The 144,179-nt window shown below is 30.2% G+C and overlaps 4 non-coding genes and 1 pseudogene across 4 annotated transcripts; 2 read left to right on the forward strand and 3 right to left on the reverse strand.

Annotated features, from left to right (window-relative positions):
* Positions 1-29,034: 29,034 nt before the first annotated feature.
* LOC149518438 (uncharacterized) lies at positions 29,035-101,515 on the forward strand (annotated as a pseudogene).
* LOC149518439 (small nucleolar RNA R71) lies at positions 31,602-31,707 on the reverse strand. Its single transcript, XR_016343391.1, has one exon. It is a non-coding gene; the product is annotated as a small nucleolar RNA R71 (small nucleolar RNA).
* LOC149518440 (small nucleolar RNA R71) lies at positions 63,746-63,852 on the forward strand. The gene has a single exon (XR_016343407.1). It is a non-coding gene; the product is annotated as a small nucleolar RNA R71 (small nucleolar RNA).
* On the reverse strand, positions 69,954-70,059 carry LOC149518441 (small nucleolar RNA R71). Its single transcript, XR_016343399.1, has one exon. It is a non-coding gene; the product is annotated as a small nucleolar RNA R71 (small nucleolar RNA).
* LOC149518442 (small nucleolar RNA R71) lies at positions 77,356-77,463 on the reverse strand. The gene has a single exon (XR_016343419.1). It is a non-coding gene; the product is annotated as a small nucleolar RNA R71 (small nucleolar RNA).
* Positions 101,516-144,179: the final 42,664 nt, after the last annotated feature.

Genomic DNA, 144,179 nt, shown 5'->3' on the forward strand with positions numbered 1-144,179 from the left:
AAATCTCTAGGTGAGAAAATTTTTTTAAAATACTGCCATAGTATCAAAGTATCTAAGAAAATTTTCAGTAAAAGATTTTATTTATTTTGTTTCTTTCAAGAATTTTTAGTGATAATTGTGAAATAATTAAAGAGATTAAAACATAATTAAAATGAATAATAAAATGTATAACATAATAATAAGTAACATATATTTTTCGTATGCATATTCTACTTTATTGTTTACATTACATATTAATAAATGAAATAAAAATTTATGATGATAGGATTCTAGGAAGTTCGAGTACTGATTCTCAAGAATTTCTTAGGTGAGAAAAGTCTTTTAAAAATTGCAAAAGTAGTGGAATATTTATAAGTTTGTTTACAATATGAAAAATTTTCATTTTATAATTATTTTCTATAATTTGAATAGTTTTCTTAATAAATAAGAGTGGGCTTTTAGGAAATAAAATATGTTCGTAGATAATTATATTATTATATGACTTCTAATAGTTTTTAAAAACATATGAAAAAATCTCCGAGAATGAGATCCTAATAAAATTCAAGTAGTGATTCTTTAGAAATCTTTAAATAAGAAAATTTATCTAAAAATGCCATCAATGTATTGGGGCACTTAAATTAATTTTCAATAGAAATTTTTTGTTTTTTATAAATGGCATAGAAATGAGTTTTAAAAAATACTATTTGTTTTTTTTTTTAAATTATAGATGTCAATCTTATGGAAATAAATATGAACCTTTGAGGATATGATTTTTTAGAATTCTGAGTAGTGATTTTTAAAAATTCCTTAGGTGAGATAGTTCTTTTTAGGAATTTTTCAATGTAAGGTTTTTATTTATTTTTCAAGCTTACTAAAAAATTAAAAATATGCTTTTAAGGAAAATTAAATCTTTAAATACCAAAATTAAGACAATTTTAGTCATTATTAAAAGATAACATATAATTAATTGGTACCATTTTAAAGGGGCGCTATTGAGGTATTAATCCATTCTTATGCATAACCTACTCTCGAACCTAAACTGTTTTTTTCGTAGACCTAAAATTTATCTTTTTAATAAATTTTAATTAATTTTAAAATTTTTATTAAAATGGTAAATAGGTGGCCATTTACACCTAGCCAAAAAAGATTGGTGGTGACTCCATCTTTTATTTTCCAAATTCGTCTAGCGGTTTTCAAAACCGTTATGATAGCTTGACAACTCCACTAAGGACATTATTTTTTTAGGGAGTCAGGCCAAAAATTAATAATGTGTTATTTTTAGTTTTGTTTTAATGGTTTTAATTTGTATTTAACTTTAATTTTCTTAATTTTAATTTTTTCTAATATTAGTAATAATAATAATAATAATAATAAAAGGAAACGAAAAATTGCATTTTATTTTTCTCATGTCATTTATTTACTATTTGCCATTTTATTTTATGCTTCATATGTCATTTTTGTTATTATTAAATGCTTAGAATAAGATCATAGTTCCCTTATTCACACACGACACATTCACATAATGCATGAGCTCTATACATGGGCTTCAACCATTTTAGGAGGGAGTAAAGTACTTATGCTCTCGTGAGGTAATAATCTCCGTAATGGCAAGCGAAATTCTCCCACTCAAATTGAACCCTTTCTATTTATAGCCTGTAAATGGTAAGGATTAGGGTACTTTACTAGTCTAGAGTGGACTCTAGTGAGAAACAGTTTGGAGACCTTTAAATGCAAATCAATTTAAACCAAGCATATAGTAAACCATAAGAGTCGACCTAAGGTAGAGCCATATCCACCCTTTTCATAGACTCTCTCCATGAATTAGAATAAAAAATGGAACATTTGTATTATAGTTTTTTTAAAAGAAAATCATAAATGCAAGCATTCATATTTGTTTTGATTTTTCAAAAAATACAATAAGATCTTTTAAAAAAACTTAGCAAAAGGAAGGAGAATGTTTACCTGCCGGTTTCATATTGGGGTTACCAGAAAAAGTATATTTGATTCATACCAAAATAATTTAGAAGATTTGGTTACCATATGGAATTAGATGGGTGAAGCTAGGAAGGAAGAGTTTTGTGAAAAATATAGGTAGATTGCATCTCTTTATCTCAATAGTGATTGAGGAACATTTGATTCGAGCAGCTATTCAGTTTTAGGATCTATCATATAAATGTTTCACATTTAATGAGGAGGATTTAACACTGTCCATTGAGGAATATTCAATTTTGGTAGGATTGGAATTACAGTATCCTGATAAGATATATGTCAGAAAACCAAAGTCAGGGTACCGTAAGAAGATAGTTAAATTGATGGGAATAAAGGTAAAGGATGTGGATGCTTTGACTAAAGACAAAGGTAAAGGTGTAGGCTTACCTTGGCATTTTTTTCATGATTTCATTTTGGGACACTTAAACAATGATCAAGGCATGGCAGTGTTCACCCTAGCAATTTATAGTATGGTGATCTTTCCAAAAACTTTGGGATATATTGAATTGGCAGTATTTGATTTGTTTGAACAAATTAAAAGTCAGGTGATTAATCCTATTCCAGCCATCTTAGCTAGGACAATCAGATCATTGAACTTTTATCATCGAAATGGAGGACATTTCATAGAGAGTGCATAGTTACTATTTGTTTGGATAAAAAGCTATTTTAGATGCAAGAAAAGCTCTTTTTCTAAGCTGTATCTTTGAAATAGAGCCTTAGTTAAAGAGTTTTGTGAAAGTTAGTGGCCAACATTGAAATCCAAATAAGATTGGGTAGCATTCTTTCGAAGGCTTACTAGTGATTAGGTCAAATGGATGGCATCATGGATACCTCACATGCCAATGCTATATCGAGGTGGAACTGATCCATGGGTACTACTTTTGGGATTGTGGGGAGTGGTAAGTTACACTTCACTAATGGTGTTAAGGTAATTTGGTGCGAAACAATTTGTCCCAGCCACCCATAGACTCGTCCTAGTAGAATTTGCTTATAGAGAAGCGATTTTGTCAAAAACAACGTTGCAGTCAGTTTAGGTATGGAAGAAGACTCAAAAGCTAAGACAAGAAATCAATCTAACTAGAAGTTATGGGCAACGTTTGTTGAACTTTTTAGTTGAAGGCAAGGATCACTATGAGCAAATTAAATGTTTCTATGGCTACAATGCTAAAATGATAGACTCTTTGTAATCAGAAACTTGTTGAAATCAATGAAAAGTTCTAATGTTTAAGATATGTCTTGGAGTAAATACCTCTCAATGCATTCAAGCATACATTTTGCATATATTTTTTTTCTTTTTCAACATTTTACCTTATCAAAATGATGTTTTCAAAATTAAAATAAAAATTATTTTGCTTTCACAAAAATAACATGGTATCCTAATTTTTCAAATTATGGTAATGAAAGGTTTAAGGATAGCTCAGCCATCGAAAGTTTGAAATTGATCTACTCATCACTTGTACAATACATGGTTACAAGTTAGAATTATGGAAAATAAGTAGGTAGCCAGGATAGAGAGAATGGAAAAAGCTCATAAAGATATGTGAGAATGGATGGTTGAATCATGAGGAGATGCAAAGATAGATGATAGAGTTAAGGAAGTTAATGGGGGGCATGGCCAAAAGAAAAGGTGTTGCTAAAGTCTCTACTACAAGAGAGGAAAATTCACCCCATGAAAGAACAATGTTAGAGAATAGCCATTTTACCCACTCGGGTATATACCGCCCCATGCTTGAACTCTTCAACTGATGTATCTATCGCATATAGGTTGACAACCTTATCCATTCATGAATGTGAACTTATCGGCTAACCAACAACCAAATTATGGGTAATTTGAACATAACTGAGGATGCAATTTGGTTGATCCAATTTTTTTTCCCAATTTGGATGATGATGGAGAGTAAGAGAAATAAATGAACATGTTGAAGTCAGGAGAGAAAAAAAAATTCAACATCAGCATGACTTGCTAAAAGAGAGACTAAAAGCCATTGAAGGAAGAGATATCTTTGGCGTTATTGATGCAAATGACCTCAATTTGGTCTTGGATCTAGTAATTCCATTGAAGTTTAAAACTCCTAATTTTGAAAAGTATGATGGGACTAAATGCCCATCGGCCCATCTCACCATGTTCTGTCGTAAGATGACAGGTCACACTAATAATGATAAGCTTTCGATCCATTATTTTTAGAACATTGGGTCTGTAGTTAGATGGTATGTCCAACTAGATAGGAGTTGCATATATTCTTGGAATGACCTTCCTAAAACTTTTCTTGGCCAATGAAAGCATGTATTAGACATGGCTCCTGATAGGTTGTCACTACAAAATTTGGAAAAGAGAGCCAATGAAACTTTTAAGGAATATGCCTATAGATGGAAGGATCTTGTTGCTCAAGTACAACCATTTTTGACCAAAAAAGAGACAACGATGCTTTTCGTTAATACTCTCAAGGCACCTTATTATAATAAACTTGTTAGCAATGCAACGAAAAATTTCATGGATATGGTAATTTCTAGTGAAATGATAAAAAGTGCCATCAAGAGTGGTAAGATCGAGATAGGTGATGCTTCTAGTTTTAAGAAAGTAATGCCACCAAGAAGAAAGATAAAGAGGCACATGTTATAGCCTATGAGAATCAACCACCCAAAAATTTTATCCCATATCACCCTTACCTAACCTACACACCTTATTACCCCACTACACATAATATTTCCCAAGGTCTATACCCGTATTAACCAATACCACCATTGAGATTCTTGTAAAGCTTTTGGCCTCACATGCTTACTTATGCTCTTGCACCCGTAGCCCATCCTATTATTCAGCCAAATAGTCTGACAAGCAATCCTAGAGGTCTAAAGGCCATTCAAGAGAAAACTCCCCTTGATCCCATTCCCTTGTCTTACATTGATTTCTTCCCTCAATTGGTAGCAAACCATCTCATTGCACCTTACCTCATAGAACCATTAAAGCCCTTATACCCTAGATGGTATGATCCAAATGCTCGATGTGATTATCATGATAGGGTTACAGGTCGTTCTATAAAAAATTATGCAACTCTTAAGTATAAAGTGCAACACTTGATCAAGAAATGATATGAAAATTTTAACACTAGTAGGAAGCCAAATGTTAATGAAAATCTTTTACCAAACCATTCTAGGCCAATGATCAACATAATAGATGGTGGTCTAGTAAGGCATGTTAAGAGAAGCGTCTCAAAGGGTCAAGTGTTTAAAAACTTGGTCAAAGTTAACATGCTTCACCCAATTCCCTCGAAACAAGTGATCTATTAGAAAGACTATAATTATGCCCAAACATGCATTTATCACATGAATATGGTAGGACACTCAATTCAAAATTATGGTGTGTTTTGCCAAATGCTGCAAACAATGATGGATTCATCCTTGATAGAGTTTTATAAAGTAGATGATCAAAACATAGTGAATGTAACAAAAGAAGGGCTTTCAAGGAGTATGCCCTCTAAGTTTATGCTTAAGCTGGTGACGATTTGTTGTAATGAAAAAGTAAGTAAGGTGCAAGGTCAATCCTTAATGAATGAAGTAAAAAGAAGATCTTTAGAAAGTATGTTCCCGAAGTTTGTGCTTAAATTAATAACTATCTTCTATAACCCAAAACTAAGCTCGGTGAAAGAACAACCCATTTTTTTCCCATGAAACCTATAACAATTTGAGTCCTTAGTCCATTCTTTTATTAGAGTAATAAGGCAATGCCATGAAAGTATGATTATAATGTCATGGCATAAAAATCAAATGATTGTAGGTTACAAATGACCCAGTGCCACCAGTACTGCAAATATAGCTAAAGAATGACTAGGAGTGAGAGATGTTATACTCCTGAAATGATGGAGAAGGTTTGAAAAGAAAAAGCTAAAGAAAAAAAAATTAGGAAAAGGAGATAAAACTCATTTTGTAGTGGCTTAAGATACATAATATAAAGAACCTGTCACTAAAAAAAAAGCTTGTGAGTTCTTAAAATTGATCAAACATAGTGAATACAATAAAGTTAAGCAATTGAACAAGTGCCTACTTGAATTTCTTTGTTGTCACTATTGTTGAATTTTGAACCACATTGAAATGCCCCCTGAGAGTGTTGAATCAAGCACATATGGAGTGTAATATCTCTATTGAGAATGTTGACCATATTGTAGGGAGTATTATGGCTTCAAATTTCATAACTTTTAATGATGATGAAATTTCACCAAAGAGGCAGGGTAGTACCAAGGCCTTTCATATCACTATTATGTGTAAAGGCCATATCGTAGCTAAAGTTCTTATTGACAATAGCTCTTCAATCAAATTCCTATCCACGATCACCCTAACAATATTACCCATTGATGTATCACATATGAAGACCAGCTATATGGTAGTAAGAGCTTTCAATGGATTTCAAAGGGAAGTGTTAGGGGACATTGAAATACCAATGCAAATAAGGCCATGTACTTTCTCTATAGAATTGCAAGTCATGGACATTTCACCATCTTATAGCTGCTTGTTGGGATGACCATGGATTCATATAGTAAGAGCTACCCATCATTTCTACCTTAAAAAGTAAAGTTTATAGTTAAGGATCAATTGATCAGTGTTTTTAGAAAAGAATACTTATTGGTAACCAAGCCCATGACTACTCCATATGTGAAAGCTACAAAAGAGGCATTGGAATGCACTTTAAATTCTTTGATTTCATTAATACAACTTATGTAGGGAATGGGTCGAAGGTGCACACTCTACACTTATCAAGTGTAATAAAGATGGTCATCAAACAAACATTTGGTAAAAGATGGCATGTTGGATACAGACTTGGAAGGAATTTGCAAGGAATCAAGGAGCCACTAAGAGTATTTGAAAATAGGGAAAGGTTTTGATTGGGATTTAAAGTTATTGCGATAGAAAGAAAGAGAGCCATGGTTACAAGAAAAAAGAAAAGATTGGCGCGACTTAAGGGACATAAGCTGAAATATGAAAGAATGATCATCGCTTACCTGTATGATACATTTTGTTCAAGCAGATATATCCATCATAATCTGTTGGAGGTCACATAAAGGGAACTTATGCTGAACATGGAATAAGCCTTTTTTGAACTCTATATTTGATGATGAGAGATACAACAATAACAATTTTGAAAGATAAGCTTCTTATTTATCCGTATCCTCTTGGTAAAGACTAAACAATTGGAAATTAATGAAGCTACCAGTTATCCTTAAATCTTTCACAAAGTAATGTAGTTAGTTAATTTTCCCCAATGCTTATGCCCAAGAGCATTTGAAAGAATTTTGTATGGGCTTATCTTTCCTTTATCATTTCAATAAAATGACTAGTGTTTGTGTTTCCTTTATTATTTCATTCATTCAAAGTTACAATTTTCTTTGCCTTTTCTTTTCCCACACATACACCTACATCCTTTTAATTTGACCTATTTTCAGGTTTTCAAATAATGAATACAAGGATAATCATGACAATAATCCAAGATTGACTTTGAAAAACTTATTCACATCGATGAACTTGATAATGAAAAGGATTCAGATGAGGATAATTTGCCCCCTTATTTATTAAAACTAATGGAACAAGAAGGGAAACAAATTGAACCTCATGCAGAAGTTACAGGCATAGTCAATTTAGGTGATGAGAAAAATAAGAAGGAGGTTAAGATAGGCACATCCCTTTCACTCATAGAAAGAGGCAGGTTGAAGGAATTGTTTCATGAGTTTATTAATGTGTTTGCATGGTCATACCAAGATATGCTAGAACTTAATTTAGATATTTTAAAACACTGATTGCCATTAAAGCTAGAATGTAAGTTGATACAACATAAATTAAGGCACATGAAATAGGACATGTTGTTAAAAATAAAAAATGAAGTAAAAAAACAATTTGAGGTAAGCTTTTTAGAGGTAGCTAAATATCTAGAATGGGTAGCTAATGTGGTCATAGTTCCCAAGAAGGATGAAAACATTTGAATGTGTGTAGACTATAGAGATTTAAATAGAGCTAGCTTGAAAGATAATTTTTCTTTACCATATATTGACATTCTTGTAGATAACACTACTAAGCATTCCACATTCTTTTTCATGGATGATCTTTTTGGATATAACCAAATTAAAATGGCCCTTTCTAATATGGAAAAAAGCTACATTTGTTACTATGTGGGGCATGTTATGTTATAAAGTTATGCCTTTTTGGATTAAAAAATGCAAGAGCTATTTATCAAAGAGCTATGTTAACCTTTTTTCATGACATGATACATAAAGAAATAGAAGTGTATGTGGATGACATGATTGTAAAATCTCATGAGGGAGAGGACTATGTTACCAATATCAGAAAGCTGTTTGAAAGATTGCAGAAATATCAATTCAAGCTAAACCTAGCTAAGTGTGCATTTAGTGTTAAATTAGAAAAATTGTTAGGGTTTGTGGTTAGTGAAAGGGGCATTGAAGTTGATCCAGATATAATACTCTCCATCTAAAACTTATCTCCCCTACGCACACAAAAAGAAGTAAAGGGTTTTCTAGGAATGTTGAATTACATTTTTCATTTTATTTCTCAATGTACTTTTAAATGTGACCCAATTTTCAAGTTACTTCAGATACATAATCTCGAAGAATGGGATAAGGAATGTCAGTATGCCTTTGAAAAGATTAAAAAGTACCTATCAAATCTATAAGTGTTGGTACTGCCCATTGTGGAAAAACCATTGATTTTGTATTTCACAGTGTATGATCATTTTTTGGGATGTATGTTGAGGCAACAAGATGAAACAGGTAAGAAATAAAAAGCCATTTATTACTTAAGTATAAAGTTTATTGAATATAAGTCTAAATATTCCCAATTGAAAAAAATGTGCTTTGCATTGGCTTAGACAGCCCATAGACTCAGGTAATATATGCTATACCATACTACTTGGTTGATAGCAAGGTTGATCCTTTTAAGTATATTTTTGAAAAACCATTATTGTCGGGAAGGTTAGCAAAATGGCAAGTCACGCTCTATATTGTATATGTGCTATAAAAGGTGATCAAAAGAAGCGTGATAGTTGAATTCCTTATAAAGTGTGCAACTGATGATTATAAGCCTATGAAATTGGACTTTCCTAACAAAGATTTGATGATCATATCCCAAATGGAGAAAAGGGAACCAATTGAAAAGCCATAGAAAATGTTTTTTGGTGGAGCTTCGAATGCTTCAGGATATGGGTTAGAGTAATTTTAATATCTTTTGATGGAAATTATTATCAAAACATTGCAAGGTTAGATTTAATTGCACCAACAATGTGGCAGAATACGAAGCATGTATAATGGCCCTGCAAATGGCAATTGAAAAGAAGATTGGAATGTTAGAAGCCTATAGTGACTCAGCCTTGGTAATCTATCAACTATGTGGTGAATGGAAAATGAGATTCAAAGTTGGTACGATACCAAAAGTATGTGGTAGATTTGATCAAACAATTTGAAAAGGTCCAATTATGTCATATACCTAAAAAAAATAATCAAATGGCTGATGCTCTGGCTATATTAGCTATAATGTTTAAAATGGGTGATAAGATGGAAATCCAGCCTATCTAGTTAAATGTGCAAGGATTACTGGTATATTGTTCAACTATTAAAGAAGAGATTGATGGCCTACCTTGGTACTAAATATCATGCAATATGTCAAGCACTGACAATACACAAAACATGCATCAAAAAATGACAAACAAATTATCAGAAGATTAGCTATGGGACTTTTCCTTGATTGTGAAATTTTATACAATAAAAGTCAAGATCAAATGTTATTAAGATGCGTGAATGCTGTTAAAACCAAGAAAATACTGTAAGAAATGCATGAAGGAACTTGTGGAGCACATGTAAATCACCATATGATGCCTAAACAAATCATGAAGGTAGGTTATTATTGGTTGACAATAGAGAGTGACTGTATCAACTATGCTAGAAAATGCTATAAATGCCAGATTTATGCATATAAGATTCATGCTCTATTAATCCTTTTACATAATCTTGCACCTGCATAGTCATTCTTTATGTGGGGAATGGTTGTAATTAGATCCATCGCTCTAAAAGCTTTAAATAGACATCGATTCATCTTTGTAGTGATTGACTATTTCATAAAATAGGTCAAAAAGGCTTCTTATGCTAATGTGACAAGGGCAGTGGTATACGAGTTTATAAAAAAGAGCTAATATGTCAATATGGCCTCCTAGAAAAGATCATTTCTGATAATGCTCACAATTTGAATAACAAGATGTTAATGAATATTTGTGCTCAATTTAAAATGAAGCACCATAATTCAACTCCATATTGCCCAATGATGAATCAAACAGTAAAAGCTGCCAATAAAAATATCAAGAGGATAATAAAAAAAAATAACTGATACTTATAAGGACTGGTATAAAAAGTTACCTTTTGCATTGTATTCTTATAGGACATCAGTGTGCACATCTACTGAGGCCACTCATTTTTTTCTCATATATAGGTTGGAAGCTATACTGCTAATTGAGATGGAGATTCCTTCTTTAAGGTTCTTGATGGAAATAGATTTAGAGGAAGTAAAATGGGTCTGAAATTGTTACGAACAATTGAACCTCATTGAAGAAAAAGGCTTACAATTTTTTGCCATGGTCAGTTGTATCAAAAGAGAATGATGCAAGCACATGACAAAAGAGTTTGATTTAGGCATTTCTGTGAGGGAGAATTGGTTTTAAAGAAAATTCTTTCGAATCAGCATGATAATTGAGCAAAATAAACATGAAATTCGAAGGGTCATATGTAGTCAAAAAGGTTTTTCTAGGCGAAGCACTAATATTAGCAAAAATGGATGGGGATGACTTGCCAAACCCAATAAATTTGGATACTATAAAAAAATACTTTAACTGATAAAGAGATAAAAAACAAAAAAAAATAAAATAATAATAAAAAGAATAAAAAATGAAAGAGGACTCATAATTGAAATCCTAAAAAGGGTAGTTTAGGTCAAAAGAAAATATTTAAGTTGAAAATCTAAAAAGGCAACTTAGATGCAAAGGAAATGTCCAAGTATAGGGGGCAATTTCTAATACAATGAACTCAGAAGGATCAGGTGTATTAATGGAACAGGTTTTTAAATGGAAAATTTTGGAATATTGTTCATGATTATCTGAATATTCATTGTCTAAATACAATTCCTTTGTTTAAACTAGTGTTCAAGCTCTTCATTGGACATGTCCTTGTACCATCTTATAATAAATATTCACTTTTTTCTAATTTATCTTGCTTTCTGATAATCTTTATTCTCTCAAATAAAAGAAATGTTAATTCATTACACTATTCATGAAATTTGAAATATGATAAATAATTGATAATATTCATAAAAGGTTTTACATTATTTTGTGAAAATCAAGGATAAAGAAAAAAAAAAAAACAAAAAAAGGAGATTTGGAACATCACCTATTTTCAAATTCATTAAATTAAAGTAAAAATTTGTTAGAAGTAGTGATGGATAATAATATCAATAAATGATCATTATAGTTTATAAAAAAGTAGCTCATAGAATATGTAAACTAGGATTGAGATTTGTTATTTTGTGAAAAAATGAAAATTAGAATGGATTGACTTAAGAACCTTGTTACCACAATTTGGATGTGTCATAATTGGTTTTTAATAATACTTGCATTACATGTTTTGTATTCATGAATTACGTTTAATATATTCTTAAAAAAAAATTAAACTTTGTTTTTTTAAGAAAGAATCATTCAAGTAAAAGACTGAAGTATGAGATATGATTTTAAAACAATCATAACTTATGAAACCCTCGAGCCATAGCATCATGAGTCATTTCCAAACCAATTTCAAAATAAAAAAGAGAGAGAGAAAAGAAAAACAAGATTTTTAAAGTTTTAAAGCCTTTATTTAGGGGGAGCCATTTTCAAAGTTTGAAAACCTTTGTTTAGAGGGAGCAATTTTCAAACAAGATTTTTTTTAAAAAATTTCAAAGCCTTTGTTTAGAAGGAGTCATTTTCAAAGTTTCAAAGCATTTGTTAGGGGGAGCAATTTTCAAACAAGATTTTTAAAGTTTCAAAGCCTCTGTTTAGGGGGGAGCCATTTTCAAACAAAATTTTTAATGTGTCATAGCCTCTGTTTAAAGGGAGCCATCTTCAAATAAGGCTTTTAACGTTTCAAAAATTCTATATAAGGGGCAAACCATTTTCAAATAAAAACTTTTAAAACTTCAACACTTTTATTATAAAGAGCATTCAAAGATTTGAGATTTGTAAGACCTTCAAGTATAATTTTTAAGACCTCCAAATATAATCTTTGAGACTTCGGGCCTAATTCGTAAATCTTTTGGGTAGGATTCATAAGTTTTTTGAGCTAAATCTATTTTAATTTTGAGATTTATAAGCCCTTTAGGCATAATCTCTAAGACCTCTTAGCATAATCTATAAGTCTTTGGCCAAGATTTGTAAGTATTCCAAGCGAAATCTATTTTAATTTTGAGATTTGTAAGACCTTTTGGTGTAATCTCTAAGACCTATGGGCATAATTTGTAAGTCTTTCGAGTAGGATTTGTAAGTTTTTTGCGTTGAATCTATTTTAATTTTAAGATTTGTAAGACCTCCAAACGCAATCTCTAAGACCTTCAGGCATAATCTGTAAATCCTCTGGGTAAGATTCGTAAGTCTCTCAAGTTAAATCTATTTTAATTTTAAGACTTGTAAGACTTTTGGGCATGATCTCTTGTTTTGTTTCCAAAAGTTATTGAGTTTTTATTTAAATTTGTTTGCAGATGGTCAAGTTTTTTGCTTAAAAAAATAAAAAAAAAAGTAAAAAAAGCAAAAAACAAAAACAAAACAAAACATAGCAAAAACAAATTTCAAAGCCTCTATTTAGGGGGAGCCATTTTTAAAGTTTTAAAAGCCTTTGTTTAGGAAGAGCCATTTTGAAAGTATTAAAACTTCAGTTTAGAGGAAGCCATTTTCAAACAACATTTTTTAAAAAAAAATTTCAAGGCCTTTGTTTAGTGGGAACCATTTTCAAAATTTCAAAGCCTTTGTTTAGGGGAAGCCATTTTTAAACAATATTTTTTTAAAAAAAGTGTTAAAGCCTCTATTTGGAGGGAACAATTTTCAAACAAGATTTTTTAAGTTTTAAATTCACTGTTTAGGGGGAGCCATTTTCAAATAAGATTGAAAAAAAAAAGTGTTAAAGTCTCTATTTAGGGGGAACAATTTTCGAATAATATTTTTTTAAGTTTCAAAACTTCTATTTAGGGGGAGTTATTAAAAAAAATTTCAAAACCTCTGTTTGGGGGAAGCCATTTATAAAAAAAAAAAAACTTTTTCAAAAGCATCATCTACACAAAATTATTGTTTATGTCTTTGCATTATTTTTTATTCTAAAAAAATATACAAAGAGAGGCTACTGTAGACACTGAATTTTGTCCAGAACATTTTAGAGACCCAAACAAAGCCCATTTGAAACCCGTAAAAAGGCCCTTTTAAGAGCCCATAAAATGTTTCAATATTTAGGCCTAATAAACAAAGAAAAATGAGACTCGTATAGTTACTGTTAAACTTTTTCACATGGGATTTATATGGATGATACCTTTTCATGTAGATGTACAGAAAATAAAGAATAAATGAAACGAATAAACCATAAAGTCAACTCTGGTCAAAATTACACAAAACTTAGTCAAAATAAATAAAACCGACGTTAATCCTCAAAGTTCACAACCTAATTGGAATCAATGTGGTTTAAAATTAAATTTGGTGATTTTTAAAACATTAATAATTTTTTTTTACATTGGGGGAAGTACAAAATTACTAAAATGCCCATTAAAGGTATTTTTATAATTTGGCCTTCCCGAGCTTAGATTTTTATGAAACTTTCTATATCTTAATTTCATAATATTTCATCATTTTTGGTGCATTTGAAATCACAGCAGTACCTAAAAATGTGAAATTACCAAAATACCCCTATAATGGTATTTCATAATTTGCCCTTCTAGATCTCAAATTTTAATGAAACTTTTCAGATCTTAATTTTATAATATTTCATGATTTTTGGTGGGCTTGAAATCACAACAGTACCTCGAAAAATGTAAAATTACCAAAATATCCCTATAAGGGTATTTTCATAATTTGGCCTTTCTGAGCTCAGATTTTCATGAAAGCTTTCTAGATCTCAATTTTATAATATTTCATGATTTTTGGTGTTTAAAAATCATAAAAATAACATGAGAACATTGATTTCGAAGAAAATGGCCTGAATACTGAAAACTTTACACTAGGGGTAAAATGGTCATCCCATGGGTTTAGAAGCTATAAAAATCTAACATTTGTAGTGAATAATGTGGATCGTTGGATCTCTTATTGATCTTGATCTAATGGCCAAAGTTTGTTCTTTGAAAAAAAAAGGAAAGAAACTTTGGCCTTTGTATAAGATTGGATCCAAGGGTTTATAAACACCAAGAAAATAAGATATTTTTGAAGGGGTTGATTCTTGAAAAAAAAAAAGGAAGGAAGAAGGGTCTACCAAAAAAAAAGAAGAAGGAAGGCACGTAAAAAAAAGAGGAAGGAAAGAAATTACTAAAAAAAAAAAAAAGGCCTAATATAGGAGGTTTGAAGGAGAAGGGAAAAAGAAAAAGAAAAAGAGAGGGGTCTACCAAAAGAAAGGGCTGAAAGAAAGAAAAAGAGGTCTAGCAACTAGGGGAAACTCGAGAAAAGGAAAACTTAAAGGGAAAGTGAGAGCTTAATGAAAGAAAAAAAGTTATAGCTCTTAGGGAATTTTTTTTTCGAAAAGGTAGTTGCTTCATTTCCCTTTCATTTTATTTTCATAAGAACATTGTTGTCTTCATCCCTTCATGTTCACCTTTTCTTCATTTTTGCATATAATTGTGTAATGCATGCTATTTTGTTTGAAGTTTAAAGTTTGTTTTTTTTTTTCTATATACTAAACCTTATTGAAAGTGGTCTGCTTATTAACTTTTGAAACTTTATCCTTTGCATGAGTGTGCCATTCTTCCTTTCAATGAGTAGTTTATGCATGGAAAAGCTCATTTTTATGTTCATTAGTTCATTATGTAAATAATGTTTATTTGTAGTAAGTGATCCATAACAAAGAAAAGCAAAAAATTTTAAATGTTTATGAGTATTCTTGGTGGTCTATTGTTTTTAAACTTATACTGGTTTACAGACCCCTTTTTGTAAAATGGCTATTGGTGAAAAAACCAGTCCCTTCTTATTTCGATTTAGTTGGTAAATGTTGTCGTCTTCGGTCCTTAGATTTTTTTTATTTATCTATGAGTTTAAGACTTCATAGCTGGTTATTTTAGTTTATGATATTCTTGGAAGTGAAGGGTAGTTCATTATTAAAGAAATGGCAAGCATCAAGAGTTATGGTTGAGGTCTACAATTTTTAGGTTGTTGAACAAATTGGGATTCATCTTTTCTTCTTGCATTATAACCATTAAATAGTAAGAAGAAGTAGAAAAAAGGGGATGGTTATGTCAGTTTAGTGGGAGTACTTCCTTTCTAATTAATAAACCAAGGTCTTAAAACTTGAGCCCATACATTTATTTATTAATAGATTTTATTTTTATGCAAGTTTCATATCATTTATGTTCATACAAAAAATTTTTAATTGCAATTCAAAACTTCATGCATGCTTAATTTACTTATTAAGTTTTTATACTTAAAAGAAAAAGAAAAAAGAAAAAAATTTTTGGAAACAAAATTTCTAATGATGAGATTTTAAGGTCCAATTAGTGATTCCTTAAAATCTCTAGGTGAAAATATTTTTCTAAAAAATACTACTAAAGTAATAGAGTAGTTAGAAAAATATTCAATATAAAAAATTTTCATTTATCTATTTTAGATGTTAATAATAATGTGTAATGGCTCTTTTAGTAATGAAATTGTTATAATTAAAGATTAAAAACGAGAATAAAATATAATTAGTTAAATGAGAAAGAAAAAAAGTAAATGAAATCTCTAAGAATGAGATTTTAAGGAAATCCGAGTAGAGATTCCTATAAAATCTCTAGGTGAAAAATTTTTTGTAAAATACCGCAAAAGTATCGGAGTATCTAAGAAAATTTTCAATAAAAAGATTTTATTTATTTTGTTCCTTTCAAGAACTTTTAGTGATAATTGTGAAATAATTAAAAAGATTAAAACAAAATTAAAATGAATAATAAAATCTATAACATAATAATAAGTAGTATATATTTTTCATATGCACATTCTACTTTATTGTTTGCATTACATATTAATAAATGAAATTAACATTTTTGATGATGGGACTCCGAGATGTCTAAATAATGATTCCTAGGAATTCTTTATGTAAGAAAAGTCTTCTAAAAATTGCCAAAGTATCGAAATATTTAGAAGTCTCTTTGTAATATGTAAATTTTTCATTTTATAATTATTTTCTATAATTTGAATAGTTTTCTTAATAAATAAGAGTGTGTTTTAGGAAATAAAAATATTTATAGATAATTATATTATTACATGACTTTTAATAATTTTTAAAAACATGCGAAAATATCTCCAAAGATGAGATCCTAAAGAAATTTGAGTAATGATTCTTTAGGAATCTTTAGGTAAAAAAATTTATCTAAAAATGCCACCAATCTTTAGATTAATTTTCGATAAAGATTTCTCATTTTTTCTAAATGGCATAGAAATGACTTTTAGAAAATATTATTTGTTTTTTTTTTTAAATTATAGATATCATATCTTATGGAAATAAATATGAACCTCCGAGTATAGGATTTTTGAGAATTTCGAGTAATGATTCTTAAAAATTCTATGAAGTGTTTCCTTTTAATATTACCAAAGTATTAGAATATTTTTAGGAGTTTTTCAATACAAGGTTTTTATTTGTTTTTCAATCTTACTAAAAAATTAAAAATATGTTTTTAAAGAAAATTAAATCTTTAAATATCAAAATTAAGATCATTTTAGTCATTATTAAAAGATAACACATAATTAATTGGTACTATTTTAAATGGGTGCTATGAAAGTGCTAATCCTTCCCCATGTGTAGTCGACTCTTGAACCCAAACTATTTTTTTTACAAACCCAAAAATTATTTTTTTAATAAATTTTAATTAATTTTAAAATTTTTATTAAGAGGGTAAGTTAGAATAGGTGGCCAATCACACCTAGCCAAAATAGATTGGTGGTGACTCCATCTCTTGTTTTCCAAATTCATCTAGTGGTCCCCAAAACTATTATGACAACTATTATTACTTGTATGGCTTGTGCACTTGCACAGTTTTATCCAATCAGGGAGTATTTATCTTTCTTTTGTGTTTTATGCATTATTTGCACACATTAAGGATAATGTGTTATTTAAGTTGGGGAAGAAAGGTTTTTGTGCAATTTTTTTTTCAAAATTCTACAAAATTTTTTTTTGTTTTTAAGCTTAAATTATCATGCTTAAAATCATTGTACTTCCCTCGATTATTTTCTCATAGTCCAGTGATAGTAACCTTGATTGACTTTGACTATAGCTTTCTAGAAAAAATTGAATATAGTGAAAACATAAGAGGAATTCTTGAAAATTTTTCTTTTTAAGTGGAATACTTCCCCATTCTTGAACAATTAGTCTTTATCATTGAGATGTAAGCATGTCTAGTTGAAGTTTTTGTATATGTGAAGTTGCATTGATCTTTGAAGTTATGGGCTTATTTTAAAATTTGTTTGAGCACCTCTAAAGGCGAAATAAGAGACCGCAATTCACTAAGGAGATGATTTAGGCCATCTTTGAATCGTTTGAGCTTTTCAAGCCAACCTTAATATGTTTATCCCTAGTTACCCCTTTTGAGCCTATTATATATTTCTTTTTCTTTGTTTTCACGTGCATAATTTGGCCACCCTTTGATTTATTATCTGTATCTTTCAACTTTACCTTATATGTATATGGATCAATCAAAAGAAATTTGAGAGCTATGTTACATTAAGAAAAAAGGGTGGAGCTTTTAGTTTGAAAAGAAAAGATTGTGCAAAATTTTGTTTCAAAGTAAAAGAAAAGAAAAAGCAAAAGCTAAAAATAGTTTTCAAAGAAAGAAAAATAGAAAGAAAAAGAAAAAATGGTGAAAATGTGAAAAACAACAAAGTAATTCAAGCAAAAGAAAAAGGAAGTTGTTGTTTGAGAAAAAAAGAAAAGAAAAAAAAATTTAAGTTTGAGGGGTATTACAATTCTTGGAATCCCTCTTATTAAAGTGTAAATCTTAAGTAATGCCTGTTTAAGTTTATGAGCCTAAATTTTCCTTTATCATACCTTAACCTTAGCTTGACATTACAAGCTTAATAAAGACCTAGTGATCTTTGGTTAAGTTATGGCTGCATTAGTGGAAAGAGTATCTGAAAATCAAACTTATGAAATCTGTGCATGTGTTGAGGTGATTTGTTGATATCATGTTTGCATAGCTTTAGTTGAATATCATGTATTAATTTGAGAGAGATTATTAACACACACACACACACATAAATTTGTGATTATAATGCAAGCTTATTCTTGAATGATTTTTAAGTTAAAGCTATGCTTATGATTTTATTTTTAGATATAGTCACCATGTAATTTTTGAAGAATTTGTTAGAATTTGACCTTGAAAGTTTACGCGATATCTAGCATGCTATTTTCTTATTTAGCTTATTTTTATTTTACTTGAAGACAAGCAAAATTAGAAGCTTAGGGGTTTGATAACTATAAAATAGAGTTATTTAGGCTTGTTTTCAGTGTTTAATTGATTGATTTTTGCTTAGTTCTTAGCAAAATAATTTTTTTTTACTCTTAAATGGCATAATTTTCTATTTTGTAGGTTTTCAGGCTAGGTGATCCAATTTAGCAACTTTTAAATAGACCAAACCACGAGTAGACCAAACCACGGGTAGGGAGCAAGCTTAAGAGTGGTAAAACTAATCCAGGCGTAAGCCTAAGGATGGGCTTTGGGCAAGCATTGCTAAAAAAAGAGTCCCACTTAGTTTCAACTCCTATATAATAGAGTCCTTGTAGTTTGAACTCTCCAATTATAATCTTATTATAATCTTTTATAATGATTGGACTTTTTATGAGCCCTAGAATCAAATTAACGTTAGCCATTGATGTAAGAAAGCTTCAACTATAGATAGAGGGTGCCCACACCCTCATTATACACACCACAACTTAGAGTAATACAAGTTTACTCTTGCCTATCTCTTTTATTTCTCTTTAGCCTTGTATTAAACACTTTATGTACAAACTTGTTTAGCAATAGCTTGGGTAGCTTGCCTTAGAGAATTGAGTGCTCGAGCATCGATCTGAGTGTTAGGCTGATTTGGGAGATCGGATGAGTCCATTCTTGAGTCTTGGAGCCATACGAGCTTAAAGCTTAAGTCTCAGCCTGTGACAAGTGGTATCAAAGTAAGTTTAAAGTTACTTTAGAATTAGAGTAAAAGCTGGTCTAGAGAAGGTGATCAGTGCTAGGTGCCATTGGAACCAGAGTTAGCTTCAAGAGAGGTTTAGACATGTTCATGTGGGCATTCAATTGTGTGGTGTAGGCATCCTAGTTGTTGCTATGTTGGGTTACTGGTGGTACATCAGATATGCGAGACTGTAAAACATATGCTTAATTGATTGCTGCTAGGTGTTGTAGGAGTGTTGGCCATGTTGTGTAGGGTGCAGACTAGTGTTTGATTGAGATTGCAAGGCATGAGCTAGTGTGCAAATTAATGCCTAATAGTGTGTACTGTGTGTTGGGACTAGAATTGAATTGCTTGAGTGCCTACTAAAGTTGAGATACTCCATTGATTTTGTACATTTATGAGCAACAGTTTATGTTTTGGGGCTATGGCATAGCTAAGGAAAACTAGGTAGAAGGCCAAAGCGAGGGCCTTGATGAGCACCCACGTATAGATAAAGGAACGAAGGTTGGCTCAAGAGAGATGTTGATGTCTTTGGACACCAAACTGTAAAAGTGCAAAGTGACCATTGCTACTTCATGGACAAGAAAAGATCATTGAACAAGGTAATAAATGTGCTTCCGTAGCATAATGAGGCACTGGAGGTGATGGTGTCAACATTGTGAGAAAAAGGTAGTGAGGTTAAGGGTTGATCACACTTATTATGAGCTACCGTGGTTGTTGGTATGGGCTTAAGACCTAGGGTGGCTTGGTTGGTCTAAAATTAAGGGTAAAAATCGAGCAGCAATAGGGAGGCATGTAGGAGTCAAGTCAAGCTAATGTTGTTACAAAATCAAAGACTTAGATTGAATGCACCAAGTATCCAAAGCCTAGGGGAAAAAGCTAAAGTGAAAGAGACACCGGTGATAGTTTTTCAAGTGAAGTAGGGGCTGTAGGGAAGCCTAGATTTTGTAAGGCCAATAAAGTTACCAACAGGGGTAAAAAGAAGAAGCCCTTGATTTGATTTTTATGTGCTAGTTTACACAGGGTCAATGAGTGTTCAAAGTTTGCAAGGTTTTCAACCATCAACTAGGCAAAAAGATTGTCTGTAGGTAAGAGTAATAGTGGTGATAAGCACTAGGAGGAACCCAAAATGCTATGGCTTGGTGCTTTTCAATTTTATCGATAGGGTGGAACCTCTCTAGGAGCTATGGGGATAGTGGTAGCGGAGCTCTATAGCATGTGTCCCTAAAGTGAAACAAGATCTCTCTAAAAGAAATGTGTAGTGGACAACTTAGAGAAAGCTAAAAAAGCATCAGATGAACGGGCTAAAGAGACTAGCGTACCATAAGGCTGATGATACTCAGGAGAATAGTAAAGACTAGTAAAGTATTTGTTCGAGCATGCACTGAAATGTGAAAAAATTGGTTCATAAGGTAGAAGACTAAGCCAACATGTACAGAGGCATACGGTTTGGACGTAGCATGCCTCTAGCAATAATGGCGTTACTAGAATGAGTAGGGAAGAATGCCACAGTCCGAGGGAAAGACTAGGCCTAAGGGTTCTCTCTTATACAGGGAATAACTTTAAGTCAAGTGGGACTAAGTTAAAATGTAAGGGAGAATAGGCTTAGAGGTTTAACGTAGGTCTTAGGGATAGAAGCATGACCCATAATAGATGTGTGGGTGTTGAAATGAGCATTAAGAGCTCAGGCCAGGTGATCCATTTTGGTAGCATTCAAACAGACCAAGCTGCGGGCACGGGAGCAAGCCCAGACATGGGTAGAACTTTTCCAAGTATGAGCCCAAGGAGGGGCTTCACTTATGCACTGCTGAAAGAGAAGTCCCACTTGGTTCCAACTCCTATTTGATAGAGTCCTTGTAGTTTTAAACTCTCAATTGTAATCCTATTATAATCTCTTGTAATCATTGGACTCTTTATAAACCCTAGGATAGGATCAATATCAGCCATTAATGTAAGGAGGCTTCACCCATATATAAAGGGTGCCCACACCCTTATTGTACACACCACAACTTGGAGTAATACATGTTTACTCTTACCTATCTCTCTTTTTTCTTTATAGCTTTCCCTCAAACACTTTATGTGTAGCCTTGTTTAGTAGCAGCTTAGGTGGTTGGCCTAGAGTATTGAGTGCCCTAGCACTAGTCTGAGTGTTAGGTTGATTTGGCACATCGGATGAGTCCATTCTTAAGTCTTGGAGCCGTGTAAGCTTGGAGCCTAAGTCTTGGCTTATGACAAGAAATAATTTTTTTTTTACTCCTAAATGGCATAATTTTTTGTTTTGTAGGTTTTCTTGAAGAAAAGAGTAAATCTTGATGATTCTTGATCAATTTTGATATTTTTTATGCATAAAAAGGAACCTTGTGATGTTCTTGGAAGTTTTTGATTTTCTTGGAACTCTTGAAATGGAAAGATGTTCAAGATTGGTTTTATGGAGTTTTATGAAGTACGAATAATGCAATCTTGAAAAAAAGAAGAAAATTCATGCATAATTCAAGTTGGTAATTTCGGCTATAATAAAAGGCAAAATTGTAATTTTAAGTGAATGCAAGTCCATTGTAGCTTATGGAGATGCACATGCTTGGGATTACTGATGGATGACATAGCATAAAGAGTTTTCTTATTGGTTAAGATAGATGATGTGGTAATTCTATTTTTAGTATTAGTTATTGGATTTGGATTTTTATTTATAGTAAGATTGTATTCCTAATTCTATTTGGAGTGGGATTTGCATGAGTTATAAAATGAGCATAGATAGTGAGGTAAAGCAAGAGTTCTACTTAAAGCAAAACTCTTAGTTTTCTCCAAGAATGAAGGTGAAGTCATGGAAAGTAAAGGTGTTTTAAGATCATGCAATTTCATGAACTTCTACAAGGTTAGTGTACATCTAAGCCAAAAATTCATTCTGGTTTTGTAAGATTTTGATTTTTGCTTTCTTTTTTCCATTCTAGAAGTTGCTACATATCAATAAAAGAAGTTGCTAGAATATGTTTATGATCTAGAAGACAAGATTGGCTCTAAAAGAGTTCTTATGAAGAGATTTAATTCAAGACAACTTTAAGAAGCATTCATGGATTCAAGAGTCCTATTTCAACCGCACCATGATACAAGCAAAGGAGAGTTTAATTTCAATCAAAACTTGTGTGTTGCAAAAAGAGATCCATTCCAGCTAAACATTTTTTGATAATCTTTGCCAATAAATAGTTGATTTAGGTCTTAGAAAAAATGTGTAAGGGGATGGGGTGACAAACCAACCTTAGCAACTTTAGTTTTCTTGTTCTTAAATTTGTTTTAAGCTCTTTTTAGTCTTTATGTTTATGTTTTGATTAAATTTTAGTTCATTGATTATAATAAAAGTTTAGTATTTTCATGCTTATGTTGTGCAATTTTTCTCATATTTAGCTTATTCCTTAGGATTTTTGGCAAAATTGCTCCTAAATGCACATTAATCAAATGTGTAGGTATAAATGGAGAAAATGAGGAATTTTTTGTCAAATTGGATACATTTTGAAGGACTTTTGCTCAAATGTTACTTGTTTTTGCTCAAAATTTTTTTCATAGTTTTGTAATTCATTTCGCTACAACACATTAAAAATTCAGCCTCAAACTCCCACCACAGCATTCTAATCAAGTTTGGAAGATTCGACTAGATGCAGTGACAGTGCAGTTCCTATTTTGAGCTAGCAAATTTGGAGTGGACTTCTCTCCATTTTGGCTATTTGTTTGCACTTGTTTTTTTTTCTTTAGATCCTTATTTCTACTTGTTACTTCCTTAGTTTAATTTTGTGCAATTTATTTCATGCTTTTAGGTGCTGTTTGGTTAATTTTCTTTAATGAGATTTTGTTTTTCTATATTATGCACTGTTTTTGAAAGTGAGTTTGTTGAGCTAATTTTTTTGTTGATTTAGGTAGTTAACTCAAAGATCTAGGTTTTTCTAGCTTAGATGAAGTTTTTCTCTAGCATATGATCATATATTAATTTTTTTCTTTTGAATTTTCATGTAGTTGCAGTACATGCCAAATGCAAGTTAGCTTATGTTACACATTTTCTTAATTGTTCATTTTTTTTTGCTACAATTTTGGACTTCATTTAGTCATTTACTCTTTCATATATATTTCAGTTTAGATGTGGTTTTTTTTTTTTTTGCTTTAAAAGTTCAAATTGTGAAATAAAAAATGTGTTTACAGCTTGTGTTTGTTCTACTATTTTTGATTTAATATTTATGTTTGGTTGACTTTTCTTTTACATTACATTCTGTTCACTTATTGTTCCTTAGATCATGTTTGCATGTAGGTTGTTTAGTGTTTACATGTAGTTCATGTTTGCTATAGAATCCTTTCATGTTAGCTTTGGTTACTTGTAGAGATTGCATCTTCCATTTCAAGTTCATGTTTAGGCGTTAATTTCAACTTAGATTTTTTTTTCATTTTTTCATTTTCATGTCACTTTTATACATGCATTTCACGTTTAATTTTCAATCATGCATTTTATTTTGTATTTTAAGACTAGTTATAATTTTTCTTTTGCATTTTGTTCATTTTGTTCATGTCTTTATTTCTTAGTTTTACATGATTACTTGTATTTTTTTAGTAGAATTTTAAATCTTTCATGCTTATTTTTTGATTGAACCAACTTTAGAAGGGTATGGGAATAATAAGTACTTAGTTTAGAAATGTCTTTAACTAACCTCGTGGAATCAACATCTAGACTTTTATAATCTCTATTATTACTTGAACGACCTGTGCGCTTGTAGAATTGTCCAATCATTCATGCACTTTTTTTTTTTTTTTAAGTTTTCAATTCAATTAGTTTTATTTAAGCGTCTTTATATTTGGTTTCAAGTAGAATCATTTTCTAGTTTATTATTTTTAGATAAACAGTTTCGATTTCATGTTCTTGATTTATAGTTGATTTTGATTTTAGATCTTGCTTATTCTTTATGCTATCTTTTTTAGATTTAGTTTAAATGACTTTGGTATAGTTTTTGTTTTCATCTAATTTCTTTAATTGCATGATTAATTCTTATTAGAGCATTTGGTTAGCATAGTTAGGGTTAGATTAAGGTCATATTCATTCTTGTTTGCATGGTTTGCATGTTTAGGTTTAAAACTAGTTTTAGTTGCAAAATTAGTGCATGTTAGTTTCAATTTGATTATTTTATGTTCTAAAACAGTTTCTCTTAGTTTATTTAGGATTGATTTATGCTTGTTTAAATGTTCTTTAATCTTTATTCATATTCGGTTTAAGGTTAATTGATTAGGGTTGTATGATTGCATGATTACATTTCGTTTTTGCATACTAGTTTGATTTCAATTTTTTTTTGATTAGATTCAATTGCATGTTTATGGGTTAATTTAAGTTTATTGCATGTTTTAAAAGTAAATTAGGATTAGTAAATTTTATATTTTTGGCTAATTCAATTTGGTTTTATTGATTTTTATTACTTTGCATGTTAATTGTATTAGGTTATGTTCGGTTTATGTTTATTGATCTATATTGGTTTTGATTCATGTTTCATTTTTTATTTTTGCATGTTATTATTTTCGGTTCATGTTGATTAGCGTTTATATCGTTTCGGTTTATGCTATTAGGGTTTATATAGTTGTGGTTTAGTTAATTGCATGTTAATTTGGTTATATATTTTTTGTTTTGCTTAGTTTTGTTTAATTAAATCTAGTTATTTTTGGTTTGCATTAGTTTAGATTGATTTATATTAGTTTTGCATGCTTTAAGTTTTAATATGCATATTTATATTCTGTTTTACATATTTTATTGAATTTTCCAAGTACAAAATAGAGAGACAATTTTGGTTCCTATTACTCTCATATATATAATCTCTATGGTAATGATACTTTACTTACTCTATATTACTTGTACGATTATGTGCGCTCGTAGATTGCCTAACAAGCATACATGTCTTAAAAAAGACATTGAAGCAAATTATAAAGGAATTGTAAACTTGAAAATATAAAACTTGGGTCACCTCCCAAGCAGTGTTAGTTTTGGTCAAACTTGGCCATGCTTAAAAATCTAGAACTACAACCTCTCTTTTGGAGGGATTTTCCCTTGTTGTTTGCATTTGGCTGGAATTATATAAACTAATTTAACCTTAGAGGTGGACTTACTCTCGTAACAAAAATAACATAAACTGGATTGGTTTTCAACATTAGACTTTTTAAACTTGGGCTTGTTAAATGTTCTTTGGATTACTTGGAATTGGGCTTTGTGTGCTTGCTAATTGGTTCTTCAAGTTATTGAAGTTGGGTTTATAAGATGATATTTCCCTTTGTGGGTTCAGTGGTGCTCCCTATGGACTGGTTTTTCCTTTTCCTTATCTTTTAGGCTGGACATTCATTGTACATCTTTTTCATCCCTAAGAATACCTTGGTCTCTAATTTTTAACATCATTCTTTTGTCTTTAAATCTTAAGGTTACCTCAAAATTGTAGATATCTATCAAAGCTCTTAAGGTCATTAGGAAGTGTTTACCTAATAGGATATGGGGTTTCATTATCCTCTATATCTAAACTAGCAAAATCAATAGGGAAATCATATTTAACCACTTTTACTAATACATTCTCCTAAATTTCTTGTAGCTCTTAATGGATCAATGAACAAATTTTATGCTAAAATTTGGAAGTCTCAACAGATCAGCTCCAAGTTGCATAAAAATATTTAATGGCATTAGATTAATACTAGACCTCAAATTACATAAAGCTTTATTAAAAAATAAATGACCAATGGAACATGGAATGACAAAACTCCTTAGATCATCTTGTTTGGTTGGAAGAATTTGTTAAAGTATTAGTCTACACTAATCAATAAGTGTAACATTCTTTAATTCCTTAAGTAGCTCTCTCCATATGGGCTTCGGTGTTGACTAGGCTTCTTCAAATATTCTTTTATGAGTTGACATTTTTGGAGTCAATCTCATTATTTTCACTTTTTAATCTTCGTTTTGCACTTCTACAATTAGATCTAAACTCTTGAAAAGTGCTCTTCCAACTTGTAATAGATCTTCATTATCAGTTTCCTTTTCTAAGTATTCCCTTTCAAACTCTTCTTATGGTTTTTCTTCTTGGACTTCTTCTTCCTTAGGGTCCTTCTCGATTTCAAAATCTTTCTCCATTTCCTTAGAATTATCCTCTTTCAAAGTTTCTTGGACTTCATCTTGAATTTCGACAATTAAGTCCAAGCTTTTCAGAATTTCTTTTCCAAATTGTAATAACTCTTCATCTTCCATGTCAACTTCATCTTCCTTATACTCTTGTTCAAGCCTCCTTACAAAACTTGGCAAGTTCACCACCACTAGTTCATCCATCGAGTTATCCTTATCACCTAAGAAGTAAGTTTCTTGATTACGATAAAATATATAGTGTTTTACAAGTTCTTTTTAACTTTGAAATTTGGTTGAATTTGGTTTTTTTAAAGCTGAATTCTTGATTTTTAGGGTTTAAGAACTTTGGTACATGAAAGCCATGTAATTCATGCAAGATGGTGCAGTATTCAACCAAAAGCATGAACCATGCAATATTCAGCCATGTATTAGAGTCTATAGCTGAACCACTTAGCCAAGAAAACATCATAATGAATTAGGCCAAAGAGAAGTTGTAGCTAGAAGAGGATTTTTTGTTTATCTTAAAAAAGTTCTACTTTGAAAAGAACACTCCAAAGAAAGATAAAGATAGACTTATGATGGAACAAAGACTCCTAGTTGTATTTAGCTAAGAAGAAATTTAATTGTCAAAGGACTCTTTGATTATCTTGAAAGAGTTTGGATGCAAGATAAATACTTTTAAAAGAGATAAGGCTAGAGTTTCTATTTAAGAAGGATTCTTTAAGATTTATATTAAGAATTTGAACCTAATGTAACCACTTTAAGAAAATTGCTCTTGGAGTTCATTTTTAGCTGAAACTCTTAGAGGATAACATGATTAAGATTATATGGCAAGCGTCATAGGAAATAAAGTCCAATTAAAAAGTTTTATTTTGTCACACAAGCTTTGCCTCACCCTTTGAAGACTCCCATTTGGCCGAGAAACTTCATACATAAAGATCCCTTGTTTGGCCACCTCCTTAAAAGATCAAGATAAGGCTTATTACGTAAAGTTCGAATATAGGACTTGTAATCCCAATCTCTATCTTACCTAAACCTATGCCTATAAATAAGTTCTCTCTCCTCACTTGTAACACATCCCATTCATTCCCACTTTTCTTCATTCTTATTTTTTTCTTTCTTTTTAACTAGGCTAGAGTGATAGACTAGGCTAAATCGTTTCTAAATTTTTTGTAATTTCTTTGACTCTTGGTTAGGGTGACAGATTAACCATAGATTTATTTCTAAAGCTTTTTCTTAATACAAGTTTATTTTCATTTAAATCCTCTTTATTTATTTTCTCACACAACATTATTTTCTTTACAAGCATTCAAATCTCGGTTTCATGCTTTCTCTTACATTCAGCCAACATTCAAGCTTTCTATTTTATTTTGTTTCCTTTTATATTTTTCCAATTCCTAAAACTACTAACTGACAGTTGGATAGTTTGGCTTTCAATTTATACATTTGCATTTATCAATATTTTACTTTCAATTACAATCAACCAACTTTTGAATTTGTTTTAAATATAATGTTAGAAAGAACTTCTTTTGATACTAGGTTTTGCACCCAATAATCACAATATATAATCTTTATGGGAACAATACTATTCTTACTCACTTTATTATTTGATTCGATCTAGGCACTTGCAGGTGATATAAGAGATAGTAATCAAGTTTTTGGTGCCATTGCTGGGGATTATATTGGTGTTAAGAGACCAATATCAATACCAATTCTTTCTATATTGTAATTTAGACTTTTTATTTTTCATGTTCTAATGTGTTCTTTTTTTTTTCTTGCTTTATATCTAATTTTTATTATAGTGAGGCCAAATTATGATGAGCTATCTTTTGAGTATTCCCATAATCCTAGATCGTGGAGCACTAAATAAAGGTATGATGAAGACCCCCATATTGTCATAGCCTCAAAATTAGCCTCTTTAGTTGAAAAGGTAGATACTCTTAAAAGAAAATGTAATCTTAGACATGTTTAGTCAATTTAGAGCACATTTTATAATTGTCATGGTTATGGGAAAAAAATACTATAGTGATAGGTGTCAATATGCTCAACAATCCAACTTGTATTCAAATACATACATTTAAGATTGAGAAGATGATAGTAGTTATGCATGAGGACGCAGTCAAGAGCCATCATCCATATATACCTCAACCTACCTTATGAACCCTCCATCTCAACAATACTTTCTCTACCATATGACCCATCTTTTCAATACCATTAACCACCATAACACTTTCTCACATATGACGTTCCATATTTTCCTTAAGAAATGAAACCTTCCATTGATGAAACTTTTACAGAATTCATCCAAAATTAAGCCAACCTCTTCAAAACCCAAATTGCCACTTTGAAAAGTCTTAACAAATATGTAAATCCAAGTTTGTAGAGTAAAGTGGAGTGCATATTAAAAGATGATCACAAGAAAGGATAAGTGATGTATGTTGCTAGTAATGATGATGGAGATCTAATTGATGAGCTTATGGTGATGAAACTACCTAGTTTTGAGAAAGTACTTGAGGAGAAAGAAGTTTAAGAGGAGGATCTCTAAGCAATTGAGGATGAATATATGGATTCTGCAAGGGAAGATGAAGAACTCATCCTAGTTGCAAGAGCACTCTTGAAAAGTATAGAACCTGAAGTGGAAGATAATTGTGAAGAAATGGTAGAAGTGGATTATGATGAAAAGAAGTAGAATTGGACCTAAGATTGGACATTATTTTAGGAATCTAGCATTAGTCCCACTGAAGTTGAGCTTGAGCCTTACAGTCCGCCCTTACGAATTCCTTAGTCTTACAAATATCAAATGCATGAAATAGAATTAAATGGGGTAGATAACAAAGGGATGTTTCATTGAAAATTTTGTATGAATCTTTAGAAACACCTCTCATTAAGCTTAAGAAAAAAGATCAAATGCCTTATACTAAGCTTAAGAAAAAGTTGATGAGGGATGTTTAGGGATCAAATGCCCTATACTTTCCATGGGTATACCTCTTTCATTGGTACTAAAGCTAGTGCCTACCAATTGTAGTCCAACTATACTGAAGACATTGTTAAAGGTGGGAAATTTAACCATAACAATTGAGCACTATTATTGATAGCACCAAAATCTATAGAGACTTTACATGTCGAAATGGTGCTAAAAATTAAAATTTTGGATAATTTTTGGTGCTTTTCATGTTGTTTTCATGGCTTTAGGTTTTTCAAACAAAAGACTCATTCTCATGCAAGCCATGCATTTAACCATGCAAAGCTCACAATCGATCCAACCATCCAAGATCAATGCTACCCACCATTGGCCTATATTCAAGCAATTACAAGCCTATTTGGACTCCTTCACATTTGGCCAAGATGAAAATTCAAGATAAGCATGCTTTTTTGCTAAGCCATAAAGATAATGACTTGCATAAGGACTCTAGTACATTTGGCCATACAAAGGAGAAGGAAAACTTGCAAGAGTTTGGACTCTTCAAGCTTAATGCATTGGCGAATAGGAGATTGAAGTTCATCATGAAACTTGACTTAATGTTAAAGAGTTTTACTTGGAAGAAACTTTATCTATTTACAAGATGGATGAAATTCAAATTCTAGCTTTTAAGTCCTATCCTCACCGAACCTAAGGAAGGAAGTTGATCAAGATTGCATCAAGATCTGATGAAGGGCCAAGATTGCTCCACCAAGACCCCATTTGGCCAAGCCTATTTAAGGGAAAGAGTTTCAAGCAACCATGCCTTTTTGGAAGATAAAGATCAAGCCTATCCCAAGGCATTTGAATTTGAATAAATCACTTGTAATCTTCCCTCATTTTGGTTAAATCCCATACTAAAAATAGAGAGGCCATTCCTTCATTCCATCATCCTACTTCTCACTTTTCTTCTTTCTTTTAGTTTCTAAGTTTCTTTTAGTTTTTTATTTCCTTTAGTTAAGTTATTGGCTTATATGACAAACTTGCCAATAACTAAGCTTTTGTTCTTTATATCTTTTTTAATTAAGAAGTATTCTCATTCAAAGATCTCTTTTCTTACTTTTAAAGTGTGTAAATCTTGTTTCTTATTTTCTTTAATTTTGGCACAACCATTTTATTTTCAAGATCCTAGGTTTTATACTTTCTTTGCAAGTTTCAGCTAAACTACTCTTTCTTGTTCTTTAATTTCTTTCATGTAATCTTTATTTACTTCAAAGCAATTTGGCATTCTCAAGGATTTCTTGTTTACAATCTTTAATTCTTTTACTTTGTAATATTTTAATTTTTGGTTTAGGGTTAGTTGTTAGCATTAGTCTTTTACTTCTCAAGTGACAGTTGGTGAAGTTAATCTTTAATCTTTATTATAGCCACGTAATGCTAAAACCCTAAATATTCATTTGCTTAGAGATCCTTTCACCTTTGGTAATTATAAGCAACTTAACATTATTTTCTATAATCCCTGAGCAGATGATACTTGGAATACTCCATTTTATTACTTGATTTATGCACTTACAAGTTTTATATGAAAAGTAATAATCAAGTTTTTGGTACTATTGCTTGGGATTTTATCAGTGTTTGCAATATCAATAAAGAATTCCTAAGCTTTTATAATCTAAACCTTTTTCCTTTTCATTTACTTTTCTTTTGCTTTTCTTTGATCTTTTCATGTTTGCATATACAGATCCAAAAGTGTTAGCTTAGCTCCAATTGATCAAGAGATAAAGAAAACCTTCAGAAGAAGAATAAAAGAACAATCAACACCATCGGCACCGATTTCAATGGCAAATGCAAATAATGAAGGGCAAAGAACTCTAAGGGACTATGCAGTTCCTAATGTAGATGGTTTTCGACCATATATTAGAAGGGTAGCTATTCAAACCAATAACTTCAAGATAAAATCTTTAATTATACAAATGGTCCAAACTTATATGCAGTTTAGAGGATTACCAAATGATGACCCAAATTTCCATCTTTCTAATTTTCTTGAATTATGTGACACTTTTAATTATAATGGTGTTTCTGATGAAGTCATTAGACTAAAATTGTTTCCTTTTTCTCTTAGGGACCAAGCAAAATTTTGGTCATTTTCTTTACCACTTGAATCAATTACAACATGGGATGATTTGGTTCAAATAGTCTAAGCAAAATTTTTCCCACCAGTAAATATTACAATGCTAAGGAATGAGATCACCATTTTCTGTAGGCTGATGGTGAAATTGTATATGATGGATGGGAAAGATTCAAGGAATTACTAAGAAAATGCCCACATTAAGGTTTATCCTAGTAGCTCTAGATTCATATATTTTATAATGGTCTCACACCACCCATAAGAACCATCTTAGATTCAACTGTAGAAGGGGATATAATAAGCAAAACTCCTGAAGAGGCTAATGAGCTAATAGAAGAGATGGCTACTAATAATTATCAATGGGAAATGAAAAGAAAGGTCACTAAAAAAAGTCTTCTGATTTATTTGAAGTTAATGCTATTACTTCCATTAACTCCTAATTAGTTACCTTTGCAAAAAAGATTGAAGCCTTAGGGAACCAATCACAAGCTAACCCAGTTAGTGCCATACAAAGCCCCTTTGTAACTTATGATATATGTGAAAGGCCCTATTACATAGAAAGATGTCAATATAGGGTAAAACTAGTCCAATACATCCAACAAAACAAACCAAGCAACAATCTTTTTAGCAATACCTACAATCTTGGTTGGCAAAACCACCCAAACTTTTCTTGGAACCAACCAAACCAATAACTACCGCCCTAATCCACCAAACTATAACCTGCCTTAAGAAAAAAAAAAAAAACCCACCTTTAAGGATCTGTTAACCCAACTGATATAAGCCAGCAATGCCAACATCTAAAGTCAAGCTACATCAATCAAAAACTTCAAAAACCTAATAGGTAAACTTGCCCTAGCCATAGCAAATTACCTAGTAGGTACCCTGCCTGGTAACATTGAAACCAACCTAAAAAGATAAGGCAAAGAGGGATACAATGCAATATATTCTTTAGAGATGTTAGGATCAATAATTCTGATGAGAAAGATAATGAACCCATAGTAATTAACATACCTAACTTCATAAGACAACCTAAAGTTAATTTTATTAGAAAAAAGGATATTTTGGATGATGACAAGCTATTAAGACTTGGTAGAGAAATCTTGGAAGGTTTTGACCCTATGGCATTAGAGGTCCCTAAAAATGTTGAAACCTATGAGGAAAACCCTCGAGAAGAGAATGTTGAGATGGTTTATGAAAAGGATCTAGAAGAGTATATTTAAAGGTTTCCTGAAAAAGGATAAATGTTACTATAAGTAGGGAGAGCACTATTAGAGAAACTTCAGCCTAAACATGAAGAGGTAGCCTAAGGTGAGACTGCATAAGATAACTAAAGAGAAGGGATAATGCAAGAAAAAGATCCTGAAAAAAAAAAGAGGTATAAGAAGAAGTTCAGCCAAGGCCTAGGATGACAACCAGTATGTATAAGAAGTGTTTTAATATAGAACCACTTACCCCAAGGCATATTCTAAAAGAGCTACTTAAGGAATTAAAAGAAGTCACATTCTTAGATGTGTGCAACCGTAAGCTTAAACAACTTCTACCCAGAAAGCTAAAAGATCCAAAAAGTTTTACTATACCTTGTAAAATTGGAAAGTTAAAACTTTTTATGCTCTTTATGATCTTGGTTCAAGCATAAATGTAATGCCTATAAATTTTTTTATGCAGCTAGATTATAGATAGCTAGAACCTCCTTAATTCAACATTAAGTTTGCTGATTAATCTACTAAGTTACCATAACAAATGCTGAAGAATATCTTAGTAAAAGTTGGAAAATATGCTTTCCTTATGGATTTTGCTATCTTAGATATGAAAGATGATAAGGCTTCATTACTTTTAGGTACATTTTTCCTATTCACTAGCAAAGCACTGATAGATGTGTTTGAGGCTAGCATTACCCTTAAGTCTAAACATAAGAAGTTACAATTTGTATCTGCAGGGTATGGTGTGATAAGAGATAAAGAAAGAGTTAGTGCAATTAAGGTAAAGGAAACCTTAAAAGAGTCTAACCTATTAGACAAGCCTCTTGACTTTTTAAAACACTTAGCAAACCCTAGCTCTAGTTATTCAACCCCTATAGAAATTCAAACTCAGTTTATGTGATCTCTTTTAGGAAAGTTAGCCCACCTCTTCAAACTAAGTTTACTTATATCATACCATAAAGAATGAGGCAACAAGGTAATTTCTCTCCAAAGAGGTAAGAAAATTTTGCATAGGTTTAGGGATGGTTAAGCTTGACCAAAACTAGCGTTTCTTGGGAGGTAAACCAAGTTTTACTTTAATGGTTATATATATTTTAATTTTTTTTATTTCTAGGACAAATATGTTTTAATCTTTCTATATTAGTATTTTTATTTTTAGGGATAAAGAGAAGTAAGTAGGATGCCTCATGAATATTCATCCTTGAAGAATTTAGGGAGTATTTCTTTTTTCTTTTAGTGTGGGGGAAAAAAACTTTTTATTTTGACTTATGTTTGCTTTCAAACCAAATTGACTTGCTAAATATCATTATGATATTCACTTAGTTGAAAATTGCACATATTCTCTTAAAATGACTAAAGTATGATACGGAGTTTAATTATGGATGTAGTGGAACTTGGAAAAATTCTTAAGCATGCCTTTACTTTGGATATGATTCTTATGAATGCATCTCTATTCTCTTTTAAGGAAATGCTATGATTTTTGTGAAAGATTGTGAAGTATGGATTGGCAAGAGATTTAAGATATGAATAAGTGCTCTAATCCATTTTTTCATAGTTTCCTAATCCATAGAGGTAAAACATGTATAAAATTTAGCTTCAAACTCATAGTAGATCAATCTAGATTATGGTTAGAAGTCATAAATGGATGTAGGTTACAAGTGCAGTCCAAGCATGAAGATCAACTTTGGCATGGATCTTCTATTCACTTTGGTGATTTGTTTGGCTTTCTTTATTCTTTAGATCTTTAGTTTTATTAGTTATCTTGCTAAGTTTCATTTTGTGCAATTTATTTCATACTTTTATGTGCTATTTGGTTAATTTTCTTTGATGAGGTTCTATTTTTTCAGATTCTGTACTATTTGTGAATTTGAGTTCATTGAGCTAATTTTGTTTTTGATTCATGTTATTTTCCTGTTGATTTAGATAGTTAACTTATAGATCTAGGTTATCTTAGCTCAGTTTTAGTTCATTTCCTCTAAAGAGTTGTAGATCTAATTTTCTTCCAAGAATTGTTAGTTTCTAGCTTACAAAACTAGTTTTGGTTTCTACTTTCTTTTGTTGAATCTTGCAATTTTTCTTTAGGTTTTGTTCTTCAATTTGAAATCTCATGATGCTCATTAAGTGTTCTTCCAATTTACAGCTTGTATCCATTAAGTTTTACATGATTTAGTTCCATTTTCCATCAATCCATTTGAATTTTCAAATTTTGGTATTATCTTTCAATTTGCAATTTTAATGTTAAATCTTTCATTTTTTTTATTATTTGAATTTCACACTTGTCTTTACTATATTCCTTTACTTGATTTTGCAATTTTTAAGCTTTATTTCATTACTTTGTTGCCATTTAGATTCCATATTATTTTGCAAGATACGATTTAGTCTAGGTTAGTTGAGAATTTTTGGTTTTACAATGTTATTTGTATCTTGCATTTTTATTACTTCAATTTTAGCTCAAAATTGTTTTTCCCTTGATTTAGCTACTATATTTTACATTTTATAGCATGCATTTACCTTTTGTTCTTTTTCATTTTCTCATTTACTTATTTTTATGTTTTTGATGCTATATTCACTTTTATTTTCATAGCTAATTTTCATGCTTTTTTTTTTTTTTATCAAACCAACTTTAGAAAGGTATGGGCATAAAAGGTACTTGGTCTAGGAATTTCTTTAACTAATCTTCGTGGAATTGACATCTTAACCTTTTGATCACTATTATTACCTGTACAGCTTGTGCAATTGTAGAGTTTACGCTGAATGCTACATTTCTTTTATTTTTCTAGTTCCATTCGCCTAGGGTGACAAACTAGCTAAAAAGCTCTTGTTTTCAAGTTCTCACTTTTGAGTACATGTTCTTTTCAAGTTTTATTCAAAGCTGTCTTACTTTTAATTTTCTTGTAGTCACTCAAGTTTATTTCCAAGTTCTCCTAAAACATTCAATTCTCTTGTTCTTATTTCATTTACATTGTTTGTAACTTGCTCTTTTATTTCTTTTAGGTTCAGCCAACCAAGTGCTACCAAGCAACCATCTTATGTAGCATTTCAGTTGGTCTTTATAGCATTATAGCATTCAGTTTATGCTTCTTTAGCCTTGTTCAGCCCTTGATAGTTAAATGGCTTTTCTTTTTCCATTTGCCAACCCATTCGGCCTATACCTCTTTAAACATCATTTTTGTGTTATTTCACTCAATCTCCATTCACTTTTGATCTGTTTAAATATAATGCCAAAAGACTAATTTTGTACTTAGTCTCTAGTGCCCATTACATAATCCTTGAAGGAATGACACTCCCTGGCTACTATTGTTACTTGATAACGATCTATGCACTTGCAAGTTTAAAAAGCAGCAATCATGTTTTTAACATTATTATCTAAGATTATTTTATTGCAAGATGACCAATATTGATACCAACTATTTTCTTTGTAATTTAGATTTTATTTTCTTGTTATTATCAATTTTGATTTTTTGTTTGTATGTATAGTTCTAGAAGTGTTGATTTAGCTCCATTGGATCAAGAGATTAAAAGAACACTAAGAATACTAAGAAAAGAACAATCAACCAATCCAATCCCAATGGCAAACATTGGAGAAGATCAAAAAATACTGAAGGACTATATTGTTCCAAATCCTGAAGGATTCCAACCTTTAATATGGAGGACGGTGATCCAAGCCTAACAATTTTGAGATCAAGTTGTCAATTATCCAAATAGTTCAAACATCATTGTTGTTTGGCGATTTACTAAATGATGATCCCAACCTTCATTTTTCCAACTTTCTTGAACTTTGTGATACTTTCAAATATAATGGTGTTTCTAACGATAAAATTTGACTAAGACTTTTTCCTTTTTCTCTTAAGGAAAAAGTGAAATTTTGGCTATCTTCACTTCCATCTAGCTCAATTATAATTTGGGATGATTTAGAGCAAAAGTTCCTAGCCAATTTATTTCCACCAACCCAAATAGCAAGGATGAGGAATTAGATCACCACATTCCAATAGTTCAAGGGAGAGACGCTATAAAACTCATAGGAGAGATACAAGAAGTTGCTAAGGAAATGTCCACATTATAAGCTTCGAAAATGGCTACAAGTGGAAATCTTCTACAATGGTCTGACACCACCCACAAGGACAACCACAAACTTAGTTATGGAAAGAGCCACAATGAGCAAGTCCATTGAAAAGGCCTGTGATCTTATAGAGTAAATGGTGGTCAACAGTTACCAGTGGTGAATCAGAATGAGAGTCGACAAAAAGGTATCTGGGGTATTAATAGCATTAAAATATATAGAGATTTACAAGTTCAATTTGGCTAAAAATTTTTAAATTTTGATTGGATGTAATGTTTTTAATGTTGTTTTCTTGATCTTTAGGTTTTTCTATTTGGAGTAGAATTTCTATTCATTTTCATATAAGAGATCATGCAAGATTTAGACAAGCTTCATTTTTGTAATATTTGACCAAGCATGTAATGATGTAACAATATTCTACTTGAAGTAAGATTTCCAAATTTGACTTGAAGTAGGAATCCTAATGGTACTTTGACTCCCATATGGGTTCTGTTTTCCCATATTCAAAAGGACTTCTCCATGCACATATGTTATTTGAAGAGTTTCATTTAAGGAAGGACTTTATGAAACGTTCGGCCAAAAGAGTTTTTGTTCAACAATGATTCTTTGATCAACCATTCAAAGAGTTGTATTTCAAGAGGAGTTTGCATGATTAATTTCAAGAGTTTGGATGAAAAACAAATACATGGACTTGGAATTCAAGCATAGTTGAAACTTATCAAGATTTAATGATCAAGACGTGTGTCATTCCATATCAATGTCCAAGATGAGTTCCAATGAGGGATGATCGACCAAGACTCTCCAAAATTGAAGAATCCCATGTTCGACCAACACTAATAGATCAAGATAGCTTTCATTGTTTGGTGTTTAGATAGAATTGAAGTTGTGAGCTTTATCCCTACCTTATGGCCAAAACTCTCATCTATAAATAGGGAGGCTATCTCATGTATTCCATATCTCATTCCACACCATTCTTCTTTTCTCTTTTCTTTTAGTTTCTTAGTTTCTTTTTAGTTTCTTTATATTAGGCTAAGGTGATAGATTAGCCATTACAAGAACTCTTGTTTTCTTAAATTCTTTTTAATACAATCTTCCTTTTTATTTTCAAGATCAAGTTCTTCTTAAAGCTTTATTCTATTTTCATTTAGGACATTCTGTAAACGCACAGGCTGTATAAGTAATAATAGAAACTATAAAAGTCTAGATGTTAATCCTACGAGAATTAGTTAAAAAGGTTCCTAAACTAAGTATCTTTTATCCCCATACCCTCCTAAAGTTGGTTTGATAAAAAAAATTAGTATGAAAACTAACTACAAAAATAAAAGTGAACAAAACATAAAAAATATAAAGCTAAATAAATGAGAAAATGAACAAGAACGAAAAGTAAATGCATGCTATAAAATGTAAAATACAGTAGCTAAATCAAGGAAAAAATAAATTTAAAGTAAAATTGACATAATAAAAATGCAAGATACAAATAATATTGCAAAATAGAAAATTCTCAACTAACCTAGACTAAACCATAACTTGCAACATAATATGGAATCTAAATGGAAACAAGGTAATGAACTAAAGTTTAAAAATTACAAAATCAAGTCAAGGACTATAGTAAAGACAAGTATGAAATTCAAATAATAAAAAAATGCAAGATTTGACATGGAAAGTGCAAACCGAAAGCTTATGCCAAAATTTGGAAATTCAAATGGATTGATGGAAAATGGAACTAAATCATATAAAACTAAATGGATACAAGTTGTAAATTAGAAGAACACTCAATGAACATCATAAGATTTTAAACTAAATGGATACAAGTTGAAAATTGGAAGAACACTTGATGAACATCATAAGATTTAAATTGAAGAACAAAAACTAAAGAAAAATTGCAACATTCGACAAAAGAATGTAGAAACCAAAATTGATTTTGTAAGCTGAAAACTAACAATTCATGAAAGAAAATTTTGATCTACAATTCTTTAGAGGGAATGAACTAAAACTGAATTAAAGGAACCTATATCTATGAGTTATCTACCTAAATCAACAAGAAAATAACATGAGTCAACAAAGAAATCAGATCAATGAATTTAAATTCAAAAATAGTGCAGAATTTGGAAAAACAGAACCTCATTAAAGAAAATTAACCAAATAGCACCTAAAATCATGAAATAAATTGGAAAAAATTAAACTAAGTAAGGTAACAAGTAGAAATAAAGATCTAAAGAAGAAAAGAATGCAAAAAAATCACCAAAGTGGAGAAAGAATCCATGCCAAACTGGTTGCTCAAAACAAGAACTGCAATGTCACTTGCATCCAACTGAAACTTCCGAGCTTGATTTGGAATGTTGTGGTGTGAGTTTGAATTTGAATTTTATATATGTTTTAGCTCTATAAATTAGAAAACTATGAAAAGGAAATTGAAAAAAAACAAGGAGGATTTGATGGAGATATCATCCAAAAACTATAGGTAGGTCAAAGTAGACAAATTCAAAAATAGATTTGAGTATCAACATGAAATCAATAAATTTGAACTAGAAAATGAATTTAAATGGAAATCTTATTGAAAGATTCTGAAAGAGCACTGAAAAAAACTTGATAAACAGTAAAATTGCAGTGAAAATAAAAGGGAAAATGCTACAAATAAAGTGTTTGGCAACTAAGAAAATGTAAAAACTAGAAATGAAAGTATAGGAAAGTAAAGGAAAGAAATTTAAATCCTAAACTAATTCTCTTCTTATGGCCAGCCCTATCCCCTTATTTTTAAATAAAGGATAGGAAATTAAGGCTCTAAAAGTTTCCAGAATATTCTCAAATCGGTGGCACTTATAGAGCCTTCTTTCTTTCTGGTGCATATGGCTGGGTGCATTAGTGCTTACTGGTTTGCATCTTGATTCTTCAACATATGTGTAATGGCTGCTTCAAAAAGTCAAAATTACCACCAATCAAAGCTCTTGAAAGTTCTACATAAGCTCCTAGCTTTTAGCTCTTGAACCCAAGTTGTGTAGCCTTGTAATAGCTTGATCCTCTATGCACCCATTCTCCAACGTGTCTTCCATCTTTCTTCTTTTTTTTTGCAAAAAAATTTCAAACATTTTATGAACAATTTTATCCTACATTTTATGAAAACAAAAAAAACTATGAAAATAATACTAAAAGAATTATACAAGAAAAGTCAAGAAAACTCCCTAAGTGTTTAATTTTGCATATTGACACTAGTTTAGGACACTTACATAAATTGCACCAAAAATCCTCCAAAACTGTATCAAAATTGTCCAAAACTTTTCAATTTCATAATTTGTACCTACATATGAGATAAATATGCATTTAGGAGCAATTTTGCCAAAAATCCTAAGGAACAAGCCAAAATATATGGAAAATTACAATAAAAATAATAATGAAAAGTTAAAATTTTACTGCAATCAATACCGCCAAACTTAAGCTTTTGCTTGTCCTCAAGCAAAACAAGATTGAGCAAGAATCAAACTATACTTTCAATGTTTCATTCACTATGGATCCTTCATGGATTGATCAATAGATATAACTAAAGCAAAATCATGAATAAGTGCTAGTATACAAGAATCTACTTAGGCTAAGATCATTCCTAACTATGGTTCCACAAGCAAGCAACACCTCTCACATATCTTTGCATGAAATCTAGTAATGTTGTGCAAAACATGAAATTTTAATAACAAGGGTCAATAAAGTATGCTTATGTTCCATAAGTTTGCTTATCACATCTCTCTCTATTAATGTAGATAAACATATGACCAAGGAGCATTTAGGACTTTATTAAGCTTGTAATGTAAGACTAAGGTTAAGGTATGATAAAAGTCATTTAAGCTCAAGTACCCTAACAATGTATCACATGTCAAGGATCATTGATCATTAAGCTTTTAAGGCAAGAAAGGTAAGCTTGGATAAATAATCACCCCCCAAACTTTGCTTGAGCCCATTTTTCTTTCTTTTCTTTTTTGCTTTGCTTTTTCATCACTTCATTGTTTTTGCTTTTTTTTCCTTTTCTTTTTTTTCTTTTTCTTTTGCAAGCTAGCTTGACTTTTTCTTTTTCTTTTTTTTTTTTGAACTTCCCATTCTTTTTCTAAGCTCCACCCTTCCTCCCTAATAATGCATAGCTCACAAATGGTACATGAATTCCCTAATGTATATAGAGTAAGGGATCAAAAAGATAGGAAATATCAAAATAAGGCTATAAGCTTGTAATGTGGTTTCAAAACAAAGAAAATGACATCATAAGGCTCAAATGGGGTGACTATAGAAGAATCGTATCAAGGTTGGCTCGAGAAGTTATCAAAACAAATTCTAGAATCATGAAACACAACTCTAAAGACCAATATAGAAACAATCTTATGCTCACATAATCAACACTGCATAAAAAAATACAATTCAATGTTCAAAAGCATCACTCACAAATGAATACCATATTAAGAATTCACTAACCCTAAGCATCATCTCATTTTTCACACACATTCATTAATTTCCTAAAGCTATAGTCATTCTTAATCACTACCTATCATTGGCTTCATGAAAAAAAAAATGAAAATATAATAATGATTTAAGCTACCACATGTTAAGCTCTATTTCAAGGTAAAATTTAAGGAAAACTCAAAAGCATTTTTTAAATTTTGAGTAATTTTCTCATACCCCTAAACTTAAATAACACATTGCCTTAATGTGTAAGCATAAAGAAATAAAGTACAAAAGAGAAAAAAAAAGAAACTCCTCTACCATCATGGAGGCATGGTGACCGAATCTCCCATCTAGCTTTGGCTAAAACTAGTGTATCCATATCAAGCTCTTATTTAACCACTACACAAAGAAACTACATCAATATGTATAAGAAAAGATAACCAAAACATGAAAACATAAAATAAGCAAATAAACATAACTGTAAACACCTAATTTTGTTTAGGATATTTTATCACTTTAACCTAGGCTCAATTTTGCAATTAGGCCCTAACCATAATTTTTCGAGCCCATTATATAGTCCATTTTCAAATACTTAAGGATGAGGCCCAATATGTGCCCCATAGTGAGGCCCATTGCATTAGCCCAAAAAGAATCCAAAACGGCCCAATAAAAGGTTCGATAATGGCCTATTGTTGGCCATTAAACAAAAAAAAAATCAATTAATAAATGATAAATAATATATAAATAATAAAAAATAAATATAAAAAAGCTTAGCCCAAAATGAATGAAAGACCAAATGAAAAAATGAAGCAAATAAATTAAGCCCAAATAAAAAAGGCTAAAGCCCAAAACATTGGAATCTTGTTGAAGGTCCAAGATATGGCCACAAATAGAAAGGCCTATTCGACCTTATTGGATGATTTTGCATGAAGATGAAAGCCCAGCTAATGCATTAATAATACACATGAAGGAAAAAAGAGAAAATTGTTGTTGAGAACTGTATGGGATGTGGGAAGTTGCATAAAAAAATAAAAAACTGCATGAGAAATAACCAGTCAATATGGGTGTACGAAGGCAATAGAGAGAAAATGAGAAGAAAAAACCAAGGAGGAGTTGGTAGTAGAAAAGAAGAGGAAAATTAATCAAAAAGTAAGGGGAAAAGAAGCAAAAAATTGGAAATAGAAAAAAATTAAAAAAGTACAACAGTCAACGTGAATCAGAGTTCAAAAAAAAAAAGAACAAATAGAAGGCCTTTTAGGGGTGTAAATTGAATAAGGAGAAAAAGCTGGTGAACTACAAAAATAATGAGAGCAACAAGTGTGAACACAAACCAATAAAAAAAACTTATAGCAGAACATGAAAAAGAGGCAGTAAAAAATTTGAACTAAAAAAAGCAGAAATAGTAAGGAGTACTGGTAGCATGAAAAAAAAAGTGCAATAAAAAAAAATTAAGGGAAGAAAGAAAAAAAATCAAGGAGTAAAAGAAAATGACAAACAAAAACCAAAAGGAGAGTAACAAACCAAAAGAAAATTGGATGTGAAGTACTAGGCAAAAAAAACAAAAAAAAATTTGGTAGCTAAAAAAAAAAAAAGCTAGCGGTAATAGCATAAAAAAAGCAAGAGGTACGATAGCAACAAAAGTTGGTTTTTTTTTAAGTTGAATTTTTTTTGCTTTTTTTTTTTCACTACTGTTTGTGTTTCCATTTTCCAATTTTTTGAATTTTCATATCAAAAAGGAAATAGGACATTAGTTGTATCTTTTCTACATTCTATTTGCATTGTGACGTGCTCTATTTGCATGAAAGTCCATGCTTCATGTCGAAACTATTGTGCTTTTCTTTTTTACTTGTTTCATGCACCAAGTATAGTAAGGTTCTAAGAAGTCTAGGTTTGTAGTTTGTTCTATTTTTTTTTTTTTAGGACAGTGGCACTAAGGGTTCAGAGCTTGGGTTATCATTGGCATGGAAAACTTGTTTTAAGATTTTATTTCAGTATCATCCATGCATTGTTTGTTGGTTAGCATTTGGATCAAATATTATAGTAAGGGTTTTGTTAAAGGAAGTTTGATGTTCTCTTTTTGGTCTTTAATTATTGTATGGGTTGATTAGGGATTTAAAATAATATATGTACATATTAGATAATAAGGTATAATAAGGTAATAGCAAAGGGATAAAAATATTTAAAAATAATTACAACATTCAAAAATATGATAAAAATAAAATTTTTAAAATCTTTGTCTAGATGTTGGAGGGAATAAAAAATCGTGTTTTAAAAATTTTTATTTCCACCTAGATTTCAAAGAATTATTAAACATTAAAAATGAAATTAATAAAAGGTAAATAAATAATAATAATAAAATTTTAATAAAAATAAAATATATGAAAATTTAAAATTCTTTTTTAGAGAAATTATAAAAAATGGTTTGCTTCAAAAATCTACCTAAATGTTAGAGACAATTAAAAAGATTCGTGAATTTTTAAAACCCCAAAGTGAAACCTTAAAACTAAATCCTAAAGTGAAAACCTAAGCCCTAAAGTCCTAAAACACCAAATCAACTTAAATTTTTAAGGATTTGTATGAAAATTTTTTGTGAAATAATCTGTTCCTAAATGCCGTCTAAAAGATGAAGTATTTAGAAAATTTTATTTCATTAAGATTTTTCATATAATTCCTTAATCCAAACAATAATAAGATTAAAAAAATATAAATAAAATGGAATCTTAAATATAAATAGTCACATCCAAACTCTGCTTAAAGGTTGAAGAGTCTAGGTGGTCTCTTTATATTTAAGAACTCGATCCCAAAGTCATATCTTATCATTATTTAAGACACATTTGCATGTATCTATTTTCTTGCACTCATTATGCATATGCATGTATTTTAATTATTGCTATTTATGGTCAATCATAGCATCTTTTGCTTTTCTATATAACAAAGGGTTCTTTGAAAATTTGATTTCAAATAAAAAATAAAATTAAAATAACATTATGAGGAAAATAATTTTTGGTACTTTGCTGAAGGGTCACTAACAATTATCATTTACAAGGAATGTTATTTTTACTTTTAAAAGAATTTTAATCTCAGATGGAAGGATTATTTTTTGATCTACCTAGATGTTTTCTAATCTAAAGATTTTCATAATATTCCTAAATAAAGATTTTTAATTTATTTTCTTTCTTTAAAAAATAGGGGGAATTATTATTAAATCTTAAATAAAAACTATTTTTGTCCAAAACTATAGATAGCGCATAGTTAATTCTACCAATTTTTATGGTTGCTATAGGGGTGCTAATCTTTCCCTATGTATAACTAACTTCTGAACCTAATCATGTTTTCATATACCAAAATCATTTTTTTAATAAACTTTAAATCTATTTTATTAATTTTTTTAAAAGATAAAATTTTTGGGTGGCAAATTACACCTCATAAAATATTGGTGGCGACTCCCTATCTTTCTCTATTTTAAATGTTTACATTTAGCGATCAAGTCATTAGACCGATAAGTTATGACAGCTTAGTAAATTCATTGGGGACACTTTGAAAGTTGGGCCAAAAAAATTAATCATGCACTATTGAAAGTTTTGGAGTAAATTGGTTTTATTTTTTATTTAATTTAATTCCCTTTATTTTAATTTTTTAAAAACAAAAAATATATATAAAATATAAATATATTGCATGTTAGTTATTATCTTGTTTTGATTTTATTATTTGTAATTTATTTATTTTGTTTTGATTGATATACCACTTTGCACATTTTTTCACATTTACCTATATGCATGAGCTCTAAACCCAAGCTTTGTCCTTATTAGGAGGAAGTTAAGTAGCTATGCTCTTGTGAGGTGATAATCTTCACATTTGCTAGTGAAATGCTTCCATTCAGATTGAACGCTTTTCGTTTGTACCCTATAATGGGTCAAGATTGGTGTGCTTTATTAGTCTATAATAGACAATGATATAAGATTTGATTTGGGAACCTTTAGATGAATAAATCCTAGCCCAATATATCATGAGCCATAGGAAGCCTGCCTGGAGTAGAGCCATATTGCCTTTTTAGAAAATCATCAAAAGTTAAGACACTATATATATTTGTTGTATTATATGGCTGTTATGTTATTTCTAATATTTATTTGTTTTGGATTATTGATTCATTTTCTTTGTATTGTCTTTAATTTTGTTACATACATCATATAGGCATCTCGTTTATATTACATTACATTTATTTCATACATGCAAGTGAATAAAAAGCAAAATAACAATGATGATGATGATGATGATGATACCATGTGTTCTAATTCATGAAAGAGGAATAGAGGTTAAGGATAGAAAAGTTAAAAAAAATCAAGTCAAGCAATTTTGCACAAGCATAATACCCGGTCTAGTTCTCGAATCATGGAAAGAAAGAATATAGCCAGGTTTGAAAGGGTTGAGAAGGCACATGAGGAGATAAAGGAGAAATCATGGATATACAATTAAACATTAAGGTAATAGATGTCTCATTTAAGACAATTGCTAGCCAGCTCGCTAAAAGGCAAATGAGTTACTGACACACTAGGACTAGGAGATGGAATTAATATAGAGAAACCATTGTATCCTTTGGGGTTCACCCTATCTTGAGTTTCTACTTCTTAAGAAATCTATTTGTAGCCACCGATTGCATAACCTTACACATGTGCTGGTTTATCCGCTAGTCAAGCTCATATACATGTAAATATCAACCAATAATTGAGCCCTATTGATCCTATTATAGCACCAAATTTGGATGACCCCATTGAACAAGAAAAGCTATGTGGTATGTCTTAGCTGATAGTGAATGCTGAGATGAAAAACAAGTATGACTTGTTAGAGAAGAGGTAAAAGGCCATTGAGGGGCACAATGTATATGGAAATATTAATGCCAATGAGTTTAGTTTAGTGCTCAATCTAGTCATACCAACCAAGTTTATAGTTTCAAACTTTGTAAAATATGATGGTACCCATGCCCTTTAGCTCATATCATCATGTATTGTCGAAAAATGGTGGGTCACATTCATAATAAAAATTTTTAATTCACTATTTTCAAGATAGTCTCATTAGATTTGCAGCAAAGTGGTATGCCTAATTGGATCAAAGTAAGATCCACTCTCGAAAAGATTTGGCTAAAGTTTTCTTAGCACAATACAAGCATGTTAAAGATATGGCACCATATAGGTTGTCCTTATAGAATATAGAAAAAAGGTCAATCAAAACTTTTAAGGAGTATGCATACAGATAGAGAGACATGACAGCCTAAGTACAATCACCCTTAATAGAGAAAAAAGTTACTATTCTATTTTTCAATTCCCTGATATTCCTTATTATGAAAGAATGATTGGGAATGTCTCTAAAAACTTTACTAACGTGGTGATTTTCAAGGAAATGATAGAAAAGGCAATAAAAATGGCAGGATTAAGTTGAAAGATACAACTAATGTTGAAAAGCAAAGTACATTGGAAAAGAATGAGGGAAGGTGCAAGTAGTCACACTTGAAGGGTATTTACTAAAAAGCTTCATCTCATACAATCCTTATTCTTTTCATCAAGCCCATTTCCCTATCATAGGCAATATCTCTTAAAGCTTATATCTTTGCCAACCAAGCTAGCATTTGGGCTTTCAAGCAAATCTCCATCCTCAAATGCCCACTCACAGTTTTTGTCTCTACACTTGAGCCTACCACTTGACCAACAAAGAACCAAAAGAGACCAAGAAATGACGAAGAGGAACTTTCAATCCCTATTTCTCACCTTTTACCTTTGCTAATAAAAGGTTAGTACCTCATTTCTATGCCAAAAAAAAAAAATAACACCAAATCCATCGGTAAGGAGTTATGATCCTATAAGCAAGTGTCATTATCATATCGGGACAAGTATCCACTCGACTAAAAAATATAGACAGTTGAAAGAAAAGGTTAAGGATCTCATCAAGAACGATACTTTGAATTCAAAATTTATAGAACATTGGAAGTTGACTCTATCCAATCGCAAAATGTGAGAAGTTGAAATATGGAAGGAGGTCTCAAGTTTTACAAGATCAAGATATGATGATTTTTCTTTGAACCTTTGACCTTTTATTTTGTATATAACATGTGGATGGGGTCTCTAGGAGTTATTTGGATTAATCTTGTTTGAATTTATTTTGGAAGAAATGGATGCTTTGGAATTTTTTTATAAAATTTTGTTTTTATGAATAAGAGCCCCATATAATTAATTTCCAAAATCATAAAATGAAAATTGCCTTGAAAAAAAGAGATAAAGAAAAAAGATAGTGAAGAAAAAGAAAGGAAAAAAAGTTTTCTTTTATAATAAAAGATGGAAGGAGTCTTGAAAGAATTGTTGGTGTCTATTATAAATAAACTCATCAAATGCCTTCACATCATTTTTGTTAACCTTCCCTTCATTTCATAATATTACGATATAAATGGGTGATAATCTTTTCTCAAGAAATGAACAATGAAACTGCCAATTAAACAAAGTGAAAAATTTAGAATTCTTAGAAGATTAGATAAAAATGACATTTTTTTAGGATTTGGATATGGTAATTGGATGTGTCAAGGCTATGCTAGAGCTCCAAAATTCCTAAGATTAAAGCTACCTAAGTCCTTTTAAATGACCACAAACAATCTAGCCTTCTAGTTCTTTACCTAAAAAATTGTCCATGTCGGTATCTTAGGGCACATAGATCAAAAAGAAGGACATGATCACTCTCTTGAATTGTGATCAATCAATCTTTTGTTACAGGGTGACATGGACTCCTTGATACTTTAAATGAGTTCATTCCATTTGACCCTTTTTTTCTCACATTAATGTACATTAGGAATGATTTATCAAAATAAGGTATTATTTTTAAATAGTGGTGAGGGGAATGCCAAAAAAAAAAAAGAGAAAAATGAAAAGAAAAAAAAAAGGAAAAGAAAGAAGAAAAAGAAGAAAAAATCTTTGATTGTAATATCATGTACTTAAGGCAATTGAATGAGTCCAAAAATAGAAAAGTTTCAATTAATTTATAAAGAGAGTATGGAAAAAAATTAGATATTTCAAATAAAGTAATAACAAGTAGGAAAATCCAAAAAAAAAAAAAGACAAAAAACCCTTTCTTTAACCTCTTTTTTTCAAAAATGATTGCTCTTCAAATTTAAGTGACTTATGCTTGAGATGATAAATAGCCATCTTTCATCATCCCTTTAAAAATGTAGAAATTTATCCCTTGATACCCCATTGAGCCTAATAAATTTTCTTTCAAAAATAAACTCTAACTAAGGATCACTTTCTACATAGGGGGTAAAAAAAGATGCATTTAAGGGTTAAGAATGATGAGGTCCAAAAAAGAATCTCGTATTTTGAGGGCAAAGGCCCAATATAAAAGTTTCCAAAGTTTTGAATCCACTCAAAGAAAAGAAAAGAAGAAGAAAGAATGAAAAAGAAAAAGTGAAGAGAAAGAGAAAAAAAAAGGGAAAAAGTGAAAGAAAGAAAAGCAAACAGAAAAAAAAAGGAAAAAAGAAAAGAGAAGAAATGAATAGGTGGAAAGCACAAGAAAAATGAAAGGGAATATACTTTAGAGTGAATCCTTTAAATGAAATAATGATCTTTGGTCTTAATTACCCTTAAATGCTTGTTTTGGGCTGTCTATCTTTTTTTTGAAAACCCAAACCTTAGCCTACATTAAATCCTATGAAAAGTTCATATTAGATCAAGCATGGATGCTTAAAATTGAAAAGCTTCTCTGTGAGGAATAATCATTAAACCCATAAACCTTTTTTACCTTTTCTTTATCATGTAATTACCTATTTAGATCATTAGTTCATTTTGGATAAGTTTGAGTTCTTGAGTACATGGTGTGATAATCAATAAAGAGAAAACAAAGAGAAAAGAAAAAAAGAAGAAAGAAAAAAGAAGAGAAAGAGATGAATGTGACTCTAAGGTGAAAACCCTTTAAATGGACAGTCTAGAGTAAATCTTGAACCTTCAAGGCCATTTTTTATACTAATTGAAGACAACCTAGACCCTTTGAAAGATTCAAATATATAAGGGTCCCAAAAGTTTGAAATGCATATCAGGAATTAATTTTGAAAATTTAAGCTTTCTATCCTCATCCTCCCAAAATTTTGAACCCATTATAATTAACCCTGACATCTATCAAAATGCCACGTACAGATACAAAATAAAATGTCAAACTTGTTTGGTTTTCAAATGACTAATGTTCTTAGGAAAAAATTATTATGTTTCATTTGTGAGCCTAGAGGGAAAAGTATACACCTCTTTTTATACCTTTCTAGTCAAGAAACTTTCTTTAAAAAAAAAATGAAGCCTTCACATGTTGAACCATCCAACCCATTTGAAAAAAAAATCATCACCTTTTTCATTTCTAATAGGGAATGCCAACTTTCAATAGACTCCTAAAACCACATTTGTTCATATATTTCATTCTCTTTGACTAACGAATTTAATTATGTGAAGCAAATTTTGTCAACCATTTTTGAGAAATTTTTGAATAACTGGCCACACTTTTTGTGAAAAATAAGAAAATCATGTTTAAAAAAATTATTAAAATTTGGTAATCTTTAGACTAGTTTGTATTCAAGGAAGAAAAAGGTTTTTTTTTCATGTAATGAATAATGATGTTGAAAAGAAAGAAAGGAAAAATGTTTTAAGAATGGTGATGTGTCTTTTCGTTATGTCCAAACACATGTTGTATATTGAGTGGTAAATGTTGCATGACTGTATAAAAGTTTATTGAAAATGAAAGGAAAATCAAGAAAAACATGTTGAAAAAACAAAGAAGAAGAAATTGGCAAATAGACCATAAGGAAAATAAGTGAAGGCATAAAGAAAAACAATGAGAAAAGGGAAGAAGAGACCTTTTAAAGGGAAAGTTGAAAAGTTAATTTGATGAGCAAAAAGAAATCAACAGAAATAAGATCTAAAAGAAAAAAAGAAAATGCATCTTTTTGTGTGAATCCTCATGTTTGCATTTACATTATGAAAAAAGGTATTTACACTTGCATCATTGCAATACATGTACATAAATAGGATAGAAGATTGTAATTTGATGGAACATTTGCATCAAGAAAAAGACATTTACATTTGCTTCTGAGAGGAGATATTTGCATATTTGCATAGAGCATTCATTTACATCTTTGCATGAAGTAAAATGTGCATCCAAATGATCTTTTCAATAGTCTTTTGCATCATGGTTAGACTTGCCAATTTTTGGGAAATAAAGCAAGAAAGAGAAAATTTGTTCTTTTAAAATTTAAAACATTTAAGAAAAGGTGTAGAACATTTATGAAAGACAAAATTGAAATATTGGGCACTTCCAAATCTAAAAGATAAGATGTTTTGAAACAAAGAGTGAAAATTTTTTGAAATGAAAAGTGAAAATGTTGAAGTAAAAGGATTTCAAACTTTAAAATTGATTAGGATTAGGAGAATGAGTATGTGATCTCCAAGACCTTGAGCAAAATTTTATATTTTTGAATAATTTTCAAAGCCTATCGGGCAAAATTTTAGAATTTTAAATGATTTCCCAAGGCCTTTGGGCAAAATTTTAGATTTTTGAATGAATTCCACAAACCTCAGGGCAAAATCTCATATTTTAAATGGTTTTAAAAGACCTAAAGGCAAATTCTTAAAACTTTGAATGATCTCTGAGACCTTTAGGCAAAAGCTTAGATTTTTGAATGATTTTTAAAACCTCTGAGTAAAAGTTTAAATTTTTAAATGATTTCCAAGACCTCTGGGTAAAATCTTAAATCTTTGAATGATCTCCAAGACCTATGGGCAAAATTTTAAACTTTTAAAAGATTTTCAAAGAACTCCGGGTGAAATTTCAAAATTTTAAAGGATTTTCAAAGACTTCTAGGCAAAGTCTTAAATCTTTGAAAGATCTCCAAGACATCTGGATAAAATTTTAAATCTTTGAAAGATTTTTAAAGACCTTTAGACAAAATTTTTAGATGTTTAAATGATTTTCAAAGACCTCTAAGCAAAATCTTAAATTACTAAAGGATTTTTAAGACCTTCAGGCAAAACTTCAAAATTTTAAATGATTTCCCAAAACCTTCAGGCAAAGATTCGAATGATTCATAAGTCTTTTAAGCAGAATCTTTAAATTTTTAAAGTTTCGAGGCCTCTTTTTAGAGAAGCATTCATAAATGTTAAGATTTGTAAAACCTCTAAGCATAATCTTTAAGTCTTCTAGCAAGAATTGTAAGTCTTCCAAGCTGAATCTGTTTTAGTATCAAGATTTGTAAGACCTCCTAGCATGATCTCCTATTTTATTTTCTAAAATTGTTAAGCCTTTGCTTAAAAGAGCATTTAAATTTATTTTTGAAAGTTATGGAGCCTTTGCTAAAAGAAGTTTTTAAAATTCATTTCCAAATGGTTAAGTCTTTTAAATATTCAAAACAAAACAACAAAATTTCAAAAAAGAACAAAAAAAATTAAAACATAAAAATATAAAAGAAAAAAAAAAAGCTCTCTTGGAAACATTTAAACAAAATTGTTATTTATGTTTTTCTATTATTCTTGATTTTCAAAAATAACTAAAGAGGGATAGCTGTAAACACCTAATTTTGTCTGAGATATTTTATCACTTTAACCTGGGCTTGGTTTTGTAATTAGGCCTTGACCATAATTTTTTGGGCCTATTACATGGTCTATTTTTAAATACTCGATGATGAGGCCTAACATGGGCCCCATATGAAACTCATTGCATTAGCCTAAATAATACCCAAAATAGCCTAATAAAAGCCCAAATAATGGCCAATTGTGGCCACTAACTAAAAAATTAAATAATATATAATATATAATAAATAAATAAATAATGAAAAATAAACAAGCTTAACCCAAAGTAAATGGGGCCCCAAATGAAAAAATGAAGCAAAGAAATCAACCTAAATGAAAGGGCTAAAGCCCCAAAACATTAGGCTTTTATTGAAGGCCTAAGATATGGCCTCAAATGGAAAGGCCCATTAGGCCTTATTGGATGATTTTGCATGAAGATGAAAGCTCAGCCAATGCATGAAGAATATATGTGAAGGAAAAAAAAGAGAAAATTACTGCTGAAAACTGTATGGGATGTGGGAAGTTGCAAATAAAAAACTAAAAATTGCATGAAAAGTGGTTGGTCAACATAGGTGTGTGAAGGTAGTAGGGAGAAAACAAGAAAAAAAAACCAAGAGGGAATTGGTAGTAGAAAACAAGAGGAAAATTGATAAAAAAATAAGAAAAAAGTAAAAATGTAGAATAAAAAAATTGACAAAAATGTAGAACCAGTGTGAATCAAGGTTTAAAAAAAAAAAAAACATAAGGGCTTTCAATGGTGAAAACTGAAGAAAGATAAGAAGTTGGTGAACCAGAAAAATAATGAGAGCATGAAGCATGAACACAAACCAATAAAAAAATGTAATAGAACATGAAAAACAAGAAAAAATAGGTAGTAAAAAAACTAAAATAAAAAAATAAAAAATGGTAAGAAATACCATCAGTAAGAAAGAAGAAAAAACAACAACAATAGTGAAAATAAGAAAAAGAAAAAAAAAGAAATTGAGAAAGCAAAAGAAACTGGTAAGCAGAAATCGAAAGGAAAGCAATAAACTAAAAAAAATTGGACATGAAGTACTAGGCAAAAAAAAAAAAAAAAAAGAAAGCCAAAACAAATTGGTAGCTAAAAAAGAAAAAGAAAGCTAGAAGTAGTAGCATAAAAAAAAGAGAGCTATGACAGTAACAGAAGTTGGTTTTCTTTTTTTACATTGATTTTTTTCCTTTCTACATGCTTTTGTTTTTCACTTCTGTTTGTGTTTCCATATTCTAACATTTTGCATTTTCATATCAAAAAGGAAATGGGATGTCAGTTGCATCTTTTCTACATTCTGTTTGCATTATGACATGCTCTATTTGCATGAAAGTTCATGCTTCATGTTGAAACTATTGTGCTATTCTTTTTTACTTGTTTTATGCGCCATATATAGTAAGGTTCTAATAAGACTAAGTTTGTTTTTTCTTCTTTCTGTTAATTTTTTTCAATGGCGTTAAGGGTTCAAAGCTTAGGTTGTCATTGGCATGGGAAATTGGTTTTAAGATTTTATTTTGGTTTCATCCATGCATTGCTTGTTGGTTGGCATTCAGATCAAATATTATGATAGGGGTTTTGTTAAAGGAAGTTTGATATTGTTTTTTTGGTCTTTAATTATTGTATAGGTTGTTTACGATTTTAAAATAATATATATACATATTAGATAATAAGGTATAATAAGGTAATAATGAAAGGATAAAAAATATTTAAAAATAATTAAAACATTCTAAAATATGATAAAAATAAAAATTTAAAAATCCTTACCTAGATGTTAGAGGGAATAGAAAATCATGTTTTAAAAATTTTTAATTCCACTTACATGTTGGGGAATTAATAAATATTAAAATAAAAATAATAAATTTTTAATAAAAATAAATATTTAAAATATAAAATTATTTTTTAAGAGAAATTATAAAAAAAGAGCCTACTCTAAAAATCTGCCTAGTTGTTGGAGAATTTTAAAGAGGTTCATAAATTCCTAAAATCCCAAAGTGAAATCCTAAAACGAAATCCTAAAGTGAAAACCTAAGCCTTAAAGTCTTGAAACTTTAAATCATCCAAAATTTTAAGGATTTGTATGAAAATATTTTGTGAAATAATCTGTTCTTGAACGTTGCCTAAAAGATGAGGTATTTAAGAAATTTTATTTCATTAAGATTTTTTTATATAATTCCTTAATTAAAACAATAATAGGAATAGAAAATATATAAATAAAATGGAATCTTAAACATAAATAGTCGCACCCAAAATTTGCCTAGAGGTTAGAGTGTCTAAGTGATCATTTTATATTTAAGGACCTATTCCCAAAGTCATAACTTATCATCATTTAGGACACATTTGCATATATCCACTTTCTTGCACTCATTATGTATATGCATATATTTTAATTATTGTTTTTTATGGTCAATCATAGCATCCTTCATTTTCTGCATAAAAAAAAGGTTCTTCAAAAAATTGATTTTAAATAAAAAATGAAATTAAAATAACATTCCAAAGAAAATAATTTTTGGTACTCTACCTAGATGTTAGAGAGTTACCAATAATTATTATTTACAAAGAATTATATTTTAACTTTTAAAGGAATTTTGTGGTGAATCCCAAACGAAAAAAAATTATCTTTGGATTTTGCCTAGTTGTTGGAGAATTATAAAATATTTCTTTAATCTAAAGATTTTCACAATATTCCTAAAGAAAGATTTTTAATTAATTTTCTTTCTTTAAAAAAAAATAAGGGGAATTATTATTAGATCTTAAATAAAAGCCATTTTTATCCAAAACTATAGATAGTGCATGGTTAATTAGTACCAATTTTTATAGGCGTTATGGGGGTACTCAGTTTTCCTCACCATAACTGACTCCAAACCCAAACCTAGTTTCGTAGACCAAAATCATCTTTTTAATAAACTTTAAATCCATTTTATTGTTTTATTAAAAAGATAAAATTTTGGGTGGCCAATTACACCCTAAAAAAAATTGGTGATGACTCTCATTTTTCTTTATTTTAAATGTTTATGTTTAGTGATTGAGTCCCCAAATTGATACATTATGATAAACATGACATGCAAAGCTTGGGTTACCTCCCAAGAAGTGCTTTATTTAAAGTCAAAAGCTTGACTTTCACAAGTGTTAGAGAATGACACCACATTTCCTTCCTGAATTTAGCCATTTTATTCTTTTCATTTGCACCAAATATGTATTAACAAACTCTAGATGGATGTGGTGCTTATGGGTAGATTTGTGTTCCACCTTTATGAAAAATCTAAGAACATTGTAGCATGGACCAATAGAGTGGTCATTGGCTTTAGTACCAATGATATGCATACCACCATGGAAATTATGGATATAGGTCTACAATGAAAGAATCCTCCATAGATGGTATAGGTGTAAGCTCAACAAAAGCATTGTCTCTATTAACCTCTAGTTTTGAAGGTTATTCTTTTATCCTTAAATCTTAGGATTACCTTAAAATTGTAAACATCTATTAAAGCTCTCGAGGTCATTAGGAAACATGTAACTAGTAAAATAAGAGGTTCACTATCTTTCATATAAAAATAGTGAAATCATTAGGGAAAGCATATTTGCCCACTTTTACTAATATTTCTCAAAAATTCCTTGTGGCTATATTGTGAATCAGTTAATAAATTTAATGCCAAAATTTGAAGGTCTTAATGCATCAACTTCAAGCTGCCCAAAAATATTCATTGGCATTAGATTAATACTAGACCTTAAATCATATAAACCTCTATTAAAAAATAAATTACCAATAGAACATGGAATGCAAAAACTCCCTGGATCATCTAGTTTGGTTGAAAGGATTTGTTGAACTGTTGGGCTATAGTCATCAATAAGTATAACTTTCTTTAACGCATTTAGTAGCTCTTTCTATTTGGGCTTAGGTGTTGACTGGGCTACTTCAAATATTTTGTTGTGGGTCGACATCCTTAAAGTTAATTTCATTCTCTTCATTTTTAATCTTCCTCATACACTTCTACTATTGGATCTAAGCTTTTCAAAAGTGCTCTTCCAATTTTGATAGATCTTTGTCATCCATTTTAGTTTCCTCTTCCATGTATTCCTTTTCAAACTCTTTTTGTGGATTTTTTCCTTCGACTTCTTCTTCCTTAAGGTCTATTTCAATTTTCAAATCCTTTTCCATTTTCCTAGAATTATCCTCCTTCAAAGCTTTTTGGACTTCATCTTGAATTTCTATAGTTAGGTCCAAGCTTTTTAGAATTTTTCTTGCAAATTATAATAACTCTTCACTTTTTGGGGTTGGATTCAATGTTGTTGGGCAAGGATCTAATGGGTGGTTTGCTAAGGCAATGGCAAATTGGCCTATTTGGATTTCTAAATTCTTGATTGAGTCAAATTAGCTTTGGATTATAGTGTTTTGGGCTTGTAGAAGTTGTGAAAACATGTCTTTAAAGCTAAGCTTCTTCTCTTGGGGTGGATTATGGGTTGGTTGGTTTTTGCAAAAGTTGGATGTTTGGTTGGTGTTTTGGTGGTTGTTATGGTTTAGGTTCCAAAAAAAGTTAGGGTGGTTCATCTAGCCTAGGTTCTAGTTTGGTTTGGCTTGATTTGCATATTAGACGATTTCTACCCAAAATTGGCAGTTATTTGAGAAATGTGGACCTTCACAAATATAATAAGTTACAAATGGGTATTGAATTGCTTGGATAAAGGCAATGGTGGACTGAGTTCCTAAAGCTTCTATCTTTTTTGTTAGTTCTACAAATTATGATGTAATAGAGGTGAGTGTGTCAATTTCATATATCCTAAAAGCTTTCTTGTGGACCTCCTCTCGGTTCTTGATTATTTATTTTCATAATGACTATAAATGCACAGATCAAATCAAATAATAAAGTGATAAGTATTAGAAGTGTTAGAGTATCGTCTCCCACAAGGATTATATAATTGATTGTTAGGTGTAGTCAAGTACCAAAGGTTATAGGCTAGTCTCTTATATCTAAACAAATAATACTTAGAGCGGTTTGCAAAAGGAAATAAAGAGATCAAGAAAGAATTATTATAACCTTAGATTTTACTTAACCAACTGTCGCTTGGTAAGCAATAAATTATGGCTAAATACTAGGTCTAGAGAAATAAGATTGGAAACTTGAAAAATAAGCACAAGTAGTGAAGGTCGAAACTTGTAAAGCATAAAACAAAGAATGATAAGCAAATCATGCAAAAATCAAAAGCTTGTATGCATAAAAGACTATGGCCAAAAGATGGAATGCTTAGAACAATTGTTAAACCAAACCTTGTAAAAGAAAAGAAGGCTCATAAAAAAACTTAATCTTGAAAATAAAGAAAGATTGCATTAAAAACAATTTAAAGAAAAATTGTATTCAAGAATTTAGAAAACAATCTTGCCTTGGCAAATTTATCGCCTATGCAAATAACAATAACTAAAACTACTAGAACATAAAAGAAAAAAAAAAGAAGAATGGTTTGAGGGATGTTTGATTACAAGAAATAGCCTCTTATTTATAGTAATGGGATCGGCTAAAGGGGGATTAGGTTTACAAAGTCTTAGTTCTATCCAAATTCTTCAAAGTTAAGCTCATCTTGATCTATAGAGAAGCATGGCTAGATATGGCTCTTCATGCTTGAAAAGTCTTGGCCGAATGTGCTTCTTCAATTCAATCTTGGACATTGGATCAAATGTAACTTCCATCATGCTTCATGCTTTTTGATAGGTTTGGCTAAGGCTTGAATTCAAGACTAGGTTATTGAGTTCAATCCAAAATCTTGAGATGTAGCTTGCAAAATTCCTTCTTATATAAAGCATAAGTCTTGATAGGATGAACAAAAGAGTCATTATTGTATTACAACTCCTTCGGTCAAAAGTCTCTAGGGTCATTATTTGCTTGAAACTCTCCCTTTATTACATGTAAGCTTGATTTCCTCTTGAAACTAGGTTAGCCGAATGGTTTGGAGTTTAACTTAGCCAATAAGAAGTGGGAATCCTTGGACATGTAAAACTCTTTCTTGGCTATATGGGTTAGTGGTTTAGTGCCAATTGGGTTTGGCTACTTCCTCATGGTATGGTCGAATGTACATCTTGCATGCATGGATTGCATGAAATCACACTCCAAAGCCTTTAACAATAGAAAACATCAAAACAGTATAACAACACCAAAATCCATCAAATTAAAAAAATTTACACCTATTTTAACATGTAAAATCACTATAATTTTAAGTGCTATCACACCCCACATGTAAATCTCTGCTTATCCTCAAGCAAAATTCTCAAATCAACAAAGCTAAACATCATTATATATACTTATAAAGTCAAAATTCATAAACTTTCATTCATTTACTATTGCATAATACAAAGTTAATCATAAACATTGATTCACAAGAAATTCCTTCAAAAAGCAAACTTTCAATATCTTATAATCTCCAAACATATGTACTCCATCTTCAATTCATAAACACTACTCAAGAAAAAAGAATGTAAATTTCATCACTTTTCAACTTAAAGATAGAATAAATTTCATATGTTTAGTTTCCCCTTCCCTTTCCACTAATGTTAGACTTACAAACTTGACTCAAAATCAAAAGGACTTAGGCTTTTAATGTAAGGCTTAGGTTAAGGTAGGAAAAAGGAAATTTTTAGGCTCAATAACCTTTAGCTTACTTTTTTGAAATTCCTTTTTGGACTAAAGATTGAGAACTCTAGAAACTTTTTCAAGATTTTAAATTATCACTTTATTTTGGTTTTTTTTTTTTTTTCACTAGGCCATTTTTTACTTTATTAAGGCTTTGCCTTGCTTTTCTTTTGCTAATTTTTTTTTTCATTCCTTCTACCTCTCTTCCTCCCAAATGAATAATAATACCCTACAACATGTAAGCACTATAGTTAAGTAAAAATAATAAAAGGTATAATATTTAAAAAGAAAGGCTTCGGCTTATTATTAGGCTAAAATAATCAAAGAAAAGGATAACATAAAGGGCTTAAAATTAAAGGTACTAGGTACATATCATTAAAGGTGGGCTTGAAAAAGGCTTAAATAGTATAAAAAAAATGCCTAGATCATCTCCTGCATCAAATACAATATAGTATTTTGCCTTAAGGGTTGAATAGGTAAATTCTAGGGTACTAATTATATTTCCAAATCTATATGCAACTAAACATCTCACAAAACTCTTTACAAAAATTATTAAATTTCACAAAAAAAGAAAAAAGACATATCCAAAGAAAAACATAAGAATTCATTCCAATGCTTCACCATACTCATAATTATCCTCATATCATGCTCAAATCAATCTTTAAAAATTCATGCTAAATTAACTAAGCTTGCATAATAGTGAAATCTAGCATGCTAACTTGGTTTGAAAAATTTTTGGGCAAAATAGTTGAGTTAAAAAGCATGTTTAGAAAGTATTCTTTTTCCTCTCATACTTACTTAGAAAAAAAAAAAATCAAAACAAATCAATTAAGCATCTAGGAAAAAGAAATACTTCCCTAAAATTTTGATTATAGGCTGAATCATCTTTTTGTATAAGGCATCTTCTTACATTTTTTTCATCCCCACAAAACAAATCAAAGCATACCTATCATAATAAAAAAAAAAATAAAACATGAATCATTAAAGTAAAACTTGGGTTGCCTCTCAAATAGTGCTAGTTTTGGTCAAGCTTAAACATCTTTAAATCTAAAATTCATCTCATCACTTCAGAAAGGACCTTACCTTATTGCATACTTTTTTGTAGTATGACATAAGTCGAATTAGATCTAGAAGGTATACTAACTCTCCTTGTAGGGATAACATAAACTTAATTGGGCTTCAATTTAAGAGTTTCAATTATGGGCTTGCCATCGTTGGAGTTTCAGGGTCTTGCTATGTGGACTAGTATTATGGGTCATGAGGTTTAGAGTTCAAATGCGGCCCTTTAAGGTTTTTCTTAACGTTGGTTATTGAATGTATGTTATCCTTATCTCTAAAGATGCCATACCCTCCAGTTATAAAGTGCATCTTTTTATCTTTAAATATTAGGGTAAGGTCAAAGTTGTATACATCATTTAAAGCTTTAGAGGTTAATAGGAAGGGTCTACCTAATAGGAAAGGGCTTTGTTTTCCTTCTTGTCTAAAACTATGAAATCCATAGAAAAAGCATACCTACTAGCTTTCGCCAAATCATTCTCCAACATCTCTTGTGGCTTCTTAGCAGATCTGTTAAAAAATTTAAGGGTATATGTTGAAGGCTTCAACTTTACACAACCTAGCTGTACATAAACATTTAAAGGAATTAGATTAATGCTAAACCCTAAATCACAAAAGTATCATTAAATTTTAAATGTCCAATTCTATAAGAAAGTGAAACTCCATGAATCTTCTTACCTTTTTTAAAGGAGTTGTTGAAATTTGGGACTGCAATCTTTAACAAAAATGGCATTTTCCAACTCTTTCATTAGTATTTTTGGGATAGGCTTTATTGGTGGTGCTATTTCAAATTCTTACCTTTAAGTGGTCATTCTTAGGGTTAATTATAGCCTTTCTACTTTTTGGATTTCTTCTTATTCTATCTCAGGTTTAATGCTCTCCAAAAGTGCTTTTCCTACTTATATGAGTGTCTCTCCTCCTTTAGCTAATCCCTCAATGAATTCTTTAAGATTTTCCTCATACTTCTTAAAATTTTCTTTAGTTTCAAAGTTTTCTCCCATCTTTTTATAAGGCTCAATACTTTTAGGGCACTCAAGTGCCATATGATCAAAACTTTCAAAAATTTCTATTATAGACCTCAGTAGCTCATCATTTTCTATTAGATTATCTCTCCCTATAAAGTCCACCTCAAGCTGTTTAACAAAACTAGGGAGATTTACCACAAGAGGCTCATCCATAATGTCATTTTTATCAGACTCATACATATCATCTTCCTCAAATGAGTATATATCATTGCATACTTCACTGCCTTGTTTCTTAGGGTTTTACTCCATATTGCTGGGCAAGGTTCTTATAGGTTGATTGGCTATAACTTGAGTGAGTTGACCAATTTAATTTTTAAGGTTTTTTATTAATGCTGCTTGACTTTTGAAGTTTGTATTGTTGGCTTTAATGAATTGGGTCAACATCTCTTTAAAACTAAGTTTCTTTTAGGGTGGGTTATAGGGTTTTGGGTTAAGGTGGTAGTTGTTGCTTTGGTTGGTGGTTGGGTTGATTCTAAGAAACATTATGGTGGTTTCGCCAGAATGGGTTATATGTATTACTATAAGGATTATAGGTGGGCTTAGATTGTTGGGCATATTGAATTGTTTCTACCCTAAATTAACACTTGTCACAAGAGTGAGGTCCATCACATATATCACATGAGACAAAAGGGTTTTGAATTACGTGAATAGGGTTGGTTTGGGATAACACTCATAAAAGCTTTTATTTTTTTAGTTAAGGCTACCAACTATGAATCTATTGAAGTGAAAGCATCTATCTCATAAACACTAGCATATTTCTTATGTACCTTTTTTTCCATACCTTATTGGTAATTATTGGCTGCCATCTCTTCAATCAACTCATGGGCCTCTTTACGTGTCTTGCATATAATGGCTCTTCTAGCAGTTGAATCTAAAATGGTTCTTATGGATGGAGTAAGATTAATGTAGAAAATCTGAATTTGTAGCCATTGGGGAATACCATAGTACGAACACTTTCTCAACAGCTCTTTAAATCTTTTTTAAGCATCATAAATGTTTTCACCATCTACTTGCATAAATGTGGTGATTTCATTCCTCAACTTGGCAGTCTTGGCAACTGAAAAAAATTCACAAGAAACTTTTACACTAAGTCCTCCCAAATTGTGATAGAGCCAGATGGTAGTGAAGATAGCAAACTTTTCACCTTGTCCCTAAGAGAAAAAGGGAAAAGTTTTAATCATATTGCATCATCTAAAACACCATTATATAAAAGTATCGCACAATTTTTAAAAAAATAGATAAATGAAGGTTAGGATTATCACTTGGTAGACCCTCAAACTATAGAGAAGTTTGGACCATTTAGGTTACTAAAGGCTTGATCTCAAAATTATTTGCTTGAATGGCTAGCCTTTAAATGGATGGTTGGAAACCATTGGCATTAGGGATTACATAATCCTTCAATGTTCTTTGTCTCTCATTGTTTGCATTCACCATTAGTGTAAGTACAAGTGGTGCTAATTACTCTTTTCTTCATCGTCTAAAAGCTCTTTTAATCTCTTGATCAACCAGAGCTAGGTCAACATTTTTAGATCTATGTATACAAACAAGAAAAGATCAAAACAAATAAAAGCAAATAAAAATAAATAAAAATAAAAGTTTAGATTACAAAAGAGTAAAGAATCCTTATTGATATTGAATCAAAACACTGTTGTAATCCTTGACAACAGTATTAAAAACTTGATTCCCTATTTTCACAATGTTTGCAAGTGCATAGATCAAATCAAGTAATAAAGTAATAAATATTATAGTATCGTCTTTCACAAGGATCATATAATTGATTTTTGGTGGATTCAAGTACCAAAGGTGATAAGCTAGTCTCTTATATCTAAGTAAATAATACTTAAAATGGTTTGCAAAAGGAAATAAATAAATCAAGAGGGGATGATTATAGCCCTAGATCTTAGCTAACCAACTATCACTTGGTAAACAATAGATTATGGCTGAATGCTAGATCAAAAGAAATAAGATTGGTAACTTTAAAAATTAAAATAAGTAGTGAAGACCAAAACTTGTAAAGCATAAAAGAAAGAATGATTAAGTAAATCATGTAAAAATCAAAAGTTTGTATCCATAAAAAACTATGGCCAAAAGATAGAATGCTTAGAATACTTGTTAAACCAAAACTTGTAAAAGAAAAGAAAGCTTATAAAAAAACTTAATCTTGAAAATAAAAGAGTGACTGTATTGAAAAAAATTTAAAGAACAATTATATTGAAAAATTTAGAAAATAATTTTTATTGGAAAATCTATCACTTAAGCTAATAACAAGAACTAAAAACTACTAGAACATAAAAGAAAAGAGAAGAGAAAAATGGTTTGATGGATGTTTGATTACAAGAAATTGCCATTTATTTATAGTGGTAGGATTGACTAGATGGGGATTAGATTTACAAATTCCTAGTTCTATCCAAACTCTTTAAAGTTAAGCTCATCTTGATCTATAGAGAAGCATGGCTAAATAAGGCTCTTCATGCTTTGAGAGTCTTGGCCGAATATGCTTTTTCGAGTCAATATTGTACATTGGATCAAATATAGCTTTCATCATGCTTCATGCTTCTTGATAGGTTCAACTAACGCTTAAATTCAAGACTAGGTTGTTAAGTTTAATCCAAACTTTGGAGATATAGCTTGAAAAAGTCATTTTTAAAGCATAACTCTTGATGGGATTAATAAAAGAGTCATTCTTGTATTGCAACTCCCTTGGCTAAAAGTCTCTAGAGGCATTGTTTGCTTGAAACTCTATCTTTATTACATGTAAGCTTGATTTCCTCTTGAAACTAGGTTAGTTGAATGCTTTTGAAGTCCTTGTACTTGCAAAACTCTTCAAATGTGCATTATCTCCTCTTGAACTTTGAGTTAGCTGAATAGGAGGTGGGAATCCTTGTTCCTGTAAAACATTTTCTTGGCTATATGGGTTAGTGGTTTAGTGCTAGTGGGGTTCGGCTACTCATCCTCTTATTATGGCTGAATGTACATCTTGCATGCTTACATGCATTGATTGCACGAAAATCACACTTCATAGCCTTTAACCCTAGAAAACATCAAAATAGCACCAAAATCTATCAAATTTTAAAATTTTACACCTATTTTAACATGTAAAATCATTATAATTTTATACGCTATCAGCTCCTTATTAATAGTTGTTTGCTATGATTTCTTCAATCAAATCATAGGCTTCTTCAACTGATTTGCTCATGATGGCTCCTCCAACTATAGAATGGATGGTGGTTCTAGTTGATGGAACCAACCCATTATTAAAGATTTAAACTTGAAACCACTGTGGAAGTCCATGGTGCAAGCATTTTCTCAACACTTCCTTGTAACTCTCCCACGCATCATATAGTGTCTCGCCATCATATTACTGGAAAGTTGTTATCTCATTCCTTATCCTTACCATATTAGTTGGTGGGAAGAATTTGGGAAGGAACTTTTAGACTAAATCATCCCACACTGTGATTGAGCAAAAGGGAAGTGAAGACATCCAAATGTTCGCTTTGCCCTGGATAAAAAACAGAAATAATCTTAGTTTTATTACGTCATTAGAAACTTCATGTATTTGAAAATATCACATAATTTAGGGAAATTAGAGAGATGGAGATTAAGATCATCATTTGGTAGTTCGCTAAACTGTATAGAAGTTTAGACCATTTGTATGCTTAAAGGTTTAATTTTGAAGTTGTTGGCTTAGATAGCAGACTTTGGAATGGATGGTTGAAAGCCTTTAGGGGGGATGGCATAGTCCCTAATTGTTTTATGACCTTCAGCTACTGCAGTCACCATGGTGATCGGGTTTGGTATTTGCTCACATCTTAATAGCCAAAGTGTTTTTTCGATCTTTTTATCAGGTATAGCTAAATCAACACTTCAAGATCTGCACATGCAAACAAAAAAAAAGATTAAAACAGATTAAAGCAAATAAAAATAAAAGGAAGTCTAAATTACAAAGTGGAAAGAAATGTTATTGATATTGGTTTTTTAGCGCCGATATAATCCTTAACAACGATGCCAAAAACTTTATTGTTGCTTTTTAAGCTAGCAAGTGCACATGTCACATCCAAGTAATCATATTGATGATAAAAAGTTTGTTCCCATGATGATTATGATTAGGGTGTAAAACTAAGAACCAAAAGAGATTTTTTCTAGCTTTATATTTAAATAGATTGAAAGGTTGATTGATTGAAAGCAAAAGTAAAGTTGCTAAAATGTAAGAACTAACTACTAAATTAACCAATTTTCACTTGGTAGCTATAGGGGCTAGCCGATTATACATGAAAATAAAGTAAAGGAAGATCAAAATGGAAACTGAATGCTTGTAAAATAAAATGGGCCGAATGTAAAGAGTAAAACCAAAACTAAAACTTGAAAGATTTTAAAGTAAAAAATGTGCTTAAAAAACAATATAGTGCATGTTAAGTAAAGAAAGAGATCTTTGAATAAAAATATAAAAAGAACTTGTATTAAGAAAAAGCTTTGAACATAAGAACTTTGAAATATTGGCTAACCGAATAAACTAAAGAGAATTACAAAGAGAACTAACAAAAATTGAAACTAGAAAGAAAGTAGAACAAGTGAAGAATGAGGATGAAATGCTTTGCAAATGAAATGGCATAGCTATTTATGGCACTAGTTTGGCTAAATAGGGATTAAATCTAAATGATCCTACTTTAGATTAAACTCTTAAGAGATTGCAATGTAATCTTGAACTTGAGAATAAGTTGGCCAAATGTGGGAACTTTTGGACAAGATGGAGCTAGTGTTGGTCGAATGAAATTCTTTCATTGGTCTATTTGTACTTTCATGCTTATTTTCTTACCAAGTCAACATAATCTTGAAATTTAGATAAGTTGCTCGACCAAATTGGACTCCAAGACCATATCTTATTGATTTGGTTCACTTGAATAAGAACCCTTTTATGAAAAGAGTCTTTTTTGAGCCATACTCTTACCTTTTGCTTTCTTGATGTGTTCTTTTTAGCTTAAAACTCTTTTGAGATTAAAACAAGTCCTCATGCAAATAAACTTTTTTTCGATCAAACTTATCATAATCATTCATTCACTTTTTGGTTCGGCTATATACCTTGGGTGCATGATTGAATGTTATCCTTTAATGTTGCATGGCTCATGCATGGCCACCTTCTTGCATGGTTTGTGTGGTATTCACATCCATATTGACCAAAACCTACATATCAAGATTTTGCACATTGAAGCACCAAATTCATAAAAATTTTCAAAAATTTAAAGCTAAATAGACTTATAAAAAGCTATAAATTCTATAGTCATCAACGATCCAAGGAGTTTTTGCATTTCTTATTCAATTGGTCCATTATTTTTTAAAGAAGCTTTATGTGATTTATGATTCAACATCAATCTAATGCTTATGAATATTTTTCTATAATTTAGAACTGATAAACTAAAACCTCTAACTTTCAGCGTTCAATTCATAAATAAATCTAGTAAAAGACCACAAGGAATCATATAGAATGTCTTAGTGAAAGTGGGTAAATATACTTTTCCTGTAAATTTTATAATGCTAGATACGAAAGATAAAGAAGCCCCTATTCTTTTAGGAAGACCTTTCTTAGCAACCTTTAAAACCTTAATTGATGTTTATAATTATAAGGTCATCCTAAGATTCAAAGATAAAAGAATCACCTTTAAAGCCAAAGGACAAGGTATTCTTAGAGAAAAAGTTGATGTGCGAGGAATGTCTCACTTTAAAGAAAAGAAGAAAAAACTAGTTTATAGGGATCCATACCAAAATCAAGTAGGAAAAGATAGGCCATAAAGCCAAAACTCAAAAACCCAATCAGCTTATGTTATACCAGCTAGAAGAAAACAAAATAAGGAAATACCACTGAAAAGAGAAGTGGTAACTTTTAGATTTTAGGTATCATCTAACTTGACCAAAACTAACGCTACTTAAGAAGCAACCCAAGTTTTACAATTTTTCAATTATTTTATTGTTTCATTAAGATAGGTATACTTTGATTTTGTTTCTTGTTTTTTTATTAGGAATAAAGAGGATTCAAAGGAACCAAAAAGAGTTTAAAGGATTTAACCTCAACAGAACAAAGATAGGGGAGTATTTCTTTTTCCTTAACACTTAACTCTTTCAGCTTTCTTATTAGAAATAAAGTGTAATCCAAATGTGGGGGAGGGATCCCTTTTATGTAAAAAAAAAAAAAAACTTCAAATGTGTTATACCTAAAAATCTTTAGTTTCAAACCAAATTGATGTGCTTGCAATCATTATATTGCTTTTTTTGTCAACTTTTCATAAGATGATCACAATTGACTTAAGTATGATTTTTTGGATAAGTATGAATGTAGTGAAAGCTTGAGATGATGTCATGAGTATGCTTCATTTTTTATTGTTAATTTTCATGTTATTCACTTTAGTCTTAACCTTTGACATGTATCAATCTTTATGAAAAGTTATGTAAGTATAAAGTTGCATAGAAATTTAAGCCTTGAGTATTACTTTATAATTTGCCTACTCATCCCTCAAGGTGAAATCCTATACTATACTTAATTTAATAAATAATTTAATCCATCCTTGGACAATTTGAGCTTTTGATGCCAACCTATACATGAATTATCCTTAATCACCTTGCTTTGAGCCTATATTGTTGATTGCACTAAAATTTTTATATTTTCGTACTCATTTTTAGTGCAACTTTTCTTATATTTTGGCTTATTCTTTGAGATTCTTGGCCAAAAAAACTTCTAAATGCACATTTGTCTAATATGTAGGTGCAAATAAAGAAAATGAGGAATTTTGGAAAATTTTTTATACAATTTGGAAGATTTTTGGTGCAATTTGTGCTAATGGCCTAAACTAGTTTCAATAAGCTATATTGCCTTTTGAGGGAGTTTTCTTTGTCCTTGCTTCTATGAATTTTTTGAGCTTAATTTCCAAAATTTTTCTAGTTATTTTAATGTTTAATTTGTTCATTAAATGTCTTGACTTGTTGGCAACCAAATGAAAAGAATGAACCATGCAAGTGGCACCAAAACTATAAGGGAAAATGCTATTGTTGTTACTTCATAAAGCTTCAAGTGGTGCATTGCTTTGGCTCCAACACTTTGGCATTCAAATAAGGCCTTAAGGGGATGATGAGTTGACATTTTGGAAGGCTTTCATTTGTTATAATATGGACTTTTTGAAATGACAAAATGCATGAGAAATAGGCTTGCAAATGAAAGAGAGTTTGAAGAGCCAAATAGGCAAGCACAAGGGATAAAGCAAGGGTGAAGGAAAACTCTAAAAGACCATTTATTTGTAAATATTTTGGAGAGATTTTTAGGGCTAAATTCATCACTCACTTGCCTATAAAAAAGATGGGAGTCGACTATTATAGGGGGACTTTAGCTTAGGATTTAAATTTTTTGTTCTTTAAATTTTTGCACTTTACATTTTCTTGCACTTTACTTTCTTGCATTTTCATACTTGCCAAATAGTTTTAATTCTAGCTTTTCTCATTGATTCTTGTTACAATTTTAAGATTCCTTTAGTGTTTTTCAATGTGCTTTCAGATTTTGGCAATGAATTTTGCAAATTCTTATGTTTTCTTGATAAAATTCTTTTGATTTCTCGTTGATCTTAAATTTAGATTTGAATTCATGCAACTAACCTAGCTTCAAGGATTTGATTGAAACTCCTTTATTTCATACTCATTTTTACTCCATTTGTTTTTCCATAGTTTTTTAGTTCATTAGGCTACAACAGAATAATATTTCAACTTCAAATTCAATTCCAATCAATCTAGTTAATTCTTGCAAGTTTTGACTGGAATCAAGCGGTAGTGTAGTTCCAAACGTGATCTACAAGTTTGGCTTGCATTCACCTCTCCTCTAGGTGACTTATTTTCTTCTTCCAATGCTTTATATTTTATATTTACTTGTTGTCTTCCTTATTTTCATTTTGTTGCAATTTATTTCATGTTTTTGATGGTTGCTTAGATGAATTTTGTTGATCATGCTTTGTTTTCTACTTATTTGTGCACTATTTGGATTCTTAGTTCATTGAGTTGATTTTCCTCTTATTTGATGTGATTTTCTTATTGAATTTTTTGGTAAACTTGTTGATGAATCATGCCTTGGCTCACTTCTAGTTCATTTTCAGTCAAAATTTTGTAGATCTAATTTTTTCCTCTCCTTGATTCAATGAAAACTTGTTGTAAAACAGTTTATGTTCTAGTTTTCTTTAGTTAATTCATGTATTGTCTTATAAATTTTGTTCTACAAATTAGTTTTTAATTTAGTTCCTTCAATGTTTTCTTCATTTCTAGCTCATGTTAAATCATTTTACATATTTTAAATCCATATCGTAAGTCAAATTTAGTGTTCATGATTTTTAGGTAGTTTTAGTCTTGTTATTTTTCATCAAAACTTACACTTTCTTCTTAGCTTTAAATCTTCAATTCAGGTTTCCTTGTAGTCTTTTTCATGCTTTTCAATGTTTAGATCATGTTCATTTAGTTTTACATGAATTAAATTTAAAAATTTTCCTTAAGAATAAGTTTTTCCATGCTTTGTAAATATCCTACCATTTTTCTTTCTTTGGTGTATTTTGCAATTAATTCACTAATTCTCACTTGAGATTTCACTGATTTTCATGTTGATTCTTTGATCAAACCAAATTTAGAAGGATAGGGTGATAATAGATACTTGGTCTAGGAAATTTTTTACTTTTTTGGGGGATGATATCTTAGCCGAAAGGTCACTATCATTACTTGTATGGCTTGTGCACTTGTAGATTGACACAATCAAGTTTTGGGCACCGTTGTCGAGAATTAGGAGTCAAGAGTCTTAGGCTAATATTGTTTTTCACCATACTCTTCTATAGATTATTTCACCTTTAGTGTACATACACTAGGCTAGTTTTAGGATTGTTTCAATTTTAGGTGTACATAGCCTATCTTCCTTTGTTGTTCATTTTCCTTAGTTGTACATACTTAGGCTTCCATTTTTAGAGTTATTCATTAAGAATAGTGTTCTTGTGGCCCATGTATGCACTCAATTAGGAGACATGAGTTAATCATTCTAGATCCTAAGCTTAAGACTACCTTTAGGAGGCTTAAAAGAGAGATTAATCGATCGTACCATCACAATGGCTGGGCAAGACACTAAAGCTCTTAGAAACTATGCTATGCTTGATCTTAATAAATGTCAACCTAGCATTAGAAAGCCAGCCATACAAGCTAATAACTTTAAAATTAACCTTGTAATCATCTAAATGATGCAACAGTTAGTGAAATTTAGTGATTATACGAGTGACAACTCGAATGCTCATCTTTGAGACTTTTTTCAGATATATGATACACGCAAATATAATGGTGTTATTGAGGATGCCATTAGGTTACATTGTTTCCATTTTCCTTCAGAGATGGAGCCAAGAGTTGGTTAGCCTCATTGACACCAAATTCCATCACCATCTGGGATGATTTAGTTCAGGAGTTTATGGCTAAGTTTTTCTTTTGGCCAAGATGGCCAAGCTTAGAAATGAGATCACAACCTTTTCATAGCATGACTCAGAGACCTTGTATGAGGCAGTGAAAGATACAAGGAGATCTTAAGGAGGTGTCCACACCGTAGACTATCGAAATGGTTAGAGATTCAAATTTTTTACAATTAGTTGATATTGAATACTAGGACTTTTCTAGATGTTGCAGTAGGAGATGCCTTGATGAGTAAGACATTTGATAGTGCTTACAATTTTATAAAGGATATGGCCACTAATAACTATTAATGGTTAAATGACAGAGAGCATCATAGGAAAGCTTTAGGGGTATATGAGTTTAATGAGTTTAAAGCATTGAGAGCTAGGGTAGAATCTCTAGTCATATCTTTAGAATCTTTGAATCTTAAGGTTGCATCCTTTAAGTCGAGTCCTAGTCATTCTAAGTACATCTTGAGTCTTATAGCTTTGAGTGAAGTATGTAGGTTAGGTTACTCGAAAGAGTCATGTTTTAGTCACCTCTTAGAAAGTATCCATTATGTAAGACAGAACCTTAGGTAGTCCAACAACCCCTATGCTTCCTTATACGGCCCAAGTTAGAGGAATAACCTAATTCAATCTGTCTAGTCCATTTACGCATCACAATGGCCTTAATACACTAGACCACTTTACTTTGTAAGTTTCTAGCAACCTATTTCATTTTAATAGCAGCAACACCCATAATAGGTCACATCTTAATATCCATCTGTGCCATCATTCGAAAAGAAACCCTCAGTAAAAGATCTTGTATGTTTCATGATTAAAACCTAGGCTTATTTAATTAAGACCCAGAATACTATGTTTCAAAACCAGACTACGTCTCTAAAGAACCTAAAGACCTAGATAGATCCATTAGCTACCTTTCTTAGTTCTCTGACCTTAAGGCAATATACCTAGTAGCATAGAAGTTAACCTTATTAGGGAAAGGAAAGAGTAATGCAAAGTTGTTACAATTAAAAGTGGGAGGTAGATAGCTGGTGGCCTAGTCTAAGTAGGTTCCAAGGATGCAGTAGTAGAGGAGTTTGATGATAAGCCTGAAGGGGTATAGTTCAGGAGGGGATAAGAGTAAGAAGGTGGATAAGAGTGTAGTTCCTACTAGTTAACTCAGAAATTTACACATAGTGCCATACCCAGTTCATCTGGGCTTGCTCTTCCTAGACTCAAGCCACCTAGGCCTTATATTCTTTTTTCTTAGAGGTTTGAAAAGTAAAGGAAAGAGAAGCAAATTTTCAAATTTCTAGAGGTGTTTAAGAAGCTACACATCAATAACCCTTTTGCTAATGCATTAGAGCAAATGCCTACCTATGCCAAATTCATAAAAAACATTATCTCTCAAAAGAGAAGACTTGAGGATTATAAGACAGTTGCACTTACCATTGAGTGCACATCTTTGATTCAGAGAGGACTACCAATGAAGTTGAAAGATCATGGTAGTTTTACTATCCTATGCACTATATTATTTTTTTGATAAAGCATTTAGAAAATTAGGCATAGAAGAGGCCAAGCCCGTCTTGGTCACTTTACAATTGGTCGATAAGTCACGAAAATACCCTCAAGGGATTAGAGAAGATGCCTTGGTGAAGGTAGGAAAGTTCATTTTGCCAATTGATTTTATGGTTCTAGATATAGAGGTAGATTGTGAAATCCCAATTACTATAAGGATAACCATTTTGGCCACTACTAAGGCTTGGATTGATGTGTAAAAAGGGGAATTGACGATGCAAGTTCAAGATTAGGAGGTTTGATTTAATGTTTTCAAGGCTTTGCCATTCCCTAATGATTATGATGAATGCTTAAGGGTAGAGGTAGCTAACAGATTGGTTAATGATATTTTTCGCCTAGAGTACCCTATCTCTCATTTTGAAGAGTTCCCGATAGTCAATGAGGTAAAAAACATAGATTAAAGTGAGGATGATAATGATCTATTGATAGTCTTTAAGTGTCGATTTGCACCACTTTTCAATGCTAAGCCCTTAGTTGATTTTGACATTCTCTCTAGAGTTATTAAACCTTTAGATTTAGATTCACCGAGCTTTGAGACATTTTAATTTGATCATGCTAAGCATAGTTCTTTTATGATGGAAGGTGATGGTTTAGTTGATATTAAAGGGATATCTTTTTTTTATTAATTCATCAGTTTTTAAGAAATTTTAATTTATTCATACCTATCATACTCCTTTTAGGAGGGAAGGTATGGATTTATTGCAAGAAGGATATGATACGGTTAACGTAAATGATAGATTGATTGATTGGATTCCAAAATTGAAACTCACTTACCTTAGTCCTTCTAGGTGTGAAGTTGAAGATTTTGTAGAGAAATTCATTCTTACTCATACTTGCCCACATGGTCTACCATTGACCCTATTTTTTATGAGATGGTTAATAGAAAGGTCATTAAATGGTTGGATTAGGAATGAAGTGTGGAGTGATCACTATGAACCTATAGGGTTGAACGTATTCTGCATAGTCTAGTTTTTTACTTTAAACAAAGCATTTTTTGATAGGCAACCCAAGCTTTACATTTCATGTTTTGTTCATTTGCTTATTTTGTTATTTTTATGTTTTGTTTATCTTTACTTTTTACATATTGATATAGTTTCTTTGTGTCGTTGTTTCCTTATTTTGTAGGTTGAATAAAAGCTTCAAGCTAGAAGCACTAGTTTGGCCAAAGCATTTATGGGAGATTCTTCGGCCACCATGCCTCTATGTTGATAAGGTAGTTAGTTCTCTTATTCCTTTGTCTTGTGCTTTTATTTCTTCATGCTTACACATTAAGGACAATGTGTTATTTAAGTTTGGGGGTATGAGAAACATGCTCAAAATTTAAAATTTTTTTGAATTTTCCTTAAGTTTTGCTTTGAAATTGAGCTTAACATGTGGTAGAATGAATCATTAGTATGCATTCTTTGATTAGTTTTTCATGAAGCCAATGATAGGTAAAGATTGAGAATGAATATAGTTGTAGGAAAAGATGAAATATGTGTGAATATGAGATAATGTTTAGGTTTAGTGAATTCTTGATTATGAGTTTCCACTTATAAGTTGATACTTTGAACATTGAACTACAATTTTTATCTAGTGATTGATTATGTGAGAATGAAATTTTTTTCATTGGTCTTTAAAGTTGTGTGTCATGATCTAGAATTTGTTTTGATCATCTCTTGAGGTGAAATGTTAAAGGACACATGATTGTGGAAATGATATAGGCCATTTTGTATCGTTTGAGCCTTTTAAGCCAACCTTGATATAATACTTCCATAGTCACCTTATTTGAGCCTTATGATATCATTTTCTTTGTTTTGAAACCAATTAGCCTAAGCCATTATTTTGATATTTCCTATCTTTTTGGTCCCTTATGCTATATGTATTAGGACATTCATATATCATTTATGAGTTATACATTATTAAGAAAGAAGGGTAGAGCTTGAAAAACAATGGGAAAATAAATAAAAAAAGAAAAAACTAGCTTGCAAAAGAAAAAAATAATAATAAAGTGGTGAAAATGCAAAGAAAAGAAAGAAAAATGGGCAAAAACAAAGTTTTGATGGGTGATTCTTTAATTAAGCTTACTTTTTTACCTTGAAAGCTCAACTATGAATGATCCTAGACCAAGTAATGCATTGTTAGGGTATTTGAGCCCAAATGACTTTTCTCATACCTTGACCCTAGCCTTACATTACAAGCTTATGAAAGTCCTAAATGATCTTTGGTCATGTATTTATCTACGTTAGTGGAGAGAGATGTGATAAGCAAACTTATGGAATGTGAGCACACTTTATTGATCTTTGTTATTAAAGTATCATGTTTTGCACAAAATTCATTGAGTTTATGCAAGGGTGTGTGAGAAATGTTACTTGCTTATGGAACCATAGTTAGGAACAATCTTAACTTAGGTAGATTCTTGTTTTTAATTTAGTTATATCCATTGTTTAATCTATAAGGTATTCATTTTGAATGAAGCATTAAGATTATATGATCATTCTACCTTAATCTTGTTTTTCTTTAGGACAAGCGAAATCTTAAGTTTGGGGGGTTTCATTGCATTAAAGTTTTAGTATTTTTATACTCATTTTTAGTGTAATTTTCCTTATATTTTGGCTTGTTCTTTGAGATTCTTGGCAAAAATACTCCTAAATGCACATTTGTCACATGTGTATGTGCAAATAAAAAAGATGAGGAATTTTTTATATAATTTGGATAATTTTTGGTGCAATTTGTGCAAATGGACTAAATTAGTTGGAATAAGCTATATTGCCTTTTGAGGGAGTTTTACTACTTCTTGCTTCTATGAATTTTTTAAACTTAATTTCTAGAAAATTTTTAGTATTTTTAATGTGGAATTTGTTCATTAAATACCTTGGCTTGTTGGCAGCCAAATAAATAGAATGAAGCATGCAAGTGGTGCCAAAACTATAAGGGAAAATGCAATTGATGTGACCTCATAAAGCTTCAAGTGGTGCATTGCTTTGGCACCAGCACTTTGGCATTCAAATGAGGTCTTAAAGGGATGATGAGTTGGCATTTTGGAAGGCTCTCATTGGATATAATATGGACTTCTTGAAATGGCAAAATGCATGAGAAATAGGCCTGCAATTGAAAAGGAGTTTGAATAGCCAAATAGCTAAGCACAAGTGATGAAGCAAGGATGAAGGAAGGCTCTAGAAGACCACTTACTTCTAGATATTTTGGAGAGACTTTTTGGGGCTCAATTCATCACTCATTTTGCTATAAATAGGAAGGGAGCCAGCCATTTTAGGGCATCTTTAGCTTAGGATTTAAATTTTTGTTCTTTAAATTTTTGCACTTTATATTTTCCTACAAATTATTTTCTTACATTTTCTTACTTGCCAAATAGTTTTAATTCTAGCTTTTCTCATTGATTCTTGTTACAATTTTAAGGTTCCTTAAGTGTTTTTCAATGTTCTTTCAGATTGTGGTAATGAATTTTGCAAATTCTTATGTTTCTTGCTCAAATTCCTTTGATTTCTTGTTGATATTAAATCTTGATTTGAATTCATGCACCTGACCTAGCTTCAATGATTTGATTGAAATTCCTTGATTTCGTACTTGTTTTTACTCCATGTTTTTCATATTTTCATAGTTCATTAGGCTACAACATAGTACATTTCAGCTTCGAATTCATTCGCAATCATTCTAGTTAATTCATGCAAGTTACGACAAGAATTAGGTGGCAGTGCAATTCCAAACATTATCTATAAGTTTGTCTTGGATTCATCTCTCCTTTAGGTGATTTCTTTGCTTCTTCCAACCTTTGATCTTTTAGATTTACTTTTATCTTACTTATTTTCATTTCGTTACAATTTATTTCATGTTTTTGGTGGTTGATTAGATGAATTTTGTTAATCATGCTTTGTTTTTTGCTTATTTAAACATCGTTTGGATTCTTGGTTCATTGATTCGATTTTCTTCCTATTTGATTCGATTTTCTTGTTGAATTTTGTTGCAAACTTGTTGATGAATCATGCATTAGCTCAGTTCTAGTTCATTTTTAGTAAATGTATCTATTTTTTTCTCTCTCTTTGATTTAGTGAAAACTTATTGTAAAATAGTTTTAGCTCTAGTTTTCTTTATTTAATTCATGTAATTTCTTTCAATTTTTGTTCTACAAATTAGTTGTTAATTTAGATCCCTCAATTATTTCTTCATTTCCAACTCATGTTGAATTCATTTTGCACATTTTAGATCCATATCATACGTTGAAGTTAAGTGTTCATGATTTTCAGCAATTTTAGCCTTGTTATTTTTCATCAAAACTTGCACTTTCTTCTTGGCTTTTAATCTTCAATTCAGGTTTTCTTGTAGTATTTTTCATGCTTTTCAATGTTTATATCATATTCATCTAGTTTTGTGCGAATTAGATTTAAAAATTTTCCTCAAGAATTGGTTTTTCCATGCTTTGTAAATATCCTATGGTTTTTGTTTCTTTGGTGTATTTTAAGAATAGCTCACTAATTATCACTTGAGAGTTGCTATTAATTAGTTAGTTTATTAATTGTTTTTTTTTCTTTTACAGTGTACTTCCATTTAAAGTTTATTAGAGTTAAAATTACATTTAGCTTGTCATGCAATTTTTGTTCATAATTGCCTTTTTACTATTGGTTTTTTTTATTTTTCTTTGAATTGCACTTTTAGTTTTTAATTCTCACTTCAATTCCATTTTATTCTTAGTTAGGCTATTGCTCTCTTTGAATTTCAAGGTGTTTTGATTAAATTTTTTTATAATTTTTAGATTTTCTTTTGTTAAGAAGTGAAGTTAGTTAGAAGCTAGCTAGAGTTAGTTAAAATTAGTAAATTCGGTTATGTTTGTTTTAGTTATTATTTTCCTTGCTCATGATACTTGTCATGTTCAATCTTAAATTAGGTTTACATTTAATTCATGATTCATGTCATTGCATCCTAGTTTAGCTACTCTTTTTGCACATTTTGTTATTTTACTTATTTTTCATAATGCATTGCTTTGTTTGATTTTATTATTTTAGATTAGCTTAATTTTCATGTTAATTCTTTGATCAAACCAACTTTAAAAGGATAGGGTGATAATAGATACTTAGTCTAGAAAATTCTTTACCTAATCTTTGTGGGACGTGTCTTGACCAAAAGGTTATAATTATTACTTGTACGGCATGTGCGCTTCTAGATTAACCCAATCAAGTTTTTGGCATTGTTGCTAGGGATTTGGAGTCAAGATTCTTAGGCTAATATCATCTTTCACCATACTCTTCTATAGATTGGTTCACCTTTAGTTTATATACACAAGGCTAGTCTTAGGATTGGTTTTGGTTTTAGGTGTACATAGCCTATCTTTTCTTATTGTTCATTTTCCTTAGATTTACATACTTAGGTTTCCATTTTAGAGTTGTTCATTAGGTATAGTGTTCTTTTGGCCCATGTATGCACTTAATTAGGAGACATGAGTTGATCCTTCTAGATCTTAAGCTTGAGACTACCCTTAGGAGGCTTAGAAAAGAGAGACAAATCAATCTTACCATCACTATGGTCGAGTAAGAATTAGAGCTCCTAGAGACTATGCTATGCCCAATCTTAATAGATGTCAACCTAGCATTAGGAGGCCAGCCATATAAGTTAATAATTTCGAGACTAACCTTGTAATAATCCAGATGATACAATAGTTGGTGTACTTTAGTGGTCATATGAATGAGAACCTGAATGCTCATCTTTGGGACCTTTTGGAGATATGTGATACCTTCAATTATGATAGTGCTACTGAGAATACCATTAGGCTTAGATTGTTTCCATTTTCCTTTAAAGAAAGAGCCAAGAGTTGGTTAGCCTCATTGTCACCAAATTCCATCACCATCTAGGATGATTTAGTTCAAAAGTTTATGGCTAAGTTTTTTCCTCTCGCTAAGTCAGCCAAGCTTTGGAATGGGATCACAACCTTTTTAACAGCATGACTCGAAGACCTTGTATGAGGCATGGGAGAGATATAAAAAGCTTTTGAAGAGGTGTCCACACCATGAACTACTAAAATGGCCTGAGATTCAGACTTTTTACAATGGGTTGATATGTAATACTAGGACCATTCTATATACTATGACAGGATGTGCCCTGATGAGTAAAACCTTCGACAGTACTTATGGTTTGATGGAGGGTATGGCCTCTAATAATTGTCAATAGTAAAATGATAGACAACATCCTAAGAAAGCTTCAAGCGTGTATATGCTTAATAAGTTTACAACATTAAGTGCTAGGGTAGAGTCTCTAGCCAAATCTTTAGAATCCTTGAATCTTAAGGTTATATCTTTTGAGCCAAGTCCTGGTCATTCTAGGTTCACCCAAAGTCCTATAGCTTTGTGTGAAGTATGTAGGCTAGGTTACCCAAGAGAGTCATATCTTAGTCACCACTTAAAGTGCATCCATTACATAAGATAGAACCTTAGGCAATTAAACAACCCCTATGCTTCCACATATAGCCTAGGTTGGAGAAATAACCTAGTTTAGTCTATCTAATCATTTCAGGCATGTAACAACCTCAATACACTAGACCACCTCACCTTATAGGTTTCTAGTAACCTATCTCATATTAGTAGTAGAGGGTTCACATCTTAATATCCATCTATGCCACCCTCAGAGAAGAAACCCTCGGTAAAGCTCTTTGTAAGTTCTATGATTAGAACTGAAGCTTTTCTTTCATTCAGACCCAAAACACCATGTTTCAGCTACATCTATTAAGAACCTAAAGACCTGGATAGGTTAATTAGCTACCCTTTTTAGTACCTGACCTCAAGGTAGATAGCTAATAGCCTAGTCTAGGTAGGTTCCAATGATCTAGTAGTAGAGGAGTCAAATGATGAGCTTGAGAAGGATCTAGTTTAGAAGGGGGATAAAGGTAAGAAGGTAGATAAAAGTATAGTTCCTACCCAATTACGTTAGACATCTATATATAATGCTATACCTAGTTCATCTAGGCTTGCTCCTCCAAGATTTGAGCCACCTACCTTCCATTCCTTTTCTTCAAAGGTTTGAGAAACAAAGGGAAGAGAAGTAATTTTTTAAAATTCTAAAGATGTTTAAAAAGCTACACATTAACATCTTTTAATAAATGCATTAAAGCAGATGCCTACCTATGCCAAATTCATGAAATACATTATTTTTTAGAATAGGAGACTTGAGGATTATGAGATAGTTACACTTACTAGTGAATGCACATCTTTGATTCAGAGAGGATTACCTACAAAGTTGAAGGATCCTTGTAGTTTTACTATCCCATGCACTATAGGTAGTATGTCCTTCAATAAAGCTTTTTGTGATTTAGGCATTAGTATCAATTTGATGCCTTAGGGCATTTTTAAAAAATTAGGCTTAAGAAAGGCTAAGTCCACCTTAGTTACTATACAGTTGGCTAATAGGTCACGAAAAACCCTTTGAGAGATTAGGGAGGATGCCTTGGTGAAGGTAAGAAAATTTATTTTACCTATTGATTTTGTGGTTCTAGATATGGTGGTGGATCATGAGATCTCAATTGCTCTAAGGATACCTTTTTTAGCCACTACTAGGGCTTTGATTGATGTGCAAAAAGAGGAATTGACCATGTGAGTTTAGGATTAGGAAGTTTGATTTAGTGTTTTCAAGGCTTTGCCATTCATTGATGATTTTGATAAATGTTCAAGGGTAGAGGTAGCTAATGGATTAGTTGATGAGTTCATGTAGTCATGTGGTAGACGACATGGATTTGAGTGAGGATGATGATAAGATATTGATAGTCTCTACTTGTCAATTTGCATCACCTTCTAGTGTTGAGCCCTTAGTTGATTCTGACACTCTTTCTAGAGTTATTAAACCTTTAGATCTAAATTCACCGAGCTTTGAGACATTTCAATTTGATCATGCTAATCATAGTTCTTTTATGATGGAAAGTGATGGTTTAGTTAATTTTGATAGGATATCCTTTTTTATTGATTCATTGGTTTTTAAGAAATTTCAATTTAATCATACCTATCATACTAGGAAAGAAGGTATGAATTTGATAGAAGAAGGATATAATATGACTAATGTTGAGGATAGATTGGTTGACTGGATTCCAAAATCGAAACTCATTTACATTAGTCCTTCTAAGTGTGAGGTTGAAAGTTATCACTCATACTTACCCACATGATCCACCATTAGACCATATTTTTAATAAAATGGTTAAGAGAGAGGTCATTTAATGGTTGGATTCAAGAGTTAAATGTGGAGTAATCACTATGAACCTATAGGGTTGAGCTTTTTTTGCATACTCTAGCTTTTGACTTTAAATAAAATACTTCTTAAGAGGCAACCAAAGCTTTACATTTCATGTTTTGTTCATTTGCTTATTTTGTTGTTTTTATGTTTTTCTTATCTTTTCTTTGTACATATTGATGTAGTTTTTTTGTGTAGTTGTTTCCTTATTTTGTAGGTTGAATAAGAGCTTAAAGCTAGAAGCACTAGTTTGGCCAAAGCATTCATGAGAGATTCGGCCACCATGCCTCAATATTGATAGAGCAGTTCCCTTGTTCCTCTTTCTTGCACTATATTTCTTTATGCTTACACATTGAGGACAATGTGTTGTGTAAGTTTGGAGGTATAGGAAAATTGTTCAAAATTTAAAATTTTTTTGAATTTTTCATGAGTTTTGCCTGAAATTATGCTTAACATGTGGTAACTTGAATCATTAGTATGCTTTCTTTAATAAGTTGTTTATGAAGCCAATGATAGATAGAGATTGAGAATGAATATAGCTTTAGGAAAAGATTGAATATATGTGAAATATAAAATGATGCTTAGGTTTAGTGAATTCTTAATTATGATTTTCCATTTGTGAGTTGATACTTTGAACATTGAATTGCAATTTTTATCTAGTAATTGATTATGTGAGCATGGAATTTATTTTTCATTACTCTTTGAAGTTGTGTTTCATGTTCTAGAATTTGTTTTGATCATCTCTCGAGGTGAAATATTAGAGGACACATGATTAGGGATATAATAAAGGCCATCTTTAGATTGTTTGAGCTTGTCAAGCAAACATTGATATAATACTTTCATAGTCACCCCATTTAAGCCTTATGATATCCTATTCTTTGTTTTGAAACCACATTACAAGCCCAAGCCTTTGTTTTGATATTTCCTATCTTTTTGATCCTTTACCCTATATGCATTAGGACTTTCATGCACCATTTGTGAGCTATGCATTATTAGGGAGGAATGATGGAGCTTGGAAAACAATGGGAAAAAAATTTTAAAAAAAATCAAGCTAGCTTGCAAAAGAAAAAAAAAGAAGAAACAACAATAAAGTGGGGAAAAAGCAAAACAAAGAAGAAAATAAAGAAAAATGGGCGAAAACAAAGCTTGGGAGGGCAATTTTTTAGCCAAACTTACTTTTTGTACCATGGAAGCTCAACTATGAATGATCCTAGACCAAGTAATGCATTCTTAGGGTATTTGAGCTTAAATGATTTTTCTCATACTTTGACCCTAACCTTACATTACAAGCTTATGAAAGTCCTAAATGATCCTTGGTCATGTGTCTATCTGTATTAGTGGAAAAAGATATGATAAGCAAACTTATGGAACGTGAGCACACTTTATTGATCTTTATTTTTGAAGTATCATGTTTTGTATAACATTATTAGAGTTCATGTAAAGATGTGTGAGAAGTGTTGCTTGCTTGTGGAACTATAGATAGGAATGATCTTAGCTTAAGTAGATTCTTGTATATTAACACTTGTTCATGATTTTACTTTAGTTATATCCATTATTCAATCCATGAGGTATTCATGTTAAATAAAGCATTGAGAGTATATGATGATTCTTGCTCAATCTTGTTTTGCTTGAGGACAAACAAAAGCTTAAGTTTGGCGGTTTGATTGCATTAAAATTTTAGTATTTTCATGCTCTTTTTTAGTGCAACTTTCCTGATATTTTGGCTTGTTCTTTGAGGTTCTTGGCAAAAATACTCCTAAATGATATTTTTCTCATGTGTAAGTGCAAATAAAGAAAATGAAGAATTTTGGATAAATTTTTTATACAACTTTGAGGATTTTTGGTGCAATTTGTGCAAATGGCCTAAACTAGTTTAAATAAGCTATATTGCCTTTTGAGGGAGTTTTCTTGATCCTTGCTTCTATGAATCTTTTAAGCTTAATTTCCAGAATCTTTCTAGTAATTTTAATGTTGAATTTGTTCATTAAATGTCTTGACTTGTTAGCAGCCAAATGAAGAGAATGAAGCATGCAAGTGGTGACAAAACTACAATGGAAAATGTTGTTGCTGTGACTTTATAAAGCTTCAAGTGGTGCATTGCTTTGGTGCTAACACTTTGGCATTCAAATGAAGTTTAAGGGGATGATGAGCTGGCATTTTGGAAGGCTTTCATTGGTTATAATATGGACTTCTTGAAACACAAAATGCATGAGAACTAGGCTTGCAAAATGAAAAGGAGTTTGAAAAGCCAAACAGCCAAGCACAAGTGATGAAGCAAGGATGAAGGAAGCTCTAGAGGACCACTTATTTGTAAAAATTTTGGAGAGATTTTTTTAAGCTCAATTCATCACTCACCTACCTATAAATAGAAGGGGACTTGGCCATTTTAGGGGGACTTTGGCTTAGGATTCAAATTTTTTGTTCTTTAAATTTATGCACTTTACATTTTCCTACATTTTACTTTCTTACACTTTCTTACTTACCAAATAGTTTTAATTCCAATTTTTTTCATTGATTTGTGTTGCAATTTTAAGTTTCCTTAAGTGTTTTTCAATGTTCTTTAAGATTTTGGCAATGAATTTTGCAAATTCTTTTATTGTTCAAATTCTTTTGATTTCTTGTTGATCTAAAATCTGGATTTGGATTCACACACCTAACCTAGCTTTAATGATTTGAATGAAACTACTTGATTTTGTACTCATTTTTACTTCATTTCTTTCATAGTTTTGTAGACCATTAGGCTACAACATAGTAAAATTTTTACTACAAATTGATTCCTAATTGTTCCAATTAATTCTTGCAAGTTGTAGCTAGAATCAGGTGTTAATGCAATTCAAAACATGATTTACAAGTTTGGGTTGGATTACTCTCACTTCTACATGATTTTTTTGCCTCTTCGAACCTTTGATCATTTATATTTACTTGTTATTTTGCTTATTTTCATTTTGTTGCAATTTATTTAATGTTTTTTATGGTTGTTTAGATGAAATTTTTTTATCATGTTCTATTTTCTGCTTATTTGTGCACTGTTTGGATTCTTACTCCATTAAGCTGATTTCCCTCTTATTTGAAGTGATTTTCTTGTTGTATTTTATGGTAAAGTTGTTGATGAATCATGCCTTAGCTTAATTCTAGTTCATTTTCAGTAGAAGTTTCTAGATCTAATTTATTTTGTCTATTTGATTCAATGAAAACTGCTGTAAAATAGTTTCTATTATAGTTTTCTTTAGTTAATAATTGTATTTTCTTTCAATTTTTGTTTTGCATATTAGTTTTCATTTAGTTCCTTCAATGATTTCTTCATTTCCTGCTCATGTTTAATTCATTTTGCACATTTTAGATCCATATCATAAGTTGAAGTTTAGTGTTCATGATTTTTAGGTTGTTTCGATCTTGCTATTTTTCACCAAAACTTGCACTTTTTTCTTAGCTTTTAATCTTCAGTTTAGGTTTCTTATAGTCTTTTTCAAGCTTTGCAATGGTTAGATCATATTCATCCAGTTTACATGAATTGGATTTAAAAATTTTCCATGAGAATAAGTTTTTGCATGCTTCGTAAACATCTTATAGATTTTGTTTCTTCGGTAAGTTTTGTGATTAGTTGACTAATTCCCACTTGAAAGTTACAGTTAATTAGTTAGCTCAATAATTGCTTTTTGTATTTTATAATGTACTTTCATTTAATTGAAGTTTATTAGAGTTAGAATTACATTTTAGTTTATCATGCAGTTTTTGTTCATAATTGTCTTCTTACTCTCGGTTTTTTTAATTTTGCTTTGAATTGCATTTTCAATTTTTAATTCTCACTTCAATTCCTTTTTATTTTTAGTTAGGCTATTGTTCTCTTTAAGTTTCAAGGCGTTTTGATTAATTTTTGATCATTTTTAGATTTTCTTTGTTAAGAAGTGAAGTTAGTTAGAAGGTAGTTAGAGTTAGTTAAAATTAGTTCATTCAATTATGTTTGTTTTAGCTATTGTTTTCCTTGTTCTTAATACTTGTCATTTTCACTCTTAGATTATGTTTACATTTTAATTCATGATTCATGTCATTGCATTCTAGTTTAGCTACTATTTTTGCACATTTTATTATTGTACTTATTTTACATAATGCATGGCTTTGTTTGATTTTATTTTCTCATATTAACTTAATTTTCATGTTGATTCTTTGATCGAATCAACTTTAGAAGGATAGGGTGATAATAGATACTTAGCCTAGGAAATTCTTTACCTAATTTTTATGGGATGATATCTTGACCGAAAGGTCTCTATTATTATTTGTATAACCTATGCACATGCAGATTGACCCAATCAATTATCATTTTCTTGTTTAGTTACCCACATCAAATAAACCCATGCCTTTTATTGATTTTGCTATCTTTTTCTCACCCAACCCTTTATGTTTATGGATGCTAAGGATAAAATAAGAGAACTAGGTATATTTGGGAGGTAAGGAGTTACAAGGAAGACAAAAAAAATGAACTCCAAATAAAAAAGGTACTTTAGCCTTGAATAGTCCCATTCTCAAGTCCAAGAAAGATCCAAGAGTAATGCATAAGCAAAAGGTTCTTAAGCTTAAATGTCCTTCATCATACCTTAACCCAAGCTTTACATTACAAGCCAATACAAACCTATTGATCTTGAAGTATGTGAGTCTACATTAATGGAGAAGAAACGAGGAAAGTAAACTTATGAAGTAGGCTCTATCTTTGAATTATTATGTGATGGCATATTTTACAAATTCTTTACTTAGATAGCATGCACAACTTAGAGATAGATTAAACTCACACACATGAAAGTTGTAAGAAATTGAGATCTTTCTCTTGAATGAGTCTTATGTTCTATCTATGTTTATAACTATCTATAAATCATACCATACTACATGATTGAAAACCCATGAGACATTGACTTTGAATGCATCATTTTGGTTGTTAGCACGATTAATTTCAAATTTTTACTTAAGGACAAGCAAAAAGCTAACTATGGAGGTGTGATGACAATAAAAATTATGTTTTTTCATAGGTCACTTTTGCTTCAAATTTTGAAGATTTTTATGAATTCATACCATTTTATACCTTAATGTGTTTGAGTTCTTATTTTTCATGTTTACATGAAAAAATTTGATAATTAGACTAAAAATGCTTGTAAGCCATGCAAACCATGTAAAGCTGATAAGAAAGGCAGTCATGCATGAAAGTTATGTGACCCATGAAAAGGTGATGAGTTGTCATTTGGCCAAAGCCTAAAGAATTTTACATGACTAGCCAGCTACCTATGTTTTTCGAAAGGCTTATGTACATTCAGCTAAACATGCATGCGAAAAGCCAAAATCCATGCAAATGTGGCACCAAGCCAACCCACATTTAAGTTGAACCAAAAAGCCCAAGGCAAGAATGTCATTCAACCAAGCCAAAGAAGAGTGATGCATGAGAAGCCTTCAAAATTCAAAAAAGGTTGAAGCCAAGTGAAAGAGATCAAGTAAGGATTATGAAGACAAATTCAAACCAACCAAATCCTAACTACATCTCCATTCAAAATTCAAATATGGTTGACTTGGCCTAAGCAAAAATGGCACAAATAGACCAATCCAAGCTCACCATTCAGCCACACAAGGTTATACCTCAACAAGTTTCCAATCTAGTCAACAATCTCATTCTGGCTAAACAAGATTACTTTTGAATTTAGATAAGTTTTAGCTAAGATGAAAGTGTTTAAGTTCATCCCACTTACCCAAAGCTTAGTATTATAAATAGCCACCTTTAGCTCACTTGTAAATCATTCTATTGTTAACTTTCTTTTTTTCTTTTCTTTTTTCAATTTTAAGCTACATTTCTTGTATTTTTCTAGTTCCATTAGGTTAGGGTAACAGACTAGCTAAAAAACTCTTGTTTTCAAGTTTTCACTTTTTAATACAAGTTCTTTTCAAGTTTTCTTCAAAGCTCTCTTACTTTTACTTTTCTCACAATTACTCAAGTTTGTTTCCAAGTTCTTCAAAAGCATTCAATTTTGTTGTTCTCACTTCATTTACATCACTTGCAACTTTTTCTTTTATTTCTTTTATGTTCAGCCACTCCAAGTGCTAGCAAGCAACTATCTTATGTAGCATTTCAATTAGCCTTTATAGCATTATAGCATTTAGTTTATGTTTATCAAGCTTTGTTCGATCCTTGGTAGTTAAATGGCTTCTCTTTTTCAATTTGCCTACCCAATAAACCTATATCTCTTTAAACATCCTTTTTGTATTATTTCACTCAATTTCCATTCACTTTTGATCTATCTAAATATCAGGCCAAAAGATTAATTTTGGTACTTGGTCTTTAGCGCCCATTACATAATCCTTGAAGGAACAATACTTACTACTATTATTACTTGATAGCAATCTATGTAGTTGCTGGCTTAGAAAGCAACAATTAAAGGGGTGTTAGAAGAATCCTCCCATAAATGCCAAAATACCTTTTTCTTATGTCACCCTTATTAACTTGGTAGCTAAAAAGGTTGGTAGACGAATCCCATTTATATTCTAAAACCAATCAATGTCAAGTATAACTTGACCACATTAGTGAAAAAGGAATATGTATGTATTGACGATAAAGAGCTAAGGAAACTAGGAAGACAACCTTAGCCTAGAATGGAATATGATAATTCTATTTTTATATAATTATCATATGGTTTTTAGGCTTAATTATAACACATCCCCACTTGATTTGTGCTTAATTATTGTGATTAAGTCCATATTTCCAACTAATTTTGTAATTGTTTCCATGGTAGGTCTAAATTAGAAAGATGAAGAAACTTCGAAGATTTGAGTGCAATTTATGCATGGTGGGCATGAAGTGAAAAGTGCTTGAATTTGAGAAGATGTATTCACCCATGCAAAAGCCCTAATTCTTTGGAAGAATTTCACTATCACGCATAGAGATATGAGGAATAAAATGGAAAATTGCATGTGAAGGGAGAGAGTTTACATAAAGGGGAACCATTGCGTTACATGAAAAATTTAGGACCACAAAGATAGTGACTAGCCACTACTATCATTCTTTCCTTAAAATACTCAGTTTTGGCCTTTATGAAAAGTATAAAAGACTTGTTTATGTGTATGTCACTTAGCATAACAAGGAAATTCTATTGTTTCATGAAACATTTTTCATATGAAGACAAAGAGCTCCTCATCACCAAAACTTCATGAGCTCTCCATAAAGATGATCTACATGATTGCAACATTTGGTCCCCTTTTCTCCCTCACATGAAAACCTTAGTTGGCTGTCAATATGTCTCCTACATGGTTACATTGTACCGTTTCCATTGGTCCACTTGTCAAGCACACATCGAAAGAAGCCAACTTGGACCAATTAGATGGCATTCATAGTTTGGGAATGAAAGGAACTCCTCTCTTGAGCTTAAAAATGTGTCTTCTACATGGCATTTTCTATTGATTTCATAATTTCTACAAGTGTATAGATCGTTCAAGTAATAATAATGACCAAAGGTTAAGATATCATCCCACAAGGATTAGCTAAAGAATTGTTAGTCTAAGTACCTATTATTTGTAGACTCTCTCTAAAGTTGATTCAATCGAAAGGAGTATACAAAACTAAGCTAACATGAACAATTGAATAAAACCATAAGCAATACATGTTACTAGCAAAAAGTAAATCTACAACATGTGAGATAAGTAAACTAGAAAAATTAACCAAAATAGTAGCTAAAGTAACTTGAATGGAATCTACCATGCTTTGATTGTAAATCTAATCTAACAAATTGGAATTATAATGCTCAAATGATAACCAAATAGTAGCTAGCAAAGTAAAATCGAAAATAACTACGTTAAACCAAAAATAATTGTCATTTAACTACCAAAGAAAATGTAATCTAGAAATTTCCTAACATTCATCTAAACAACTTCTAGATTGCAAGATCAATATGTAAACAAAGATCAAAACACAATTGAAAGGAAATTAAAGAAGAAAAATCACAAGAACAATAAGAAAAACACAAATTGAAAATAAAATTTCAAATTTGGAAACTAACCTAATTAAGGGAAAAATTTAGATCTACACTTTTAGAAAGCAAATGAAATAACCTAAAGCAACTTTAATCTACAAGATTACTACAAGATTCAACAAAGAAATTGAAAGAAACAATGCAAAAATAAGCATAATGAACATTAACAAAAACTGAGTGTAGTAAAGAGAAAAACATATCATTTAAGAAAAATTCATCCAATGGACTTGAAAAACATGGAATTAAAAGCAAGGAATTGAATATAAAAAATTAAACACATGAATTAAAAAGTGTAAAGTGCGAAAAGAGTGGACTGATCACCTAACTAGGTGAGAAGAGACTTGATATGTTGTCATTCACTCAAGTTTCCACTCCACTTCTGAATCTAATTGAAACTTTAAGGAATTTTTAGGAAATTTGTAGAATGAATTTGATTATGATTTTTGTAGATTTGTAAAACAATGAATCAAGAATCCATAGAAAAAAATTTGGAGTGAAACTCGCAAGAATTGATTGAGTTTCAATGGAAAAATTGCAACTAGGTTAGAAACGTGATTTGCCAAACAGATTTGAGAAACAAGCAAAATTGCAACAAATTGAATTTGAAAACTTAAAGAACATGCACTTTTATTGAAAGATTCTTAAAGTTTATGAAAAATAAAGGCAAGTAAAGTAAATTTTTCTAAAAAATAAATACAAAATTTCTCCTAAACAACCCTCTAAATGAACAAGGAAAAAACTAAGAAAGTAAATGCAAGAATAGAAAATTTTGGAAAAAATGGTAAAAGTCTCTAAAAAGTCTCCCAAATGGCTGGCCAACCCTCCTATTTGTAGGCCAAGAGTAAGGTAGTTCAACTAACCAAAATACAAGAAAAAGCTAGCTAAGTTGCCACATCTTATTAATCTTTCCAACCCATCTAACTTGCTTCCTTGGCTCCCTTGTTTGCTTTTCTTTGCTTCACTTCACTTCAAGCCTTCTTCTTTTGATCTTGTTTAAAAAGTCAAAATTATAACCAATTAAAAGCCTCCAAAATGCCACCTAAGCAATTGTTTATTGTTCTTCCCTTTGAATCCAAGAAATGATGCCATCTTCACTTGCATCCAACGATTATGCTTGAATCCTTGTCTTCACTTTAGGCACCAATTGTAGTAGTTTCCTTCTTCAAAATTCAACTCCTAAAATTAGTAATAAATCCATTACAAGCACTAGTAGCCTTTTCTCCTCTTTCAGCTTATATAAGCTTACTATAAATGTGACCATTACTTCCATAAGCTAAAAGGGATTAAAAATCATGAAAAATATAAGAAATTAAACTTGAAGTGAAGTTTCATAAGCTTAATCATGCATAAGGAAGTCATGAAGAAAAGTTAGGAAATTTCTCCCAAAAATGTCAATTGACTAAGTTCCACACTAGTTTAGCCAAATATCACTTTTAACACCAAAATTCCTCAAAAATGAATCCAAAAGCTCCAAATTTCCTCTTTTTCCAAATTTTTACCTACACAATTAATATTTATGCATTTAGGAGTTTTTTTGGCAAATTTTTCAAGAAACAAGCAAATATTTGAGGGAAATTACACTAAAAACATGTGATAAAATGCTAAAAATTTTAGTACAATCAGCTACACTCTCATTGGAGGAAAAAATCTAGGACTTACCCTTAAATAGTAATGATTGGGAAAAAGAAACGGGGGAAAGCCACTACCTTCATTCTTTTTTTGGAATTAGTGTCCTTCTAGCTTTATTCTTCCTTATAGAGCAGCAGCTAGTTAGGGACATTTTATTAGTTTTTTCTTCTCTATTTTTATTCTTTAAATTGTATTTGAACTTTTTTCTCTTACCTTTACTTTGTAGTAAACCATCCTTGAATTTCCTTTAAAAAACCCTTTCAACTTGACAATGTAAAATTCCTTTAGAGAAACCATCCTCGTTTATATCCAATTTTTAGCTATTGTTTTAATGCTTTTAGTGGTTTAAATTTCAATAAATTTCCTTAAGCTTCTTATATTATGTTTAATACTTGTTCTTAAATGTCTATGTTAACTTGAAAAGCATATAAACCTGTTTGAAGCTTATTTTTTAAGCCAAAACCCTACTGCCTACTTTGGTTGGGCAATCATGGTTTGGCCATATTTTGGCCATAAGCCCCTTTCATTTGTCTTTTAAAAATTTTTTAGTTAATTGCTACTTATTCCAATATCTTAACTTCCATTCCATGAAAATTATGAGAGAAAACATTTAGTATTTTAGGAGAAAATGAAATATTCATGGGCTGGGTGAAGTGGTTGTTTTGAGGGTTGTTTGGTTCATTGTTTTATTCATTTTCTTTGTTGTTTTTAAGCTTATGAATGTTTAAGAATGATGGCCTTGAATGCTAGATTGATGATCACTCATCATTGGGCTTCAAGAACTTAACTCTCATTGATTTATCTTTGTAGACACCTAATTTTGTCTAGGACATTCTATCCTTTTAATCCATGTTTTTTTTTTTTTATAATTGGGCCTCGATCACTATTTTTTATAGCCCATTACATGATCCATTTTTAAATGCTTCATGATGAGACCCAATATAGGCCCCATAGTGAGGCCCATTGTGTAGGCTGGAATGAGTACCCAAAATGGTCCAACAAAAGGCTTGATAAAGGACTTGCCTCTAAAGCCCATTAATGGCCCATTGTTGGCTATTAAACAAAAAAAAAATATAAATATAAAAATTATATAAATAATAAAAATAATAAAATTTGTAAGCCTAAAAAAAATGAAAGTAAGCAAAGCCCAAAATTAGCCTAAACAAAATGCTAGGCCTTAAAGCATTAGTTTCCTTTTTAAGGCCCAGTATTTATGCATGAAAAGGATCGGCAAGAACCTTGCATGGGACATGAAAAATAATAAAAAAATTTTGATGAAGAAAATAGAGGCAACGTGGATAATGGAATGTTATGAAACTAAATGAAGTGGGGCATGAAAAGGAAACGAAAAAACAGTTCCGAAAAGAAAAAGAGAGAACTTTCAAGGAAAAAGCAAACATGACGTAAGTGGAAGTGCTTAAAAAAAAGGAAGTGAAAGAAAAAGGAGGGCAATGGCAAAAAACTGAAGAGCAACATAAAGCAACAAAAGCAAAAATAAAATAATAAAGGAAAAGCAGCAAAAAAAAATTGGAATAGAACTGAAGAGAAACCTGACCAGACGAAAAAGACGTGAGTAAAAAACTGGGCACCAACGAACCAGAAAAAAAAAAGAACATTTAGTAGCAAAAAAAAGTACAAAAAAAGAAAAAAAAAGCTGGAATGTGAAACTACTGGCAGCAGACGACAACAGAAAAGAAACTAGAACTTGAAGAAAGGAAGAAAAAGCAGGACCTATAGCAAAAAGAGAAAAATAGAAGGAAGAAGAAAGGAGTTACGTAGAATAGAAAAAGGAAAGACAGCAAAGAAGAACTGGACAAGAAGAACGAAATAGGAAGGAGAAAAACCAAAAAAAAAAAGAGAAGAGGAAGAAAAATTGGCAACAAAAAAAGATAGCATTTTATTCATTCCTTTCAGCTAGATCATATTCATGTTTTGTAATGCATAGCTTGTGTGCTTACTTTAGAAAAAAAAAAAAAAACAAATGAATTAAGAGCTTTTAAAGAAACAAAATAGAATGGTTTTAAATGGTCTTTTTTTTCAAAATAAAAATATGTTGGAAACAGTACAGGATGGGATCTCTTGAAGGGTTTAAAGTATTCAAGTTTTTTTGTTGTTCTTCAAAAATAGTTTCAAGGCTTAGAATGATAACGTGAAGGAGGTTTTTTTTTCTTAAAAAAGAAGGCCGTAGTTTTCACACTTTATTGGTTCTTCATGCTACTTTCATGAACAATATCTGTTGGTCTTTGGGAAATAAGCAAGGCTTTTTTTCTTTTTTAGGAAGAAACTTTCTTACATATATAATTGGGGTAGGGTCCATAGCTTTGCTAAAAGAACCAAAACATCACTTTGGCTACATGAGTGGCTCAGGTTTGCTGGTAATATTGAAAAGTTAAAGTCAAAAGCTTTTGGAGCCATGGTACCGGCCTGTGAAGGATAAAATGGGAGGTCTTGGATGCTAAAAGCCTATAACCAATGGCTTTCGGTCATGATCCATTCTAGCTTTTGAGTTTTCTAACTTTTTTTTAAAAGCACATAATTCTTTTTATTTTAAACGTGAAATGAAGATTTTCTTTTAACGGACTAATGGTTTGCAAAATGGGGAGCAATAAGTGGTCTGTGTGAAAAAAAAAAAAATGCTTTAGAGTTTGAGTCTTGTCTTCCTTGCTTGTTTTTACGTAAGGACTACTCGTAGAAGCCCTAAAGCTTCAAATCTCCCATGTTTAGTTTTTGGTTTCTTTTGTTTGTACGAGTTTTGTTTGCAACAACTTAGAGTTCCTTTGCTGGCAAGCCTGATATCTTGTGTATCTAGAGAAGCTTAAGACTCCAACATGTCCTCTGTTTTTAGTTTTCTTTCCCTGTAGCTACTTGTAGGAAAGTTTAGACCTCTATTTAATTTGTTTTATTTTTACGTATATTTTATGCTCATTTTAGTTCCTATGTAATTTGGTTTCTATGTTTTAAATTACTTTAGATGTAATTTATTCCTATTGCACTTTAAATTTATTAATTCCACCATGCTTCTTAAAAATAAGAACAAAAGTAAATAATAAAAATATGTATAAAAATAATAAAAAATTTGAAATCCTTACCTAGATGTTAGAAGGAATAAAAAATCATATTTTGAAAAATAATAATAAATAATTTTGTTTAGATGCTGGAGAATTATTAAATAATAAAAATAAAATAATGAAAGATAAATAAATAATAATAAAGTTTTATTGAAAATGGAAAACATACAACAAATATAAAATTCAATTTTTGAAAATCATTGAAAGTAAGTTTTCTTCGAAAGTCTACCTAGATATTAGAAGTTTTTAGAGAGATTCGTAAATTTTTAAAACCCTAAACCATAAGTGAAACTTAAAACCCTAGGTGAGACCCTAGACTAGAAACGCAACCCTAAAGCCCTTTTGTGAAATCTTAAACCCTAAAATAAAATCCAAAACCTTAAAGTGAAACCCTAAAATTAAACCCTAAAATGTAAACCAAAAACAAAATCTTAAATGAAAACCTAAAGCCCCAAAGCCCAAAAACAATCCTAATTTTCTAGGGTTTTGTATGAAAACTTTTTGTAAAGTAATTTGTTCCCAAATATTGCATAGACGATGAGGTATTTAAAAAATTTTATTTTATTAAGTTTGTTCATATAACTCTTTAATTAAAATAATAATAAATTAAATTAATAATAAAAAATGAAAATAGGATCTTAAATATAAATAGTTGTATCCAAACTCTGTTTAAAAGTTGGAGAGTCTAAGTGGTCTCTTTATATTTAAGGACTTGGTTATTAAATTTGCATGTTATCGTTATTTGCATATATCACATTCTAGATTAATCTTTACACTTATTACACATATATATTTATTTTAATTATTGATGTTTATGATTAATTATAGCATTTTTCATTTTTATTACATAAAAAAATTAATTTGATTTCAAATCAAAAAATTAGATACCAATAATTATCATTTTCAAATAATATTATTTTAATTTCTTTTTTAAATCAAAATTTTAAAGAATTTTTTTAATGCAATAAAAATAAAAAATGGTATAATTAACCATAAACATCAATAATTAAAATAAATATATATGCATAATGAGTGTAAATATTAATCTAGAATGTGATATATGCAAATGATGATAAGATGCAAATTTAGGAATCAAGTCCTTAAATATATATTTAAAGAGATAACCTAGGCTTTCCAACTTTTATGCAGAGTTTGAGTGTGACTATTTATATTTAATATCTTATTTATATTTTTTATTATTAATATGATTTTATTATTATTTTAAGTAAGGAGTTATATGAACAAACTTAATGAAATAAAATTTTCTAAATACCCATTGTCTAGGCGATATTTAGAAACAGATTACTTCATAAAAAGTTTACATATAAAGCCCTAAAAAATTAGGATTGTTTTAGGGCTTTGGGGTTTTATGATTTAAGTTTTCATTTAGGGTTTTTTTTAGGGTTTACATTTTAGGGTTTAATTTTAAGGTTTCATTTTAAGGTCTCAAGTTTTATTTTAAGGTTTAAGATTTCACAAAGGGCTTCGGGGTTACGCTTATAGTTTAGGGTCTCACCTAGGGTTTCGAGTTTCACTTATGGTTTAAGGTTTCAAAATTTTAAAAACATCTCTAAAAATCTCCAACATCTAGGCAAACTTTCTAACCAAACTCATTTTCTATCATTTCCAAAAATTGAATTTTATATTTTTTATATATTTTTCTTTTTCATTAAAAATTTATTATTAATATTTATTTATCTTTATTATATTATTTTTATTATTTAATAATTTTTTAATATATAAGCTAAATTATTTATTATTATTATTATTATTTTAAAACACGATTTTTTATTCCCTCCAACATCTAGACAGAGATTTCAAAATTTTTATTATTTTTATACATATTTTTATTATTTACTTTTGTTATTATTTTTAAAAAGTATGGTGGAATTAATAAATTTAAAGTGCATTAGGAATAAATTACATCTAAAGTAATTTAAAACATGGAAACCAAATTACATAAAAACTAAAATGAGCATAAATATTTAACTAATAAAGAAACTAAACATGTATGAAAATTTACTTTGTATTTGAATGGCATAAGAAAAATATACATGAACATGAATAGTATAAAATATTGATAAAAATAAAACAAAACAAACAAAGGTCTAAACTTTCCTTCAAGTAGCTGTAGGGAAAACAAACTAAAAATAAAAGACATGTTAAAGTCTTAAGCTTTTCTAATTACACAAGATAATAGGTATTCAAGTGAAAGAGCTCTAAGCTATTGCAAACAGACCTCATATAAAAGAAAAAAGCCAAAAACTAAACATGGGAGGTTGAAGCTTTGGGGCTTCTATGAGTAATCTTCATGCAAAAGCATGCAAGGAAGACAAGACTCAAACTTTAAAGCTTTTTTTTCACACAGGCCACCTATTGTTGCCCATTTTGGAAATAATTTTTTTGTTAAAACAATCTTCATTTCCCGTTTAAGAAAAAAAAAGAAATTTTATGCTTTAAAATTTTTGTTTAGAAAACTCAAAAGCTGGAATGGATCATGATCGAAAGCCACTGGTTGTAGGCTTTTAGCATCTATGACCTTCCATTTTATCCTTCAAAGGCTAGTACCATGGCTCCAAAAGCTTTTGACTTTAACTTTTTAATATTACCAACAAATCCGAGCCACCCATGTAGCCAAAATGATGTTTTGGTTTTTTTAGCAAAGCTATGAACCTTGCCCTTATTGTGTTTCTGAAAAAGTTTCTTCAATTTTTTCTAAAAAAGAAAAAGAGCCTTACTTATTTCCCAAAGACCAGCTAATATTGTTCATGAAAGTAACATGAAGAACCACTCAACTATGAAAACTACAACCCCTTTTTATAAAAAAAAAAAAAAAACTCCCTCACGTTATCACTCTAAGCCATGCAACTATCACTACAAGAAATATTTCATATACTAACGTTTAGTTATACTGACGATCAAATTGCATCAGTAAAAGAGATTTATACTAATAGTTTTTTAATACCATCAAAATATGCCATACTTTTACCAACACTTTATACAATTGTCAATATAGATAAACTTTTTTTGACGATATATAAATATCTATCAGTATAAGTATGCTATATATTGACACTTATCTATATTGATAGTCAAATTATGTAAGTAAAAAGTATCTATACTGATGGATTTTTGTTATTGTTAGTATAGATAGTGCCTATACCAACACTTTGTATAACCGTCAATATAGGTAAACTTTTTTTGATAGTATATAAATATCCATCAGTATAAATATGTTATATACTGATGATTATAATAATCATCAGTATAAGTTCAAAAAAATATTTATTCCTAATTTTTGTTTTAAAAAATATTAATTCATAATATTTCCCTCTAATAAAAAGTTTCAAAAACTATAATTTGATAAAAACTATAATTATTAATAAATAGAATTTGTAAATTAATTAATTTTAAATGATAATAAGTTTTAAATAAAATTTGTAAGTATTATATTAATTAATAAATTTATAATTAAATATTAGATTAAAAATTTTTTTAATTTAAATATTATATCACTTTGGTTTCAATTAATATTTCAGTTTTAATATGATTTTATAAAATTTTAAAATCATTAAAATTCGAAAGTCATATTATAAATAATCTACATAGTAGTATTTATATTCATATAATTATTTTTCTATGCTATTTGTAAAAGTTTTTTTTATAAAATAATATTTTTATATAAAATATTCTCTCCAAAAGAATGATACATATGTAAGACAAATCCAATTAATGCTCAAAGAAAAACATGAAAAAGATTGGTCCTTATGCTCCCACTTCTTGGGCATGAAAACCTTTGGTTCAGGGGAATCTACACATTTTTCCCTAGAATCTTACTGTTGGGTATTTGATTCTAACGTTTGGTTTAGGGTAATATGATTTTAGGGAAAACTGACATATTCCCAATAGTACTCAAAGTCTCAGAATCAAAAACCCATCTTTGCCTGTGATATTCTTGGATTTTAGGGGAAAAGTAATGATATTTCCAAAATTGACCTAGTTAAAAAATTGTGAAATAGCTGTTACAATTTTGAAAAACATTTATGGAAATGAATGCAAGTTAGTGTTAGGTTTATTTTGGTAAACAATTTGGTTTATATATGGCATTTAGCATGAAAATGCCTTGAATTATCCCTAAAAATTTTTATGAGGGGATTATTGAAGGCGTTTTTGGCTAGAAACGCCTTCGAATAACCTTCATTAAACAGTTTATAAAGGATTATTCAAGGCATTTTTTGTAAAAAAATGCCTTCAATAATCCCTGCATTTTTTTTGGATTATTCAAGATGTTTTTGCCCATAAATGCCTTGAATAATCCTTTATAAACTGTTTAATGAAGGTTATTTGAAGGCATTTTTGGCAAAAGGCATTTTTTTTACAAAAAATGCCTTGAATAATCCCTTATAATGAACAATTCGTGGATTATTAAAGGTGGTTTGGCAAAAAATACCTTCAATAACCCATTTAATATTTTGTAAAGGATTATTCAAGACATTTTCTGGTCAAAAACACCTTGAATAATAAAAAAAAAAAAGGGAACGGATTATTGAAGGTGTTTTTGGCAAAAAATGCCTTCAATAATCTCATATAAAAAATTGAAAGGGATTATTCAAGGCATTTTTGGCCAAAAATGACTTCAATAATCCACTCATAAAGATTCAAGAGGATTATTCAAGGTATTTTTCAGGCAAAAACCCTTTCAATAATCCATTTATAAAAATTTAAGGGGATTATTTAAGGAGTTTTCTACTAGAAACGCCTTTAATAACCCCCTTCAAATTTTTGTAAGGGATTATTCAAGGTGTTTTTCGGGTAAAAACGCCTTGAATAATTACCTCGTAAAAATTTAAAGGGGGATTATTGAAGGTATTTTTGGCTTGAAATGCTTTAAAAAACCCTATTCAATTTTTTGCAAGGGATTATTAAAGGCATTTTTTGGGCTAAAACACCTTTAATAATCCCCTCATAAAAATGGAGGATTGTTGAAGGCATTTTTGGAGAAAATGCCTTCAATATTCTTCTATAAAAACTTTTTGGGGATTATTCAAGGTGTTTTTAGCCACAAACACCTTGAATAACCATATGCCAAGATTTTCTAAGGATTATTCAAGCCATTGTCTAGCTAAAAATGCCTTGAATAATCCCCATTACTTAAAAATTGGATTATTTAAGTTACCATTGTATATGCCGATGAGATTATAGTAATTATTCAAAATTTAATATATGTGGATTCCCCTCAACCAAACAAGTGAATTTGAATACGAGATGCCCTGAAAATAAAAGAAAACCTTGGGTATAGCATTTTCCCAAGGATCACACTTTCCTTCGGAATCTATGATTCTGCTAACCAAATGCCCCTACGTCTTGGGAATAAATATTTTTCTATGTTATTTGTAAATTTTTTTTTTATAAAAGAAAAATCCAATTAATGCTCAAAGAAAAACTTGAAAAAGATTGGTCTTTATGCTCCCACATCTTGGGCATGAAAACCTTTAAAAAAATCTAAACTTCCTAAAACAAAAGTAGTGAAAATTTTGTTCCTACCATCCTTACCTTGGCCTTTCAATCCTTACCTCACCTAAAAACTTATCTCATCTCACTCTCCCTCACCTTTGATCTTTTTATCTTTGTAGCTAAAACCCTTGTTTAAATTTTCAAGCTTTAAAACTTTATTTTCCTTGCAAAAATTCCTCATTTCTACATAGTTTTTACAATCTACCTAGATTTTATCCTTTTGCAATTGTGAGTTATTTTATAGCTGGTTGGGACTTGATAGGTATGGTACAAGGTAGCTATTAGGTACAAAAATCTCGTAAAAAGCTTTTTGTAATCGAATCAACTACTTAATATTTTTATTTGATTTATTTTTGTGTTTATGCTCTGCTTTCATTCCAATTCTATTTTTAACTTAATGTTTTGATTATTTGAGCTTGTCTTGTTCATTTGCTTGATTAATTTACTTTATTTTGATGTCAAGTTATTACATTTAGTTTTCTTACTTGCTTTTAAATTTTGCAGCAATTAATTTCATGTTCTTAATGGTAGTAGTTATTATGTGTTGCTTTAAATTTCTATTTTGTAGATTCTGCTTTGATTATGCCTAATCCTTTTTTTTTAGCATTTAGATAATGTAAATTTAAGTTTTCAAGCCCTTCAATTTCATGCTAGATTAATGTCAAGCATATAGGTTAAATTTGATGTGTAATTACATTGAGTTTTCTAATTGTGTGTACATATGCCTTCTAGGATGTAGGTTGTTTTCATGCTATTTTGATTGTTCAATTTAGCTCAGTTTCCAACCCTTATTTAGCTTAAAATGCACTTTCATTCTTTGCCTTTTACTTGTTGTTTGTTTAAGTTTATATGCTATGTTTTGCCATGTTAATTTCTATGCTTAATTACCTTGATTTATTGTGAATTTGTCTTGTATCTCTTGTTGCATTTAGCTTGTCTTATCGCTTATCTTTCTTTCTCTCACAGTCTTACTTAAATATTACCGATTTCCCTAAAACCTAAACCCAAATAACCCTACATTGGTAACCATATTTCATATTTATAGCTTTCTTGTTTTTGTTTTGAGCTACTTTCCTTCTATCCTCTACCTCTCTCTTGCTTATTTAACCAAAACTAATCTTGTAATGGTAACAGGTTTGTCTTTTTTTTTTTTCTTTCCCATTCATAAACCCTGTCCAAAGCAATATTGCCTTAGTTGCATATAGTTCTATGACAACATCTTTGATTCTTATTCTATCACCAAGGATAATGTTTTTCTATTTTTGTTGATGGTTTCTTGAAGAGTTAAGTGAGGAAGAAAAATCTGCAATTTTGATTGAATATAGAATCTATTATCTACTGACAAATATATATCAACATCTATAAGTAAGTTAATTAATTGTTTATAATAAAAATCTAATTTAAGGTGGCAGCATTTGTAATCAAATACTATATATATAGTTGCTTTTTCAATTAAATATATATAATAAAGCATTTAGCAGCATAATAAGGTTTATATAATTGTTTAAATTATATATAATTGTTTACATACTATTTAGATTATATAAAATTGTTTAGATTATATATAATTGTTTATTGTTTGGCTTTTTCAATTAAATATATATAATAAAAATATATAATTGTTTATATTGTGGCAACATTTATAATCAAATATTATATATATGGTGCCTTTTTTAATTAAATATATGGTGCCTGCATTTGGCAACATAATAAGGTTTATATAATTGTTTAGATTATATATAATTGTTTGTTGTTTGGCTTTTTCAATTATATATATAATAAAAATATATAATTGTTTAAATGGTGGCGGCATTTGTAATCAAATACTATATATATCGTGGTTGTATAATTTTTGGTAGTTGGCTTTTTTAATTAAATATATGGTTGTAGCATTTGGCAACATAATGAGATTTTTTTTTTCTTGTGTAGTATTCTAGAGCATGTGCAAGATGCAAAGCAACTTTTAGTCAAATTGCCTATTTCATTGGTTGTACTTCTCTTAAAAATACATAAGTTTAATTATAAAGGTACGTCTGAAATACTATTCTTAATGAAAATGTGACATTATGCTTAGATAGTCAAATTTTATTTGATGCTTAAATTAAATGCTATTGTTTTAATTTATGTTTTTAAATTAATGACATAATATGATTGATCCTTTAAGTTTTAAATGCTATTTGTTTTTAAATTTGTTATTGATTATTATGAAACTGGTTTTTTAGGTCTACATTCATATAGTATTTTGAGTTCTATGTTTGCTTTTCTTTGAAATCTTTTTGGCAAAAGATGATACATTCAATTATGAATATTTATTATTATTATTACATTAACTATTTTCCTGTGATTTAGATGCATGGTGCTATACTTTCCTTTCATCCTAGGGCAAATCATCTTACATTCTATGGATAAGGCATGGATAAATCTCACGTTAAGAGCCAGTGAAAAATACATAAAAGGAGTCACTAGTTTTTTAGACTTTGCCTTTGCAATATCATCTGAAGATGGAAAATTTTGGTGTCCTTATGTTAAATGTGTCAACACATTTAGAGTTTGTAAGAGAGATGTATTTGATCACATTATATGTGATGGTTTTCTTAAAGGATATGTTTGATGGGTATTTCACGATGAGGTCTTGGATGTATGTTTACCTACTGGAATAACTAATGATGAAGAAATAGGACTAGATCCTGACATTCATGAATTATTACATGATATGATGGCTGAAAGAGCTATGAATGTTGATGTGGGTAACATACAAGTTGGAGATAGTAGTGGAGAGCAACACCATAATCATAGAATTGATATTGACAAGTTTTATGGTTTACCTAAAAATGCAGAGGAGAAACTATATCCAAATTGCAAAATCTTCACAAAGTTTTCCTTTGTAATTTATTTGTTCCACATTAAGTGTTTTAATGGTTGGATAAATAAATCTTTCAATACATTGTTAGAGGTTTTGAAACTTGCTTTACCAAAGGGTAATACATTGCCAAGGTCTTATTAAGAATTGAAAGAGATGATTTTTGCCTTAAGTTTGAGATATGAAAAAAATCCATGCTTGTCCTAATAATTGCATGTTGTTTTGGAAGGATAAGGCAAATGAAGAAATATGTTCAAAATGTGAAACTTCTAGGTGGAAAGAGAGCTTGAATGATGCAGAAAGTGATCCCTAAGATATAGTGTCAAAAAAAAAGAAAAAAGCTACTAAGATTTTGCATTGGTTTTCTTTAATTTGATGACTACAAAGGTTATTCATGTCTTTAAAAACTGCTCCCTTGATGACTTGGTATGAATATGAGCGTACCAAAGATAGATGTGTAAGACATCTTGTAGATTCTTTAGCTTGGAAAGAATTAGATTTTCAATATCTTGAGTTTTCTTTTGACCTTTATAATTATCGCTTAGGATTAGCTTTTGATGGCTTTAACCTTTTCAAAACTCTGAATGTGACATATAACACTTGGCTTGTTATATTGATACCTTATAATTTGCTTCTATGGATGTGCATGAAACAACCAAACTTTATTCTTTTCCTACTTATTCCTGGTCCAAAAGGTCTTGGAAACAATATAGATATATACCTACAACCTTTGGTAAAAGAGTTGCAAGAACTTTGGGAAGTTGGTGTTCAGACTTTTGATGCCTAAAAAAATTAAAACTTTTAACTGCATGCAACATTAATTTGGACCATTAACGACTTCCTTATATATGCCAATTTGTCTAGGTGGAGTATTAGGGGAAAGTATACATGTCCTTGCTGTAGATTAGATACTACATCTAAGTGGTTACAACATGGTATAAAGTATTGTTACATATGCCATCGTAGGTGGTTACAACCTAATCATAGGTTTCATGATGATAAAAACTCATTTGATGAGACTTGAGAATTTAGAAATGCTTATTCACCACCATTCAAGAGTGAAATGTTGAGGCAGTTGGAACAATGGAATGGTAATGAAGATGGACATGTAAAAAGAAGAGTATTTTGTTCACATTATCTTATTAGGAACATCTTCTATTGCATCACAATTTTGATGTGATGTATATAGAAAAGAATGTTTGTGATAACATTCTTGGTACATTGATTGGGCAAGAAATGAAGTCAAAAGATAACTACAAAGCATGACCTAACCTTGTAAAAATGGGTATAAGGAGTGTTCTTCATCCAAAAAGTCATCCTGGCACTAACACCTGAGTGTTCTTCATCCAAAGAGTTGTCCTAGCACTAACTGCCAATACTTGTCTCAAGCTTCATATCAAATGAGCTAAATTGAAAAAAAAATTCTTTTTTAAAGATTCTTAAGGAAATGAAAACTCTAGACGAATATTCTTCAAATATCTCACATTGTGTACAACTTAAACAATGGAAGCTAATAGAGCTTAAAAGTTATGTTATCATCTCTTAGTGCAAGAGTTTCTTCCTATAGTAATGTGATGATCTTTACCTGATAAGGTGTGCTTGGTTCTTATTGATGTACTATTTTAAAGAATTTTGTTCTAATGTTCTCAAAGAACATAAGCATGAATTACTTAAGTCTCAAGCTGCATCAATTTTATGTGAAATGGAGAATATTTTTCCTCTTTTTTCACAATAATGGTACATTTAGTTGTCCACTTGGCAAATGAAGCAAAAATTGCTAGTCCAATCATTTATCGATGGATGCATCCTATTGAAAGGTATATCTTAAGGTGTTATAGATATTTGTACTTAAATTTCAACTAGGATGTTTGCTAATGATGTTTTAATTAAACTTTTATTTATATAGGTTTCTTCTTACTCTTAAATCATATGTACGCAATAAACCTTATCCTAAAGGTTCAATTGCAAAAGGGTACTTAGCAAATGAATGCATAACTTTTTGTTTAAGATACTTTGATGGGATGGAAACTATTTTTAATGGATCCATTCGGAATGAAGAAAAGAATCCTTTTGTAGAGGAAGAAATATCCATTCTTTCTACTATAAGAAGACTATTGGGAACATTAAAATGTAAAGGTTTTAATGTTAACAAGTGTAAAAGGGTCTTATGAATTGTACTTGATGCTATAACTTTGGTTAAAGCACATCAATATGTGCTATTTAATTTTGATGAGGTTGTTCCTTTTATAAAGTAAGAACATTTATCTACATGCATATTATACTTGATAATTTTCTTTTGTAGTTTATTGTATAGTCTTCTAAGAATTTTTTTCATGTAGAAAACATGAACAATTTATTAAGAGGTGTAATCAGTCTCCTCAACTTACGCCATATGAGATACAAAAGTTACAAAATGAAACTTTTCATGATTGGTTTCATGATCATGTAAGTCACACATCATGATTTGGAATATGTAATTAAAGTTTTTATAGTTAGATTATTATTTTAACCAAATATGAAATTGGATAGGTTGCCAATTTGGATCAACAAGGAGATGCGAACATCACATATCAACTTAGATGGCTTGCTCATGGCCTAACTAATACCATTAGGAAATACACTGGTTATATCATTAATGGTTTTAGATTTCATACCAAGGCATATGAGAGATACTTGAAAACTCAAAACAGTGGGGTTGTTGAAACAACCAAGATGTTGAGTTATGCAAGTACAAGAGATGCACAACCTATTAAGGGGGAAGTTAACTATTATGGGTTTTTAAAAGACATCATTCAGTTGGATTATATTGGTAGATTGAAAGTTGTGTTATTTAATTATGATTGGATTGATATAAATAGAGGTTGTTAGAAGGATAAATTTGGTTTCACTCTTATGAAATTTTAACATTTAGCTTATAGTGGAACTAACTTAGTTCATGATCCTTTTATCTTGGCATCACAAGCTAAGAAAGTTTTTTATGTTAAGGATGAAAGATATAATGATTGGGTTCTTGTCAAGCATGCAAAACTTAGAAATGTATTTGATATGGGTGATGAATCATCTTTATATAGAGAACAAGAGAATGGAGAAATCCATGTTGAATTTGATGACACACGTAGTACTTCAAATTAGGTTAGAAGTGAAGCTGATGATAAAGGAATAGAGGTCACACTAGAGATGGAAAATGAGCATGTAGAAGAAGAGCCCATAGATGAACGTAATGGGGAGGTCATTTTTTAATTCTATGTAATAGTTTAACTTGTTATTAAGGTTTTGCAATGTAAGACATAGTTCACTATTATTTTTTTTTTGTGTTACTAGCTTGAATTACTTAATTTTGTGTGATCATGTAATCTGTTAAATTGTACTTGGTGCTTTATATGGTTTGCCACTATCAAGTTCTCTTTTATATTGTACTTAGTACATTTTGTGTATTATTAGACTTGAGATGGCAAAGCATAGATGATTGAATATCACTCGGGCAAATCATGCCTCTAGTTCTCAATTGCAAGCACAATCTAAAGAACAATATGTGCTTTTAGATCCAGAAGCTTCATAACATGAGCCTCTACAAGAATATCAAGAACCAATTTTTCAATCTACAAATGATAAAGATCAAGATGAACAAATTGAACATAATTCAGGTATAAAAACACTATATTCTATTAGTATAATTCTTTATGTGTTATAATATTATGCAATTACATTTTTTAATGAATTTAATTACTTTCTTTATATGTAATTTTTCTATGTAGGAAATGTTCAACATCAAAAGCTCAAAGTCCTACACATATGGCTAATATTTGGGATTTGGAAGAAGGGGAGCATGTTGTTGTTAAGGTCAATGATGATGATATGCCTATTAGTGATGAATCTTGCTCTTTAACTCGATTCATTGGTAGCATGGTGAGAATGCCTAGCTTTGCACCAATTAATTATACAATTTGGCATGAAATGTCGAATGGTAAGAAGGAAAAAATGTGGAAAATAATAGAGGTATTAATACAATAATGTTTTAGTTGCTAGCTAATATAGTGACAATAATCTTTTAGTTTCTAGTTAATAGTAACAATTCATATAATATATATTGACATTTTCTTTCCAATTACCTCTTTCAAATTGTAGTCAAAGTTTGAATTTCACAAATCTGATTCTGATGAGCTCATTGATGAAGAAATATTTCAAAAAATTAAGTTTTGGGCAAGAAGAAACATAGGTGCTAAGTGGAGGCAATGGAATAATGAATTGAAGTCTAAATTTTATGGTGAACATAAGACACTAGAGGAAATGGCTACAAAGATTAATGATTCTTGAGTAGACAAAAGTTAATTCCTGTTTCTTGCTACACATTGGTTGACTAATAAAGTGAAGGTAAATGTTTGCAAAAAATACTATTTACTTTGTTTTAATACTATGGTAATAATTACAAAGTTATTATAATATATCTTTTCTTGTTCATTTGTTTAAAAGAACAAAGTGAGACAAACAAAACAAACCATTCAAAATTAGATGAGCCTTATTGCACAAGAACAAAATCATTCTCGAGGATCATTCAAACCTTGGTACATATATCAATTTTTTTTTGTCGCATTCTGTTAAATAAATATGAAATTTACTTTTTTATATGTACGATTTTGTCATTACAATAATTAATGTTGTACCTTTATAAAAACAAGAAGCTAATGGAATTCCACTATCACGTGCTAAGGTGTATATTCTTTCTCGTATACATAAAGATGGAAGTGTTATGAATGACAAGGCAGCTGAAATTGTGGTATTTATTTTAGTTATTACTTGTTTTTACTTATGTTTATTTTCTTTATACTAAAATACTTGTTTACAATTTTAGGAACTCATGAAAAAGGTTTGAGCGAAACTAGTGCTCAGAATTCTAAAGGGAGTTCATGGAAAGATGATGTTTATTAAAAAGTTAAAGGATCGGAGAGAAAATGGCATGTTCGTTGCATGGGTATAGTAACTACTTCATCTAAATTATATGGTCCTTCATCTTCTAAATTGGTTCAGCATAAGGAAAATGTACAAGAGTTGAAAGCTAAAATTAAGGACTTGAAAGAAACTTTAAGTACATCTTATCGGTACTTAAAAGATAATTTTCTAATGAGAATATGGATATCTTAAATACTGTTACTCACATGGTGAATAGAGAGGTATATATAACATCTATTTTAGTTTATATAAATGTAAATTATCATCTTGCTTATGAATCTTGAACCTTACTGAAATTTTTTTTGAATTATTTTTAGGTTCCTGATGCTAGTAGTGCTCTAAAAATCACATGTGAAAACTATCGTTCTTCAAATTTAAGTCATCAACCTAATCAAAATGAAAATGATAAACTCATCATCACATGATATAAATGTGGAAATGCTTTGCTGGATACTTGTTTTCTTAGATAGAATGCCAAAATCAATTTTGAATCTAGGTTTTAAATCATGTAATTGTGTTCTTGAAACATTACCCATTGTCTTTGCCGTAATCATTACACTATGATTTAAAGCTTGCTCTTTTTCTTTTGAGAAGGCTTTCTTGCCTTTTTTTTCCTTTAAAAAGGCTTCCTTATGATGTAAGCATGCTTTGTAGTTGTAAACTTGAAAGTTATGGTGAAAATATTTGTTTAATGATAGTTTTGTTGACTAAAAAATCTTAGGTTGGTTTTATTAAGTTATTATTTGGAATTAAACTAAAAGAATAAAGAGATTACAAATGCAAATTAGGTTATTTCTTGTTCATTCATGCATTACACTAATGACTATGATGTTTATAAAATTATTTTTGTTGGTACATAAATGGATGATTACCTTTTATATATATGAATGAATAAGATGTTTATAAAATTATTTCTACTGGTATATGAATGGATGATTACCTTCTTACCTTCTATATATATAAGATAATTTACAAGAATTCTAATTGGATTCTTTTATGCTATGCAGATGCTTTTTGGTAGAAATCTATGATGGGATCATTTATCTTAGGAAGTTATTTATTTACTCATCGCATTATGTTTATAGTGGGATTTGGTTTTGTTTTGGATGTTATGCATATTTTTTAAATAAGGTTGTTGTGTTTTGTGATGCTTGATTGGTATATTGAATACTGCTAGTGAGTTGGGTTCATTAAGCTTGTTAGTTATATGATGTGGCTACATTTGTTGACTTTTTCAAGACTTGTGATATTTTGTATGAATTAAAATATTTTGGTTTTGGAAAGGGCTTGTAATTGGTACATGTATGTTTTTTCTCATTGAGGTGGTTTTGCAATTGTTTGTTCATTTACAAATTTTTTAAGATTATCTTGTTTAGAGTTCTATTGAAATTAAGGTAATCAAAAGGTCTTTAAGTGTCTTGTGGTGCAAACTTATGATTATGTTTTTAAGGGTGAGGTGGTGTAATTCTTTATCTATGTTTGTTTTATTAGACTTGGTATAATGACTTTAGTTTTTCATTTATACTAAGTTTGTGGATTATAAATAATTTACTTGAAGTTTTAATGCTATTAAATATCTTTTACTTTATTATGTTTTTTTTTTTTGTTTATATGAAAACATATCATATTATGATTATAAATAAATTAATATTAATAATTGAAAATAAAATTTTTAAAAAAATTTACCAACATCTTAACATTTATACGGATGCACTTAATCATTAAAATATTTCAGGCGATACTAAAAGTCACCAATTGTCAATAAAATATAATAAAAAATCAAAACATATAAGTCTATACTAACAATCTTTAATTATCAGTATAGGTAAGAAAATAAAAAATACAATTTTATACTGACAGTCTCTAACTATCGATATAGGTAAGAAAATGAAAAAATACAATTTACTGACAGATGCTAAGCATCGGTATACATAAGAAAAATTATAAGTCATACTGATAGGCGTTAACCATCGGTATTGGTAAGAAAAATTAAAACATATAATTCTATACTGACAGATGCTAGCCATTGGTATAAGTAAGAAAATTAAAACATACAAATCTATACTGATGAGCTTTAAACATTAGTATAGGTAAGAAAAAATTACAAGTCTATACTGACAGGTGTTAACCATTGGTAAAAGGTATAATAGTAAAACATACAATAGATGCTATACCAATAGATATACATTTACTGACGGTTTTGAACCATAGATACATCTTTGCGAGCTATTCCAACACCTTAAAAACCATCAGTATAGGTCTATATCAACAAGAGATATACTTACAATTAAAAATTCATTGGATTACACATTTTGACCATTGGTATAGGGTTTATTGTGCTATACTGATGGAGTTTTTAGTTTTACTAATGATTTTTTGAGCATCAGTATATGTCAAATTTCTTGTAGTGCATTTATGAAGAACAACCAAAAAACTTGAATGCTTTAAACCCCTCAACAGAACCCATCCTGGACTATGTCCAACATATTTTTATTTTGAAAAAAAAAAACTTTTAAAACCTTTTTGCTTTGTTTCTTTAAAAGCTCTTTATTTATTTGTTTTTTTTTTTTTTAAAGTAAGCACACAAGCCATGCATTACAAAACATGAATATGATCTAGCTGAGAGGAACGAATAAAATTCTACCTATTTTTGTTGCCAATTTTCCTTCATCTTATTTTTTTTTTTTGGTTTTTCTCTTTCCCATTTCCTTCTTTTTGTCTACTTTTTCTTTAGTGCCTTTCTTTTTTTTTATTCATGCAATTCCCTTATTCTTCTTTCTTTTTTTTTTTGTTGCTATGGGTCTTACTTCTTCTTCTTTTTCTTCACATTCCAGTCTCTTTTCTACTATTGCCTACTGTAAGTAGCTTCACATCTCAGCTTTTTTTGCTCAGTTTGTGCTTTTTTTGGTACTAAATGCTTTTTTTTCTAGTTCATCATTGCCTAGTTGTTTTTGTCTAATTTTTTCCTCACATCTTTTTCATATAGTTGGGCTTCTCCTCATTTCTAGATTTTTTTTGTTGCTCTTCCTTTTTTTTTTTTTTACTTTTCCTTCCTGATATTCCATTTCAAATTTTCACCATTACTTTCCTCTTTCTTTTGCTTCGTTTCTTTTTTTTGGGCTTTTCCTTTCATGTCCTATTTACTTTTTCCTTGAAAATTCTCTTTTCTTTTTCTTTTTGGAATCATTTTTTCATTTTTTTCATGCCCTACTTCATTTAGTTTTCATGCCATTCCATTATCCACATTGCCCCTATTTTCTACATTAGTTTTTCTTTTTTATTTTTCATGTCCCATGCAAGGTTCTTACCAAGCCTTTTTCGTCCACAAATACTGGGCCTTAAAAAGGAAACCAATGCTTTAGGGCCTTGCATTTTGCTTGGGCCAATCTTGGGCTTTGCTTGCTTGCTTTTTTTTAGTCTTACAAATTTTATTATTTTTATTATTTATATATTATTTATATTTATTTTGTTCATTTAATGGTCAACAATAGGCTATTAATGGGCTTTAAAAGTGGGTATTTTATTGGTCCTTTTATTAGACCATTTTGAGCACTTATTCGAGCCTATGCAATAGGCCTTACTATGGAGTCGACATTGGGTCTCATCCTGAAACATTTAAAAATGGATTATGTAAAGGGCTCTAAAAGTGGTGTTCAAGGCCTAATAAAAAAATAAACCTAAATTAAAAAGATAAACCTGGATAAAATTATGTGTTTACAATTACCCCTCTTTGCATATTTTTTAGGATCAAGAATAATGAAAAGATATAGACACAATTTTGTCTAAATACTACTTCCTAAGATGAATTTTTTTTTTTGGTATTTTTGTTTTATAAGTTGAAAACCCATAAATTGTGAAAAATTGATTAATATTGATATACTAGTTAGAGAACAAGAATGATCGGGATTGTGCTGCAAACCAAAAATAAAGATGACTAAGATTAAAACACAAGTTGGTAAATACAAAACGATTCAGATTGAACCACAAGTCAAAAAATAAAAGACTACTGGGACTGAGCCATAAGTTAAAAAAATAAAGATGATCGAGATTAAGCTGTAAGTCAAAATATAAAGACGATGGGATTGAATAGCAAGTTGAGAAATAATGATGATTGGGATGAAATTGTAAATCGAAAAATAAAAGTGAACAAGTCTACGCCATAAGCCAGGATATAAATAACTGTTAAGATTAAGTCACAAGTCAAGAAATAAAGTAACCAGGATGAAACCCCAAGTCAAAATATAAAGATGACTGGGACTAAGCCACAAGCTAGGAAATAAGGAAGATCAATTTAGTCGTAAGCCAAAAAATAGAGAACAACTGGGATTGAACCACAAGTTAAGAAATAAAGATGATTGGGATTGAGTCATAAGTTAGGAAATAAAAAGCAACTAGGATTGAACTGTAAGTCAGAAAATAAAGATAATCGAGACTAAGCCACAAGTCAAGAAATAAAGAATAATCAAGATTGAATCACAAGTCAAGAAATAAAGATGATCAAAATTGAGTCGCAAGTCAAGAAATAAAAGTAACCAGGGAAAATTTTCTTTTTGAAACTAATGAAACTTTGTTTTGAAAACATTTTTATTTCATTTAATATCTTTTCATGAATGACCTTCAGCATAATTTATGAAAAGTATGTATGCAATACATGTGACTACTATAATGAATCTGAATGGTATAAATTCAATTAATGATTTATACCATGCATTTTTTAATCATATTAACTCATTGTTCAAGATTAGTTTAGCTTTTTCAAACTATAAAGGCTACCCCCAATATTTTTCCCATTTTCTTTCTTTTTTTTTCTTCTCCTTTTTTTCTTTGACAAATGTCTTCTATGACCACCACTTATCTGGAAGCTTCTTTTAAGTTCTTTCTTTAGTCATCTTTCTCACTAGTCAATTGATTATTGCTTTTTTATGTTATTATCTTCCATTCTCCCTTTTGAGCAACACATAGGTCTATTATGAGCATTATCAATAATTATCCCAACTTCTAGTGACAAATACAATGATTTCAAAGTTCAAAGTTGAATGTAGGCTTTAATCAATGATGGGAGATTTATTTTGATTTAGAAAGGAAAAGATTAGTCTATTGAAACATAGAGGATCAATAAATTTAAAATGTATTCAAGAAAATCAAATATCATTTCCTTAAACAATGAACATTTGACAAGCCAAGTCAATTATGACCAAATCTTTTCTCAAAAACTTATTACACTTGCGATCTTGCTGGATTTGAACTCTTATGACTAATCTTTGCCCCACGGCTTATAATTGATGTAAACATACCCCAGATTTATTCTTTTTACCTTGTTTCTGATCTGTCTAGCTTTGTACTATTTTGCTTTACCTTTACAAGATTTCTCTTTAGCTCCTCATTTGTTTAAGCCACCTTTTTAGGTTTTTAGCTTAAACAAACCCCTTTTGTTTTAAGTTACCTTTTTAAGGTTTTTAGTTCGAATCTTCTTCTTTATTTTCTTTCTCTTTTTTGTTTTGTTTTTCTTTTTTTCCTTTTTTTTCTTTTTTTTCCTTTTTCTTTAAGTGAAATATTTCTTTACAACATCAAAATTTATAAGATTTGGCAATTCATCCCTATCCATTTCTGCTAAGTTTAGGGTTCCACTAGAAGATGCTTTTTTCATTACATATGGGCCTTCCCAATTAGGTGCCCACTTTCCCCTACCATTTTGTTGATTTGGCAAGATCTTTTTCAAAACCATTTCTTCTTCATGAAAACATCGGGGTTGCAACTTTTTGTCATACGCTCGCATAATCCTCTTTTAGTACATTTGCCCAGGACAAAGTACCAAAACCCTTTTATTTTCTGTGAGATTTAATTATTTGAAGTGATCTCATACCCAATATGCCTCATCTAACTTCACTTCCATCAATACTTGCACAAAAGGAATTTTCACCTCAATCGGTAACATTGCCTCTATCCCATTTACTAACAAAAATAAGGTGGCCCTTGTTGAAGTTTAGACTGATGTCCTATAGGCAAGCAAGACAAAGGGTAATTCCTTATGCCAGTCCCTAGAAGTGTCAGTTATCTTTTCTAGTATCTTTTTTATGTTTTTGTTAACAACCTCTACCACACCATTCATTTTCGAGCGATATAGTGCTAAATGATGATACTTTATTTTAAACTATACGCACACCTCTTTCATCATTTTTACTATTCAAGTTGTTAGCATTATCAGAGATAATTATTTTTAAGAGGCCATACCAGTATATTATTTCTCTTTTTATAAATTTACATACCACTGATCATGCAACACTATCATAAGAGGTTGCTTTCACCCATTTGGTCAAGTAATCAATTATCATAAAGATGAAAGATGCCCATTTGAAGCTTTTAGGGTTATAGACCCAATCACATCATTCCCCACATAGAAAATGGCCATGAAGATGCCAACATATGTAGTGGGACTAGAGGAGAATGAATTTTATTTGCATAAATTTGACACTTATGGCACTTTCTAGCAATTGATACAATAATTTTATGATGTAGACAAATAATAACTTGCCTTCATTATCTATCTAGCCATCATATGTCTATTGGCATTTGTTCCACAAATCCCTTAGTGGACTTCTTCTAGTATTTTTCTTACTTCAACAGCATCTGCACATCTCAACAATATCTTATCTCAACCTCTCTTTTACAAGATTTTTCCATCAAGCACAAACCTTATTACTAATCTTTGAATAATCCTCTTATCATTCTCTGAGGCCTACTCAAGATATTCCTAACACTTATATATTGAATAGTATTATGATACTAGGGCTGATGATTTGCTTCTTCTTCAACATTTGAATAATGAGCCGATGAATCCCACATCTGTACTCCAATGGGCTGGGTGCCCATATTAACATTTAACTTGAACGTTACAAGCAAAATAGGCAATGCACTAGTAATCTAATTTTCTTTTCAAGGAATATATTAAAACTAGACCTCTTTGAACTACTTAGTCAAATTAGTTATATGCTTTTGGTATAATACCAATTTCGGGTCTCTAGTCTCCCATTCACTTTTCAGTTGGAAAATTACTAGGACTGAGTCTCCATATACTTTTAAGACATCAATCTTCTTTTCAATGACCATTTGCAATCCCATGGCACATGCTTCATATTTAGCTACATTATTTGTGCAATCAAAATCCAATCTTCTTGGGGATATTAATACTACCCTAATGCCATGCCCCATTATATTGGATGCCCTATTGAAAAACATCTTCCATAACTTTTTCATAGGCTCTACATCTTCATCTTATAAGATTGCCATTAAATCTTCATCTGGGAAGTCAAACTTTATGGGTTCATAATCTTTTATAACCCTATCAACAAGAAAATCAACTATCATAATTCTTTTTATAGATTTTTATGACATATACACAATATCATATTTTGAAATCATGACTTGCCATCTATCTATTCTACTTGAAAGGGATGACTTCTCAAACATGTACCTAAAAGGATCTAACTTCGATATAAGCCAAGTTGTATGATAGAGCATATATTGCCTAAACCTAAATGTAGTCCATACCAACACATGGCACATTTTTTCCAACTAGGAATATTTAATTTCATACTTCATAAACTTATTGCTCAGGTAATAAATAGCTTGTTCTTGCTTGCCAGTTTCATCATTTTATACCAATACACATCTCATCATATTCTCTTGCACTGTTAAATACAAGATTAATGGCTTTCCTACAATAGGTGGTACCAGTACTGGTGGGTTTGTCAAATATTTCTTAATCTTTTCGAAAGCATTTTGACATTCTTCATCCTATTTGCCAAATTATTTTTATGCAACAACTAAAAAATTGGATCACATTTTGAACTAAGCTAGGATACAAGATAAGAAGTATAATTCAACCGCCCTAAAAAACTTCTCATTTCTTTTTGCGTGTGTATGGCTACTAAATTCTAAATGGCTTGAATCTTATTAAGGTCTGCTTCAATTAACTTTTCACTGACTACGAATCCTAACAATTTACTTGATTTAGCACTGAATGTATATTTGGCCAAATTCAGCTTGAGTTGGTACTCTCGTAACCTTTCAAAAAATTTTCTAAGGTTAGCTACATGATCCTCTTCTTCCCTAGACTTTGCTATGATATCATCCACATACACCTATATCTCTTTGTGCATCGTGTCATAAAAAAAAGTGGTCATCACTCTTTGATATGTGGCACCAACATTTTTTAACCGGAAGGGCATAACTTTATAGCAAAATGCACCCCACATCGTCACAAATATGATTTTTCTCTGTATCCTCTTGAGCCATTTTGATTTGGTTATATCCAAAAAACCTATCCATGAACGAGAAAGTAGAATGCTTAGTAGTATTATCCATAAGGGCATCAATATGTAGCAATGGGAAGTTAACTTTTAGGCTAGCATGATTTAAGTCCTAAGAATCCACACATATTCTCACTTTCACTTTTTTTTTAGGAACTGGGACTATATTGGCTACCCATCTAAGTATCTGGCTATTTTAAGAAAACCCACATCAATCTATTTCTTTACTTCTTTTTTTATTTTCAACAATATCTTAGGCTTCATATGCCATAACTTTTGTTGTACTGATTGACAATTTAGCTTTAAGGGCAATCTATGTTTAATAATATCCGTGCTAAGCCTAAGCATATATTGATAAGACCATGCAAATATATTTACATATTCTTGCAACAAGTCCACTAACTTATGCTTTTTCATTGGCAGCAGTGAAGAATCGATCTTGACTTTCTTTTTATTCTTCTTATCTCTTAAATTTAATATATTTATGGTCTCCTAATAAGGTTTTATAAGTTTCTTTTCTTGCTCTATCCATTTTAACAAATCATGAGGCAAATCATACTTTTTAAAGTCAACATTATCAACAAGCTAACTAATGTCAATTGAATTTTTGAAATCAAATCTGGCATTATTGCCTTGTTCATACATAACATTCATTATTTAAAAACCTAAAAATAGGTATAATCATAAGAAAATATAGGCTAATTAGGGCAAAAGTAAAAAGAATATAAAAAACAAAGAAAAGAAAATAGAAAGATGCTATAAGTGAAATGTATTACATTCATTACTTTAGTTAGGTTAATTAAAAATCAGCCCATACATTTAACCTTCACATGCTTTTGGGTAGAAGCAATTGGAATTTTAAGTTTAGATGTTCCGAGGATAATAGTAATAATACATCATTTTCAATATCTTAATCTTAGAAAAAGAAAAAAGAACATCTCTTCTTCTTGCATCTCTGTCTCATTTTCTTTAATCTGAACTTTAGAGGAAGTTTCCTTTATTCTAGCAATTGGTTTTACTTTTTCCACTCTAGACAATCCCAAATAGCCATATCTGTCAGAACGAAATGTCTCATACAAATAAAGGAATTCCATTCCTTCATCAACTAAATCATGCCCTTTAAGGCATGCCATTCTCTTTTCTCTCTTCTCCATCATCATTCTTCTTTTATCTATAGCAGTAGGCTTGAAACCTAAACCTCAACTAGTCCTTATTTTCAATTATGACTAGTGTTTTCTTAATTTCTTGCAAAGCTGCTCCCAAACCTTGTTTGACTCACCAACTTTTATTGATAGTCTGTTTAACTACCATGTTTGTGATCTTTGTTAATCAAGGCATAGGTATTTTTGACCCTTTTCTAACATATGTAGTACTTACTATCTTAAAAGCTCTAAATAAGCACTCAAGTGCTTTTTGGGCAACCTCAACATAAGAAGTAGTTAGAGTTTTGGTTACTAATAATTATTTACCATCTAAACAAACTTGCTTTCCTTCAACAATAAACTTTACTTTTTGATGCAAAGATAAAGGTACAATCCCCATTGTATGAATCAAAGGTCTTTTGAGCAAATAACTATACAAAGGTACAATGTCTATAACCTGGAACTAAACATTAAAGGTACATAAACTAATCTATAATTAAATTTCTATATCACCATTCACTTCCCTTTGTGCCCATTCAAAAGCCCTAACCATCATATGGTTGTTTCTCATGTATGACTAATCCACTAGTAGCTTTGAAAACGTGGCCATAGGCATCACATTAGTAGATAACCCATTATCAATAAGTACCTTGGCCATAGTATGAGTTTTACAACTTAATGGTAATGTGTAAGGCCTTGACACTATCTCATCCATCGAGAAGTATCTTATCATCATTAAAAGAAATAAAATTTAGGGCTATGATATTCCCCACCATATGATCCACATTTTTTACAAAAATATTATCCTCAACATAAGCTTGATTGAGTAATTCCAGTAAAACATTCTTGTGTGGTTCAAAGTTTAGTAAAAGTGACAATAATGAAATACAAGCGAACAACTTGTTCAATTGGTCGACTATACTATACTCATTATGCTTGATAACCTTAAGAAATTCACAAGTTTCTTTCTCAGACACAGATTTTTTATATTATACTTACAGATTTGTCACAATAGGATCAGATTCTCCCTTTACTATGACTTGTTTTTCTATTTTTATTTTTCATTTCCTAACATTTTCTAACATTTTGGGTGTGTAACAACAACCACTTCTAGTCATTCCTCCCACTCTGGTTATATTCATGAAGTACTCAAATTTTGTGTTCTCTAAAGATGTTTCATCACTAGACCTTTGAATCTCTACCTCACAATTATAGTCTCATGGTACTAACTTATCACTCTTATAAGGAAAGGGACTTAGAACATAGATTGTTAATGGTGCTCTAAAGAAATGTATCAACTCTTTTACAGCTAGCTCTATATCATTATCATAAAATATGGTGAAGGATTTTGAAATGAAAGGCACTCCTGACCCATAATTTATCATATTCACATTACTAACATTATCCTCAACATATAATTCAATCACCCCTTCATCCGTCAATTATTGCAATACCATCTGAAACCCTTAACAGACTTAGATCACATGCCCTACATTCTTTTCTTGATATTGACAATCATGTTTATCATCTATACTACCTTTGTCATTAACTATAGGTAAAACTATTTTTGCCTCAACTAGACAATCAAAAATTTTCTTCATTTGGGTTTCCACCCCACTAACCTATCTTTTCACTTTTAACCCTTATCCATCTGACACTACATTAGTGGTACTACTAGTATGATTGGGAAGAGGGTTTTTACCCAAGCTAGGTTTAGTCCTAGAGTTGAAATTCAGCAAATCTTAATTTATCAATTCTAACACCTTATGCTTTAAAGTCATGTAATTCTCAATGGAATGACCTATTATACCAAAATGGTAATCACATTTGGCATTGGAGTCATACCATTTTGGGTATGCCAAGTTTAATGGTTCCACACACTTGGGAGTAATAAGGTGACTTCTCATTAATTAAGGATACAAGCTAGTGTATGACATAGGGATAAGGTCAAACTAAGGTTTTTCTCAATTGTTACTATTTTGTAGGTTTTTTGGCTTGAGTTGGCTATTGAGTTAACATTATAGGAGTGAAACTAGGTGGTTGTGGATTAAAGTCTGGCCTATATGGTGGTTGTTGGGATGCTTAATAATAGTATGGTTGTTAGGTAGCTTGATTGTGGTTGGATAATAAGTAAAGAACTATGATCTTAGGTTATATGGGATAAATGGTCAAAATGAAGGACTTACCATGGACATAGCATGTGTCTCTTGCTCTTTCTTTCTTGGATTGGCTGACTTCTTAGTGCTAGAAGCTTTAGGCCCTTTAATTTTGTCAATTTTAATGGCATTCTCGATCATTTCTCCTGAAATCACTATGTTAAAAAAATTCTTTGTAGCATTTTTTACCATCTTATCATAATATTGGGCCTTTAATGTACTAACAAACAGTAAAGTAATTTCTCTTTTAGTTAGTGGCAATTAGACTTGAGTCACTGTATTTCTCCATTGATGCACATACTCCTTAAAAGTTTTTGTTGACTTCTTTTCCATATTCTATAAAGATAGCTTATCCAGAACTATGTTAATGACATGTTTAAATTGAGCCATGAAAGCTTTAGCTAAGTTTCTCCATGAATGGATCCAATTTTGATCCAATTAGACATACTATCTTTTTGTAAATCCAGTTAACTGTCTTAGAAACAGTGATTAGAACTTTGTCATTTTAGGTATGACTTGCCATTTTATGATAGTACATCATAATATAAGCAGCAGGATATTTAGTTTCATCAAACTTTTTAAAATTAGAACCATTAAATTTGCTAGGATAGCTAAATCATGCACTAAAATGATTCATTTGCATCCATGCTCCTAAAAATGTCATTCCCTTCTATAGTTCTTAGTCTTTTTTCAAGTAGATCATACTTTTTTTTTCATCTCAACACTTACTACTGGCACAAACGTGTTGCATAGCCTTTCTTGTTCAATAAGATCATCTAAATTTTGTACTATGATAGGATTGACAAGACCCAATCCTTGATTGACATTTTCATTACCTAGGGTTGACTAACAAAAGGACCCACACAAGTGTAATGTTGGGCGGTCGATGGCTGCAAATGGATTCCTCAAGAAGTATGAACTCAAAGTGGAGTGAACCTCGAAGAATATGTTGATTCTTTCATATTAATCCCATCTCTTAATCCTTATGTGCCAGCAACTTCTTTGCCTTTTAGGGAGCCAACTAATAATTATCTCAACTCAAAGATGTTCAACTTTATTTCTATCATTTTTTCCCTTATCTCTTTATGTGCCTTCTCGACCTTCTTAGACCTAGTTGTATTATCTTTTTCCATGATTTGAGAATTGGAATGAGTATTATACTTGTGTAAAATTGCTTGACTTGACTTCTTTGGCTTCGTTATCCTTGAACCTCTATTTTTTAATCATGAATTAGAACACATGTTATAATCATTATTATTGTTGTTGTTGTTGTTATTATTATTATTGTTGTTGTTATTGTTGTTGTTGTTGTTTTATTAATTTACATGCATGCAATAAAAGTAATGCAATGCAAAAGAGGAATTGTTTTGGATCAATCTAATTAAAGGAAACATCAATTAACCATAAAAATCTTTGTACATCAACTAATCATTCGTTCATGAAAACCATAAAAACACCTAACTTGAGCATATTGCTCCTTAGCTTCATATAAAAACTCAACAATTACTGACTGTTGTCCTATATCAGTACAATCTCTTGTTCAAGTTCTTCAACTTTCTCCACCATTTCATTAGCTTTTTGCATAGCCTTGTAAATATGAAAAGTCAAGAGCTCTACATACTATTGTCTTCCTAGGCTTTTAACTCTTTATATTTCTTGAGCCTCCACTTCCATATTATAGATAGAGGCCTAATCATCCTCAATTTCTTGCCATTCGATCAAAATTTTATCTATGCAATTTTGATTCTTGACCAGCTGGAATTCTAAGCTCATCAGCTCCTATTCCAAAGCCTTTTTCTTTTTCTACAAATCAAAATTCCTATCTGCTCTTTCTTTCATCTAGTCTGTAGTTTTTCATTCTCTCGTGGCATTTGGTTACCTTTACAGAGATTCTAGAAAACTTATCTTTTCATGTTTGCTACTTTGTGGTGAGTGCAAAGGTTGTTTCTTTGTTTTCTCGAGCTTTATTCTTTCAGTGCTCCACCATCTTTCTTAGTTCTTCCACTTACCTTTTAGATCCCTTTGAAAGCCTAATATCCATCATCAATCTTTTATTATCTTTATGAAGATCCTACAAATCCCCTTTTAACACTTTTCGTTCTTTGGCCAACTTCTATAATGCATCATCTTTCATCATCAAATCATATCTCAATTAGCTGGGCTGACCTATCATTGCTATATTTTCTTTCTTCATCTTCTTCTTTTTAATCTTAAACTCTCACTGGGTGATCTCAGAGCTGACAATTCTGGCTCTAAAGTGGGGATGGGTAACTAATCTAAAACATCTGCTAGTATGGGCCTAACTTCATTGACTCCCTTAATTCTCCATAGAAGGTATCCTTCTATGACATTATCTACATATTTGGCTAGATTTATTCGATTAATTTGCCTCTATGCCTTAATGACCTCTTAGACCTTTTTCATATAATCGAGTGCCTGATAATCAAATTCAAGTGAATTGAGTCTATAAGTTATATGGGTGAACTGAAAAGAATTATAAGAGATGCATAGCTCAGTGCCTCTCATATTTCTAGCAATGGTACCTATGGCTTGTCTCCATAACTGTATAAAATGGTTAGAGAAAGCATCCATGACACTCTTCATGTTACATCCTCATTAGTGATCTTTAAAAAGAATGCCATCCATTGTCCTTTTGTCCAATCCCTCTACCATTCCTAGGTGATAAACTCTTTTATTAAAACAAAATGAATTGAGAAATGACATCTTCTATTTTCCCTAAAAGTGACTTCTGATCCAAACATAAAGCAACTGAGTACATCCAATGAACCATCTTTCACCCTTTCTTCAACAAAAAGTTTAGTGATCTGATGGTTTCTACCAAGATGGTTGGTGAAAGATTTATGCCCTTATCCAATTGCTTAAAGAAGTCAACTACTGATGCTTCTATGTGTCCTAGTACCTTGGGGAATATCATCAACCCATATATAGCCAAAGCAAATAAATTCAATCTATGATCATCATCAAGATGTTTCCTTATATGCTCTAATAAAAGCACTAATGGAATTGTCTTAACCCCATTCTTTTTCTTCTTGTGCTTGTCTATTTCCTCAACCCCTATTTGCATGATCTTTGCTAATTTCTTCATATATCATGTGGTCTTTTGCTCTTTTCAATAGATCTTATTTTAACTGGCAGACTCTATCTAGAGTAAGAATGAGTACCTTCCAAATGTAGGGTTCAAGTCTTCTTGATTGAACACGAAGCATCGATAAGATGGATCCCAAAATTGTATTGTAGCCCTAACTAGTGACTCATCAAACTTCACCAACATAAGTAGTGCCACATACCATACTTCTTCAAGAAAGACTTCTACTTCTTTACTCCCCACTACTGCTATATGGCTTCCAACTCGATAATATTACTCTGACTCAAATCCACATACATCAATTATAGAAGAGTAGAAATATGACCAAACCTTAAATAGTTTTTTTCTTTTTCTTAGGTGTTTTTCGATTGACTTTTAACTTTCAAATAATTCTTATAGGAGGCTGATGCTACGGATGGCTTCATGAGGGTTTCTTTTACTTATGATTAACACAAAACAAATACCCCATCCTAAAATGTAATGCCTATATGACATATACAAAAAAATTAAAGACTATACAAACAAAATGAATTAATAAACCAAAACAAATAAATAATATAAACAACACAGCAACCATACAATACAATAAAATAATACAATAGAATATATATAATGTCTTAACTTTTAAGGATCTTCTAAAAGGTAACATAGCTCTATCCTAAGTAGACTTCTTATGGCTCATGATATGCTAGGTCAAGATTTATTCATCTAAAGGTTCCTAAATTAAACCTTACATCATTGTCCATTATAAACTAATAAAGCATACCAATCCTCACCCATTATAAGCTATAAATGAAAAGGGTTAGATCTGAGTGAAAATCTTTTACTAGCAAATGCAGAGGTTATCACCTTATGAGAGCATAGCTATTTCACTTCCTCCTAATAAGGATGAAGCCTAGGTCTAGAGCTCATATATGCAGGTGCATATGCAAAAGTGTACAAACAATATATTAATCAAAACAACATAAATAAATTACAAATAACAAAATTAAAACAAAATAATAACTAACATGCAATTTATTTATTATTTTTTAAAAAATTTAAAGTAAAGGTAATTAAATTAAATATCAAATAAAACCAATTAAATCCAAAACTTTCAATAACGCATGATTAAAATTTTTGGCCTAACTCTCTTTTATCTATAGATACCAAATTTTGTCTTAAATTTTTTTTAGCATGATTGACCCAGGCCCTTTGTGAATATGTTATGGAACCACTAATTTAAGACCATTATGTAAACCATTTAGAGATCCAATTACAAACCAAAATAAAGCCTATTTGAAGCCCATAAGAAAGCCTACTTTAAGAGCCCATAAAATTCATCGATATTTAGACCTATAATAAACAAAGGAAAATGAAACCCTTAGGGTTGTTGTCAAACTCTTTTGCATGGGATTTATATGGAGACTACCTTTTCACATGGATGTATGAGAAATAAAGAATAAATGAAGCAATTAAGCCCTAAAGTCAATTCGGGTCAAATCCAATCAAGCTTTATCAATAAAGTTAAAATTAGTCAAACAAAGTCAAAATTGCACAAACTTGGTCAAAATGGATAGAGCCCAGGTCCATTCTCAAAATTCACAATTTAATTGGAATCATTGTGGTTTAAAGTTAAATTGATGATTTTAAAATAGTAAAAATTTTTATGCACTTGAAAAAGTACAAAATTACTAAAATACCCTTTAAAAAAATTTTTGTAATTTGAGTTTTTTAGTTTTTTTTTTCATGAACTTTTTAGATCTCAATTTCATAATATTTCATGATTTTTATTGCATTTGAAATCATAATAGTACCTCAAGAGTGTTCAATTACCAAAATACCCTTAAGAGGTATTTTCATAATTTTGCCTTTTTGAACTTGGATTTCCATGAAACTTTGTAGATCTCAATTTTATAATATTTCATGATTTTTAGTGCATTGAAACCACAATAGTATCCTAAGAGGTGTGAAATTACCAAAATACCCTTTAAGGATATTTTTGTATTTTGGCCTTCTTGAGCTCAAATTTTCATGAAACTTTTTAGATCCTAATTTTATAATAATTCATGATTTTTGGTACTTTCAAATCCCAAAATAAAATGGCCTAAATAACAAAAATTTTGTGCTAAGGGTAAAATGTTATTTTCATTTGGTTTAGGGGCTATAAAAGTCCAACCTTTGTATTGAATAATGTGGACTAATAGATTTCATATTGAATCTTTATTTAATGGCAAAATATTGCTCCTTGAAAAAAAAAAAAAAGAATTTTAGCCTGTGGATGAGATTTGATCTAAAGGCTTATATTCAATCTTTCAAAAATATTTTAGTAGCTTTCTTCTTTATAAGAATAAGAGAGGCTAGTTTTTGGAGTTTAAGAAGAGAGGAAGCCAAAGGAAGAAGCCATTTAAAACAATAAGAAGGCTAAAAAAAAAAGTAAGAATGAGTTATCGTACAGCTTAGAGCTTTATCATATTCAGGTTTGTTAGATCTTTATTGGTATGAGTTGTTGTCTGCTAGCTTTATTGTCCATGGAGCTTTGAAACTTCATCGCCCACAAAGCTTTCATACTTTTTCCTACATGGTAAAGAAAGCTTGAAAATGACATGAGCTTAATAATATAAAAAAAGTTTTCATCGTGAAAAAAAGCTCAAAGCTTTCATACTTTTTCCCTACATGGTAAAGAAAGCTTTAAAATGACATGATTTCAAGGTTCCATCATTCATGTTTTATAGCTTAGGCTTTATAGGTTGATAAATGTTATAGTACATTTATCTTTTATATATTATTTTCTTTATTTTTCATGTTATTAAGTTTAATTTAAGCTTAAATCTTATATATTATGATATTTGTGTGGTTTGAATCTATATGTTAAATTAATTCCATGCAATTTATTTTGTAAATTATTTTTTATTCAATTTATTTTCTATGTACACTAGTTTCATGCAAAAAATATATAAATAATAATAGAAATAATAATAAAAAAAGTAGAATACTAGTTTAGAAAATCACTTTAGTTGGAATCTTGTGACAAATAAAATTTCATGAAAGTGTATAAAGCTTAAAGTTTGTTTCTAATAAAGTTTATTTTCATGTGTGTCTAATTTTAATTATAACTATGCAATTTTTTATTTTGTTTAAATTTAACTACAAGTTTAATTTTATGCATTTTTAATTTTCTTATTATTTGGATTCCCATTCTTGTTTTAATTTAATTTTTCATGCTTGAATCTATGCTTGGTATATTTTATTTTTCATGCACTTTAGATTTAGGCATAATAATAATAATAATATTAATAATAATAATAATATTAGTAATAATAATAATAATATAATAATAATAATAATAATAATAATAATGATTTTAAAGAAAGAAAAAATATATACAAAATATGTAAGAATATAAAAATTCAATTTTTAGAAGAATTATGAAAATAAGCTTGCTCCGAAAGTCTATCTAAATGTTGGAGATTTTTAGAGAAGTTTATAAATTCTTAAGATTTAAACCTAAAACCTACCAAAAACCAAAAACTCATTTCAAATTTCTAAGGATATGCATGGAAACCTTTTATGAAGTAATATGTTCCCGAATGCTGCCTAGATATGGGGTATTTAGGAAATTTTATTTCATTAAGAGTTTCATACATTTTAGTAACTTAAAATAAATTCATTTTGTTAAAATAACAAATATGAAAATATATAATAATAATAATAGGATAGGATTGTAAATATAAAAAATCACACTCAAACTTGGCCTAAATGTTGGAAAGTTTAGGTGGTCTTTTTATATTTAAGAACCTGATTTCTAAAATTACATTTGATCATCATTTACATATGTTTCACTTTTAGATTAATGTCTCATTTATAATGCATATATATATGTTTGCTCTAGTTATTGATGTTCAATATTTATTATATTAATTTTCGTTTCTACTACATAAAAAGTTCTTAAAATTTAGTTTCAAACGAATAAAATTAAAATAGCATTCCATGAAATATAATTGTTGGTGCTTTGCCTATATGTTGGAGAATTACCAATAATTATCCTTTACAAAGAATGTTATTTTATTATTTTTAAAAGGAATATTGCGATAAATTTTTTATGAAAAGATTATCTTTGAATTCTACCTTTATGTCAGAGAATTCAAAAATATTTCTTTAATATAAAATTTTCATAATATTCCTAAACAAAGTTTTTGGTTAACTAATTTTATTTCTTAAAAACAAAGAGAATTATAATTAAATTTCATATAAAAAGCCATTTTTATCCAGAATTACAAATAGCACATAATTAATTGGTACTTATTTTTTAGGCATTGTTGGGGTGCTATTCTTTCCCCACATGTAATCGACTCCTGAACCTAATCTATTTTTATAGATCAAAATTATCTTTTTAATAAAGCTTTAAACCCATTTTATTATTTTATTGAAAGATAAAATTTTTGGTTAGCCAATCACACTCTAAAAAAGATCTGTGGCAACTCCTCATGTTTTTCACAATTTTAAAATTTTTGCATCTAGCGATTGAGTCTCCGAACCAATACATTATGACATTGTCCTTAATGGAGTCACTAAACTGTCATAGCATATCAATCCAGAGACTAGATTGCTAGATGTAATCATTTAAAATCATGAAAACATAGGGAGTTGCCACCAATCCTTTTTAAGGGTATGACTGATCACCTAAAATTTTATCTTTTTAATAAAACAATAAAATGGTTTTAAAGTTTATCAAAAAGATAATTTTTGGTTTACAAAATTAGGATTGGGTTCGGGAGTTGATTAAGCATAGAGAAAGATTAGCACCCCATAACGCCCATGAAAATTGGTACCAATTAACCAAGCACTATTTATAAGTTTGGATAAAAATGATTCTTATATGAAATTTAATTATAATTCATTTCATTTTTAAGAAATAAAATCAATTAAAAATCTTTATTTGAGAATATTATGAAAATATTTAGATTAAAGGATTGCCTTATAATTCTCCAACATATAAGTAGAATTCAAAGTTAATCCTTTCTGTCTAAGATTTACCACACCAAAAATTATATTTCTTGAAATATTATTTTAATTTTTAAGAAAATATTATGATAAATCTTAGACAGAAATGATTATCTTTGAATTCTGCCTATATATTAGAGAATTATAAGGTAATCATTTAATCTAAAGATTGTCATAATATTCCCAAATAAAGATTTTTAATTGATTTTATTTCTTAAAAATGAAAGCAATTATAATTAAATTTCATATAAAAATTATTTTTAACCAAACTTATAAATAGCAATGGTTAATTGGTACCAAGTTCATTGGCGTTGCAAGGTGCTAATCCTTCTCCAAGCATAATCGATTCTTAAACCTAATCCTAATTTAGTAGATAAAAAATTATCTTTTTTTATAAACTTTAAAGCCAATTTATTGTTTTATTAAAAGGATAAAATTTTTGGGTGGCCAATCAGACCTTTAAAAAATATTGGTGGCGACTCCCTATGTTTTCACGATTTTAAATGATTACATCTAGCAATTGCATCTCCAAACCGACATGTTATGACAAATTTTTTATTGCAAGTTTACATTTTAGGTTTTATATTTCTATACAAATTTTATTTTAGGTTCTTTGAGCTTTACTTTTACGTTTACTTTTTATTTTATCTTTCTTTCATGCTATTGTCTCAGGTTTAAGTGTTTTTCATCTCCTTTTTAATTTTTCCTCAATAGTAGTTCCTTAGCCTTGCATTTTCTTATTGTTTGATCTCTATTTTGAACTATTTTTCACTAGGTTCTATTTGTTTTTTATAGTAATGTTCCTATAGGTTTTTAGTTGTATTTTAAATCTAGTTTAAGTTCTTGAAGTTTGTTTTAATGTCTTCTTGCATTTTATTTCAGTTTCCCTAGCATAATAGCTTATAGGTGCATTTTAGAAATAGTTTTGTTATTAAGCAGTTTTGATTTTGTTTCACACAGTTTTCAATCTTATAAAATTCTCATTTTTGGTTTTTATCCATCTTTGTCACTCCATTTCAATGTCATATAGTTTAGGGTTCATGCTTAAGTAGTTGCATCTTAGTTTCCTAACTGTTTGATAAAATGGTTGCTTGGTAAATTACTCATTAATCATTTCAATTTTTGGCATTTGTAGGTTTATTTTCAAAATTTTTTGAAATGTTATAATATTGCATTTTGAGTCTCTTTCATGTTTACATTAGGTTACTTAGTGTCATGCATCATAAGGTAGGATTCATGTTCATTTAGAGGTAAGTTTACTAAATGTTTGTTACTTTCTTTCTTGTTTTATCACTAGGTTTATGGATTAATTTTAGTTTGTTGAATCAATGTTGTTTTCAATGCATTTTACTACCTCTTAATTTCTTTTTTTATATGCCTTGCCTTTACAATGCAACTTACTTCTCTTATGCCTGAAAATCTTGTTGTCTTACATTTAAATTTTCTTTAAATGCTTGCTAGTTAATTTCATTGTTTTTGTTGCTTATTGCATGTTGTAATTTCTATTTTAATCTCTTTAAATCATTTGATTATAATATAGTTTTGGATCATATTAGTTTAAATTGGTTTCTTGCATGAATAGTTCAAATTTGGTTAAATATGCATTAGGTCAATTTTAGGTTAGTAAAATTTACATTTAGTGCTTAATTTTCCTGCATTTTAGTTCCTATAATCCATCTAGGTCGAGATCATTCCACTGCTAGTTAGATTCATTTGCATGTATTTTCTTTACTTTATTTAATTTCATGCACTTTATTTTATGCCATTTAGGTTTCCATGCATTTTGCATAACTTTTATGTCCTTGCATTACCTTTTATGTCATTAAGGATAGATTATCATGCATGTGTTAAATTTCATGATTAATTTGATTTTAATTACTTGCATTTTCATTTTATTATCTTTAAATTTATGTAATTAGTTTAGATTTTAATTTGTCCTTTAGGTTGTTCCACTTTTAGTAGTTTTCCATATTTAGTAACTTTTCTACTAACTTTATTTTCATAAATTGTAGTAATTAGGTTTAATCACTTTGTTATTTTAGGATTAATTTTAGGGTAACTAATTAAAAAAAAGTTCTCTTTCTGACCAAATATACTTTAGGTGGAAAATTCAATACTTATACTTAGATTAAAAAACCTATCTCTAAAAAAACAATACTTGGAATGCTTCTTATCTGTTTTACCTACATGGTTTGTACACTTGCAATTCCATAACAGAAGAAGATAATAAAAGGAAAAATGGAGGAATTGAAAAGGAAGCTTTATCAAAACAACACCTTGCAATGGCTTAATCTAAATCGGGACAACCTTCAAATGGAATATTGTTGCATTTGACGAGTAGATTGGACAACAAGTTTGATCAAATGTCCATCTTTTTAATTTCTTTGTCTGATGAATATGAAAGTAGGATGGATAAACCTAAAAAGCAATTTGGTGACTTTGAAGCATATTCTAAATATGCCATTAAGCAAGTCTAGCCTTTTTTGAGTTATATGCAAGCAAGTATCAATACTATGGCTGGAATTTCTGGGTCTAGAATGAAGAGCAAAGCTCCTACCCTTGACCACAACCAACTTTTAAATTATACTTTATGAGAAACCCAAAACTGAAGCTAAAAGAATCCCATAAGCTCCTTTATTATTATTTGAAATCCTTATGGTCTGTATTGATAATGTTTATAAACCTCATTAAAATATTTTATTAGTTTAATTACTTTTACTTGTTATTTATTGCCTTTGATATGGTAAATAGTGGTACACTTACTTGCTTACTCATACTTGGTTAAGTTTATTTTGATAATTGATTTCCTTTATTATTTGCTTGGACTGATGAAAAGATTATCAAGGTGATAATTTGCATTTTTAAAAAGAAACTTTGTCAAAATTTTTATAAATTTTGAACAACTACCATTTTAAAATATATTGAAAAAATAAAATAGCATATACTAAAAAATTAATATGAACTTTAAGATTTCCTCCCAGCATAGGTTTTGTAGCATTAATGACGCGAAGGTACTTATTAACAACTTGCCATTTTGAAACAAATATAATTATAATTATTTTTATAATTTTTCTAAAAGGAAATGTGCATTAACAAGTTTTATATACCCCATTGTTGGCCCACTCCAAAATGAGCTCATCAGGTTTATCCTCATGATAAATTAACCATGCATTTTGTAAAGATTTCCTTACATATATAAATACTAGCCTAAGACTAAAATACATATGATACATTATGTATTTTGAAAATTGTTAAAATAGTAATGCTAAATTGAGAACTAATAAACCAAGAAAATTGAAGTTGAAAGAATTATATTGCTTACATTATATTTTCACTTTCATCACAAGCACAGTCCACAATAGCTTTCCCCACCTTTATTAGGAAAGTAAATAGCCAGTTCATCAAATATGATGACTGAAGATTTGATGATGCACTAACTAGTTGTGATATTCATGGAATATGATGAACCATGGGTAAATCCTCGATTGTTGTTCTCAATGCCCAAGTATTTCTATGATGGATTTCATTCACTTATTATTGTAGGCAATATTTTGAATGGACTCATGATGGGAAATATAGATAACAAGTGAGGGTCTTGGCCAAAATGTCTTACATTTAGCATTTGATGCAAGAATGATTGTTCATACACTACTTTCCAATGTAGATGGATCAAACATAAAAGTGGCAACGTTGGCATTTTATGATGATCTATTTGCCAAGGTCATGATATCAAGAACATTTCATTGTTAAATTGGATGATTTGTTGGTGCAAATCATTTATCTTCTAGACATGTACCTTGATCTTTTCAAAAATAGTTCACACATAAAAAATAAAAAATGATAAAAATTTAAGGTTACAAGAAATGCATAAAATACATATAAATACAAGGTTATACTTTTACATATTAAGTGATACTGGTTATAAAATAGAAACAAAAGCATCATTTATGGTAAGCAAGAAAACTATCATAACAAAGAATGAGAAATTTATTAACTTCCAAATTCTAACATAGCATCGCCTCCATATCTAGGTGAGTAGTAAAACCTTCATTAAAAGAATCATGTCATAAAAAGATCAATGTCATTTACAATCTACATACATTCCAATAAACATTTTTTAATGTTAGTACAATTGAATATAAACTTACATAACCTGCATACATAATAAAGTATTAAAAAGAGATAACATGTACTTCTCTTAACCCATACCCCTTAAAACTTTCCTCAATCTCTAGCAATTTGTGACAGCATCATCATCATTCCATCTTGTTATCCGGGGTAGTAAACATGGAACACTATGTCCACTAGGTACTAATCGATCTAAATAAAACATCTATAAAAAAAAATCTTAGCATAAAATTAATAATGCCACCCAAACATTAACCCATACATAAGTCAAAACATGTTCAACTATATTGGGTAAAAAGCTCTAACTTATTTACCATAATGAAAAGCATTAAAGGTAATATATGTTGTATCTTGCCACCCATTAAGGGTGAGAGAAAAATGAGAACAAAAAATCGATTCGAAACTGTAATGTTTGGCTCAGTTTGTATCAGGTTTTTCTTATTTGATTCGATTTAAGTTTAGAAATTAAATATTTTTATTAGGTCCAAATCGAGTTTCAAATCGAGAAATGATAAAACCTAAAATATTCTAATCGAATCAAATTATATATTTTATTAGTTTTTGTATATACTTTATATCTAAATCTATTTAAAGATATTACAAATTATATTAAAATAATATAAAAATAAAAAATTAAATTAAATTAAAAATTTGATGAATTGAACTAAACCAATAGAATTCAATTGGATCAAATCGTTTTCAAGAAAAGATCAGGTGAAATTCAAATCGGGTTTTCAAAATCAATAATACTATGAATTATCTGAAAAAACCAAATTAAATCCTATTCGATCCAAATCGTTATCACCCTTACTACCCATTGTAACTTCTTATTCTTTTTGTCATTTGTTTTAGTGACAAAAGACCCCAATTGTATGAAGCAATATGTGAAGTGTTACACACTGATGAAATAAGCCTCACATTCACTTCTAATCTACTTGTGAGAATAAGAATAGTTCTCATAAGAAATAAGAAAAAAGTCTTTTCAAATCATCTTTATTTTCAATATCATGTAATTGACTTTCAATTGCCTTAAATGATGCAACATTCAAAAAATTTTCACTCAAACTCTTCACTTTTACATTATCATTGCCATGACCTAACTTCACTTACTCACTAGTACATGGTGCACATAATACTAAATTGACATCTAAGCCTTTTATTAACAATATTACTATCGACTACCTTAAAACTAACTTCATAGCATCCAATTTATTGATGAACCATGCATAAAAAGAGTGGCAAAGAGTTATGCATATCAAATTTATCAATCCACTAGTTCCAATTTCTTGCACAACATTTTCCTTTTTCCAATTTCCAATAACATCATTTATAAACCTAACAAATTTGCCAAGACTATATCATGTTCTCAAGTTTACCCCATATTGCAATTTCATTATGTACATATTAGTTAATGCTAATGAAAGATAAAGATAAATAATCCACATGGCAACAAATCTACATAACATATTATTGAGAAATTTTACCTCAAGATGTTTCTTTCTCCTTCTAAAGCTCTTACTAAATGAGTTTCTCATATCATTTTTATGCCAAATAAGAAAGTATATATATATGATAATAACACTTCTATACTTGATTTTTGCTTGATTAAATCCACTTTCTACCTAAATAATTTAATTGTCCTAATTGTAAGAAAATGGAAAATTAAGGTAGATCAAATTGGAAATGCATTTGAAGGGTCAATTCAAGGTCAAGTGACTGATTTAAAAAACTAAATGTGGAAGCCAAATTGGATACAAGAAGCTAGCCAAAGACTTCAAGAAAACAATGTAGCAGTGGTGTCATTTTTGCAAGTTATTTTAGGGCTATTTTGCAAGTTATTTGGAGTTGAATTTAAACTGATTTTGAGCCATAATTAAAGACATTTATTGAAGCTTAAAATAGCAATTTTATCAGTAAAAATTAGAAGCAAAAACAAGAGTTGAATAGGTAAAATAGTAGTTGTTTTTAAGGCACATGTAAATTTCAATCTTTATAGTTCAAGAGCTGCATATTTTGATTTTTTTTATGCTAGCTAGCTATGCATGAGCTACATAAAAAAAAATAAAAAGAAAAGATGAATTCCAAACCTTGAAGAGGCTTTGAAGAGGTGGAAAAGCTACCAAGACTATAAGCCAAGGTAAAGCCACTTTCTTAAAGTGTCTAAGCTGAATTAAGCTTAAGTGAGATGCATAAGTTGCATGTTCTACTAAGACTGGGAAGTCAAGGTTTTGAAAGGATTTTTGGGGTGGAATTTTCAAAGTTGGCTTTAATTTTTCCTCACCATTGGATGGTAAAAGAGCATAAGGATCACTACACAAGAATCATTGACTTTATGCAAAAAAGGAGCAAACCTTTGATTACCAATTATTACCCACTACTGCTATATTTCTTTTACTATGTAGCTTTTGACTATTTTGGGGGTTTTGGAAAGGTTTTTGTCTGCAAATATCAAAAGGCACATAAGCATACAAATGAGGAATAAGTCAAAATCGTAGGATATTAAGGTTTCCTTATGCTTAAGTCTATTCTCAATAGAATAACCCCTTGACCAAGTCCTATTCTCAATAGGATTACTTGGCAAGCCATATAATGTCCATTTAGTATTAGATTTTTGTATGTTTCTTGATATTGGATTTTAACCCAGTAAATTAAATCCAACTTAATTTATCCCAATTTTAATCTTTTAGAACATGTCCTATCATGTGTGACCTATTAGGTTCCTTTGCTTATTGGCAATAAACATAAACATTGTAATCCTTATATCTAAACTTAGATGAATCAAACCTTTTAACATTATCATTGATTCTCTAATTAGCCATTCTCATTTTTATAGATCATGATCAATGTTAGCTACATTGCCACAACCCCTAATTGCTAAAGAAAGTCAATGTGGCTTAACAATCTATCCATGCATGGTCTTGATGTATAATTGATATCCTTTCATCACTAAGCATCTCAGTTTGAACATTGGGCATGGTTTAGTGTCTACTCAATTTTTGTTCAACCATATTAAGTCTTATCCTTAACATTAACTTGCAAATAAACTTTAGACCAATTCTAAACTCTTATTTCACTTTGGCAAAAGATTTATCAGGTTAATTTAATCAAGATTAGTTAAGATACTCTCTTAATCATACAAGGTGATGAATTCCATCTTTATTACTTCATGCAACTTCATATGCCTCATGTTATACCCAGTGATACCCAACTGGATCCTTCTTGGTTAGAGGCATAAATAAAGTCAAAGTATAACATTAATCATATAAAATTATAAGTAAACTCAAGTTAAAAGATCACTTTTACAATTATCACATAAGAATGTAGTTATAGACATTATGTGAACCACCAAATAGCATTCTTATCTCAAGTTATGCTTAGTGAACTGGTTCTTGTAACAAGCACCCATATGTTAGCTCAAGTTTACCTAAACTTTAACCTATGAGATTGGTTGCTTACTTCATAAGTAAGAGAATAACCATGTGTCAGTCTTAACAGCTTTTATTAACATCCTTAATTGACAAAACATCAACTAGGAACAATATAGGAATAATGCTTTAATACAATGATGATCTCATAATTACAATGTCATTAAAATTCCCTTGCAAAGCATATTTATTCCAAGGAGTCTGTCTATAAGAAGTAAGTAATATTAATTATATGTACACAGTCTTATAGATAAAGAATGCCTTTGATAATAATAAAAATACATGATATAGCACATATCCCATAGCCAATTTGATTGCTCTTAGGGCATATTACCAACAATAGCGCCCTCCCATTGGACCACACATTAAAAATCACATGATAGAGAAATGACATGGACAATAGAGCATTTGTATTTTTTGTTTTTCCTTCCTCTAAATAGTCCATGTTTGAATTAGGATTTTAAGAGTTGAGCTGTATTATTTAAGGCCATTCATTAGCTGAAAATTGACCTAGCTTTTACCTCTAAATAGAACAATATAGAGCTAAAAAAAGAAGGCCATTTTTTAGAATTTCTCTATCTTTTTCATTGCCTTAGGTGATGCTCAGCAGACAACAACCATTGCTAGTCTTGTTAAGCTCTTTTCAACTTCTTTTAGCTTTGTTTCTTGGTTATTTCCTTAACCATTTTACTTGTATTTCATTTATTTATCTTTTCTTAAGTTTCATTTTAAATTTCAAGCACTTTTGTTGCTCTTGAATTAATGAAATTTAAGTTTTTAGTTACTTTCTTTCTAGCACTATTTTTATTTTTTTTTGCCTTGTTCTGTTTCATTTTGCTTTAAATTTCTACCTTTTTTATGTTGTTTGAGTATGCATTTGGCTAGAGTATGAAAGCCTAAGGTGACCTTTTGTTTGAGAAAACATTTAAGGGGTCCTTAACGGTTTGACTCTATTTGAGCTCAATTTTATTTTTAGTTTTCATATACTACTTTCAACCTAGATTTTCACCCATTTATGTTTAGTTTTTGGACATGCTCGCCCATTCCTTTTTTGTTTGCTTTTAAGTCTATTTTCAAGATATGTCTTCAGATTTAGTGTACCTTGTATGTACCTTAAGTTATCTAGCATTTAGGCTGAAAAGTCCATGTTGTTTTCATTTTGAATGGTGTACTTTCAACACTATTTTGTCCTTATTCTGTTCAATTTTTAGGGGTTGGTTCTTAAGACATTTGTTGCAATTTAAGTCTATTTTTTGTTCATTCATTTTGTTTTGATGCTTCCATGCATTTTTTTTTATTTTTCTTTGCAGTTTAGTATATAGATATTCTTTAGGGGTTTGTTTTTATCTTGTTAATGTTGCTTGTTAAGGTTTGATTCTGGCTAATTTTCTAGATTTTAAATCTATATTTTCTAGTTGTATAATGCCTTGTTGAGGTTGTTTTGATGCCATATTGCTTAGGTTTTAATTTCTTTTAGTTGTTTGTCACGTAATTTATTAGATGTATGTTGGTATGTGTGCTTAGTTTCTATTTGTTGCTTTGCTCCTATTTTGGTGTTTCCTACTATTTCCAATCAATATTCATATATATTTTTAGTGTTAAAATGTTTATCTTAGAGCTATTATTCATAATTAAAGTAATTATGTAAGATCTTGCATGTTTAGGATAATTTGTCTATTTAGGTTAGCTTACAGGTGTTTATCAAGTTTCTTTGTTTGTTTTTATAAGCTGTAATTTATTATTTTTCTTGGCTATTCCAAGTTCTGTTCTAGCCCCTAAACTTGATAAATTTGGTCTACAATTTGTGCTTTTAATTTGCCTTTACAATTAAGCTTGCATGTATTTGTATGTTAGTCAAATTAAGCTTCATTTGCATGTGTAGTTGTTAAAGCCTTTCGTTAGGCTTGAATTAATAAAAGTTTTTGAATTAACAAAACAAAAATTTGCGTAGCTTAAATCAAATTTATTTTATCTCAAATTGAACATTTTTTCAACCTTTTATCTTGCCAAAAGTTATTTTTGAACTAAAGCAAAACATATTCTGGAAACAAAAATGGACTTTTGGACAATTTTGCATAGAAAGGATGGATCCCCTGAGGGGAGGGATCAATCCTTTCACTTGACCCGATCGATCTTTAACTAAAGGAATCGATCCATTTTTCTTCCAGTGTCCTATCTATTGCAAATTTTTCAAAAATCAATCAATCCCCTCCCTGTAAGGATCGATTGGCTAGGTTTTCTAAATGTACTAATCGATCCTCTCTTTAAAGGGATCGATCCATTTTTTATCCAAAAGTAAAACAAGTTTCAAAATTTACAGAAAGGATTGATCCCCCTACACAAGGGATCAATCACCTAAGATAAAGGGTCGATTAGGTCCTTTACCTAATCAATCGAGTATTTTGACGATACATAAAATTGGTCTGATATTCAACTGACCCAATTGATCCCCTTATGCCCAGAAAGCCCCAACGCTAGTATTTTATCTGAAATTTTGTAGGTTTCAAGCATTAAATGAAAGCAACTGCAATCTTCCATTCTTAACATATAAATGAAGGTTTCCCACTACATTTGAAGAGTATGAAAAGCCAAGAAAACTTATTACTTCCATCTACCATCTTCTTCAAGCATTAAAGAGCATTTTAGAAAGAGAAAAATACAAAAAATTCATATTGTATCTATTTTTCTTTTAACATTCTTCCTAATCTTGATTTGTACTTCAAATTAGCAAACACCCAACCTTAGAGAGGTTTTTTAAGTTTGTAAAACACTTCAAAAACTTGTATTGTGAGGTTGTAAGCTTAAAGGAGAGGATAACCTTTAAAAGTTTATGTTGTTGATTGTATAGAGCTTTAAAAAGCTAGGTTGTAACTTTCAACACATAATGGATTGAACTCCTTGGCAAGTGGGCTGAAGGAAAGGATGAAGGTGCCTAAAACAAGGGCTGAACCTTTATAAATTTTGGTGTTTGATTTTCTATCTCTATCTCTTGATTTTAAGATTATTAGTACTTATATTTGTTGTGTTTATTTGATTAGAAAAATTGATTTGTGAATTTTGTGCTTGTTGGATATTGAATTTACAAATATTTATTATTAACCAATTCACCTCTTCTCTTGATTTAATTCAAGTCTTTGATCTCACATCTTTAATATATGTAGTGGTGTGGGTTGTAAATTGTTGTTTTCATTTTAAATTATTTTACTTAATGCCATTTTGGTTCATGATAGTTTAGTTTGCATAAAATGCACAAAATATGGTAGGACTACATTTAGAGTTACCTTGGCATTTAGTTAAGTTAGTTTTAATTGTTGTTAATTTCAATTTGTATGATAACTTATATTTATAATTTCATGCAATTATGTTTATGCCATAGCCTAATTACCATTTAGTTCATTTTAGGATTTTATTTCCATCCCCTTAACATTTATGTTCATGCATTTAAATGTCATTTAGGGTTTAGGTTATCATTTAGGGTAAATTGTATTTTTGTTTATTTTCGTTTAATTTAATTTCATATTAATTTTTATGCTTTAATTTAGAGCTGTTTTATTTAGGGTTTAAAAACTTTCCATTTTTAGTAACTTTATATTTTAGGTAATTTTCTATTTTAGTAAGTTTTAGGGTTAGCTTAAAATTTTCATAATTTGCTAGTAACCTAGGTTAAATTATTTGATAACTTAATTTTAGGACTAATTTAATGTTAATTTAGATTTTTAGTTTAAATATTCCCAGATTTCCCTTGAACCAAATATATCCTAGATATCTAATTTCAATAATTCACCTTAGGCTAGAAACCTAATCCCTGAAGAGACAATAACTTGAAATATATCCAATCTATATTACTTATGTGACCCGCACACTTATTGTACTCCTTAATGGTTAGCATCAAATATAACCTAAGCTTTACTAATTCCATTAATGATAAGGTTGATGTCAAAATCCCTTCATTAGAGATTCATTGAATTAGCTAAAAATACCCTCAAAATCAAAGAACCAAGTGAAAAATGCAAATTTCACAACTTAAATGAATAAAAAAATATTTCAACAATAAAAATCAAAGCAAAAAAAGTCTAAATAAGATATAAGCATCAATTACAAAGTAAAAAAGTATACAATTTACATATGTAGGATTTGTACTAGAAAATAAAATTATCATGCCTAAAACCATAAATTAAAATTTATAATAATAACAACCAATTAGCCTTTAATATAGAACTTGATTAATTTGAATATTGACATTATGATGAGATGTATATATACTTGTATCTGGATATACATATCCTGAAAATAATATGTACATGTTACTAAAAGTACTATATACATAACATATACTCACTACATACATATCCAAATGAGTTTCTACACCCTATAAATAATCAATATCTACCTTTTTTAACTCTAAAACCTTAAATTAAAATTTATAATAAGAACAACCAATTAACCCTAAATATAGAACTTGATTAGTTAGGATTTAGACATTATAATCATATGTACATATCCTAAAAATAATATGTAAATATTACTAAAAGTACTATATACAGATCTTAAAAGCATTATGTACCTATAAGCACTATGTACATATGATCCAAAAGCAATATGTACATACCCTCAATGAGTTCCTCGACCCTATAGACAATCAATACAAACCTTTTATTAGCTTTAGGGTAAAATACATTATAAGTCACTTGATGACTATTAAAAATATTGCTTTTCTTAAGTCATTTTAGACTTTAAATCTTGAAAATTTTTATGAATTCAATACATTTTATGCCTTAATATGTTCAATTCTTGATTTTTAGGTCTACGTGAAGACTTTAGACAATTTGAATGAAAATGGAAAAAAAACCATGGAAATCATGCAAAAGTCGTAAGAGGTTAGCCACACATGAACCATGCACTCCATGGAAAGTTTATGGATGAACATTTGGCCAAGGCATAAAGAGGTTACAAAGCCATTCAGTCATGCATGCAAGAAGTCACAACTCACGCAAAAGGTGGCAAATTTGGTGGCCCATGTTATAGCCAAACCAAAAACCTGATTGTTGCTTTTTATATCACTTACTAGTGCACAGATCGCATCAAGTAATAGTAGTAAGTGAATAGAGTATTGTTCCCACAAGAATTATGATATATTTTTTGGGTGTAAGTCAAGTACCAAAGTTGATAATCTACTGACTTTATATCTAAACAATTGGAAAAATTGAATGATTGACTTGAAAACAAATAAAGAAAGCAATAAAAAAGTAAACTATGTAGGCCAAGAAATAATAAACCAATTGTCACTTGGTAGTTTCAAGGATAGCAAAATATAACAAGATTTATAGACAACAAAATGTTTTTGTAAAGATTGAATGATTACTAATTACATAAAAAAAAAGACTGAAATAATATTTAAAACAAGATTGTAAACTAAAAAGAATGAAAGAATGCTTTAAAGAAAAGATATCTTGAATATAAAGAAAACTTGTATTAAAAGAATACTTTAAAGAAAACAAGATTGTATTGGTTCTTGTAATAGTCTATTACCCTATCCAAGATGCAATAAAACTATAGAAAATCTTAAAAAATTGAAAAAAAAAAAAAAAGAAGTGAAGTGAGATTAATAGAGATGTATTACAAGTTAAGAAAGCCTCCCTATTTATAGAGATAGGTTTGGCTAAAAGGGATTGAGATTACAGAGTATTATCTTGATCAAACACATGTCATGCTATTCATCATCTTGCAATCTTGATTAGGAGTTTCTGCTAGGCTTGATTATCTAAGACCTTGTAATTTCTTCAATCATAAACTCTTAAGATAAATCCCCAAAAGTCTTTCTTGAATTGAAACTTTACCCTTTACCTTTTGGATAGTGTTATTCTTACATAAGAACTCTTTCAAGATAGTCAAAGAGTCTCCTTTTAATAAGATCTCTTTTTGGACCAATATATGTAGGAACCATTGTCCAAGTAGGATTCTTTGATAACCAAATGCTAATAGGATTCCTATTCCAAGTTGGATTCGGCTATACTCCCATTTTGCATTGGTCAAATACTAAATAGATTAGGATTGACCTAATCTTGCATGGAATTGTACGGCCTGGCATGGCATCATGTGGTTTTCATGTCCCATATGCATAAAACCTAAAAATCAAGAAACCACACTTTAAATGCACCAAATTCAAGCAAATTTTCAAAATTATGAACTAAATGGAATTGTAAATCACTATAAACTTTACTATTATCACACCCCTACACTTAACCTTTTGCTTGTTCTCAAGCAAAATCTTCGAATTAACTATCCTAACAATTAATACAAATAAATACAAAGTCAAAGTTTCATAAATTATCAATCATGTATGATAGTATAATACAAATATAGTTATGAATCTAATTAAACAAGAAATTTATTCAAAAGTAAGTTCTCAATTTCACACAACTCTCATGAATGTGAAGTCAATTTATCTCTAATCTATATTTACAATCTAAACAAAAGCATGCAACGCATGCCATCACATATTGACTTAAAGATAAAGCACCTTCATATGTTTACTTCTCTTATCATTCTCCATTAATATTAGACTTACATACTTGACTCAAGATCAAAAGGTCTTTATCGACTTGTAATATAAAGCTTGGGTCCAGGTAGGAAAAAGGAAAATTTTAGGCTCATAACCCTTTGTTTACTTTTTCGAACATGGACTTTGATAACTTTGAAACCTTTCAAGGCTTGAAGCATCTTTATTTGATTTTTTTCCTTTTTTTTTTCATATAGCCAATTTGATTTTTGCATTTTTGCATTTTTTTTCTTTAGCCATTTAGGCTTTTATTCATTGCCTTGCCTTGCCTTGTACCTCCCTTCCTCCCAAATGCAAATTTGTTCTTTTAATTTTGTCTCTTACATGCATAAACAACATGGGTTGGGTAAAAACAATAAGAAGGATAAATCATTGAAAAGGCTTGGGCCTTTTATTATGGTTAAATCAACAAAGAAAAGAATTACATAAAGGCTCAAAAATAAAGGTACTAGGGATGTTTTCTTAATAGGTGGGCTTGAAAAAGCTCAAACAATCCAAAGAATTCCTAAATCAATGTTTGAATAAAATATAATCTAGTATTTTACCTCGAAGGTTGAGTAGGTAAATCCTAAAGTTATACTTATGCTTCAAATATTTATGCAATTTTATATTTTACAAACTTTTTACAAAAATCGAAGCACATCAAAGATCAAGATCAAAATGCACAAAACATAAAAATCACAATCCAAAGAATAGCTTATTTAAGACTTCATGTCATGCTTTCATTGCATTCATACTTATCTTAATATCATACTTAAGTCATTCATGAACAACTTATGACACATTAACTAAGATAGCATTATGAAGATTATAGCGTGTTAACTTGGTTTGAAAATAAAGAATTTAGGGATAATTTTGTAAGAATTAGAAAATAATGGTTGCACAAAAAGTTTCCCTTCCCTCACACTTGAATTACACATTATTTCACATGAAACACTAAAGCACTAAGGATAAAAGAAATACTCCCCTATCTTTGTCTTCATTTGGCCAAAACTTGTATAGGCTCCATTAACATCCTTTTAGCATATCTTCATCCCAAAGAAAATAACTTGAAAGCAAATGAAAGAATAAAAGTATACCTATCCTAAACAAAAATAAATAAAATATAAAGTTTGAAAAGGTAAAACTTACAATTACATGTAGAACTTGAGTCACCTCCTAAACAACATTAGTTTTGACCTAGCTTGACCATACCTATTGATCTAAGAATAAAACTTTTCTTTATGAGGTAGTTTCCTTTGCTGTTTACGTTTTTTTGGTATCATATACATAGATTTAGCTTTAAGAGTTAAACTAACTCTCCTAGAAGGGATCACATAAATAGGATTTAGGTTTAACTTTGGGATTGGACTAGCAAAATGGGTTTGGGCTTACATGGAGTTGGGTTTTTAGGGTTGGTCGAGTGGGTTTTCAAAATTGGGCTTTTTGGCTAATCTTTTTAGGTTTGGTTAGGCTCCCTAGCAACTAGTTTTTCCTTATTTTTCATTCTAGATATCTTTTGGACATTTTTTTCATCATTTCTAAGAATACCTTGACCAATTTTAAAGGTGATTCTCTTATGTTTGAATCTTAATGTGATCTCATAGTTATAAACATCAATTAAAGCTCTACAAGTCATAAGGAAAGGTCTACTTAAGAGAATTAGGGCCTCATAGTCTTCCATATTAGAACATCAAAATTAATAGGAAAAACGTATTTATCCACTTTCACAAGGACATTCTCCAATACTCATTGTGGTTTCTTTATAAATTTATTAGCAAATTTGATGCTAAAGTTTGGAGGTTCCAATGCACTAGCTTCCAACTACACAAAAATATACAAAGGCATTAAATTTATGCTAGAACCTGGATCACATAGAGCATCATCAAAATATAAGCTACTAATAGAACAAGGTATAGTAACATTCCTTAGATCACCTTGCTTGGTTGGAAGAATTTGTTTAAGTGTAAGGCTACACTTATTAGACAAGTCTAATGATTGTTACTTTTTGTATTATCTATAAGTGCACAAATCACATTAAGTAATAGTAATGAATGAGTAGAGTATCATTCCTATGATGATTATGATTTTAATGGTTAGGTGTAAATCAAGTACCAAAGTTGATAATCTATTAACTTTGTATCTAAACAATTGAAAAAGATTGATTGATTAACTTAAAAACAAATAAAGAAAGCAATTGAAAAGTAAATTGTGTAAGCCAAGAAACAACAAACCGACTATCACTTGGTAGTTTCAATGGATGACCAAATATAACAAAAATATTAAAAGAACTGAAAGCTTTTGTAAAGATTTATTACCAAAAATAAAGAAAACATAAAAGAATAATATTGAAAACAATATTGAAAGCAAGATTATAACCGAAAAGAACATAAGAATGCTTTAAAAAAAAAAAGAGATCTTGAATATAAAGAATGCTTGTATTAAAATAATGCTTTAAATAAAACAAATTTGTATTAGTTCTTAGACTAGTCCATCACCCTATCCAAGATATAAGAAAACTATAACAAATCTAAAGAAATTCGAGTAGAAAAGAGAAAAAAAATGGAAAAAAAAAGAGAAGTGTTATGGAATGGGATGTGTTACAAGAAAACAAAGCCTTCTTATTTATGGGGGTAGGTTCAACCAAAAGGGATTGGGATTACAAAGTCCTATTGTAAATAAAACTTTATAAATATTAGACTTTATCATAAGGTGGTATGACTAAAAATAGAGTCTTCAATTGTGGAGTGTTTTGGTCAAATAGGTCTCTTAGGCTGATCTTGTCATACATATGTCATGCCATTCATCATCTTGTAATCTTGATTAGGAGTTTCAGCTAAGCTTGGTTATACAAGACCATGTAGTTGCTTCAATTATAAACTCTTAAGATAAACTTTAAAAAAGTACTTCTTGAATGAAAACTCTAGCCATTATCTCTTAGATAGTGTTCTTCTTGCATAAAAACTCTTTCAACATAATAAAAAAGCCATCTTTTAATAAGATCTATTATTGGTCAAATATGTGTAAGAGTCTTTGTCCAAGTAGGATTCTTTGATAACCAAATGCTTGTAGGATTCCTTGATAACCAAATGCTTGTAGGATTCCTATTCCAAGTTGGATTCAGCTATAGTCCCATCTTGCATTAGCAGAATACTAAATGGATTAGGATTAACCTAATCTTACATGGAATTGCATGGCTTTACATGTCCTTCATTTGGTTTTCATGTTCCATATGCATTAAACCTAAAGATTAAGAAATCACACACTAAATGCACCAAATTCAAGCAATTTTTCAAAGTTTTGAACTAGAATGGACCTATAAATCACTGTAAATTTTATTCCTATCATATCACCATACTTAGCTTTTTGTCTGTTCTCAAGCAAAATCCTCAAATTAATTATACTAATAATCAATACAAATGCATACAAAGTGAAAGTGTCACAAATTATCAATCATGCACAATAGTATAGTGCAAAGATAGTTATGAACATAATTAAACAAGATATTTATTCAAAAATAAGCTTTTAGTTTTATACAACTCTCATGTATGTAAAGTTAATCTATCTCTAATCTATACATACAATCTAAGTAAAGAGTATGTAAAGTAAGCCATCATATATCAACTTAAAGATAGAGCGCCTTCATATGTTAACTTTCCTTAGTCCCTCTCTATTAATGTTAGACTTAAATACTTGACTCAAGATCAAAATGTCCTTATCAGCTTGTAGTAAGGCTTATATCAAGGTAGGAAAAAGAAAATTTAGGCTCATAATCTTTTGCTTACTTTTTTAAAATTGGACTTTGAGAACTTTCAAACTTTTTCAAGACTTGAGGCATTTTTATTTCAATTTTTTTTCTTTTTTTTTCCACATATAACCATTTTTGGCTTTTTTTCATTAGCTTGCAATGCACCTTTCTTCCTCCCAAATGTAACTTTGTTCTCTTTATTTTGTCCTTTACATGCATAAGAATATGGGTTAGGTAAATACAATAAGAAGGATAAATCATTAAAAAGGCATGGTCTTATTATTGTGGTTAAATAAACAAAGAAAAATATTTAAAGGCTAAAAAATAAAGGTACTAGGGATGTTTTATTAATAGGCTCAAATGGTCCAAATAATGCCTAAATCATTTCTTAAGTAAAATACAATTTAAGATTTCATCTCAAGGGTTGAGTAGGTAAATTCTAAAGTTATACTCATACTCCAAATCTTTATGCAATTTTACACTTATAAACTTTTCATAACAACTTATGCATATCAAAGATCAAGATCAAAATGCACAAAACATAAAAATCATAATCAAAAGAAAAACATACTTAAGACATCATTTCATGCTTTCATCACATTAATACTTTTCTTAATATCATACCTAAGTCATTTATGAACAAATTATGAAAAATCAACTAAGTTAGCATTATAAAGATTCTAACATGTCAACTCAGATTGAAAACAAAAAGTTTTAGGGATGTTTTGAAAATTTTTCAAAATCACATTTTGCATAAAAAGAGTTCGCTCCCCCACACTTGAATTGCACAATGATCCAATTGAAATGTTAAAGGATTTAAGGCTACATGAATGCTTCTTTATCTTTGTCATCTTGAGGTCGAAACTTGTATAGACTCTATTTGACATCCTTTTGGCATATCTTCGTCCCTAAGAAAACAACTAAAAATAATAAAAAGAATCAAAGCATACATGTCCTAAACAAAAACAA

The sequence above is a fragment of the Durio zibethinus genome, chromosome 6 (genome assembly GCF_047325235.1).
Source record: "Durio zibethinus cultivar Kanyao isolate XHJ-2024 chromosome 6, ASM4732523v1, whole genome shotgun sequence".
Lineage (NCBI taxonomy): Eukaryota > Viridiplantae > Streptophyta > Magnoliopsida > Malvales > Malvaceae > Durio > Durio zibethinus.